This window comes from Monodelphis domestica, chromosome 3 (genome assembly GCF_027887165.1).
Source record: "Monodelphis domestica isolate mMonDom1 chromosome 3, mMonDom1.pri, whole genome shotgun sequence".
NCBI classification, from domain to species: Eukaryota; Metazoa; Chordata; class Mammalia; order Didelphimorphia; family Didelphidae; genus Monodelphis; species Monodelphis domestica.
Window position 1 is genome coordinate 87378092 of NC_077229.1, and position 144179 is coordinate 87522270.

Here is a 144179-nt window from a genome sequence, read left to right on the forward strand (position 1 = left end):
TATCGCCACACACAGAGATACATATATGCCTATTTAATTAATTACCACCTCTGAATAGGAGTAGGCAAGGGAAAGAAGGAGACAATTTGTATCTTTTAATTTCAGAAAACATATGTGGGAAATTGTTATTGTGTGTAATTGGGAAAATAAAATATCTTAAAGCCCTCTATTCCACTATTTCACATTAGTCCTCTGCTCACATTCTCTATTTCATGCAAACTGGATTACAAATTGTTCCTTGTGTTTAATAAATTAATAAACATTTATTAAGTGTCAACTATGTGGCAGGCACCATACTTAACACTGGAGAAACAAAAAGGGGCAAAAGACAGTCTCTACCTTCAAGGAGCTCATAATCTAATGGGGAAAACAATATACAAACAAACTTTATACAAAACAGAAAGGAAGAAATTACACCATAACTTCTTCAGACATTCCCCAAATTATAAGTACCCTTTCAGGTTCCCATTTTTTGCAGTCTCAAAAAAGATGTATAAATATTTTTGGACATCATTAGAATTTATTTTTTTTAGGAATAATCCTTCATTTAATCCACTCCCCAATGTCCTTTGCTATCTGCTATCTCTCTTCTCGCTCTCCTTTCTTTTCTCTTTCTCTGTGAAATGAAATGTATTTCTGTTCTTAAGAAATGTATTTATCCCTTCTTTGACCAGTAAAAATGAGAGTGAAATTTACATATCAGTTGTTTGTTCTTGTGATATGGAAATCACATTAAAAGACTGATATATATTAATTTAAGGTCGCCAAGGAATTCAGATATGTAATTCCTAAATGAAAACTCAAGTCAGCAGTCAATCTTTTATGGAGTTTTTAATTACTAACAGTAGGAAGAAAGGTATTAGAGAGAGAGAGAAAGAGAGAGAGAGAGAGAGAAAGAGAGAGAGAGAGAGAGAAAGAGAGAGAGAGAGAGAGAGATAGATAGAGAGAGAGAGAGAGAGAGAGAGAGAAAGGGGAGAGAAGGGAATATGGCTTAAATACCCCCTCTGCTTAGGCTGGACCAAAGGCCCAAGGCCTTTGATAGCCGAGGCAAAGAAAAGAGATCAGTCCCTATCACTCATGTGACCAAAATGGAGAAACAGTCTCAGGGCCTCCACTCCAAAACACCAGGCTCCAACCACCACACTCTCTCTCCACACAGGAAGTCCCCAGACTCCTCAGCTGTCCTCTACCTCACTTCCTGTGTCTCACCTGTGCCAATGGTGGCTCCAGCTTCACCCAGGACCGCCCAGAGGTCTGTCCCCTTTGCACATGTCTGTTGAAGGCCACATTCTCAAATAATTAAATCTTGAGCTTTGCTGCAGCCCTTCCTAAATCCTGTTTCCTTGAGTAGGGTGGAGATTGTAGTTTCCAAGACCTGATTCTGTCATTCCAAGTATCTCTATTGTTATTGATCAGGAAATAGCCAAATCCCATCCTCTAAAGAATGGTTTGAACAGGGTTGAGTAGTTTTGAAATTCACAATCCCCCCGAGGCCCAAGGAAGGCTAACCTCTCCGATGGGTCTTGTAAACATACTACCTATGAAATTACAATAGTTAGAGATAAGGGGAAAATAGGAGAGATAGAGAGAGATAGTAAAACCAATGTTTTGCTGGGCACATTGACAAAAGCCAATTAAGGGGCAGTCCCCTTTGTCAGAAGAGTGTAGATTCAAAATAAATTCAATCAATCTTCAGTTCAAGCAACCACACCCCAAGGTTCATTCTTGATCTTGATGTAATGTAGGTTTTCTGGCATCTTTCTGCAACAGTTCATTCTCTGGATTTAGGAGTTAGCAAGCTTATTCCTTGAAGATGTTTCTCAAACAAAAAAACCTTTTCAAAATCTTGGAATTTTATTAAAATACAATCCCCCCTGAAGTGGGTGTTAAAAATATCCAGTTCAGCTCAGGATGCATTGTTGAGTTATGGGGGTATATGAGTCAGTTATTAAAAGAATTAAAAAAAAACAAAACAAACAAAAAATAAAAATCTATAAAGGGAAAAAATATGGAAGAAAGTTAAAATTTGGGGAGAAAGGGAAAAAAAATTCAAAATCAGAATCAAAATACCAAAATCTATGTATAAAATTCAAAATCAGAATCAAAATACCAAAATCTATGTATAAAATGTTGGGCCCTTGTAAAGGTCCAATTTACAGTAATTTCTATCCCACAAGTCTGTAGGACAGAATGCAGTAATATTTCACTTACTCATTTGCAGCCAAGACTACAGGAAGTTCTCATATTATAAGAAGGAAAGGAACTAGAATTTTATTTTGATAGGGAAGAGTCATTCCCTGGTCTGACTTTTTTCATTCTCAAGGATATGGGGAGCCAGCATGATAGTCAAATTTTTGTACTTGTATGAGTACTTTATAAAGAGTGTAGATACAAGGAAGTCCTATGATTTAATGTATGTCAAGCGTCGCAACATCGAGTCCACATTAGTATTTCCTGTGTGCTCTTTTGGCACTATTCAGGTAAAGTCTGTGCTCCTTTTTTTTATCCCATTTCCTGGAATCAGACACAAACATTAATCATAGTCCCATAACATTTTATCAATAAATGGCAGGTTCCCACAGTCTAAAGCTGTTTGGGTATGTATTTTAAACTTATATTACTGCAGAGAGAGAAAAAAAAAATTAATTGTATGTACCTTTTTTACAAGAAATGAGGAAAGGGGAAAAAATCAAATATTCAAAAGAAAAGCAATAATAAAAAATAAGGGAAAGAGAAGAAAAAATCAGGAATTCAATGTGTTTTTGAAAAAACAGCATCCACTTGTCAATGGATTATTATCTTCAATGCTTATGATAGGATACAGTCAATCAGTCTCAGCAGAAAATGCTCTCTTTACATGTGAGCAATGAATCCAAGAGTCCTTTTCTCCAACCTTTATAGATGTTGGAGTAGTTAACAATATTTGGAATGGTCCATCCCACGAAGGCTGAGTTGTGCAGTATGCTGAAAATTTTTAATATACACCTTGTCTCTTAGGTTCAGGTCGTGAAGTGAAAAGTCTAGTGGTCCGGCTTGTACTGCAGCTCCATATTCATGAAGTTCACGTAGTTTATGCTGTAATTCCTGTATATAGGAAGCAATAGTAGTATCTCCCCCTAATAGTGAGGTATATGCCGGGGAGAAAGGCTTAGCCTGTATAGGCAGAAGTCCAAAAAGCATCTCAAATGGTGAAATATGTAAGTCTCCTCTAGGCCTGCTTCTAAGATAAAATAGGGCCAGAGGGAGATTTTCAGGCCATTTTAAATGGGTCTCAGTGCATAATTTGCCAGTCATAGTTATAAGTTCTTTATTCATCCTTTCAACTTGGCCTGAGCTCTGGGGATGATATGGAACATGAAATTTGAGAGTTATCCCCAAGCAAGAATATATTTGGTTTAAGACAGAATCAGTAAAATGACTTCCTCTATTGGAATCAATACATGCTGGCAGGCCAAAATGAGGAATAATTTCTTTTAAAAGAACGTTAGCAACAAAAGCCACCGTGGCTCGGGTCGCAGGAAATGCTTCTGGCCATCTGGTCAGTTGATCTACTATGACTAGACAAAATTTATAATGTCCGGTCTTTGGCATTTTTATGAAATCTTTCTGTAGGTGCTCAAAAGGTGTGTAAGCCAGAGGACGCCCACTGAAAGCTTTGCCACAAAAGGCATGTTGGTTATATGCCTGGCAGTAGAGCAGACTGAACACACTTTAGAGGCTATGGTAGTTATACTGGGGGCTATCCATACTCTCTTAACAGAGTCTATGATGCCCTGGGTACCAAAGTGATCATTTTTATGAACAGATTGGCAAATTTGGTGATAGAAACTTCTAGGGAGCAGGGGTTTCCCTTCAGACGATACCCACACTCCATTAATCTGTTTTGCTTTAAATTTTTGTATCCATTTTTCCACTTCCTTTTCATTATAGGCAAGTGATAAATTTAAATCATCAGTGGTTATTAATGTTAAAATTAATCTAGGTCCTTCTATGGCTGCTAGCTTTGCAGCGGCATCTGCTCAGTCATTTCCTCTAGAGACAGGGTCAGAGCCACCTGTATGGGCAGAGCAATGAACTACAGCTATGGGTTCAGGCACTTTGAGAGCAGAAAGAACTTCATTAATAATTTCTGCATTAGCTATGGATTTCCCAACTGAGGTTAAAAATCCTTTCTGGAGCCATAGCATCCTGACTGAGTGACAAATGCCAAAAGCATATCTAGAATCCATATAAATTGTTGCCTTTTTATCCTTGGCAATTATATAGGCATGTTTCAAAGCTATGAGTTCTGCCCCTTGAGAGCTAATATTAGAGGGCAGAGAAGCTGACCACTCAGTGGCAAATTCTGTGACTACAGCAGCTCCAGTGTAGCATATGCCATCTCTCATAAAAGAAGAACCATCAGTAAATAAGTCCAGATCTGAGTTGTTTAAGGGAGTGTCCAAGAGATCATCTCAAGGCTTTTCTGCCATGGACACTAGTGTTTCACAACTATGTAATGGTTCTCCTGAAATTGGTAAATCTGGAAGCCAGGTGGCAGGGTTAAGAGTTGAACAGTGCTTCAAGGTAATGTTTGCATTGTTTAACAAGGTTATTTCATACCTTGTAATTCGCTGATCAGAAAATGCCTGTGTTCTATGTCTTAACAACAATGCTTCTACCTCATGTGGGCACATAATTGTCAATGGGCATCCCAATACTAGATCAACAGTTTTTGTCACTAGTAAGGCTGTAGCAGCTACTCCTCTAAGACATGGTGGTGCTCCTGATGCTACTGGGTCCAGTTGGGCAGAATAATAGGCAATTGGGTGCTGAGAAAGTCCCAAAGTCTGAGTTAAAACACCTGAAGCTACCCCTCTTTGCTCATGTACATACAAAGTAAATGGCTTGTTGTAATCTGGGATGCCTAGAGCAGGGGCAGACAGGATAGTCTTTTTTGGATCTGATAGAGCTGACAGATGTTCTGGTTCTAATTTGAGGGGTTCAGGGACCGAATCCCTTGTTAGTGCTATAAGGGGTTTAGTAATTTCCCCATAGCAAGGAATCCACTGTCTACAAAACCCTGTTGCTCCCAAAATTGCTCATAACTGTTTCTTAGTGGTAGGAGCACTTAAATTTTGAATATTCTCAATTCATTTTGGAGAAATCAAGCGGGCACCTGCAGATAGGATGAACCCCAAATATTCTACTTTAGGGAGGCACCACTGAACCTTATCCTTTGAGATCTTATGACCTCTTTTGTGCAATTCCAAAAGAAGGTGCTTGCTATCTTCCTGACATGTTTCCATATCTATTGAGGCCAAGAGTAGGTCATCTACATACTTGATTTACTTTCTTTTTATTTTATATTATCTGTATCTTGGCTCAAAATTTGCTCAAATAAGCTCGGGCTATCTTCAAAACCTTGTGGCAGATGACTCCAGTAGTATTGACGGCTCTGCCAGGTGAAAGCAAAGATGTCTCGAGTTCTCATGTATGGGTATGGAAAAGAAGGCTGAGCACAAGTCTACTACTGTAAAGTATGTAGCTGTGCTAAGAATAGAAGAAATAATAGTATTGATATTGGAAACTATGGAGTGTCTTTTTATAATGTGATTGTTCACAGCCCTCAAATCCTGCAGGAATCTATAGAGGTGTTTGCCATTGGGCCCTCTTTTTGGTTTTTTAACAGGCAGGATGGGTGTGTTGTATTCAGATTTACAAGGGATTATTATTCCCTGTGCAATTAATGAGTTAATTACTGGGGTAATTCCCTCAATTGCCTCTTTTGAGAGGGGATACTGAGGAATGGAAGGAGGTGGGCTAGATTTAGTTTTTATCTGCACAGGAACAGCCGACTTAAGTAAGCCTACATCGGAAGAAGATGTGGCCCAAAGAGACTCCGGTATATCTTCAGGTATTGCAAAGGTGGGGTGCTCTTTTTTCTCCTGACTCTCTGAGAGAATTACAGGGAGTAAATTTAAAGATTCCTCTGGTACTTCCAATGATAAAGAACCATCTGGGGAGCAGGTTATTGTGGCTCTGAGTTTGCATAGAAGGTCCCTCCCCAGCAAATTTAAAGGGGAGTCAGGCATCAAAAGGAAGGAATGTTGTACCTCTAGGGGTCCTACAGACACCATTCTAGGAGGAAGTCTTTTAACGCTTTGGGTTATTCCTGATACTCCCATTACATTCTCTGAGCCAACAGAATAACATTGTAAATCAGATGTTCTCTTTAATACAGACCAGGAAGCTCCAGTGTCTAATAGACAATCATAATAGGTGTTACCCACCTTTAAGGTAACATGGGGTTCATTAGTATTGGGGGGTAATGGATAGGGACAATGGGTAGTAGAACATCAGTGTCCAGAAAATCAAAGGTTGTATCCTCTGATTCCTGTGCCCTAGCCCCCCCCCGGACACCATCATTGTGTTTGGGATATTCCTTGGGCACCCCCCTGAAGGGCACCTCTCTGAGGGTCATTAGTACCTCGAGTGTTTTTTGGACGAGCGCCATTTCTCATATATTGTTGTTGTTCATTATCATTATAATTTTCTTCAATTTGAGCATTGTCATTAATTTCCCAATTCCTATTTCTATAATTCTGGTTTCTAAAGTTCTTATTTCTATATTCATTATAGTTATTTCCATAGTCATTATTATAATTTCTAGAATTATGGTTTCTATAACCATTATCATAATTTCTATAGTTATTATTTCTAAAACTATTATTAAACTGTGTATTCCTTCCAAACATCTTAAGAAAGGTTCTACATTCCATCATATTGTGGCCCTTCTTCTCACAGAAGTGGCAAGTAATGGATTGATAATTGGATTTCTGGAGAGGGGCAATTGTCGTTGGTTCATTATCATGCCTACTTTCTAATTTAGTCATCCTATCTATTAAATATCTCATTTTTTTCTTCATTTCCTCTATGTCATCATTATTTTCTTCCTCCTTTTCCTTGTTTCCCTTTAAAACATATATAGCTGTTTTTCGCAATTCTTCAAGGTCCATATCTGACCATCTTGGGCATTGTGTTCTAAAATAATTCTTAATTGCTTTGCAAGAGTTATTTACAAAGATTCTTCTAACTTGTCTTAAACTACTCTCTTTATTTAAGTCCCAATCTAAGTATCTGTCCCCAAACTCGATAATTCTATCCATAAATCTGGACGGTGATTCTTCTTCCTTTTGCTTAATTTTTTCCAGTTCCATCCACTTATCTGTACTGTCTGCACATTCCTTCATGGCCGCGAGGATGGCCTCTCTACAACGGTATAGTTGTAGATAATCCTCAGGATTGTTATAGTCCCATTCGGGATCCTTAGATGGCCAATGTGCTGCATTATGCCCCTGGGTTTTGTTGACATGAGCAATTATTTTATTTTTTTCACATTCAGTTAAAAAAGCCTGTAGCAAGTTCTCAACGTCCTTGTAAGATGGATTATACTGAAAAAATATGTCTCCCATCTTTTTTGTTACTAGAAAGGGATCTTGTTCATATCTGGGGATATTTTGTGTAATTCATTATCCTATGACTTAAAGTCACCACATACCCATTCCTTCCTATTTCAGGTACTTCTCTTAGAGGAAACAGGCCTCTAGTTGAATTTTGTACCTGTGGGTCAGTTTGACAAGGACAGGTTTCTCTAGGAGGATGAGATCTCCTTTGTGTTGGAATTTGGTTTTCTGTAGGAGAGGGAACATGAGAAACTGGGATTGCAGGGGAAGGGTTTTGGGGATTAAATTCAGTAAAAATTTGCACTATACGAGAGAAGCAGTCTGTTAACTGAGCGATAGGGAAGATTTTTTCCATCTCTATTTCAGGGAAGGAAATTTCCTCATTCAAAGATTCAGAAACAGGTCTGTTTCTGGTAGAGTGGGTGTTTGCCAATTGATCCTGTAAGAAACATTTTAGATCTTCTCATTGGGCTTGCATTTTATCCTCAATTTTTTTCATTTTAGCATCTCTAAATACAGTATTGAAGAGTACAAAAATGACATTACATATTAATATAAAAAATTGGAGGTATCCTGCATTCCTCAATGCCCCTAATTGTTCAGCTGCCATATAAATGTCAAAGAATGTAGTACTGTTAGTAGTTAGCTGTTTAAAGGGACTAAATGGTGAGAAGGTAGAGTAAAAAGACAAGAAAATTCAGAAGTTTATTGAGAGAATTCTTTAGATTCCTGTGTGGTCAGCCACAATGTGATATGGAAATCACATTAAAAGACTGATATATATTAATTTAAGGTCGCCAAGGAATTCAGCTATGTAATTCCTAAATGAAAACTCAAGTCAGCAGTCAATCTTTTATGGAGTTTTTAATTACTAACAGGAGGAAGAAAGGTATGAGAGAGAGAGAGAGAGAGAGAGAGAGAGAGAGAGAGAGAGAGAGAGAGAGAGAGAGAGAGAAGGGGAGAGAAGGGAATATGGCTTAAATACCCCCTCTGCTTAGGCTGGACCAAAGGCCCAAGGCCTTTGATAGCCGAGGCAAAGAAAAGAGATCAGTCCCTATCACTCATGTGACCAAAATGGAGAAACAGTCTCAGGGCCTCCACTCCAAAACACCAGGCTCCAACCACCACACTCTCTCTCCACACAGGAAGTCCCCAGACTCCTCAGCTGTCCTCTACCTCACTTCCTGTGTCTCACCTGTGCCAATGGTGGCTCCAGCTTCACCCAGGACCGCCCAGAGGTCTGTCCCCTTTGCACATGTCTGTTGAAGGCCACATTCTCAAATAATTAAATCTTGAGCTTTGCTGCAGCCCTTCCTAAATCCTGTTTCCTTGAGTAGGGTGGAGATTGTAGTTTCCAAGACCTGATTCTGTCATTCCAAGTATCTCTATTGTTATTGATCAGGAAATAGCCAAATCCCATCCTCTAAAGAATGGTTTGAACAGGGTTGAGTAGTTTTGAAATTCACATTCTCAAACCCTTCTTTTTTGTGTAGATGTTCATCTGCACTATAAGTATCTGTTTTTGTAGGATCATTTCCCCTAACTTTCCTTTCCTTTCACTACTTAATGTATTCCTCTTTCTTTTCCTTCCTATTATTCTCTTAAGATCATCAAGACATAACAGAACTACTCCCAGACTTTATCTAATTAGTCTTATTCTATGCTCCCTGATGATAAAGCTTTGGACGGGACATATGTATCATCTGTCCACATTTGAATATGAGCAGTTTATCCTTGCTTAAGCCCTTATAATTATTAAGTTCATTTATTTTTCATGTTTTCTAACTCCTGTGTTTGAACTCAAAGTTTCTATACAACTCCAGTCTTTTCAACAGGAATGTATGGAAGTCCTTTATTTCATTAAATAACCACCATCCTGCCCCTCACCAATAGCATCATACTTAATTTTGTTGGATAAGCTATTCTTAATTTTATTCAATTTTCCTCTAATTATATGGAAAAACAATTTTAACTTAAAAAAATTTGAGCCCCCTATTCTCTCCTTTCTTCCCGCCTGTCCCCACTTGCCGAGATAGTAATTACTCTGATATAGATTTTACATATGCAATAATGTAAAACATTTTTCCGTAGTAGTCATTTTGTGGAAGCCAACCTGAACATAAAAAATTTAAGAAAGAAAGTGAAATATGTAGTATGCTTTGGTCTAGATATAGACTATTAGTTCTTTCTGTAGATGCAGATGGTATTTTTCATCACAAGGGGATTGGTTTGGATTATTGTGTTGCTGAGAAAAGCTAAATCATTCACAGATGTTACTATGTTCCATGTTCTCCTGTTTCTACTCACTTTACTATGTATCAGTTAGAATAAGTCCAGGTTTTTCTGAAATCATCCTTCTCATCATTTCTTTTTTTTTTAATTTTTTCTCATCATTTCTTATAACTAAATAATTTAACATAAAAACCATAAACCTCAGCCATTTTCCAATTGATGAGTATCCCCTCACTTTCCAATTCATTACCTCCACAAAAAGAGCTGTTATAAATATTTTTATACATTTAGATCTTTTTTCTTTTTGTTTTTTCTCTCTTTGGGACACAGACCTAGTAATGGCATTGTAAGGTCGAAGGGTATATATGGTTTATAGCCCTTCTGACATCGTTCCAAATTGTTCTTCATTGTGAATTGATCCAACCATTCTGGAAGGCAATTTAGAATTGTACCCAAAAGGTTTTAAAAGACTGCATGCCCTTTGATCCAGTGATACCACTGTATGGGTTTGTACCCCAAAGAGAGGGAAAAAAGTTTGTTAAAAATATGTATACCTGTACTTTTTGTGGTGGCAAAAAAATTGGAAAATGATGGTGTGTCTCTCAGTTGGGGAAATGGCTGAACAAATTGTGGTGTATGATGATGTTGGAATACTATTATGCTATAAGGAGTGATGAACTGCTTGATTTCTATAGGAATTGGAAAGACCTCCAGGAACTGAAATGGAGTGAAATGAGCAGAACCAGGAGAACATTGTGCACAGAAAATGAAACTTTGTGGAGTTACCAAATGTGATAGACTTTGCTACTAATTGCAATGCAGTGATCAAGAACAATCCCATGGAACTTATGAGAAAGAATGCTATCCACATCTAGAGAAAGAACTATGGGAGTAGAAACACAGAAGAAAAACATATGATTCATCACTTGATTATATGGGTAAATGATTTGGGGATGTGGTTTTTATTTTTATTTTTTTAATATTAATAAATTAAGAAAATTTTTCGATAGTTGTAAGATTCATGCTCTTTCCCTCCCTCCCACCCCCTTCCCATAGCTAACATGCAATTCCCCTGGGTTTTACATGTGTCATTGAACAAGACCCATTTCCATATTATAGATAATAATTGCACTAGGGTGATTGTTTAGAGTATACGTCACCAATCATATCCCCATCAACCCATGTGATCAAGCAGTTGTTTTTCTTATGTGTTTCTACTCCCACAGTTCTTTCTCTTGTGATTGAGAGAAATGGGCAAAGACAGAAGAAATGAAATGCAAAGAAGAAAAACTCAAGAGAGCACATAGAATCCAGACCCAGACCGATTGGGAGAAGGGAGAGGGTTTTATGGAAGGTTGAGAAGGAGGAGCAGTTGGGCAAAGCTGATCTTCTGTACACATTTCTGCTTAGAGTGGACTGATCTCCACATCACTTCACTTCTCTCTGGCTAACCTCTCTGAAGGGGAAAGCTGAAGAAAGTTCTTGGTTGTTACCTTTCTCTCCCTAGTTTGAGCTGAAGAAAAGAGAGTCTTGCCCAGTAAAGACCCCAACTGGACTATTACTGTTTCCCTCAGGGGGAGTTAATTTTATTCCTTTTTGAAGAAACTTAAACCAAAGTCTTCAATAAGTGATAGAAATTAGAATTAGGTAAATCCTATCTCCCTCTCTCCCATTTCCCTCTTATTTCCTTCCCCCCAAGAAAATAAATAGGTCCTTTTAACTACAGAAACTGTTCTCAAGATTTTGTAATTAGAGGGAGGAACTGACTCACCATCTGTTAGGCAAACTCCATTAGACTGCTTAGCAGGGAGAACAGAAAGGAAAGGTGTGTCCTTCTGAATTCAACCCCCTTCCTTCAAAACTAAAAAAAAATAGTGTCTGAATCCTAAAATTTACCCTAACACTTATTCATCTCTCTTCCTGCTTTCCTGAATGGAAAAATAATTCTCTATACTCAACTGAGTTTGTATGTTCTTCCTTCTTTCAGTCAATTCTGATGAAAGTAAAGTTCAAGCACTCTGTTCCCTGCTTCTCTTATGTTCCCCTTCACTATAAAAGTTCTTTCATGCCTCTGATATGTGAGATAATTTGCCCAATTCTACCTCTCCCTTAACCCTTTTCCTAGTTTCTCTTTCTCATTCCTTAATTTTATTTTTTTAGATATGATCTCATCATTTCAACTCACAACTTTGCCATTTGTCTATGTATACATCCTAATAATGATAAAGTTCTTAGAAGTAACAGCTATCATTTTCCCATGCAGGGATGTAAAAAATTTAATCTTATTGTATCCCTTATGATTTTTCTTTCCTGTTGGTCTTTTCATGCTTCTGCTGCATCTTGTATTTGAAAGGCAAAATTTCTATTCAGCACTAGGTTTTTCATCAGGAATGTTTCAAAATCCTCTATTTCATTGAATTCCCATTTCCTCTTAAAGGATTATACTCAATTTTTCTGGAAAGGCCATACTCAGTTGTACTCCTACCTCTTTTACTTTCCAGAATATCATATATAGGTTCCTTGATCATTTAATGTAAAACCTGCTGAATCTTGTGATATAGTAATAGAAGCTCCATGATATCTTAATTGTTTGGTTTTGGATGCTTTCAATAGTTTCTCCTTGACAAAAAGTTCTGGAATTTGGCCATAATGTTCCTGGGAGGTATTCTTTTGGGATCTTATTGAGGAGGGGATTGGTGGATTAAAAATATTTTTTTACCTTCTTGTTCTAGAATATTAGGATAGTTTTCCTTGAAATTTTCTTGAAATATGATGTTTAGACTTCTTTTTTTAAAAAAAATCATAGCTTTGAAGTAGTCTAATAATTCTAAATTTATCCCTCCTGGACCTATTTTCTATTTCTGTTGTTTTTCCAAAGAGATATTTTATATTTTTCTTTTACTTTTTCATTCTTTTGACTTTGTTTTATTGTTTCTTGATGTCTCATGAAGTCATCAGCTTCCACTTGCCAAGTTCTAATTCATAAGAAATTATTTTCTTCATTGAGTTTTTCTACTTCCTTTTCCATTTGTTCAATTCTACTTTTTAAAATATTCTTTTCTTTGGTAAATTTTTGTACATATTTTTCTATTTGGCCAATTTTGCTTTTTAAAGTTCTTTTCTTAAGTAAATTTTTGTGCCTGTTTTACCAATTAGCTTATTTTGTTTCCTAAGGTATTATTTACTTCAATTTTTTTCTGCCTTCTTTACCAAACTGTCTCCTCTTTGTTTTGTGATGTTCCTACATTACTCTCAAATCCTTTCACAATTTTCTTCTACTTCTCTTATTTGACTTTTTTAATCCCCTTTGATTTCTTTCAGGAATTCTTTTTGACCGCAAAAACAATATACATCCTTCTTTGAGGCATTGGATTGTAAGATTGAAATTAATTTCCAACACTCTGAGTATTAATTTTATAAAGTTTATTAATAATCACTTGAAGTAGAAGGAATAAAAAGGAAATAGAAGTATAAAAACCTAATTATCTAACAAAAGCAAAACCACATGAGTATGTACTCCTGGCTCTGAAAAAGCCTGCTGTGGATGAGGGAGAGGTGGGATTACACAAAATTTATATACTCCCTATGACAGCATGTAACATGAGAAGGAAGGTGGGGTGCTGGGAATTGTAATTCTAGAGTTCAATTTGTAATGACACAATCCCCCCTGTAATTCCCATGGAAAACAAGAAATCTCCAATATTTACATGCCTAGATCCCCCATGGAATCAGTACACATAACCAACTAATATCTCTAAAGATCTTCAACTAGAGGTACATATAATATTGCACTTTCTAGGGGGAAATTGAAATAATTTGGGGATAAGAGGGAAATAAAAGAGAAAGAGAACAAAAACCAATGATTGCTAGGCACATCGAAAAAAAGCCAATAAGGGGGAAGTCCCCTTTGGCATAAGAGTTTACATTCAAAATAAATGCTCTCAACACCCTCCCCCAGTTCAATTTCATTACATCCCAAAGTTTATTATGGATCCTTTCAGGCAGTGTGTGGTTTCTGCATGTATCTCCATGTCACCTTCTTCAAATGGTTCACTTTCTGGATTAGGGGAGGTAGCAATATTCTTATCCTAAAATTACTCTCACATAATAAAAAATTTATAAATCTAGAATTTTATGACAATTATACAATCCCCCCTGAGGAGGGTGTTGACAAACACATTGATCACCTTGGGATACTTAGCTGAGTTATTAGGTATGTGAATCAATTGTTGAAAGAAATTTAAAAACATTAAAAAAACAAATAGAAGAAAAGAAAACAAAAAATTCAAAATTAAATAGTATATAAAATTTTGTAGTAAGCAAGAATAAGCCTACAAGAGGTCCAAGAATCAGGGCCTAACGAAGTTCTTTATGTCCCTCAAGCCTGTAGGACCATTGCAACAATATGCACTTACCCACTCAGCAGCCAGGACTACAAAAAATTGCCACACTATGAAGGAGAGAAAAGGGATTAGATTTTTGCAGCAAATGGGAAATATCATTCCCTGGTCTGATTTTACCTTCACTCCCAGGATAGGGGAATCAGAAATTATGGCCAAACTGAGATACTTTGTCTGAACCTGACATGGGGAAATCCTGCATTTGACATTGTCCTTACATCCACTTCCTTGAACCCCAAAACAAATCTTCTGTCTTGGTGTAGATTCTCATCAATCACTTTGGGATTGGTTGGCCTCCTTGACCATGTGCTTCTTGGCATTGTATAATGGCTCTTTTGTGATCCCTTCTCCTGGAATCAGACACAATCATTAATCGAAGTCCCATAATATTTAACAATCAATGGTAGGTTTCCATAGTCTAAAGCTTTTGGATATGCATTAATATTGGGGCTAATGGGTATTGTAAACTTATTGCAAAAATTTAAAAAATTTATATTGGTAACATGTGCTTCAAGTACAAAAATAAGAGAGAGAAAAGGAAATTTAAATACTCTACTGCACATCCAATGAAAAACAATGAAAAAAATTTTAAATAAAAAATATATAGTTCACAATCAGTGACAGACTTTGTTTGCCAAGTAGAAGTGCAATATAAAGGTTTCTCACCCCAAAATGAGATCCATTTCCTTTTTAACTTGGCTGTGATCTACAGTGTGAGTACAAATGATTTTCACTAAGAAACAGCTTATCTCCAGTCCAGCTATAGTACAGTACAAATAAAGATGTTAGGATTGTGTAAACAAAAACAGTGACAAAACATATGCCTAATAGTCAAAATACAGTCACTTAAAGTGACTTAGTGTAACAGAATATATTCAATTAGATAAATATGTGAACTTAACAAACAAAATTAAATCTTAAAACAATAAGCAAATATAATATATGTGATAGGATACAGTCATTCAGTATCAGTAGGAGGTACTCTCTTTACATGAGAACAATAAATCCAAGAATCCTTTACTCCAATTTCGATAGCTATTGGAGTGGTAAATAGGACTTGAACTGGACCTTCCCAGGAAGGCTAAATGGCCCTAGTACACTGAAAATTCTTTATATATACCTTATCTCTTGGATGTAGGTCATAGAACAAGAAGTCTATAGGATCTGTTTGTACAACAGCTCCAGATTCATGTAGTTCTCACAATTTGATTTGTAAAGCCTTTATGTAAGTCAATAGAAGTGTCACCCCCTAGCAATGATGTATATGCAGGAGATAAAGGCTTAGTCTTTATAGGGGGATGTCCAAAAAGAATCTCATTTGGTGAGATGGGTATATCTCCCCTGGATCTTTTTCTAAAATAAAATAGGGCCAGGGGGAGAATTACAGGTTATTTTAAGTAAGTTTCCATGCACAATTTGCTAATCATAGTTTTGAAATATTTGTTTATTCACTCAACTTGGCCTGACCTCTGGGGATGATATGGTACATGAAATTTGGGAGTTATCCCCAAACAAGAATATACCTGAGATAAAACTGAATTAGTGAAATCAATATCAATATGTGCAGGCAGGCCAAATGGAGGAATGATCTCTTTTAAGAGCACCCTGGCAACAAAAGCCAGCGTGGCCCAGATGGTAGAAAATGTTTCTGGCCATCTGGTCAGTTGATTCACTATGACTAAACAAAATTTATACTGTCCAGCATTTGGTCCAATGATAAAATCAATTTACAGGTGCTCAAATGGTGTGTAAGCCAGAGGATTTCCACTAAAAGCTTTGCCACAAAAGGAGTGCTGATTGAATGCTTGGCAGGTAGGGCAGGCTGTACACACTTTAGAGGCTATGGTAGTTATGTCAGGGGTGATTGATACTCTTTTAACAGAGTCCACAATGCCCTGGGTATCAAAGTGACCATTTTTGTGTATGGATTGGCAAATTTAGTGATAAAATTTCTAGGGAGCAGGGGTTTTCCTTCAGATGACACAAATACTCCATTTATTTGTTTAGCCTTAAATTTTTGCTTCCATTTTTCTAATTCCTTTTCATTATAAGAAAGGGATGAATTTAATTCATTGACAATTGCCAATGTTAAAATTAACTCAGGCCCTTCAAAGACTGCTAGTTTTGCAGTGTTTTCTGCCTGGTCATTTCCCCTAGAGACAAAGCCAGTGACACCTGTATGGGAAGGGCAATGAAATGCTACTAGGGCTTCAGGGAGCTGAAAGGCAGAAAGACCTTCATTAATAATTTCTGTATTTGATATATATTTTCCAGCTGATGTTAAAAATCCCCATTGAACTTCCGGTCAAGATGGCGGTGTAGAAGCAGTGAAAGTTCAGACCTCGGAAACCCTTCCTTACCGATCGCAAACAGAGTGCTCCTAGGACACCGAAATTCAAGCTGAACAACAGGATAGACCTGGGGAACCCTCCTCCTGGACCTGGATCAAAAGGTACCGCACCCCAAAAGCCAGAACCCTAGATCACTCGGATCTAAGTGGTAGGCAGAAGAAAGGTCCCAGGACCCTCCCCCCCAACCCAGAGTGCTGAGCCCATGGCAGCAGCAGGAACCTCAGGGCTCTGAGGACTCACCTTGAAAGCAACCTGAGCCAGTCTCCGGGGCACCCAACACAGATGGCAGGGAAACATAGAGAGAAGGGGGAAGCCTGTAGCCCCCTGGCTGGGTCCTTCCATCTGAGTCTCAAGGGAGGTCCCAGCTTCAGGGCACCAGCTGAACCCAATCCCATCAGGAGCCCTCAGAGCTACTGAAAGGACAGAAAACTCAGGGCTGGCAAAGGGGTTGCTCCAAAGAGCTTACCTTGAAAGTAACCCGGGTCAGTCTCTGAGCATTCAACACAGACTGTGGAGGAGGAGGTTGTGTTTTTTCTTCTTCCTTTTTTTGGCTCCGGGATCATTTGGCCCACACCACCTGAACCTAATCCCATCAGGAGCCCTCAGAGCTTCTGAAAGAACAAAAACCTCAGTGCTGGTAAAGGGCTTACCTTGAAAACAACCCGGGCCAATCTCCAGGCATTCAACACAGATTGTGGAGGAGGAGGTTTTTTGCTTCAGGGCTCATTTGGCCCAAACCAGGTGAACCTAATCCCATCAGGAGCCCTCAGAGCCCAGGCAAGCCACAACCCCTACCCCCTTAGAGAGCAGGGTCTTCTGAAAGAGGCAGCTAAACCTAATCCAATCAGGAGTCCTCAGAGCCCAGGGAGGCCACACACCTTCCCCCTTAGAGAGCAGGGTCTTCTGAAAAAAACAGAAACCTAGAGGCGAAGTCAAGATGGCAGCCTAGAAGGAGCATAGACCTGGCAGTATGGCCAGAGCTTTGGAGATCCTCCATAAACTAGATAAACTAGATGCATTCCCAATAAGATCAGGAGTGAAACAAGGATGCCCATTATCACCTCTACTATTTGACATTGTACTAGAAACACTAGTAGTAGCAATTAGAGAAGAAAAAGAAATTGAAGGCATCAAAATAGGCAAGGAGGAAACCAAGTTATCACTCTTTACAGATGACATGATGGTCTACTTAAAGAATCCTAGAGATTCAACCAAAAAGCGAATTGAAATTATCAACAACTTTATCAAAGTTGCAGGATACAAAATAAACCCACATAAGTCATCAGCATTTCTATATATCTCCAACACAGCTCAGCAGCAAAAACTAGAAAGAGAAATCCCATTCAAAATCACCTTAGACAAAATAAAATACCTAGGAATCTACCTCCCAAGACAAACACAGGAACTATATGAACACAACTACAAAACACTCTCCACACAACTAAAACTAGACTTGAGCAATTGGAAAAACATTAACTTCTCATGGCTAGGACGTGCCAATATAATAAAAATGACCATCCTACCCAAACTTATTTATTTATTTAGTGCCATACCCATGGAACTCCCAAAAAATTTCTTTACTGATTTAGAAAAAACCATAACAAAGTTCATTTGGAATAACAAAAGATCAAGGATATCCAGGGAAATAATGAAAAAAAAACACAAATGAGGGGCACCTTGCAGTCCCAGACCTCAAACTATATTACAAAGCAGCAGTCATCAAAACAATTTGGTACTGGCTAAGAGACATAAAGGAGGATCAGTGGAATAGACTGGGGGCAAGCAACCTCAGCAAGACAGTATACAATAAACCCAAAGATCCGAGCTTTTGGGACAAAAATCCACTATTTGATAAAAACTGCTGGGAAAATTGGAAGACAGTGTGGGAGAGATTAGGAATTGATCAACACCTGACACCCTACACCAAGATAAATTCAAAATGGGTGAATGACATGAACATAAAGAAGGAAATAAGTAAATTGGGTAAACACAGAATAGTATACATGTCAGACCTTTGGGAGGGGAAAGACTTTAAAACCAAGCAAGACATAGAAAGAATCACAAAAAGTAAAATAAATAATTTTGACTACATCAAATTAAAAAGCTTTTGTACAAACAAAACCAATGTAACCAAAATCATTAGGAAAACAACAAATTGGGGGAAAATCTTCATAAAAACTTCTGACAAAGGTTTAATTACTCAAATTTATAAAGAGCTAAATCAATTGTACTAAAAACCAAGCCATTCTCCAATTGATAAATGGGCAAGGGACATGGATAGGCAGTTTTCAGATAAAGAAATCAAAACTATTAATAAGTACATGAAGAAGTGTTCTAAATCTCTTATAATCAGAGAGATGCAAATCAAAACAACTCTGAGGTATTACCTCACACCTAGCAGATTGGCTAACATGATAGCAAAGGAAAGTAATGAATGCTGGAGGGGACGTGGCAAAGTAGGGACATTAATTCATTGCTGGTGGAGTTGTGAACTGATCCAACCATTCTGGAGGGCAATTTGGAACTATGCCCAAAGGGCGATAAAAGAATGTCTACCCTTTGATCAGGCCATAGCACTGCTGGGTCTATACCCCAAAGAGATAATGAACAAAAAGACTTGTACAAGAATATTCATAGCTGTGCTCTTTGTGGTGGCCAAAAATTGGAAAACGAGGGGATGCCCATCAATTGGGGAATGGCTGAACAAATTGTGGTATATGTTGGTGATGGAATACTATTGTGCAAAAAGGAATAATAAAGTGGAGGAATTCCATGGAGACTGGAACAACCTCCAGGAAGTGATGCAGAGTGAGAGGAGCAGAATCAGGAGAACATTGTACACAGAGACTAATACACTGTGGTATAATCGAAGGTAATGGACTTCTCCATTAGTGGCGGTGTAATGTCTGTGAACAATCTGCAGGGATCTAGGAGAAAAAACACTATTCATAAGCAGAGGACAAACTGTGGGAGTAGAAACACCGAGGAAAAGCAACTGCCTGACCACAGCGGTTGAGGGGACAGGTCAGAGGAGAGACTCTAAACGAACACTCTAATGCAAATATTAACAACATGGCAATGGTTTCGAATCAAAAACACATGTGATACCCAGTGGAATCACGCGTCAGCTACGGGGGTTGGGGGGAGGAAAAGAAAATGATCTTTGTCTTTAATGAATAATGCATGGAAATGATCAAATAAAATACTATAAAATTTTAAAAAATCCCCATTGAAGTCATAGTATATCCACTGCATGACATATTCCAAAGGCATATCTATAGTCTGTATAAATTGTTGCCTTCTTACCCTGGCAATTATACAGAAATGCTTGAGAGCTCAGTTCTGGACCTTGAGCATTATATTGGAGGGCAGTGAAGCTGACCACAGAGTGACAAATTCTGTGACTACAGCAGTTCCAATATTAAGTATACCATCCCTCATGAAAGAAGAGCCATCAGTGAATAAGACTAAGTCTGTATTATTTAAAGGAGTATCCAGGATATTGCCTTGAGGCTTTTCAGCCATGGACCCCAAAGAGTCACAATTGTGCAATGGTTCTCCTGAGACTGGTAAACCAGGAGGCAAGGTTGCAGGATTTAGACCTATACAGTGTTTTAAGGTAATATTCACATTACCTAACAAAGTTACCTCATACCTAACAAGTGTCTGATCAGAAAATGCCTGTGTTCTATGTTTTAGCAACACTAAATCAGCAGATTTAGTTATCAATAAAGCTGTGGCAGCTATGCCTCTAAGACATGGTGGTACTCCTGAAGCTACTGGGCCAAATAATAAGCAACTAGATGCTGAATAGGTCCCAAAGGTTGAGTTAAAACACCTGAAGCTACCTTTGTTCATGTACATGCAAAGTAAATGTCTTCTTATAATCTGGGATGCCTAGAGCAGGCACAGACAGGATAGCCTGTTTGAATTTTGAAAGAGCTGACAGGTGTTCTGCCTCTTATTTAAGCAGTTAAGGGACTGAATTTTTAAGAGAGCTATAAGGGGCCTGCGGATTTCTCCATAGCAAGGGATCTAATGTTTACAAAACTCTATTGCTCCAAGAATTGCCCTCAACTGTTTCTTAGTGGAGGGTGGGCTGTGAGATTTAAAATGGTTGAGGTCTTAAACTGTAGTAATTAAAATAGTGGAAGATATAAACCGTGATAGATATAAGAGAGGGTGAGTAAATTTGACCACAGAAATATGTTTCACTACAGTGTCTTGGGTTTTAAAATCAAATATAAGGTGGTCGCCAGGGAAATATTCCCAATTATTCAAATACGCAAGTCAATTGGGTTTTATAGAGATTTTAATTAACAATACAAAGAGTAATCAAAGAAAGACAGAGAGAGAGTAAGAAAGGAATAAGTATGAAGGGCCTCAAGCCAATATGGCCTAGACCCGAGTCTTAAAAGAGAAATCAGTTGGTTTTTTTAACACTCACCACAAGGTCTGACTAAACAAGGATTCTAGTAACACCAGGTCAGCATCATTCCTCAAAGAGTCTTCCAGCCAGAGATGGGTTCAAAGGGCCTCTCTCAAGAGCCTCCAGAGCTCCTACCCCAGAGGGACAGAGCCCCTTAGAGGAGCTCCTCAAGGAGCTCTCCTTCAGAATGAGAGTCAGAAATCGAGATCTCTTGCTCTTCTCTGAGCTCTTATTTTTAAGGGCAAAATCTCCTCTGTCACCTCCCCTAAATCCTTACATCTACCAATCACTGTAGATGTTTCTAAAGGACCACCCATTTTGAATTCACAGCTGAGTAGTTTTAATCTCTTTAGTAAGTCAGGAAAAAATGCTGCTGTGTCAACAAATTTCATTAAGAAAAAACCTCTGAATAAGTTATCACCCTTTTAGGTTTAAGTAGTTTACAAGTTGCCCCACCTTTATAGGTACTTAGTATCCCATTGTATCAATTCTAAGACAGTCATGACTCAAAGAACTTCCTGTCCCTCCCATAAGCATGGATCAAAGTACTTTCATTGTTTAGCATACAATTTTCTGTCCTAAAGCAGTCTTAAGTAGGGTGGAGCAGGGACACTCCCATAGCTAGGAACCCCCACCCTCAAGTAGAGTTCTCACCATCTGCTAGGGAATTTTTTTAAGTAGAAGATTCCCCAATGGGGGAAACCCCTAACACTCATGAGTCTGAGAAATTTTGAGGTTTACAATCCCCCCTGATGATCATGGGAGACTAGTCTCCCCATTGATCAATTAACATAATCAATTTTGTAATTCAAAATGCACTTCTAACTATAGATATACACGATATTAAATTTTCTAAGAGAAATTAGAATAGTGAGAGAGGAAATAGAAAAGAAAAGAAAAGAAAGCAAAACCAATGTTTTGCTAGGCGCATTGACAGAAAGCCAAATTAGGGGCAGTCCCTTTTGTCATGAATGTGTACATTTACAATAAATGTTCAATCAAAGTTCAGTTCAATTAATCATATACAAAGTTCATTCTTGATCTTCTTGATGAAGTGTAGGTTTTCCAGCATCTTTCTGCAACAGTTCATTCTCTGGATATAAAAGTTTCAAGCTTCTTTCTTGAAGATCTTTTCTCGAACAAAATCAAAATCTTGAATGTTTATAAAAATACAATCTCAAACAAAAAATTCAAAATTCAAAAATTCTTAGATTTTAAATTAAGATACAATACCCTCTGAAGTAAGTATAAAAAAATTCAGTTCAACTCAGAATGCAATGTTGAGTTATGGGGGTGTATGAGTCAATTATCAAAAGAAGAGAAAAATAATCAAAAACATAAGGAAAAATTCAAAATAGACCTTGTATAGGTCCAATATAAAGTAATTTCTATCCCATAAGTCTGTAGGACTGAATGCAATAATATGTCATTTAGCCATTTGCAGCCAAGACTACAGGAAGTTGCCATAATATAAGAAGAAAAGAATTAGAATTCTATTTTGATAGGGAAGCGTCATTTCCTCTTCTGATTTTTTTTTGTCATTCTCAGGGATATAGGGAGCCAGCATGATAGTCAAACTTTGTACTTGTATGAGTACTTCGTAAAGAGTGTAGATACAAGGAAGTCCTATGACTTAACATATGTCAAGCATCGCAACCTTGAGTCTCACATTAGTATTTCATGTGTGCTCTTTTTGGCACTATTCAGGTTAAGTCTGTACTCCTTATTTTCATCCCAATTTCTGGAATCAGATTCCAACATTAATCACAGTCCTATAATATTTTATCAATAAATGGCAGGTTCCCATAGTTTAAAGCTCTTAGGTGTATATTGATATTATAGCAAGAATATATATTAACTTCTATTACTGCAGGAAAAATATTAATATTAATTATGTGTACCTTCAGTACAAAAATGAGAAAAAATAAAATATTCTAATTAAAATAAAGAAAAGAAATAATAAAAATAAGGAAAAAATCAGTAATTCAATGTGTTCTTGAAAAACAGCATCCATTTGTGTATGGATTATTATCTCCAATTCATATGATAGGTTTTAGTCAATCAGTCTCAGCAGAAGATGCTTTCTTCACATGTGAGCAATGAATCCAAGAGTCCTTTTCTCCAATCTTTATGGATGTTGGAGTAGTTAACAATGTTTGGAATGGTCCCTCCCACGAAGGCTGAGTTGCTCCAGTACACTTGAAATTCTTAATATAAACTTTATCTCCTGGATTCAGGTCATGCAGAGAAAAGTCTAGTGGTCCAGCTTGTACTGCAGCTCAAGATTCATGAAGTTAACGTAGTTTGTGCTCTAACTCCTGTATATAGGAAGCAATAGTAATATCTCCCCCCTAATAGTGAGGTATATGCCGGGGAGAAAGGCTTAGCCTGTATCAGCGGATGTCCAAAAAGCATCTCAAATGGTGAAATATGTAAGTCTCCTCTAGGCCTGCTTCTAAGATAAAATAGGGCCAGAGGGAGAATTTCAGGCCATTTTAAATGTGTCTCAGTGCATAATTTTCCAATCATAGTTTTAAGTTCTTGTTCATTCTTTCCTAATATTTGGAGAGGAGAAAAAAAACTGAAAAATGTTAATTAATATCAACAAAATCAATACAATCTAAGAAGAATCATCTTCATTATATTGGGAAGTTCCTTGGGCACCCTCCTGAAGGGCACCTCTCTGAGGTTCATTAGCACCTCGAGCATGTTTTGGACGAGCGCCATTTCTCATATATTGTTGTTGAGTATTATCATTTTCTTCATTTGGAGAATTGTCATTATTTTCCCAATTCCTATTTCTATAATTCTGGTTTCTAAAGTTCTTATTTCTACGTTCATTATAGTTATTTCCATAATCATCATTATAATTTCTAGAATTTCTAAAATTCTGGTTTCTATGACCATTATCATCATTATAGTTGTTCTGGTTTCTATCATCATTTCTATAGTTATTTCTAAAGCTATTATTAAACTGAGTATTCCTTCCAATCATCTTAAGAAAGGTTCTACATTCCATCATTTTGTGGCCCTTCTTCTCACAGAAGTGGCAAGTTATTGATTTATTTGTGAATTCCCGCAAAGGGGCTATAGTCTCTCCCTTATTTTTCAATTGTCTCCTTAACATTTCAATTTCTTTCTTTAAATCTTCCACTGATTTATTGTCTTCCTCAGGTCTTTTTCATGACCTTTATAAACATAGGTTGCTACTCTCCTTAGTTCATCGAGGTCCATAGAGTCCCAATTAGGACAGCTAGTTCTAAAGTAGTCTTTTACCACTGAACAACAATTCTTAACAAATTGCCTACATATTTGTCTAATGTCTCTTTCTCTGGATAAATCAAGGTCCATATATGTATTCCCTACGTCAATATGTCTGTCCATAAACTGGGAGGGTGTTTCATCAATATCTTGTCAGGTTCTTTCAAATTTTGAGCATTTTTCAGGTCTATCAGAGCAAGCTCTCATGGCTGTCAATAATGCTTCTCTGGCCTGGTTTAGTTTTGTGTAATCTAGTTCAACATTGGGGTTCCAATGTGGATCTTCAGTTGGCCAATAATGTCCTCTTCTACCTCGCTTTTCATTAGCCAGAGAGACGATATTATTTTTCTCTCTCTTTGTTAATAATTCTTCTAATATATTCTCAACATCCAATCAAGTGGGGTCAAAAGTTCTGAATATGTTCTCTAATTTTTTAATAATTAATATTGGTTCGTCCTCAAATGATGGCATATCTTCCTTCAATTTGTAAATTTTTTTTAAATCCTCAGGGGTAAAAGGTGTATGATGTCTTACAGATATTAAGTTTCCATTTTTATTAAAAGTGGGTACTTCCCTTAAAGGAAATAAACTTTCTAAATTATTTGGAACTCCCGTTTCTAGGCATCTTGCTCCATTTTCAATTGGGTAAGTCTGAGACATAGAAAAGTTGGGCACATTAAAAGGAAGGGTTCGTTGTTGTCCCATTGTGGCAGAAAATTCAGAGGTAGGATGTGAATTTAGGTTGGAATGTGAACTTAAAGTAGATTGTGTAGGATGAGAAGGAGGAGCCAAGGAAGAAGTATGAAAGGATACAGAGGTGTTTGGATTGGAGGAATCAGTAAGGTGTGAAGTAGAGGGATTAAGATCAGAAGTACTGGTACAGTGTGAATTTAGAGTTGATTGTGTTGGGTCGGAAGCATGGGTGGGGTGTGAATTCAGAGTTGATTGATTAGAGTTAGAGTTTTCTGAGGCCAAGGGGGCAGGGGGAGGGGTGGGTTCATTAAGAGGGTTATTGTCCATAGCAGGGTGGGACAGAGATTCTAATATTGTTCTTAACTCTCTGTTAATGCTTCTTATAAAAGTTACAATCTCTCCCTGACCTTCCTCTATAAGGTCCTGTCTAGTATTTAGTTTTTCCATTTGTTGAATATGAGAGGGAGCAATTGGTTGGTTTGACTGAGAATTGAGTTCTTCAAGGAAATACAATATTAAAAAATTATAACAATCAAAAGCTCAAGGGAAAGTAGTATGTTGATTAGATTTTGCCATAAGTTCCATGTGATGAGCCCTTTCAGAGAGATAAGGAATTCTGTATTTATAAGATTGGTCATGGGGCTGATGAGCCAGCTGCTAAGTAATCTGCAGACCAATGCTTGTACTAAGAAAAGAACAAAGTATTTACTGAAACTCCAGTTGTTAACTAAGTTCTGTGTCTGTGTCTGAACTGTCTGTGACTCCATATTTCTAAAGTAAAAACGTGGGAAGCAGGGCAAGGCCAAAAAGTTTTCCCAGGTTTTTCTAATCCTAATTTAGGCAATTGCTAGCCAGGACCTTAGGGCCCTATTGCTAAGATCTAAAACAACTTAATTTAAGGAGAATCAAAGAAGATTTTTACTCACCCGTTCTTGGAGCTGTAAATTGAAGTCAAGTTAAAACAGAAAACAAAACTGACTGATAGACAAGTAATAAGGCAAAGAGATAAAGGAAAGAGATTTCACAGAAGTCTTTTGAGGGTTTCTCACCAACTTCGTAAGGTCGCCATAAACTGTGAGATTTAAAATGGTTGAGGTCTTAAACTGTAGTGATTAAAATAGTGGAAGATATAAACCGTGATAGATATAAGAGAGGGTGAGTAAATTTGACCACAGAAATATGTTTCACTACAGTGTCTTGGGTTTTAAAATCAAATACAAGGTGGTCGCCAGGGAAATATTCCCAATTATTCAAATACGCAAGTCAATTGGGTTTTATAGAGATTTTAATTAACAATACAAAGAGTAATCAAAGAAAGACAGAGAGAGAGTAAGAAAGGAATAAGTATGAAGGGCCTCAAGCCAATATGGCCTAGACCCGAGTCTTAAAAGAGAAATCAGTTGGTTTTTTTAACACTCACCACAAGGTCTGACTAAACAAGGATTCTAGTAACACCAGGTCAGCATCATTCCTCAAAGAGTCTTCCAGCCAGAGATGGGTTCAAAGGGCCTCTCTCAAGAGCCTCCAGAGCTCCTTCCCCAGAGGGACAGAGCCCCTTAGAGGAGCTCCTCAAGGAGCTCTCCTTCAGAATGAGAGTCAGAAATCGAGATCTCTTGCTCTTCTCTGAGCTCTTATTTTTAAGGGCAAAATCTCCTCTGTCACCTCCCCTAAATCCTTACATCTACCAATCACTGTAGATGTTTCTAAAGGACCACCCATTTTGAATTCACAGCTGAGTAGTTTTAATCTCTTTAGTAAGTCAGGAAAAAATGCTGCTGTGTCAACAAATTTCATTAAGAAAAAACCTCTGAATAAGTTATCACCCTTTTAGGTTTAAGTAGTTTACAAGTTGCCCCACCTTTATAGGTACTTAGTATCCCATTGTATCAATTCTAAGACAGTCATGACTCAAAGAACTTCCTGTCCCTCCCATAAGCATGGATCAAAGTACTTTCATTGTTTAGCATACAGTTTTCTGTCCTAAAGGAGTCTTAAGTAGGGTGGAGCAGGGACACTCCCATAGCTAGGAGCCCCCACCCTCAAGTAGAGTTCTCACCATCTGCTAGGGAATTTTTTTAAGTAGAAGATTCCCCAATGGGGGAAACCCCTAACATTCATAAGTCTGAGAAATTTTGAGGTTTACAGTGCTCAATTTTTGAATACCTTCAATGCACTTAGGGGAAATGTAGTGTGCACCAGCACTTAAAATGACCCCTAAATATTCCACTTTGGGGAGACATCACTGAACCTTTGCCTTAGAGATCTTGTATAGAGCTCTCCTTTATATAGCTCTAAAAGGAGAAATTTGCTATATTCTTGGCACACTATGGCATTTGGTGAGGCCAAGAACAAATCATCCATAAACTTTATCAAACAGTGGTACTTAAACTTAACACTTTTTGAATCCTGGCTTAAAATCTGTGAAGAAAGGTAGAACTGTCCACAAACTCTTCTCGTAATCAGGACCATGTCCTCTGGGAATCTTTCCAGGTGGTGGCAAATCTATGCCTGGACTTCTCATGAATAGGGATTGAAAAGAAAGTTGAGCAAAGATCTACCACAGTAAAATATTTTGCTGTGCTTAGAATAGAGGACATAATTGTGGCTGGGTTTCTTATATCTCTTAATGTCATGACTATTTACAGCCCTTAAATCCTGGACAAATCAATAGACAGTTTTCCCATTGGGGCCTAATTTTGGCTTTTTTTACAGGTAGGATGGGTGTATTATATTCAGATTTGCATGGGATTATTATTCCTTGCTCAATTAACAAATATATCAATGGGGTAATTCCCTCAATTGCCTCTTTTGATAGAGGATACTCAGAAATGAAAGGCGATGCACCAGGTTTTGTCCTAATTTGAATAGGAACAACTGATTTAAGTAGGCCAACATCAGAAGATGATTTGGCCGAGAGAGACTCAGGTATATATCATCTGGGATTTCAAAGGTGGGAGGCTCCTTTATCTCCTGGTTGTCTGAAAGAAGTACAGGGAATAAAGTTAAGGATTCCTCAGGCAATTCTAGTGACATAGAGCCATCTGGAGAGCAAGGTATTGTGACTCTTAAGATTGCATAAAAGATCTCTCCCTAGAAAATTTATAGGGCAGTTAGGCATTAGGAGGAAAGAATAGTCTACTGATAGTGGTCCCACAGACACCATTTGAGGGGAAAACTTTGGGAACTTTAATGGTGTCCCTGATACCCCTGCTACATTTAGTGACCCAACAGAATCACATTCAGAATGAAGTTTACTCATTAATATTGGTTTGGATGCTTCAGTGTCTAAGAGGCAATCATAATACATGTCTTCAACTTTCAGGGTTACATGGGGTTCATAACTATGGGGGATGTGCATAGGGATAATTGGCATGAAAACATCAGGGTCTGGAAAATCAAAAGTTTCACTCTTTGATTCTAGGGCCCTTATGCCCCCTCTCCCCATACACTTTCATAAAGATCCTCAGGTATTCCTCTGGACCACTCTGAGGGGCATTTTCACCCTGAGTATAGTGTGGATGAGCTCCACTTTGGATATATTGTTGTTGGGTATTTTGTTGGGTATTATCATTTGCCTCATTTGGAGTATTATGTCTATAATTGTTATTTCTAAACTTGTTATTATTTCTATTTGCCTGATTCCACTTCTTATATATCATCATTACATGACCCCATTTTCCACAAAAGTAACACATTAATGACTGATTTGTGGATTCCTGCAAAGGGACTATGACCTCTCCATGATTTTCTTTTCTTTTTTTTATTTTCCCTTTAAAATTTTTCTTTCTTTTCTTTTCTTTTTTTAAACATTATTTTATTTGGTCATCTCCAAACATGATTCATTGGAAACAAAGATAATTTTCTTTCCCCCCCACCCCCACTCTCCCATAGCTGACGTGCGATTCCACTGGGTATCACATGTGTCCTTGATTCAAACCCATTTCCATGTTGTTGGTATTTGCATTCGAGTGTTCATTTAGAGTCTCTCCTCAGACATGTCCCCTCAACCCCTGTAGTCAAGTATTTCTTTTCTTAAGTCCTCCACTAAGTCATTGTTCTCCTCTTTCTGTTCATGGCCCTTAAAAACATAAACTGCTAACCCTCTCAATTCCTCAAAATCCATAGAGTCCCAATTCAGGCAGCTAGTCTTTTAAAAAGTCTCTAACCACTTTACAACAGTTTTTAATGAATTGCCTATGTATTCATCTAACATCCCTCTCTCAGGACCAATCCAAGTCTATGTATCTACCTCCAAACTCAATAAGTCTATCTATAAACTGGGAGGGATTTTTCTCTTGTTTTTGCCTAATATTATCAAATTTAGCCCATATGCCAAGCTGATCAGATCAAGTTCTCATTGTTGTAAGTAATGCCTCTCTAGCCTGACATAACTTTAAATAACCTTTATCTGTATTGATATTCCATTTAGGATTTTCACAGGGCCAATGAGCTACTCTCCTTTGTTGGGCCTCATTAACAAGAGAGATGATTTATTTTTTCTCTCTTTTTGTCAAGAAATCTTGGAGTAGGGGGAAATTGGGTGGCTCAATGGATTGAGATCCAGGACCATAGACAAGAGTTCCTGGGTTCAAATATTACCTCAGATACTTCCTAGCTTTGTGACCCTGGGCAAGTCACTTAACCCCTAGCTGTTACCACTCTTATGCCTTGGAACCAATACCCAGTATTCATTCCAAGATGGAAGGTAAGGGTTTTAAAACAATAGACAGCTTGGAATAAATTTTCCATGTTCTGCCATGCAGGATCATATATCTGACAAACATTTTCCAGCTTTTGGATGATTACAACAGGCTTATCATCAAAGGAAGGGGTGTTTTTCTTGATTCTTTCAATATCTAGGGAGGGTAAAGGGTTATAGTGTCTTAAGGGCACTGCCTCTCCATTTTATTGAACGTGGGTACTTCTTTTAATGGGAATAGGAATTTAACTGAATGGTTTGTAATTTCTGCCTCTTGGCTGGATGTTTGGGTTGCTATGGAGCAGGTGAGGGAAGGGGGAGAAATAGGTGAGCTAAGAGGGAGGGGTTGGTCTGGGGATACGGAGGCATCAGGGTGTGGGATCGCAGGGAAGGGGCAGGGGAGAAAGGTGTGTTGGGTAGAGGAGTAAGGGGCTGGAACAGGGGAAGAAGAGGAAGAGGCAGGGTGAAGGGAGATCTGGCAGAGGCAGCAGGGGTGAAAGAAAAGGGTGGGGGCTGGGTGGGATGGAGAAGTCCAGCAAGGGAGGGAGAAACAAGTGGGGAGGAGGTAAGGTCATGGGCTTCCAAAAGCTGAAAAAGATGAGATAGGAGGAAATCAGCTTAAGGCATGGGCTGGGCAGGTTTGAATGGAGGGGAATCTTCCTTATGAATTTTAAAACTATTTAAGCATTTCTTAACACTATCTATTTGAGTCTGTAGTTTAATCAAAGTAATCTTGTGTTGATTTTTCTTGAGGAGGAAATACACTATAAATAAGAGCCTTCTCAGGAACAGTGCTAAATAAAACCATTCTAAAGGGTCGAACAGTTAGAATTCAGTAAAATTTCTGGGTGCCCAGACTTTTTCAAAGTTAGGGAAAGCCATTCCCTCATTGTAAGAATGATTTTAAATTCCATTCTTAGACATGCCCCTAATTAGCTAGTTTTAAAAATGGAGGGTAACTGAAAGGCATCAGCTAAAAGAAAAAGCAAAAGCCTTCTCCCCACCCTCACAGCCAGGATCTAGAAACCTCCCTTGGTTAGTTTAAATCAAACTGGAAGGTTAATGAGGTGAGAGTAAGTGGGGGTAGGCAGTGTGGAAGGATCCCAGGAATTCCTCCTTGATCAGTGTCCACGCTGAATTGTTAGGCTGTTAGTAGGCTAAAAAGCCATTTTAGCCCTAAGCTACCACATGCTTGAGACTTGGGTAGGCATGGGAGTTAAGAGGGTGGAAGTGTCTCCTCAGGTAAAAACCTTTAGTAGGCTGATTGTTGCCTAGAAGAAACTGAAATTCTAAGGCTGCAGCAAGCATTCAGGTATTAGAAATGCAAGGGAAAGAGGGGATAATACTTAATAGCCACAGAAATAGCAACAGCAGTAGGAGGAGTGGAGGCAGCAGGCTGGGCAAGGACCCCACCCCACCCCAGGCAGTTAGTGAGGGAGGCAGGAGCAGCAGCAGAAAGCAGAAGCAAAAGCAATGGGGAGTGAGATAGATAGGCAGAGATGCCAGTACTCCCTGGAGAGGAAAGTTGAAAAAAGCTATGGCAGGAGAAACGTGATATTTTAAAAAATCTATTCACTTAGAGAGAATTACGGGTTCTAAAACCCACCTCTGGTCACCAAAAATTTAAGATTTAAACTAATATCCAACACTCCAAATATTAATTTTATAAAATTTATTAAGAATCACTTGAAATAGAAGGAATAAAAATGAAATAGAAGTATAAATACCTATCTAACTATCTAACAAAAGTAAACACATATGAATAAGTTCTCCTGGTTCTCAAAAAGCCCATGTCCACAGCTGCCACAATCACAAGAAGAGAGTAAGAGGCGGGGTTACACAAAATTTATATCCTCATTACGTATGTAACATGAGAAGGAAATAGGGGTTCTGAGAATTATAGTTCTAGGGTTCAAATTGTAATTATAAAGGATGCAGCAACATTGACTTTGTTGTCTCCTTCTGAGTTTGTGTTTTGATCTTTGTCACCAGTATAACTTTATGTTGAGTTTCAGACTCCCTTTGAACACTCTCCATTTTGTCAATGGCTTTCATAAAATGTGATCCCATAAATGGAAATAATCTTCCACTTCACAAAGTCAGAAAAGATTGAAAACATTTGTTTTCATCTTTATACATTTGGTTTGAGATCTCCTAACCTTTTTTGAGTGCTATAGATGGGGGAGAGGGTTTCTAAATAATTTTGGCTTTACTGTTTGTCCCACTCCCTAAGGAAACAAAAGACTCTTACAGTTAAGTGTAGACCGCAGTAGTGAGAGTAGGCCCCAGTAAAATCCCAGCCATAAGTTAGATACAGTCAAACATGTAGCCTAAGTATCACATGAGGCCCCCCAGTCCCTCCTTTCCACCCCTCCCCACAGAAACTGAATGTTCTTCCAAAAAACCTCTGATGTATGCATTCTCTGAGAAGTTGGATTAGATGGTTACATATCAAATTATCAACCTATAGAAAACTCTGTCTTCGCTTCGGTGAGGTAAATTAAGTCATTGTACTAAGACTACAAATCATTACTGACCATTGTTCAGGTAAACCTAATCCTTTAGCTTACATCACTTTCTATATAAAATAATTGCTGTGATCAATAAATTTCACCTCTGATTGCTACTACCTTCAGTGACCCATCTGACATGTGTCATCCTTCTGACCACTTCTCATTCTCCTCAACCCTTCAGGACCTCCAAATGTTAGTATCACCTGACAGGTAAGTGAAGCCCACTCATTCTTACTTCCCTCTAACCCAAACTAAACCCAAATCCATCGGTAGGGAGTCCTCTCTTGAAGAAATGTCGAGCATTAGCTAGCTTTGGGCTTAGAGAATTCTGTCTTTCAAAAACCTTGAGGTTGGTCACAATGTCCCTGATTCATCCCCTAAACACCAGAGGATTTCATTAACAGCATTTCTTAAAACATCCAAAGACACATTGAACCAGGTCAACTTCAGCCCTTTCACAATAGCCGCAATCCACCTAGGATCTAAATTTATATATCCCACTAATGTATATCAACCCCTAGTGGGGTTTAAAGACATATTAGTTTAGAATAATCACCTAGCCCACCCTAAATAATCCCAAAGACTTCTTCCAGAACTGCCACGGTATGATTCTATATAACCAAGTGCATTGTGTGAATCCACTTCTTAACTTTGTATGGAGGGTGGGATAAGGTTGCCCATTAAATTGAGGCTTCTCTCCTATGATATGATTAGATAGCCAGGAGAGAAGAGATATTCCCTGCTTTTTCCCAAGACCCACCTTTATAGTATACTAATTTGGACCATAGTCTGAATTTGGCATTAGAGCCTGAAAAAAGCGGGATTCAGTGCTTCAGCAGGGGTGACAGATCAGCTGGGAATCCTACCCATTCATGAAGGAAGGTAGCCTCAGGTTTGAAATCTCCGAGGTAGGGTGAGTCTGGAAGAGTGTAGTTGGCCAAATAGACTGTCATACCACCTGTGAGGTAGGCAGCCCAGAGGCCAAAGGTGCCAATGGTCATGATGGTGTGGTTGCACTGGATCAACAGAGCAAAATCCTTCCCTGGAGAGCTCTCCACTCCATCCCCTGCAAATATCACATCTCCCTTGGTGTTGTCAATGTTCTCCCGGCACCATGACATCCCATTGCTGGTGACCACAAAGATGGTATTATTGTAATGGGCTCTGAACCAATTCATTGCTTGATCCAAGTAGCCTTTGTGTGCTAGGACACCCTTCCACTGGGGCATGATATGGACATAGTCACCTCGGCGGACATGAACTCCCACAAAGGTGGCTGAGCTTTTCTGTATACTGTGGAGGTAGGCCTGAGCTTCCTTTCGGACATGGTCATGCAAGGTGAATTCACGGCGGATCTCATTTATGATATGGCGGTGGAAAGTCCAGGAATTGGGGTAACCCATAAGACGGACATAGGCACCATGAATATGACGATATTCTTCTGACATCCAGTCATGTACGTGGTAGTTTTGCCAAGGTATGTTCTTAGCCACACTGTCTGGGAGAACAGGAAGGGTGATGCGGAACAAGGGAGCGAGGAAATTATGCATCTGAGGTGAGATATAGGCCTGATACCTATTGAGTTTTGCTAGTGCATAGAGGCCAGCATACTGACCTATCTGGTTTCCTAGGCGGCCTTGAGAAAGCACTGTCCAGAAGCCATCATGGTGGAAGTTTGTAGGGGCTGGAGTCTCAAGGAGTGGTGGCTCTTCACATACTATGGACAACTTCGAGAGTCGAAGTTCAAAGTGGAAGACTGTTGAGATCACAAAAATGAGGAGGAGAAAGCAGTAGACTGAGGCAGGGAAGGATGTCAGAGGGCCTGACATGTCTGAAGGGAGGAAGAAAAAAGTAAAAAAGTTAGTACAGTCATTTTGGAGTTGGAAGGATCTCACTTTGAGTGATAAAGATAGGTTTTTGGGTCACCTCAGGCTGTCATGAAATTATATTTCTTGGATAAAGCACCAGGCCTAGAGTAAGGAAGATCTGATTCAAGAACAGCCTGGAATATCGACTAGCTGTGTGACACTTGGTAAATGGCTTACTCTCTGTTTGCATCAGATTCTTCATTAAAAAAATGGGAATCATAATAGGACAAACATTCCCTAGGTATTTGGAGGATAAAATGAGATAATAATGGTAAAGCATATATCAGAGTGCCTGGCACATTGTAAGTTAGCTTTTGTTATTGCTATTATTATTATTATTATTGTTATCCTTGAGGGTGTAAATGTGAAAATTAATGATTGGACAATAATTTTATGAAGATATGTGGTGGCCAGTATTTATTATATCTCAAGTCAGAAATTTTTATTTACAAATATTTACAAAATGGAGTGGAAACAATAAAGTAGAGAATTGTGAAGAGGTTAGAAAGGTTATCTATCCTATCAACCTACTCCAGGCCTGCTTAATCCAGACAGAGATTAATTAGCTCTCAACCAGAAAGGCTGGTGGTGAGTAACCAGAGGGCCTCCTCCAAGATGGAAGCTAGGCTCTTAGGAAACTAGGAAAGGAGTCAGCCTTTCACTTACCCAAGGAAGTAGTCTAGGAGTCAGAGTCTAAGTTGAAGTCAAGCTCCAAGCCCCATGATCCAAGCCACAGTCTCCAGCAAAGCTCCTTTGAAGACTCTCCCCAGGCAGAAGACTATTTCCAGAAGACAATCTCTTCAGACTATCTTCTCAAAGACAATCTGCTCTGAGGGAGTTTGGGGCTTGCTTTTAGGGTCACTTCTTGTCCCTGCCCCTCTTCACAGGGGCCAATCACAGTCTCCAAATTGTCTAGCACTGCCCAGGGGGCAGTGTCTGTGGGACTCACAACTCTCATCCTTTGAAGGTGTGAACTCTTATCAAAGACCTCTGAAGGTGTCAACTCTAATTATAGGATTCACAAGTTTGGGATCATCTCATCTCTGAAGGTGTAAACTCTTATCAGAGGATTCACAAGTTTCTGAGTGAGTTTAAAAAAAAGGGTAGAACTCTCCAAGTAAGTGACTGTGAACTCCCTTACTTAGTGTTAAGAAGGGGTGTTTTTAAGTTTCTTGGTTGATTAACTCAGCATAGACACAGAGAATAAAGAATTCCTTTTCACCAGGGGGTAGGATGGGAGTGAACTCTAGTGTGCCCAGGGGGCTAGATACATAAAGTCTGAGAGTTGAGACTAGATACCTTAGGTCTCCAAAGGAAAATATACCTGGGTTCCTGAGGACTAAATAGTAATAACTGTTACTGACATTTACATGACATTTTAAGGGTTTCTAAATAGTAGTAGTCTCTCGGTAACCAAGGATGACGATTGTCTTTGTGTGTTTTCATCTATGATAGATGAGTGTGCACAAAAACACTTGTGCATGAAGGAGATTTAAGTGGAAAAGTCGATGCACAGAGACAGTCCCACTCTCTTGGCATTGGAAGCCTGGGTCCAGTGGCATGAAAAGTCGTTACACCTGGAGACTTCCTCAGCTGCATTGGATGGCTGTGTTGTCTTTTGTGCTCCAACACTCCCTAAGAACTCCACAGTGCTTTGCTGCATCACCATCTCAGCCGTTGAACCTTCTTATGGCAGAGTAGAGACCTAATATTCAGGTCAGGAAGACCCTAGTTCAAGTTCTGCCCCAGGCAAAATCTTAGCTGTATGATCTAGGCATGCCACTTATATTCTCAGTGCTGTGAGATCAGAGGTATTGAAACCCAGAGGGTCAGTAACCAGATTAAAATGTTATTGGGAAATGTTTAACAAAATAAATAAAAATACCAACTAATAGTATAATGTGTAATAGTATCTCTCTATTACAAATGTTAAATTATGTTTTTCTAAATTTCTTTTTGCCTTTGGCATGACTGCTTGAAGGCAACTCTCAAAAAAAGTTAAATTACAAGCAAAGATCTAAATCTGAATTAGCAGGAATGTCCTCAACCAGGAGTTCCCTATACCAATAAAATAGTGACACAAACCCTAACCCATTCACTTCACATTCCCATCCCCAATAACTGTTCCAAACATGTCTTCACATCTCCCAATTCTAATTTCCTCTTTTCTCTAAAATGACCTTTAGAGATTAACTCCCTCACTTCCTTCTTTTTCATATCTGTTATTTTTCAACCATGCTCTTTTCTTAGGCTCCAAGAGAATAAGTTTTCTCCTTACTTAAAGCCAATCTCCCCATTCATATATTAGAACCCATCTCCTCCTGTTTCTTTGCTTGCCTATTGAACCACTGGTCTCAGACACTTCCTAGCTGTGTGACCCTGGGAAAATCACTTGACCCCATTGCTTGGCCCCTACTACTTTTCTGCCTTGGAACCAATATATACTATTGATTCTAAGATTGAAGGTACGGGTTTAAAAAAACAACAACCCCAAAACTATGTACAAACAAGTTGTACATTGGGGGATCTTAGAGGGAAAGCTCCAAGAATAAGGAGGACTGGGAAAGATATTGCAGAAGTTGGTATTTTAACTGCAGCTTAAAGGAAGTAGAAATGAGGAGTGAGAGGATTCCTGGTATTAGGGGATAGTGTAAATCTTGAAATTTCTCAGACTTGTGAATGTTAAAAATTTCCACATTGAGGAATCCTCCATTGGAACAAATTCCCTACTGGAAACATTCCCCATTTTGATGTGAGAACTCGCCAGGATCAGAAATGGGAGGACCTCTACTCCACCTGTACTTAAGACTGCTTTAAGGGAGAAAACTCCTTGCTATGGGAGGACCTCTACTCCACCCGTACATAAGACTGCTTTAGGGGAGAAAACTCCTTGCTAAACAATGAAAGTACTTGGATCCATGCTAATGATGAGTCAGGGAGTTCTTTGAGCCATGCCTGTTTTTTAGAATTGATACAATGGAATGCTAGGTACCTAAAAGGGTCGGGCAAGTTTTCTCTTAATGAGATTAGTTGACTCAGCCGTGTTTTCTCTGGTTCAGACTTACTGAGGGGATTAGTCCACATAGCAGCATTTTCTCTGGTTCAAACTTACTGAAGAGATTAGTTGACTTAGCAGGAATTCAGATGGGCTGTCCTTTAGGAAATATCTATGGTGATTGGTAGATGGAAGAACTTAGGGGAAATGACATAGGAAAAAAACCTCTATATAAGAAAAGGTATCTCTTGAGCAAGGGAGGCTTGGAGATAGGATCCTTGGAGATAGATCCTTTTGGAGGAGGCCCTTTGAAGATCTCTTGAGAAAAAGTCCCTTGGGAGGCTGACTCTGGCTGGAATTCCCTCTAGGGAGACTCTGTTCCCCAGACATCCTTGCTTAAGACAAACCTTGTGGTGAGTGATAAAAGACTGACTGAATGATCTTTCTCTCTCTCTCTCTTAAGACTCAGGTCTAGGCCATGTTGGCTTAAGGCCCTTCATACGTATTCCTTTCTTACTCTTTCTCTCTTTCTTTGATTACTCATTGTATTATTAATTAAATTCTCTATAAAACCCAGTTGACTTGGGCATATTCATAATTGGGAATATATTCCCTGGTGACCGCCTTATATTTGATTTAAAAACCAAGACACTGTAGTGAAACATATTTTCAGCGGTCAAATTTACTCACCCTGTCTTATATCTATCACAATTTATAACTCAACCATTTTAAATCTTACAATAGCCAGTGAAATTGCCCAGAGTTGGGAGATGGAGTATTTTGTTCAAGGAACAACAAGGAGGCCAGTGTCACTGAAAGAGTAATTTGAGGTGAGGAGGAGCAGGAAGAATAGTTGTAAGGTTTATAAGAAGACTGGAAAGGTGAGGGTGGGTAGACCATATTTCAAAAAATAGTTTGAAAGGAGTATAGAAGTCAAGCCAATATTTTTTTAAGGATTGATAGAACCTGAGCCTGTTTGTTGACAGTAGGAAAGGAAAGTGGGAAAACTAAAGAAAGGGGTGTGGATGACTGAAGGAACAAGTTCTCTGAGGAAATGCCAGGAGAAGGGATCAAGCAGAAGAGTTAGCTTTGCTTCGGAGAACAGCGGATTCATTTGAGATGGAACTGAGGAAGTGAGATCATGTAGAGTAGTTTTGTGGTATCAGTAAGGGGAGAAGAGGAAATTAATTGTGTATGGCCTTTGTTTTCTTGTTTAGTAGGAAATGAGCTTCTTCATTAACCAGGATGGGCAAGCTATATGTGGATTGAGAATATAGAATGTTGGCAGAGTGAAGACAGGGTTGGATTTTTTTTCTTAATACCCCTAGGGCTCAGCATTTAATAGGTGCCTGGCCTATATTATGGCCGTAATAAATGGAGATTGGATTGAATTAAGGAAAAGTGACTGTATTTGGAATAGTATCTCTTGTGAATATCATAGAAAGTCAATCAGAGAAGAATAAAAGGATTTCTGTGGAGCTCTCAGGAACTAGCTGAGATTAGTTAGCAAATGCTTGAATTGGAAACATGTCCACAGGTGCTTGACTTCTGGCAGTAGGAGAGTAGGAGCCGGGTTGGGTTTTGGAAATATCTAAACAGCAGTAGGAAAAGGGAGCAAGGGGATCAAGAATGGAGGATAGCTTAGAGCAGAAATGATTATAATCGTAGGAGCAGGAGTGCAGAAGGAACGAAAGGAAAGCCTTTCTTGTAGGAGAGCAGAGATGAGCTAGGTGGGGGATTTGGGTGGGGAAAGAGGATTCACAAGCAGGATGGAGAATAGATTTGAGAAGAATGAGATTCAGCAAGCAAAGGAAGGATTGGAGGTAACAATCTCCAGTCTTTCAAGAGAAGAATTTCTGAGTTCTAGATCATAGAGGGATAAGTACTGTGGGTAATAGCAAGTTCAAAGAAAGGTATAACTGTCCTTATGTGGAACTGAAATGAAATGAAGGCCCAGGTCAAGAGAGTTGCAATTGATGATATGGGGGACCAAGGTATTTGAGGAACATTGGTTGGTACACTGAAGCCTAAGTGTGAGACAGGGATTGAAGTGGAGAAGCAGAGTGAGAGTAGGTACTGTGCTCCTTTAGAAAGGTGGTAGAGTGACTCAAGGGTTGGTAAATAACTGCCTCTAAGATCTGTATGGCATGAAGTGGACTTTTAGAGTAAACCTCAAAGGAGAGTTTGCTAAATGATGTTAGTATAAGGAGAATCTGAATGGGACAATGGAGAGTCAAAGAGACTGCTAGACAAGTCTGGTGGACAGCTGGAAGTCTTTAGGATTATAGATTTTGAGTTGAGAGGTCTTTTTGGGAGGAACTAGCTGTCAGTGAGTGGGTAAGATGAGAGGCCTATGAGGGGCAGAGATCAATTCATTAGCAGTTAAGGACTGACTACACATCAGGTACATGGTTGGTGGGTATAAGACAAAAGGAAGTTTATTATAGAATGTGGTTCCAGAGGGCACAGTTCAAAGTGGGTTAGAGTAAGAATAGGATTGGAGAAGATGGGGAGGAGAGAAAGCAATGGGAATGAGAGAACGAATTTTTCTCCTAATTTACACTGTTTACAAAAGGAGGTAGTGGAAATTTACTGGACATAGCATGGAGACATTAAGCTATTCAAATCAATAAACATTTATTGAGTGCCTACTAAATACAATGAGAATATTCTCATAGTCAAAAATGAAACTGCTCCTGTCCTTTAGAGCTACATTCTTTTGAGGGGATGCAACATAGATGTAGGTAAGTGAATGCATCCAAAGTAAATAGAAAGAAGCTTGGGTGTGTGGGGATGGGGAACACAACTGGAAAAATCAGGAAAGACTTCAGTGTCAGTTCTACTGAATCTTAGAATGTGCTGGCATCCTAAATGGTGGAGGTGAAATGCAATACTGAATGGCATTTGAGAGAGAGGTGAGGGCTGGAAAAGTAGATTTGAGATTCAAACTTGCAAAGTGAAAGAAAAGAATGCCTAAAATATACCTGAGAGAAGCCCACATATAGGGGCTGAGACATTGAGAAATAACAGTTGAAAATGATTTCCACCCTTATGGGTCTTGTGTAGATGGAACATGGTATTAGAATCAAGACTTTTATTAGTTTTATCTCAAACATCTAGAGGAAGAAGGGAATAGATGGAGTGAGTAAATATCTATCTGGTGATCAGTTCTCCAGGGGTCTCTCTGAGTCCTTGTATGCAGAACATGAACTTGGCTCTGTCCGGGAAAAGCTCAAAACCTTTGGTTGGTGATTCTGAAGTGCATGCCTTTGTGTGCCTCAGGCTCCAGGAAGCTATTTCATCTTTCCTTGAGAACTTAGTTTTACTTGCTATTTCCCACCATTAGTGTGCCTCCAGAAAGTAATATGTAGGGTATTTATATGTGATAATATTTATGAGCATGGCTGCTTCCAAATTTCTCTGGTATCTTAGAGATCAGTTGGTTTAAGTTTGATAGGAAAAAACGCCATTATCTTAGTATATCGGTATAGTGACCCAGCTTGGTTATGTGGGTAATGAGGGCTTGAACTAGGGTAGGGCTTTGTTAGTGGAGAAAAAAGGATGAACAGATGATGCCTAGGACACGGAAGCCAGGATCATTTCTCATTCGTCCATCTCCCTCATTGCTGTAATATGGCAAGTTTTCAGACTTGGGTGCAATAAAAAAAATGTGGAAGTTTAGAGGGAGGTAAGGTTTAGTTAAAAGATGATGAGCTTGGTTTTGGATGTGTTGAATTTGTGGTGATGGTGATAAATGTCCAGTATGTAGTTTGAAATGCAGAACTGAAATTTAGGAGAAAAATTAGGGCTGTGTGTGAGTGAGAGGGGGAGAAGGTAAGGGAGTGAGTCATTTGCAGAGGTGTGATAATTGAACTGATGAGAATGGATGAAATCACCAAGGGAGAGAGTGAAGAAAGAGAAGACAGCTTAGAACAGAGTCTGTGGAGGTGGGGTGGGGTAACACCCACACTCAAGGTGGGAAGGTGATAATTAATCAGTCAGTCAATAAGCATTTATTAACAGTTGGCGACCTAATGGAAAAAAGAACTTTCAGTCTTCTGAATTCTTTTCTGATCTTTAATTCAACTTTTAATAGCTAGTGCCTAGAAAATTTTTTTTTGAGCCATATCTCTCTGGCCAAGGTTTTCTACCCTCGCAAAGCTGCTACAGGCTCCGGACCTGCTGCCCACCCCACCTGGCTCGGCCCCGCCGCTTCCTGCCTCAGCCTGCAGCCCTGATTGTCCTCACCTGGTACCTGGTCCCGGCCTTGCCCACCCCCGCAGCCGCTCCAGCTCCTGGCCTCTCACCGGCCCGCTGCCTGCCTATTTCTGCGCCCCAGACCCAAGAGCGTGACCCCAGCCGGCTCATCACCCAGATCCTTGGAGCAGATCGCTCAGGACTCATTGCGACCAGCTGGTAACAGTATTGGCCACGTGGGCGGAGGGGAGAGACGAGAGGGAAAGGAGAATGGGCAATTTTCCCTTAGGCTAAGCCTCCACGTGGCTGGGGGTATTGGCCGCAGGGGTATCAGAGAGGGGAAAGAGAGAAAAGACTAGAGATCAGAAACAGACTTTTCAAACAGAACCTAAAAAGCAATGGGCTGTTTAAAAGGATTTTTGACTCTTCTGGCAATTTCATTGATTTTACCTGCCTGTCTGGGAGCAGACTCAGCCCAAGGATTCAACTTTGAATTTGAAAATGGGTGGCCCAGCGAACTGGAAGCCAGGCCCAGAGACGGGAGGTCTCTAGTTAAAATCTGGCCTCCGATGCTTCCCAGCTATGGGGCCCTAGACGGATCCCTTGAACCCCATGGCCTAGCCTTTACTACTCTACCTTTGGACAATAGACATTTAAATGGATAATTACAAACAAACAAACAAAAAAAAAACCCAAGGAACTTTGAAGAGACTAAAGGCTATATTCTAAGGCATTTCAGACTCTAATGGTTTATAAAAAAATCTCTGTATTCTATTGCATTGTTTTGTTTAAGGTTTAACTTTGTGATTTTAAGTTCATATATTACTGGATTCAATATTATTCTGCTTGAACTGAAGGTTGATTGAATTTATTTTGAATGTACTGAGTTTTGAAATTCTGTTGTTTTCCCCCTATAACTGTTGAACAAATATTGTTGTGAATAAGCCCATATATGAAAAAACAGCTTTTTTCTACTTTGCTGAGGATAGATGGACTTCAGAACTGGTTATAATTGTATTAACAACCTTTGGAATTTTAATGTGCTAAATACCTCAAATGATTTGATTTTAAGGGTTTTTTAAATATGATTTTTGGAATTTTTTTTAACAATCTGGTTATTTTTGCCTGCCCCTACCACGAGGTAAGGCCCATTAGCTGAAGTGAAATACATTTTATAAACCCCAACCTTCCCACATGTGAATGGAAGTTGGGCAGTTAATTTCAGGGCATTTGTACCCTTAAAAAGCCTCCAAAAGGAGCACCCCTTTATTTATACTCTTCAGCTCACTACTTTACTTGCACCAGAATGATATATAGATTTCTTGATTATGTTCTAAACCCTAGATGAGTTTTTACTTTGTTTTAAAAAATATGTTTAAATACCAAAGTTGAAGGATTGCTATGTTTGTAAAGATTGTGACAAATGTCCATCAATTCATAGGTTTTAAATGTCATACAGCAACTTATGTGAAATATGAAAGTGTATTTGTTTGCTATTGTAATTAATTGGGCTATTGAGAATTTTGGGGATTTTGATATCTACATATTTGTACTACTGTATTTTTTAAAATGAAAAATTGTTAACCTTGTTCAATTCATTTGCCTTCTACTCACAGTGATCATGGCCAGATACAAAGAGGAAATGGATCTCATTTTTTTTTGAGAAAGCCTTGTATTTTCTGATGTCTTTTTAATATCTCTTGCCAATTGATTCATATACCTCATACCTCAGCCATGCATCCCTAACTGATTCTGAATCTTTCAATCACCCTCTTAACGGGGGGAATGTAAAAAAAAAAATCATTATTTAAATTGCAAAGTTTAAATTCCTTTTGAGAAGAATTTTAGGTAAAGAAGATGCTACCTCTCTGAATCCAGAACTGAACTGTTGGAGAAGCCACCATGAAGAAGCCTCCAGACCACAAGTTGCAAAAAATTGAACTTTGGGTGTGGTTGATTGAACATTTATTTGTATGTATACTTTTATGCCAAAGGGGACTGCCCCCTAATGGCTTTTTGTCAATGTGTTCAGCAATTATTGGTTTTATTCTTTTTTCTCTTATCCTCACACTATTGCAATCTTTTAAGTTTATTATGTTTTTATGATCCTTTTGGGGAAAAATTAATTTTTCCAAAATGATCATACGGGGGAATGTAAAAAAATAGACTCGAATACAGGACTACAATCCCCATGAGCCTTTGCTCCACTTCCCCAGAATGCCTTGTAATCTCACCTGGGCCGAGATCGAGAAGGGATTTAAACGGATGAAAAGGCTTTTGAGGGTCTTTTGGACTGCCGTTTTGCAGCAGGAGCGTCTCTTCCATGATGTGAGGTTATTTTGTCTAGGCCTCTGGCCTAGGCACATGTTTCTTACTTGTATATTCTTAATCTTTAACCTTTAATAAACCTCTAAAAAATATAATACTCCTTGCAGAGAGAAACTAATTTCTACCTGCCTCAGTCTCCCCTCTCCCCTAAATTTTAATCTTTACATTAACCAGCAAAGGCTTGGAAAGAGTGGGTTTCTAAGTATTTTACTTTTATTATCTCTTTTGATCCTCCAACTAGCCTTGTGAAGTAAGCACTATTGCTAATTAGCAAAGAGTGAGAGGAGATGTCTGGTCCATGAGTGTCTACTGCATTTTTAGTCTGCAAATGAGAAAATAATAGCAACAACAAAGTAGGTCTCATTCTCTCTTCTTATTCTCATTCTTATTTTTATTGTTCTTCTTGTCCTTAATCTCCTCCTTCTCCTCCTCCTTCTCCTTCTTCTCCTCATTCTCTCAAACACTTCCTAGCTATGTGACCCAAGGAAAGTCACTTAACTCCAATTACCTAACATTTGCTGCTCTTCTGCATTAGCATTATTACTTGTATGTATTCTAAGACAGAAAATACCTAAATATTCATTTCCTGCCAACTCTAAATGACTATGCTAACTTCTCCCACTTTTTCTTCCTCTACTCAGTCATGTCAGGTCTCCTGATAATCCTTCTCCATCCCAGTGCTATAATTCCTCTTCATCATTTTTGTGACCTCAACAATTAGAGATGTCTTGGGATGCTCAAGGGAGGAGCTAAATAATGAGATACTGAAAAATGATTTATTAAACTGCCTTACCAGGATTGGGGTCTGTTGACATTTGAGAGGACCATAGACATATCACTTTATCAGTTATGATTCTGGCGTAACCAAAAAATGAATATAATCAATAAACTGTTATTCTTACTAAAAATGAGTCTCTTGAAATAATTTAAATCACAACAACCCTATGTCCTAGTTATTGGAGAAGTAATTTTAAGAGGTTGTATTAAATTGTACTGAGATCTGTAGTAAGGAAAGGAAGATTGCAAAATGATTCTGCAAAATTAACTGCATTTGATTGACAGGGACATGTGACAGAGAATCACATGGGAGCCTGTGTCAAGATTCTAAGGTCCCAACTGAAAAAACAGACTTTTGGGGGAAGTGTGGAGGTAACTGAGTTTTCCATCTTTCTACAAGATTTCAGCAATTCCCCAAGTCAATTCCCACAGATTTTGAACAAAGACCTTAAAACAAGAACATTCAAGGAGAGTAAAAGAACACATTTTGTTCATGATATCCTCCTAGCTTCACCATCTGCTAAAGTGTGTTTAAGGAATAGCAAGATTCTTTAGATTGAATTATATAAACCTAGACATAAAATTTCTAGAGCAAAACTTCTGTAAGTTTTGCCTCACATTGAATATCTTGGTTTTGTGTTGTCAGAGGGCCCCAGAAATATCACTCAGAAAAGAATAGCTGATATACAGAAACTGAATGCACCTAAGACCAAGAAGCAACTCAGAGCTGTTATTGGGACAACTAGTTTTTGTAGACAATGGATACCTGCGTATAGTGAAATTACTAAATGTTTAACAGATCTAACCAGGAATACAGAACCAGAACCTCTGAAACTCAAACCTGAACATCTTCAAGCCTTAAGTAAGCTTAAGGAAGCAAGTTTATCTGTACCAGCCCTTGGAATCCCAGACTATACCAAATCTTTTCAATTATTTGTGAATGAGACCAAAGGAATCACTTCTGGTGTACTGACACAGACTTTAGGACAAAGTTATTGTCCATTTGGATACTATAGTTGTCAGCTGGATCCAATTGCTGAAGGTACAGTTCCTTGTCTAAGGGGTGTAGCAGCTACATCTGTGTTAGTCCAGAAGTCATCAGATTTAGTTTTGGGATGTCTATTGACTGTGTATTGTTCATATCAAATAGAAGTACTGATGAGGAAATTTCATAATCAATCATATTCAGACCAATGAATATCTAAGTATGAAATTATACTTCTACGTAGTAAAAACATCGAGTTGAGGAGGTGTAGTGTATTAAATCCAGCTACACTTCCTCCTGATTTGCCAAAGAATGGTGAACCGTTGCATGAATGTGTAGAAGTAGTAGATCTAGTGGATACGCCTAGGATGGATTTAAAAGACACTCCAATTGAAAATCCAGACTTGGTTTTATTCACAGATGCTTCTTCATATTTGTGTAATGAAATTTGATGTACAGGTGCTGCAGTTGTCACAATTTGAGACACTGTGGTATGGATCATTACCTAGTAACCTAAGTGCTCAAGGTACAGAGTTGGTTGCTTTAAAACAAGCATGTCTTCTGACTGATGGTAAAAGTGCAAATGTTTATACTGATTCTCATTATGCTTTTTCAGTTATTCATGCTACAGGAAAGATCTGGAAACAACGAGGTTTTATTACTGCATCAGGAAAACCAATTGCTCATGCAGAAATAATACCTGAGTTGTTGGATGCTATCCAGAAGCCTAAACAGCTAGCAGTAATCCATTGTAGAAGTCATACTTATGGTAAGGATTGAGTCTCTAAAGGAAATCATAGGGCTAATGTAACTGTGAGATTTGCTGCTAAAAATGCTCCAGTGTATGTCATGAACTTATCAGTTATAGAATCTGATAACCTAGAAAAAGTTTATGTAGACTCAGAAATACAAAAACGGAAGGAGAGGTTTGGAGCAAGAAAAGAAAATGGTATATGGGTAGCAGATACTGGAAAACCACTATTACCAAAAAACCTGTATACCTATTTGTGTCAAGTCATCCACACAAAAGTTTATTTTGGTACTCAAGCTGTAACTGACACCATAAAGAGACAATGGGTACCTCCTGGAATAAGTACTACAGCAAATAAGATCTGCTCAAGCTGTTCTGTTTGCCAAAAATTCAATCAAGGGGCATTCAGACAGAAATGTTTAGGTGGTAGACCTTTAGCATATTGTCCACTTGAGAGTCTGCAAATTGATTACATCAGCATGCCAAAAGCTGGAAGATGCAAGTTTTGCTTGGTAATTGTTGATAGATTAACCAAATGGCCTGAAGTTTTTCCATCAAATACAAATCCAGCTAACTTTGTGGTGAAAGTGTTGATTAAGGAAATTATACCTAGATTTGGAGTACCATAGACTCTGATAAGGGATCGCATTTCACTCAAGACATCCTGAAATGAGTATATGAGAATCTAGGAATAACACCAAAATAGCATGTTCCTTATCACCCACAAAGTTTAAGTCAGGTGGAGCATGTAAATAGGGAACTAAAGACTATGGGGAGGAAGATCTGTGCTGAAACTCATCTCAAATGGCCAGAGGTTCTTCCCATAGCTTTGTTTTACCTATGTATGAGACCAAGAGCAGATTTACATATATCATCCTATGAAATGCTCTTTGGACATGCTCCACTATAGGCAAAAACTTGTAGGACAGTTTACATATCTCTCTTAGGAGGAGATTGTCAACTTGCTTCTTACTTAAGTGCTTTACAACAAAGACTAAAAGAATTATAGGATATGGGGTTATTAATTCAAATTGGTCTTTTGGATTATTCTCTTAATAATTGCAAACCAGGAGATATGGCATATGTAAAAAAAATTTGCTAAAACATCAGCAACACAAGAAAGTTGGTTAGGTCCTTACACTGTTGTTTTAGTTTCTCCATCTTCAATGAAAGTTTTGGGTGGAGATTCATGGTATCATTGTTCACATATAAAATTAGCACATGGTATTAATAACGAAAATGTACAAATTATTAAAGAAGAAGAAAATGAAGAAGAAATTGTTAAAGTTAGAATCATCAGACAAATTGGGTCTGTAGTAAAAAAGATCAGTAAGGAGAGGACCATTGGAAGAGGATAGAAGAGGACAATGCAGATGAAGAGGAGAATTCAGGAATTAATGGACATTGTTAAAAGACTGAAAAACTTATAAATTTAAAAACTTTGGGAAATTTGCAATGAAGAGAATTACAGGATAAATGGACTAATGAATTAATACCTTGGGGGTAATGTATTATAGCACAAAATAACATAGCACTTATTCACACACAAACACAAATATATTTACTACTATGGAATTGCAGAAGAAGAATTCTTCAAGAAAGAGAAGATGAGAAGGAAAGATCCAAAGTAGTACTAAGTATATATTGCATACAACAGTAACATAACACTAACATAACAGTAACACTGACATTACACTAGCAAAACAACATAATATAACAAAAGTAACATCACAAAACATAAACATGGTTAGGTTACATTGAATCACTACTTAAATGAGTGAAACAATGTATAGTTAGGGTACTAACATTGTTATAATTAGGTATAGATAAGTTAGTTACTAACAAAATGTAGTTAGATACTTAGATTTAGTTTAAGTATAGAAATATAGTTAGAAGAATTTTGAAGATAGGGATTAGTTAGGTAGGACTAAGTAGATAAGAAAATTAGATACTGACTTGCACTACATCATATATTATACAACACAAATAATATAAGACATCACATATCAAACAAAATGGTAAAGAAATATGTAAATATATATAAATAGTGGGTATGATGGGATTGTAAAGTAATTGTATTATAGTGTATGCATATGCATATATGTAACACATGTAACATTTGTATAATATGAAGTGTATATGTGCATATGTATAGCATACACGTATATATTGTATGTATGTGCTATATGTGAATATATGTGTAAATTATGTATATAGTTCACTTATATCTATTGTTACATGTATTTGCATAAGTGAGTTTAATATTTGGTTTGATTTTTAGTGTAAAACTTATGCAATGCTGTGTTTATTATAATTAAAAAAATTTTTCTCTTAAGTTTGATGTTAATGTACTGCAATAGTAATACAATGTTCTGTACTAGCTGATGAGAGTATTTTGAGTTTGATGTTTGCATGGAAGTTATGTTCATCTTTTGTTTTGATGTTATTTGCTTGTTTTGCTTTTGCTTCTGTTTGACATTTGTATTTGTTCATTATTTAATTCCTTTTCCTTTTTCCTTGTTAAATTCCCTAGACTAGGTTAGTATTAGTTAGATTAAGATAGTTGAGTGTAGGTTGTTTGTTATTTTCGGTAGATATCTTAGTTTAAGTAATTGGTATTTTAGATTGTGCACAAATGCCAAAATAGTGTTTTTAACATGATTTGTGTTGAAGTGTGGAGGTAACTGAAATTTCTATCTTTCCACAAAGTTTCTGGCCCTTTTTGTGAGATACCAGCTTGAGAGGAGAAAATCTGTTTGAACTGGCTGCTGACAGCTAGAAGGAAGAATAAAGAAGAACTTCTCTGCTGGACCTACTTTGGACATTTCCTCTGGGATCTTGGTTCATTTACTGGATTCTATTTTGTGAGGTTCTGTTTGGAGGGACTTAATTTATTTAGCCTAGATAAGTTAGCCATTAGGATATTATTAAGGGAATTTAGGTTTGGGGATAAGATTAACTGCTTATCCTTCTCTCTTGTTAACCTATTTCCTCTCACCTTTCCCATCAATAAACTTAAAATATTTAGATGTTTTCCCTCTTGTCTTTCCCCTTAAACAATCCCACCACAGTAAGAGATTTTATCAAGAACATCTAAGGTTCTACAAGTAATGGAGAACCAGAGAGGCAAATCTATTGAAGAGGAGTCTACTTAAGAGCTTCTCCAAGAGATGTTTACAGGGACCACATAGCTAAAGGATATCAGATATAAGGGGAAATGTGTTGATGAAATAGAAATTGGGGATATGTAATTTGCAATCAATGATCCATTGATGGAGAGATACAATTTATGGCATTCTTGACTCAGAGGTTTCTTTCTGTGCCAAGGTTGAGTTTATTCCTTGGTGATTATCCATTCCTTCTTTTTCATTGACTCCTCATTCTCTTGTATGTACCTTGCTGCATTTTAAGTAATGTGACATATTCCTTCTTGTGTGAGATCAATGTTACTGATACTATCATGGTTCATCAGTGCCTAGAATTGACCTAAAGCCCAATGTTCATATTGGGTGAACTCTGGGTCCACTCTGACCAATAAAGGAGAATGTCATGTCAATCTCTGGAAAACTCTGGACCTGTACTCTGTTCTGACTAGCAGTTTCTAATAACTTCCATATCCCCAAGGAAAACTCCTAGGAATATATGAAGACACCAGCAATTTCCAATTGCACCTGTTCCAGAACAGAGATAACTTCAAAGCACTTATTTTAATTGCCCTACAGGTGACCTTAACTTTGGGAACATCAGTAGCCTGCCTCTGTTGGCTAGAGGTAACAAACTGAATCCTGTAATTTTTCTAAGAAACTGTTATTGCCCTGTGTCCAATAACTTGTAATTCTTGAACTCTCCTTCCTCCCCTCTAAGTGTCTAAACCTTCTATAAGTTTTCTCTTTAGATACCCTTCAGTACCCTTGTTTAGTATCCTGGCTAAAGACCCTCTTGACTTCACCTTATTCTCTATCAGTTTGACTTATTTTAGAACTTGAGAGATACTTTCTACCTTTGTGACACTACCTTTGTGAAACCATAACCTCTGTATGCCTCAGTTTCCTTAACTATATGGCATTCGATGTCCCTGCCTTCTGGGATCTCCCTCCTTCTTTGTATCTTTCCTTCTCTCTACCTTATTCCCTCCCTCCCTCCTCTCTGCCGCTCTCCCTTCTCTGTGTCTGTCTCTCTCCTTTCTCTTTCTCTGCCACTCTGTCTCTTTTTCTCTTCTCTCTCTCTTATATATTCATGATATCCTGAAGGTATTAGTGAAATTTAAAGCTTTAAATAGTTTCTTTTTTTTTTCTTCCCCATTTAAAATTTAGAATATTTTCCCATGGTTACATGGTTCATGATCCCCTCCCCCCTGCTCTTTCCGCCCCGCCCTGCAGAGTTGACAAGCAGTTCCACTGGTTTATACATGTATCATTGTTTAAAACATATTTCCATATTATTAATATTTGCAGTAAAGTGATCTTTTAACATTAAAATTTCAATTGTATCCCCAATGAACTACATGATCAATCATATATTTTTTCTTCTACATTTCTGTTCCCACATTTCTTTCTCTGGATGTGGACAGTGTTCTTTCTCATACGTTCCTCTGGATTGTCCTGGATCATTGCATTGCTGCTAGTAGAAAAGTCTATTCCATTAGATTGTGCCACAATGTATCAGTACAATGTTCTCCTGGCTCTGCTCCTTTTGTTCTGCATCAATTCTTGGAGGTCTTTCCAGTTCACATGGATTCCTGCAGTTCATTATTCCTTTCAGCACAATAATATTCCGTCTCCATCATATACCACAATTTATTCAGCCATTCCCCAATCAATGGACACATTTTGTAATTTTTTGCTACCAAAAGAGCATGGCTATCAATATTTTTGTACAAGTCTCTTTCCTTATTATCTCTTTAGGATACAAACCCAGCAGTGGTATGGCTGGGTCAAATGGTACACAGTCTTTTAAAGCCCTTTGAACATAGTTCCAAATTGCGCTCCGAATTATTGGACCAATTCACAACTCCACCAGCAGTGTATTAGTGCCCCAATTTTGTCACACTCCCTCCAACATTTATCACTTTCCTTTGCTGCCATATTGGCTAGTCTAATACTTGTAACATGGTACCTCAGAGCTGTTTTAATTTGTATTTCTCTAATTAGGAGGGATTTAAAACATTTTTCCATGTGCTTATTGATAGTTTTGATTTAATCTTGTGAAAGCAGCCTATTCATGAGTCTAGACCATTTGTCAATTGGGAAATATCTTGATTTTTTTGTAAATTTGACTTAGTTCCTTATATATTTGGGAAACTAATCCCTTCTCTGAGTTTTTTAAAATGAAAATGCTCTCCCACTTTGTTGCTTTCCTTCTAATTTTGATTGCATTGGTTTTGTTTATACAAAACCTTTTTAATTTAATGTAATCAAAGTCATTCATTTTACATTTTTTAATGTTCTCTATCTCTTGCTTAATAGATAGATATACTATTCTATGTTCACCTAATTTATTTATGATTTCCCTTTATAAATTTAAGTAATTTTCCCAATTTGAATTCATCTTGGAATAGGGTGTGAGATGTTGGTCTAAATTTAATTTTCCCCATACTCTTTTCCAATTTTCCCAGTAGTTTTTGTCAATATTGGATTTTTTGTCCCAAAATCTGAGCTTTTTGTGTTTATCATACACTGTCTTGCTCAGGTTATTTACCCCTACTCTATTCCATTGATCCACCCTTCTGTCTCTTAGCCAGTACCATATTGTTTCGATGACCACTGCTTTAGAGTACAGTTTAAGATGTGGTACTGCTAGGACCCCATCCTTCACATTTTTTTCATTATTTCCCTTTATATTCTCTTTTGTTCTTCCAGATGAACTTTGTTATAATTCTTTCAAATTCTATTAAAAAAAGTTTTTTTGGTAATTTGATAGATATGGCTTTGAAAAGGTTGATTAATTGGTGTAGGATTGTGATTTTTATTATATTAGCTTGTCCTATCCAGGAGCCATTAATGTTTTTCCAATTGTTTAGATCTAGTTTTAGTTATGTGTTAATATAATTCTTGTGTTTGCTTGGCAGATAGATTCCTAAATACCTTATATTTTCAAGAGTGATTTCAAATGGGGTTTCTCTTTCTAACTAGTTTTTTTTTAATATATAGAAATGCTGATGGTTTATGTGGGTTTATCTTGTACACCATAACTTTGCTAAAGTTGTTAATTATTTACACTAGTCTTTTAGTTCATTTTCTGGGGTTCTTTAAGTGTACCATCATATTGTCTGCAAAGAGTAACAGTTTAGTTTCCTTCTTGCCTACTTTAAATCCCTATAATTTCTTTTTTCTCTAATTGCTATTACTAGAGTTTCCAGTAACTCTAAAATTTTTTATGGAGTCAAAGAGCAAGGTGCAGACATAGGAGGAGACAGAGGAAGCAAAGGAAACATGTAAAATCCAAAAGAAAAATATGAATTGGACATAGAGTCTGGAAGAGATCAAAAAAGAATTCAAAAACCAATTAAGAGATGTAGAGTAAAAGTGGAGAAGAGAAATGAAAATTATGCAAAAAGGAAAATAATGCAAGAAGAAATGGGCCAATTGACATTCTTCTTAATTATTGTAATTAGCTTAAAAATTTAAGTCATTGTCATCGTTATTATAATTAATGATATTATTTTTGTGTTGTGTCAGATAATTTTTGGGTTGTGACTTTAAATCTAGATTTAAATGGTCACCAAATAACATTCCCAAGTCTGTCTAGAAATTTATGGTAATTTAATTAATATAGAGGGAAGGAATTTAAGGAGAAGGAGGAAAGAGGATATAGGATTTCTCCTACCTGGCCTATGCCAGGGGGAGTTTTAAACTCACCACCTCTAGGTCTTTGAAGAAGATTAGAGACTTCTGAGAGGAAAAAAGTTGGAAACTAAAGGAGGAAAATTCAGCTAGAAACTCACCACAGAACTGGACAATAGCTTGTAGCCACGCTAAGATGCCGAAAAGCTCAGCACGCAGCTCTCAGCTAACTCTCCACTGCCAATCAGGGAAAGAGAGAGAGAGAGTGTGTGTGTCCTTGAGGGACAAAAATTCTCAAATATATAGACCTTTCATCTTTGTGCCTCCTCCTCTAAAATTTCACATCTACCAATCACATTAAAGGCTTTTTCTCCAGGGCTGCCCATACTTTAGTTCTCACCTTCTTTGATTTGATTATATCTTTATAGCTATTTAACACTTCTTTGTTAAGTTCACCTTTTGTGAGTTACTTGACCTTTTTGTGATTAATTTAACCTTTATAGTTACTTAACAGCTTTTTGTATTACATCTAAAAATAGACTTAGCTTAAAGTTCTAGCTTCAGGCGGAGTCAAGATGGTGGCCTAGAAGCAGCAATAGTTCAGACCTTTGAAAACCCTTCCTTACCAAACACAAACTAAATGCTCCTAGGGGAATGAAAATCAAACCTAACAAGACAGAGCCAAGAAACCCTACTGCTGGACTCAATTCAAAAGGTACACCCCCCAAAAGCCCGAATAGAAGAACACTTGGGCTTAAGGGGAAGGAAGAAAGAAGGTTGCAGGACCCCCAATCTAGAATGCTAAGCCTCCAGTGGCAGCGGGAACCACTGGGCAGGCAAAGGCACTGGTCTGGAAGGTGTACCTTGCGGGCAGGGCTGTGCCAGGCTCAGAGCGTAGAACACAGGTGGTGGGGAAGGAACTGGAGAGGGAGCACAGAGCTGGCAGCCTGGCCAGAGTGGACATGGAGATGCTCCATATTGCTCCAGCCTTCCAGGAGGTTTTAGCCTCAGAGCACATCCAGCCCAACGCAGCTGAACTTAATCCTATCAAAAGTCTTCAGAGCTCAGGGAAGCCTAAACTCCAACATCCCTCCCTCCCTGACTGCTGGACTTTAATTCAATCAAAAGCCTCCAGAGGACAGGGAAGCTCAAACTCCAACAGTCCTCCCCCACAGACTGCACTGAGAGATCTGACAAAGCTCCAAGATGGGAGACTGACAGAAAGCCTCAAAACCAAAAGAATGAGAGGAGCAAGAGCACAGACAAATACGGGGAGCAAAGAAGGGGTAAATATGAGCAAACAACAGAAAAAGAAGAAAGAAATTACAATCAACAGGTGCTGTACAGGCAATGAACCAAGAACAAACGGAACAGAGAAGGAGGCAAGCAATAAAACAGAAATCCCAGCAAATTGGATACAGGCTTTGGAAGAACTAAAAATGCAATTCAAAACACAACTAAGAGAGGCTGAAGACAACTGGGAAGTGAATTTAAAAACTAAGATAAGTCACCTGGAAACAGAAAATAGTGTCTTGAAAACCAAAATTAACCAGCTTGAAAATGAGACAAAGGAGATGAAAGATGAGGCAAAGGAGATGAGAAATGAAGTAAAGATAATGAAAGATGACCTCCAAAGGAAATCAGACCAGAAGGAGAAGGATGACCAAAAAGCCAGGGATGAAATCCAGTCTTTAAGAACCAGAATGCAACAACTAGAATTAAGTGACCTCACAAGGCAGCAGGACACTATAAAACAAAACCAAAAGAATGAAAAAATTGAGGAAAATATGAAGCATCTCATTCACAAAACAGAGGATTTAGAAAATCATTCAAAGAAAGACAACTTAAGAATCATTGGTCTACCAGAAGACCATGACAAAAGAAAAATCCTGGACATAATACTACAGGAAATTATTCAAGAAAACTGTCCCAATATTCTAGAACAAGAGGGAAAAGTGGAGATTGAAAGAATCCACAGATCACTTCCTGTACTTAATCCCAAACTGACAACACCCAGGAATGTTATAGCCAAATTCAAGAACTATCAGACCAAAGAAAAGATATTACACATTGCCAAGAAGAAGTCATTCAGATACCACAGAACCACAGTGAGGATAACGCAGGATCTGGCTGCATCCACATTGAAGGACCAAAAGGCATAGAATATGATATTCTGGAAAGCAAGGGAACTAGGTCTACAACAAAGAATCAACTACCCAGCAAAACTGACTATATTCTTACAGGAGAAAGTATGGTCATTCAACACAATAGAAGAATTCCAAGAATTTGTAAAGAAAAGACCAGACCCGAACAGAAAATTTGATGCCCAAGCACAGAACTCAAGAGAATCATCAAATGGAATAATGAAGTGAAGGAATTCCATGGGGACTGGAACAACTTCCAGGAATTGATGCAGAGTGAGAGGAGCAGAACCAAGAAAACATTGTACACAGAGACTGATACACTGTGGTATAATCAAATGTAATGGACTTCTCCATTAGTGGCAATGAAGTGACCCTGAAGAACTTGGAGGAATCTATGAGAAAAACCACTATCCACATTCAGAGGAAACACTGTGGGAGTAAAAACACCGAAGAAAAACAACTGCTTGAATACATGGGTTTAAGGGATACGGTTGGGGATGTAGACTCTAAATGAACATCCTAGTACAAACAACAACATGGAAATAGGTTCTGATCAAAGACACAAGTAATACCCAATGAAGTTGCACATCAGCTGCAGGAAGGGTGGGTAGAGGGAAGGGAGGGAAATAAAGTGAGTATTGTGACCAAAAAAATAAAATTAAATAACATAAAAAAAAGAAAAAGTGGTTCTAGCTTCACTATACAGTGAGAACTAAGTACCTTTATTGTTCAATCAGGAGATTACAACTTTATCTTCCCCTAAAGTATGGTCTGAGTAGGGTGGAGTAGTTTTTAAAGTTCACAGCTGGAGTAACAAAATTTAGCAAAATTCAAACATTTAAGGTTTAAGAGTTTAAAGCTGCATTTAGAGTTTTGGGATGCCCTGGATATGCATATCTGTCCTTATCTACATATATAGAGATACATATATCTACATATATAGAGAGAGATATAGACAAACACTTAGATGTATATGAAATTATTTAAATCCCTCTAGGCAATAGGGAGATATGGAAAGTCTTTGAGTATAGGAGCTAACATGACTGTAAGGAAGATGAAGTAGGATTTTTGCATGCAGAAAAGATTGAAGAAAGGATAGACTTAATGCAAGGAAACCGGGTAAGGGATTTATTTATAATAACCCCAGTGACAATGACTACATTAATTTAAAATTTTTTGCACAAACAAAACCAATGCAACCAGGATTAGAAGGGAAACAACAAATGGGGGGGCGGTTGTATCAAATGTTTTTGACAAAGGCTCCTTTCTACAAATATATAGAGAACTGAGTCAAATTTATGAGAATTAAAGGTATTTCCCAATTGACAAATCAAAGGATATGAACAAATATGTCTCATATGAATAAATTAAAAGTATTTTTAATCATATGAAAATATGCCCCAAATAACTATTAATTAGAAAAACACAAATTAAAACAGCTCTAAGTTACCACCTCACAGCTATCAGACTGGCTGATATGACAAAAGAGAAAAGTGATAAATGTTGGAGGGATATGGGAAAATTGGGACACCAATACTGTTGGTGGAACTGTGATCTAATGAAACCATTCTGGAGAACAATTTAGAACCAAGCCCAAAGGATCATAAAACTCTGCTTACCTTTTGACCCAGAAATAGCAGCACTAGGTCTGCATCTCAAAGAGATCTAAGATAGCAGAAAAGTACCTAGATGTATATAAATATTTATAAGAGCTATTTTTGTGATAGCAAAGATTGGAAATCAAACATCAATTGGGGAAGGTCTAAAGAAGTTGTGGTATAGAATTATAATAGAATACTGTTTTGCCATAAAGAATGATGAACAGGACAATTGCAAAACAACCTGGAAAGACTTATATAAAGTGACACAAAGTGAAGTGAATAGAACCAAGAGAACATTACACATGGTAATAGTAATAAGGGGTGATGGTCTGTAAAAATGAATTTTTTGTTCTCTTTGAGTTTACACTTGTGAAAGGGAATCCTTTTTTCCTTCTATTTTGCATTAACACTTTCATTAACAATAACTTAAGTACCCCTACTTAGTACTTCACTAGACTTAAGACAAGATTAACTCTCCTTTGTATACTTTTAAATTGAATCAACAAAAGATTGAACACCCTACTTAGCACTAGGTGAGAAGCTAACAAGGTACTTAGAAAATTCACACCCATAAGGGTGAATCTTTTTTGATGAGAATTTAACCTTCAGAAGAATTGGATCCCACAGACACTGCCCCCTGGGCTAGACAATTTAGAAACTGTGATTGGCTCCTGTGAAGAGGAGCAAGGACAAGAAGTGACCCTAAAAGCAAGCCCCAAACTTCCTCAGAGCAGATTGTCTTTGAGAAGATAGTTTGAAGAGATTGTCTTCTAGAGATAGTCTTCTGACTGGGGAGAGTCTTCAAGGGAGTTTTGCTGGAGACTGTGGCTTGGATCATGGACTTGGAACTTGGCTTCAACTTAGACTCTGACTCCTGGACTACTTCCTTGGGTGAGTGAAAGGCTGACTCCTTTCCTGGTTTCCCAAGAGCCTAGCTTCCATCTTGGAGGAGGCCCTCTGGTTACTCACCACCAGCCTTTCTGGTTGAGAGCTCATTAATCTCTGCCTGGATCCAAGCAGACTTGGAATAAACATTTAGGTTGATAGAATAGATAACCTTTCTAACCTCTTCACAATTCTCTATTGTTACCTCTCCATTTTGTAAATATTTGTAAATAAATTTCTGACTTGAGATATAATAAATATTGGCAACTGCATAATTTCATAAAATTATTGTCCAACCATTAAATTTAATCCTTACATTTCAACTGTGAATGATAACTATTATCATCAATACAATGATCCAAGGCAACTTCAAGGATCTCAAGGATCTCAAAAAAGGCTATTTACTCCCATATAAGAAATTGATGGAGTCCAAATGCAGATTGAAGCATACCATTTTTCACTTTATTTCCGTCATGAACTTTTCTCTAGTATAAGAAATATGTTTCTATTTTTACAAAATGACAAATATGGAATTATGTATTGCATAATAACACATGTTAAATCTATATGAACCTGCTGTCTTAAAGAAGAAGAAGAGGTGGAAAGGAGGGAGAAAACATGGATCACAAAATGTAAGAAAGTGATTATTAAATTTTTCTTGACATGTAACATGGTAAAACATAAAAAAAATCATCCAAATGAGAAAACATGAAGTCTAATTTGGATGTTATGGTAAAAGTAGTATGGGGATAAGATATTTCAGGAGTGGCAAATGGACTTGGCAACTGTTTTGATGTGTGTGTGAGTGTGTGTGTGTGTGTGTATCAGGTGGAGTGGAAAGGGGAAGGTGAACAAGGAATCAAAGATCACTCAATAGATTTCTGAATTGGGGACACAGATGATAAACCATTTACTGATATAATAATAGGCAGGCATGGGGATATGGTGGAGTGGAAGAAAGAATAGGAGGTAGTTTTGTTAATGTTCATTTGAAAGTCTGGGAAACATTTGGAAATGTACAACAATCAATTTTATTCATCTCAAATATGGGACTAATGTTCCAGATTGTGAATTGAGGTGAGGAACTTCTGAATAGGATTTCAGAATCAGAAGAGACTTTATGGACTTTCTAATATGAGGGTTCTTAAACTTTGTTGTTTTTTTTTTGTCATTGAGCCTCTTTACAAACTGTCCCTTAGAATAAGAATTTTCAATGTATATAACAAAATATATGTAACTATTATAGAGTTGTCAGAATATTAACAATTTTTAAAATCACAGACCTCAGATATGATTTAACTCCCTTATTTTACAGAAGAAGAAATTCAATCTATGAGGGTTCTTGGCTTACCTAGATTCACACAAGTATGAGTAGCAGATTGGGAACTCAAGCCAATTCCAGCTCCAGCGATTTGTTCTTTCTAAGCTGGACCCAGAGCAGGGGCACAATAAATATTTGTTGAATTAAATTGAATGTGAAAATTGACATGGTCTCTTGGAGTCATCTCATCTGGGCTCCTCCCAGATCCTGCTAAAGGATGGGGTGAGAGGGTTGGGAGTTCCAGAACAGGAAATACCCACTCATAATATTGGCACCAGGTTGTTGGAGGAGCTCGGGGATGCAAAGCAGTCCGGTGGCTGTAATGATTAAGCTGCCTTCCGTTTGTTATTTATTTTATTCAATTTATTTTGACTGATCGTTCCCCACCAGTCAGGAACTCTGGAGTCGCGACTGGGGCTGGACCCATGGCATTACACCAATGTATACCTTCTTGAAGTAGATATCAGAGCTTTGAGGAAACCCAAGGCTTACCTGGCTGTTTGCTGTCAGAGTAGTAGAATCCGGAGAGAGAAGAGTAGTCTAGCCTCTAGGTTCCTGATCCGGTACACAAATCCCGGATGCCTTACCCAGGCTGCTCAGAGTCTCCACCCCTGCATCTGCCCAAACCCTCCCTGCCACTGGCAAGGTCCAGCCTTACTCATGACTCCAGGGGTTCCCGACAGGTGGTGAAAGATCAGTCAAGAAAATAACAAAAGGAAGATAGCTGTGTCTTTACAGCCATGGGAATGCTTTGCTCTGCCATCCCCAGGCTTGGTTTTTATTTTTATACCCATTTTCTTGACACAAAGATACATTATGTAACACACATGTCTAAATGTAGATAATTGGAAAAGTGATGCATTAACTTTTAACAAATCACTTGATTAACATTCTCTATTCTTGTATTGTGATTACAGATTCTTGACAGCATAAAGATTCCACACAAGATAAATTATTTTGTCACAGGTGGTTTAATTTTCTCACTACCTGTGAGGAGTTTTGAGATTACAAACAATCGAGGAAATGTACTTATTACTTTTAATAAAATGGAATAATTAATCAGCAGTTCTTAAAAGACTATTCAACAATCATATCATTGAGGTTGAGGGGTACTGGGAACACAATTCAAATTTAGACTAATCATTTTTCAGGGTTTTACTAGGGAGTTTCTGAGTTACTGATTTGTGTAATTGAGTCACTGAGGCATATTGAAGCTTGATGTACTTGTATGTTTTGTATGGGCCTTTATGATTGATTTGTGTGTTGGCTCCATGAGAATAGGTTTCTGTAAGTGGGAAAGTTTTGGGCTTGACCTGTAGCTGTGGTCTTGCTGAGGATTATGTACCTAAGTAAAAGTTAACCCATGATAGTTTGGGGGGGGTTGGGTTTGAGGGTCTGATCTTTTTGGTGATATTTTAGAGAATTAGGGTACAGGTATTTTGCTCTTGCATTATTCCTTTTGAGACTAGGGTGAATAGTAATCATGTCAATTTCATAGATAAGGAATATTGATGGAAGATATCATGCAAGGGGTACTGAATGGGTAATCACATCTTGCCAAGGGCCACTCTGTGACCTCCTTAGCTACTACTTGTGACTCTGTCAAGGTGTCATGGCCTGATGGCTCCCAGCAAGTGGGCAATCACATCTTCCCAAGGGCCACTCTGTGGCCTCTGTCAAGATGTCATGGTCTGATGGCTCCCAGAACCTCCCCTCCACATACACATCCATTCATCCTGGAAAAAGTTGGCTTGATGCCTGTCTTGAACAGGAAATAAGAGAACCCATTCTTTATTTAACCCTTTGATCTCATACCCCACTTTCAGGAATTCCCACCTCTCTACTACCTGAGACCATAGTCCCAGGGTATCTTTAGAATCCCATCTTTTAGTATTTTAGGGCCACAGACATGGGCTCAAGCCCACATTTCCTCAGAGAAGAAAGGTATAAGGTTCCTGAGGGAACATAGGGATTATTGTCAAAGGGGGTGGAGGGATTATAGTGGATTAGACATTTTGGTACTACTGAGTCAAGCCTACAAGGATAGGGAGGATAGAATGTGTTAGAGAATCTGTTAGAGAAGACAGGATGTAATAGGATTGTAAGAAATAAAAGACTGTCTATAGTTTAGCACCAGATTTATAAGCATTTATTAATAAGAAAGAGAGAAAGTGATAGAAGAGATATTTCAGCCTAACTCCATTTTGTTGTCTGCATTTTTGTTGTCTGCAATTGAATGTGAAAATTGACATGGTCTCTTGGAGTCATCTCATCTGGGCTCCTCCCAGATCCTGCTAAAGGATGGGGTGAGAGGGTTGGGAGTTCCAGAACAGAAAATACTATTCTTAATATTGGCACAAGATGGTCCTGTTTCTCAAACCTATCTTAATTCACTTGGTCCTAGAAACTTCAGACTAGGAATGGTCATGGGGGTTGGCCAAGGAAACCTAGACCTCTATTTTCCTAGAGAAGAAGTAGACTAGTACCTAGACTTCTAGAAGCCTCAAAGTATGAGCAAGCCTGGATATTGCTATCTGGGGATCTTGATGCTAGGGGATTTCTAAAGGGATAAGAAACCTGGGTCCCTAAGGGAGTGAGGTCTATGAAAGTGGATGCATGAGTTCCTGAGAGGGTGGCAGTTGAGAGATCTAAAGCCCAGGTCCCCAGAATGGGGTACAAGCCCTGAGTCTCTACTGGAACCAAGGTACACCTTCTTGGAGTAGAGGATATAAGAGCTGTGAGGAAACCCAAGGCTTACCTGGCTGATTGCTGTCAGAGTAGCAGAATCCCAAGAGAGAAGAGTAGTCTAGCCTCTAGGTTCCAGATCTGATACATAAATCCCAGATGCCTTACCCAGTCTGCTCAGAGTCTCCACCCCTGCATCTGCCCAACCCCTCCCTTCCACATACACACCCATTCATCCTGGGAAAAGTTGGCCTATGCCTGTGTCTTGAGGAGGGAATAAGAGAACCCACCATTTATCCCTTTGACTTCCTATCTCTCTTTCAGGAATTCCCAACTCTACAGTACCTGAGACCATAATTCCAGGGGATCTTTAGAATCCCAGTCTCTAGTGTATTAGGTTCATAGATATGGGCTCCAAGCCCCACTCCCTCAGAGAAGAATGCTACAGGTTTCTGAGGGGACTTAGGGATGATTTTGTGTGTGTGTGTGTGTGTGTGTGTGTGTGTGTGTGTGTGTGTGTGTAATTCCAGTGCACTAGACATCTTGTCCCCACTGAGTCAAGCCTAAGAGGATAGAGAGGTTAGAATATGGATGAGGGGGCAATCTGTTAGAGAAGATAGGTTGCAATGGGATAGTAAGAAATAAAAGGTGGTCTTGAGACTCAGTATCAGATTTATAAACATTTATTAATAAGAAGAGAGGAAAAGTAATAGAGAGAAGAAATAATTCAGCCCAAGTTTGCTGGCTGCAACTTGTCAAAGATCCCTCACCAGAAAAGAAACAGCACAGAGAGGAAAACCTCTAGCCCTGTGGCAGTGGCAGGTATGGAAGCTAAGCAAATGACCCAATGAAAAGGTTTAAAAGGGCTATTATGAAAGCTGGGATGGTAAATTGATATAAGAAGTGTAAAGGATTACTTAGCAGCATTTAGGGCCCAGTTGACGTTGTGTAACATAAATTTATAGTCGACTCAGGATAGGAGAAACCTAAGAAGTAATGAAATTGGAGGTGTGAGTATGAAATCCCCTACCCCCTATTAATCTATAATAATTTTTGAAATATTTATATCTAGTATATCTATTTTTTTCTGGTATTGGCCACTCTGTGATATGAACATTTGATTTCATTTACTTCTGGCTGACTAAGCTGTACATCCATCTTTGTAAATGGGTGTTTGCTTTTCTTATATACTGAGTTAAAATACACACCCTGTATTTGCAGGACTAAGGCTGTAGAAAATAAATTTTAATGGTTTGACTAAAATATGTGAAGATTATAAATAATAATGATGGTTGGCAATTCAAAGTATTATTGCTCAATGTTGAAATGACTTTAATAGCTTTTATTTATAAAAGAGGTGTGAAAAGGGTAAAAATGGAAAAATACAAAAGGGTAGAGAAGAAATTAGCCTATCTAACTAAATATTGCTCCACAGATTCTGCTATAAAGATAGCAATTTAGAAATGTGTGTGGTGAGTTTGGACATTCAGGTCCCTGAAAGGTACATTCAGTGCAAAGGTATATGGGGTGAGGGGAGGGAAATTAAGTGGAGACGGGAGGGAGAGGGAAAATGTGTTGTGTGAAGCTAATAATGCACACAACTCCTATAATTTTCTTATTGTCATTATTTGTATGGAGAAAGAATGACTTTTGCTTTTCAAAATATTTTATAGTTATTATAAAAAGATAGGCATGCAAATACTGAACACTGGTGACTTTATTTGCTGTTGCTGAAGAGATTCTGAAGAAATGTCTAAAGAATTGCTGGGGGCCATCAGTTCACGATGCCTTGACAGAGTCACGTGTGGTAGCTGGGGAGACCACAGAGTGGTCCTTGGAGAGATGTGACTGCCCACTCTATCCCCCTTGCATGACCTCTTTCATCAATGTCCCTTACCTATGAATTGACATGATCATTATTCCCCCTAGTCTCAAAAGAAATAATGCAAGAGCAAAACACATGTATCCTAATTCCCTAAAACATCACCAAAAGACCAGACCCTTAAACCCAATCCCAAAAAGACTATCATGGGTTAACTTTTACTTAGGTACTTAATTCCTAGCAAAACCGCAGCTACAGGCCAAGCCCAAAACTTTCTCATGAAGCCAGCATACAAATCAATCATAGAGGCCCAAGCAATAGGTACAAGTACATCAAGCTTCAGTATGTCTCAGTGAATCAGTAACTCCCTAGAAGCCACCAATCTAAATTTGAATTGTGTTCCTAGACTGCTCAGTCCCTATGGTATGATTGTTGAATTGTCTTCTAAAAACTGCTGGTTAATTATTCCATTTTATTAAAAGCAATACATAATTTTCCTTAATTGTTTGTAAGCTCAAAATTTCTCACAGGGTAATGAGAAAATTAAGCCACCTGTGATGAAATCATTTATCTTGTGTGCAACCTTTATTCTGTCTGTAATCACAATACAAAAATATAGAATCTTAATCAAGTGATTTGTTAAAAGTTAAAGCATCACTTTTCCAATTATCTCTCTTTGATTTTGTATACCTGCATGCCAAGAATATGGATATAAAAATAAATCCCAAGCCTGGGAATGTCAGAGCAGCTGAGATGCAAAGGAATCCCATGGCCATTATGATTAAGCTGTCTTCGGTTTGTTATTTTATTTTATTTATTTTGATTGATCATTCTCCACCTGTCGGGAACCCTGGAGTTGTGAGTGGGGCTGGATCCTGACTGCAGCAAAGAATGAAGCACTGTCATTTTAAGATTTATTTTTAATGCTGTAGTGTTTAAAATTCAATTCCTTCTTTTAAAGTGAGCTTTTTGATTGAACATATTATATAGAATGTAATATATGGACTTTTTACAATGAAAGGAAAATGTCAACATAGTTTTGAGCTCAACTCCACACCTTTGATCAACAAGTACCAAAGAATTTGTCCATGTTTATTTGTATTCTTTGCACCAAATACTACATCCACCTAGAAATGTGATTAAGTAATAAAAAACAACAACTTGATTGATACTGATTTGACTGTGCTTGACAAAAAATATTGCTGGTAATGTATCTGTTGCCTTAGTGCAGTGCATATATTAAATAAAGGTATGTTATGACCAATAAATAAATAAATGTTGCTCCAGTGCTTGACTCAGCCAGGACTTGTTGACCTTAAACAAGAATTAAACTCTCCAGAAGACAGGAAGGGAAAGCCAGCTATCCACTCACCCAAGTTCCCTCCAAGAGGCAGGTCAAGACGATGATTCCATCTGAAGGTGACTCCTGAGGCCAACTTTCTTCCTTGAGCTGACCTTCTTCCTGAATCTGACTTCCTTCTTGAAGTTGCTCTCCTTAGTGGACTCAACTTCCACTTGCCCCAGAAATTCAGGGCCTTTTATATTGGCTTCTTGTCCCTTCCCCTTTTCACAAGGGCCACTCACAGCTTCCAAATTTCCCAGCACTGCTCAGGGGTAGTGTAGTAGTGTAAAAATTAAATTAGTATCTAGTAATAAAAATATTATATTTTTTAGGTTTATTAAGGATTATTAGAAATCAAGGAATAAAGAAGATACAAAATAATAACCACATGCCCATGGCTGATTAGCCCATTCAAACCCCCATGCTTAGCTTACTTATTACATCATTGCAATGGCAGAGAAGCATGAGTGGGAGGTGTTACTGCCAGTTAAATACCAATTATGATCTCACCAACCTGGGGACTCAGGTGAGATTATAGGGAATTCTGGGAAATACCAAGGACTTCTGGGGATTGAAGTCTGGGGTTCAAAATCTACATTTTTTACATTACTCCCCTGAAGCCCAAGGAAGACTAGTCTCTCTTGACGGGTCTTGTAAACATACCAACTTTGAAATTACAATAATTTGAGGATAAGGGGAAACGAGAACAAAACCAATAATTGTTAGTTGCATTGAGAAAAAGTCAATTAGGGGGCAGTCCATTTCGGCATAAGAGTATACATACAAAACAAATGCATTTAAACCCACACAGTTCAAATCACCACATCCCAAAGTTCACTCTGAATCTTCTGGTGCAGCTTGGGGTCTGTGGAGGCATCTTTATGGTGTCTTCTCCAAACAATTCACTTTCTGTATTCAGAGAGGTATCATGTTTCTTAACTTAAAATTCTTCTCAAAAGGAATTTAAGCTTTTCAATGTAAAATAATACTATTTATACATCCCCCCTCCCCAAGAGAGTGATTGAAAAACACAGGGATCATTTAGGGATGCATGGCTGAGTTATGAGGCATATGAATCAATTGGAAGAGAAATCAAAAACATAAAAAATCCAAATAAAAAAGATAATTTCTTATGTGTAAAAATTCTAAGTATAGGTAAAATAAATCTATAACAGGTCCTTGAATCATGGACCAATTAAAATGAATTTAGCAATGATGCCTTTACCCAATCAGTATCCAGGACTACAGAAAGTTTGCCACACTATGAAAGACAGAAAAGGGACTAGATTATAGGAGACAGGTAGGAGCCAAATTTGAGATACTTGGTAGAATGTGGGACAAGGAAGACCTGCCTTTAACACATGTTAAACAGCTATTCAAGTCTTCTTGTCATGGCTCAAAATTACATCAATCCCACCAGGACTGGTTGGTCTCTTTGAGCTTGTGCTCGATTGGCACTATGCAGTTTAGCTTTGTGCTTCTTTGGCATTGTGCAATAGCTCTTTTTGTATTCTCTTGTCCTGGAATCAAACAGAATCATTAAGCAAAGTCCCATAATTCTTTTTTTTTAACCCTTACCTTCCATCTTGGAGTCAATACTGTGTATTGGCTCCAAGGCAGAAGAGTGGTAAGGGCTAGGCAATGGGGGTCAAGTGACTTGCCCAGGGTCACACAGCTAGGAAGTGGCTGAGGCCAGATTTGAACCTAGGACCTCCCGTCTCTAGGACTGGCTCTTAATCCACTGAGCTACCCAGGTGCCCCCCCATAATTCTTTTTTAAACAATCAGTGGCACCATTTTTATAGTCTCAAGCTTTTGGGGCTTACACTAACATTATAGCAAATATATTTTAAACTTATATTAGTGCAAAATAAAAAAAATTAAAGAAAATCTTCTAAATGCTGGTGACATGTGCTTCAAATATAAAAAGGAGAGAAAAAATAAAAACTGAAATAGTATATTGCACATGCAAGAAGAATATAATAAAAGAGTTTTAAAATTCAAAAATGTAGCTTGTAATCATTGACACTTTGTGTCAGCTAAGGAAATGTAGAATACAAGGTTTCTCATCAAAAATGAGATCCATTTCCTCTTCATACCTGACCATGATCCACTGTGAGTACAAGCAAATGAATTTCTCAAAGTAACAGTTTTTTTTAAAGAACAGTAGTACAACAGGTAATGCAAAAAGTACCAAAGTCCCCAAAATTCACAATAGCCCAGTTAATTACAATAGCAAACAAACCCACTGTCATATTTCACATAAGTTGTTGAATGACATAAAAAAAACCTATGAACTGATGGATATTTGTTACAATTTTTGCAGATGTAGCAATTCTTTCAGCCGTGGTAAACCTAATTTTAAACAGAATAAAACTTATTTGGGTCTAGAGCATCATCAAGAAATCTAGATTGTTCAAGTGAACTGAAGAGTTATAAATGAGAGATGCTCCCTTTTGGGAGCCATCCAGGGTTACCATGCCCTTGGATTAACTTCCCAGCTCCTTTGGTATGAGACTGTGATGTCCCATCCATTCACATTGTTATAAATGTGGGTGGTGAGGATTATAATTGTAATTCACTTCAGCTACTAAAATGGACCTTACCTCCTGTTAGAGGCAGGCAAAATGATCAGAATTGTTGAAAAAAATCTAAAAAGCATGTCTAAAAGACCCCTTAAAATCAATTTGAGACATTTAGCTCATTAAATTTTCCAAAGGTAGCCAGTTTTGTTGAAGTCTATCCATCCTTTATGTGACAATTCACAAAGTCAAAATAGAAAAAAGATTGTTTTACATATGGGCTTATTTAATAATATTTGTTCAGTATAGTTATAGGGGAAAAGCAACAGAATATAACAGTAGTTAAAACCCAGCACATTAAAATGATTCAGTGTAACAGAATAGTATTGAATACATTAATATATGAACTCAAAACCAACAAAAATAATTTTAAACAAAACAATCAGCAAAATGCAACAAAATACAGATTTTTATGAAATATTGGAGTCTGAAAAGCCTTAAAAATATAACCTCCAGGCTCTTTAAAGTTCATTGGTTTTTTTAAATCCATTTAGATTCCTTTTGTCAGTACTCTTGGATCTCCTATAGTAGAGAACATGGGTTTTAGGAATCTCAAATTGGGCAGGTCCAAATGTCAAAGAGTTGCAGGGAGATGAATTTCTCTCCTGAATCTCAGGTAAGGTAAATAAAAGGATCAGCACTCAAAAAATATCCTTTGAAATAGGCAATGCACTGCTCTTTCATAGAATACGCCATACTTGTAATCAATTTTCTGTTTGGAAAAGTCTCTTCCTTCTCCTCATCCCCTCCCCACCCCAAGGTCCCCTGCCACGTGGAGGCTATTTGTTGCCTAAGGAAAGAACACCCCAGTTTTTACCAGTTGGTTTGTGATTCCGAAGACACAGGGGCAGCTACCAGCAGCCTGAGTCCTGGGCTGGGCCTGGGGTGATCTGGCTAGGAAACTGGAGATCAGTTGGGGCTGGGCCGGGGCAGGGTGGGTTGGGACTGGAAGAGTTATCAGGGTCAAGCAGGTCCCAAGTGGATGGCTGGAGGTGGGAGCAGGCAGCAGGAGTGAGCTGAATCAAGAGAGCCTTGGCAGGAGAAACACGGCTTAAAAACAAATTATCTAGGCTATCTTTAAAAAAAATTGAGAATTTCTCGTCCAATCTTGTGGTTGCCAAAAACTGTAAAAATTAATTTCATCTTGTAATAAAAATATTGTATTTTTGAGGTTTATTAAGGATTATTAGAAATCAAAGAATAAAGAAACAAAATAACAACCATGTGTCCATGGTTGATTAGCCCATTCAAATCCCCACCGCTTAGCTTACTTACTATATCATTGCAATGGCAGAGAAGTGTGAATTTACTGCCAGTTAAATACCAATTGTGATATCACCAACCTAGGGACTCAGGTGAGATTATAGGAAATTCTAGGAAATACCAAAGACTTCTGGGGATTGAAGTCTGGGGTTCAAAATCTCCATTTTTACAGTGGGAACCACTTCTCACCTTCTGGTGTGAATTCTAATTTCCTGACTGATTGAGTTGAAAGGGTGGAGAGATCCTCCACCTAGTGCTAAGTAGGGTGTTCAAACTTTTGTTGATTCAATTCAAAAGGAGATAAAGGAGAGTTAATCCTGTCTTCATAATCTGGTGAGGCACTAAGTAGAAGTACTTAAGTTATTGCTTTTTGTTTTGTTCTTTGAAAAAATTATATTTAATTAATTAATTTAGAAATTTTTCCCATGGTGACATGATTCATGTTCTTTCCCTCCCCTCCTCTCACTCCCCCCTGTAACCAATGTGCAATTCCACTGGGTTTTACATGTGCCATTGATGAAGATCTATTTCCATATTATTGATATTTGCACCAGGGTGATCGTTTATAGAGTCTACATCCCCAATAATATCCACATCAAACCATGTGATCAAGCAGTTGTTTTTCTTCTGTGTTTCTACTCCCACAGTTCTTTCTCTGGATGTGGATAGTGTTATTTCTCATAAATCCCTCAAAATTGTCCTGGATCATTGCATTGCTGCTAGTAGAGAAGTCCATTACATTCTATTGCACCACAGTGTATCAGTCTCTGTGTACAATGTTCTCCTGATTTTGTTCCTTTCACTTTGTATCAATTCCTGGAGGTTGTTCCAGTTCACATGAAATTCCTCCAGTTTATTATTCCTTTCAGCACCAACATCACAAACATATACCACAATTTGTTCAGCCATTCGCCAATCAAAGGGCATCCCCTCATTTTCCAATTTTTTGCCACCACACAGAGTATTGCTATAAATATTATTGTACAGGTCTCTTTCCTTATTATCTTTTTGGGATACAAACCCAGCAGTGGTATGACTGGATCAAAGGTCAAGCAGTCTTTTAAAGCCCTTGGTGCATAGTTCCAAATTGTCATCCACAATGGTTGGATCAATTCACAACTCCACCAGCAATGCATTAATGTTCCTATTTTGCTACAACCCCTCCAACATTTATTACGTTCCTTTGCTGTCATGTTAGCGAATTGGCTAGGTGTGAGGTAATACCTCAGAGTTGTTTTGATTTGCATTTATCTGATTATAAGAGATTTAGAACACTTTTTTATGTGCTTATTAATAGTTTTTATTTCTTTATCTGAAAATTGCTGATTCATATCCCCTGTCCACTTATCAATTGGGAAATGGCTTGATTTTTTGTACAATTGATTTAGCTCCTTATAAATTTGAGTAATTAGACCTTTGTTAGAGGTTTTTGCAATGATTTTCTCTCAATTTGTTGCTTCCCTTCTAATTTTGATTGCATTGCTTTTGTTTGTACAAAACCGTTTCAATTTAATGTAATAAAATTATTTATTTTACAGTTTGTAATATTTTCTAACTCTTGCTTGTCTTAAAATCTTTCCTTTCCTATAGATCTGACAGGTAAACTATTCTATGTTCACCTGGTTTACTTATAATTTCCTCCTTTATATTCAAGTTATTCACCCATTCTGAATTTATATTGGTATAGGGTGTGAGTTGTTGGTCTCAACCTAATATCCCCCATACTGTTTTCTAATTTTCCCAGTAGTTTTTGTCAAATAGTGGATTTTTGTCCCAAAATCTGGGCTCTTTGGGTTTATCATACATTGTCTTGCTCAGGTTATTTACCCCTAGTCTATTCCATTGATCCACACTTCTGTCTCTTAGCCAGTACCATATTGTTTTGATGACCACTGCTTTAGAGTACAGTTTAAGATCTGGTACTGCTGGACCTCCCTCATTTACATTTTTTTTCATTAGTTCCCTTGATATTCTTGATCTTTTGTTATTCCAAATGGACTTTGTTATAGTTTTTTCTAATTCAGTAAAAAAGTTTCTTGGTAGTTTGTTAGTTATGTCACTAAATAAGTAAATTAATTTGGGTAGGATTGTCATTTTTATTATGTGAGCTTATCCTACTCATGAGCAATTAATGTTTTCCAACTCTTTAGATCTAGTTTTAATTGTGGGGAAAGTGTTTTGTAGTTGTGTTCATATAATTCCACTGTTTGTCTTAAGCAGATAGGTTCCTAAGTATTTTATATTGTGTTAGATTTATATGGTTGGAATGAATATTAAATTGGTGGTTGCCAGAGATTAAATCCCAAAATGAATTATTGAAGTAAATGGAATTTATGGTACTTTATTTTTACAATAGAGGGATGATATCAAGGAAGGGAGAAAAGGAGAGAGAGAGAGAGAGAGAGAGAGAGAGAGAGAGAGAGAGAGAGAGAGAGAGAGAGAGAGAGAGAGAGCGCTCCCGCTTCCTCTGAACCAGTTAGAAAATTCTAAGGCACCAGTCAGAGGAAAGGAGTCTCAAGATGATGGGCCTTTCTTGGAGGTTCACACCTCCAGAAAGGGCAAGGAACTAAGTGAGCCTTTATACTCACCACAGTGACCTAAAAGGAAAGTAGTCTGAGGCCTCCTGCACAAGCTCCTCCAGGGGTCCAGGTCCACAGCCTGGACAGTCTTCACTCCAAGTTTGAGTGTCTGTCTTCCAGTCTCTCCTCAAGTGTGTGTCTTCCCTCCAACTCTGAGTGACTGATCTTCACTACAAGCCCCAGTGAATCTTACAGTCTAACTCTGAGTGACTCATCTCTATGTGTCTGTTTCTACTATTTAAAGACCTTTTACTCTTGTGTCACCTCCCTTAAATTTTATGTCTACCAATCACAGCAGAGGGTTTTCTCCAGGACTGCCCTTGCTTTCACACCTGGGTCACAGATCTCCCACTCAATGTATGAAATGGGTGTTCACACCATTTTGTGGTTGGTTCATACCTTTCACAGTTGTCTAGGGTGATTTTAAATGGAATTTCCCTTTCTAACACTTGCTGCTGAGGTGTTTTGGAAATATATAGAAATGCTGAGTTATGTGGGTTTTATTTTGTATCCTGCAGATTTGATAAAGTTGTTGATTATTTCCATTTGCTTTTTAGTTGATTTTTATAGAAATTTTAAAAGTAGACCATCATATCATATCTACATTTTTTTTCTTCTCTAATTGCCACTGTTAGTGTTTCTAGTGCAATGTTAAATAATAGAGATCACTCCTGATCTTATTGGGAAGGCTTCTAATCTATCCCCATTGCAGATGATGCTTGCTGATGTCTTTAAATACATATTATTTTTAGGAAAAGCCCATATATTCCTATACTTTCTAGCGTTTTCAATAGGAATGAGTATTGTATTTTGTCAAAGGCTCTTTCTGCATCTGTTGAGATAATCATGTGATTTCTATTGGTTTGTTTATTGATATAGTCAATTATATGGATGGTTTTCCTAATATTAAACCATCCTTGTATTCCTGGGATAAATCCCACCTAATCATAGTGAATAACCCTCATGATGACTTGCTGGAGTGTTTTTGCTAGTATCCTATTTAAGATTTTTGAATCTATGTTCATTAAGGAGATTGGCCTATAGTTTTCTTTCTCCATTTTTTACCTGCCTGGCTTTGGAATCACTACCATATTTGTGTCATAAAAGGAATTTGGTAGAACTCCCTCTTTGTTTAGTATGTCAAATAGTTTGTATAGTATTAGAATTAGATTGATAATAGTAGGTGACAGAATACTGTAGTAGATAATGAAACTTGGTGAATTATAGTGGTGGGGAATTTTAGAGAACTGGCACCAGGAAGTAAGCCAAGGAAGAGACTGAATCTTGAACCCCTCCCCTATACTACTTCCTGTTTCTTTCCCTGTCTGGGTGAAGAATTTTCTCATAGATGGTAAATTGAAGATTTTCCCACTAACAACCAAATCCCACAACTAGTCCTTTACCTAAGAGATCTTTTATTCTTTGGGGAGAGGGGATAAGAAGAGGTTGGGGGGAAAGAGGGAAATTAAGGGTCTCCCTAATATCTAAGTTATCTTGTTGATTGAAGATTTTGAAATATAGTCAATTCAGAGAACAAAATGATCTTCCCCTAAGGGTAGATATTAACAGCACTGGTGACAAGTCTCTTCTGGGCAAAACCCAAATTTCTCTTCATCTCACAGTAGAGGAAGAAAGCAATGACTAGGGAGGAAACGAAGGAGTCTGTCTTCCACCTTCAGGTAGAAACAGCCAAGCAGGAATCAAGTCTCAGTCAGCTGGAGCTTCCTAACTGCTTCCTCCAAGGCTCCATTGGAACAGTCTCCTCTGCCCCGCTGATTTGTGTTCCAAAAGTCCTTAAACTTTTTTTGCTTTGCAGATCCATTTTTCTTTGCCCAAATAATTTTCATTCACAAACATCCCCATTTCTGTCTTTGCCAGAATTTACAACCAGTAATTCTGCCTTCCTCTTTTCATACTTACCTCTCATTTTCTAATGTCTTCTAACTGCCTAAGCTATGATACTATACTATTTTAAAGTATTCCACAACCCTCCAAAACAAAAAATCTTAGTCTGTCTTTACTATTCTAATCTATCTAACCCTATTCTAAGATTTGACATTAAGGAGAGTGGTGTAGGTCATAATATACAAGTACAATACAGAAATATGGTTTTGAAAACAATAATAACCAATGCAAAAATTTAAACAGCTTTCTTAAACAATATAACTTCTGTATTTCCTAATGAACTATAGCCTGTTCTAAGTAAAAGTTTTATAAACAATATCCATTCTGAACATAACTATGTAACTTAACTTATGTTAATTAAACTATCCAGCTGTCCATAATCTATTTAGAATTAAAAATGACTTACCTAATCTTGCCCTGTGTGTTAGTTGTTAAAAATGTCAGTAACTTACTATTATAATGTTAGAATGTTAGTTCCATTAGTATTTTACAAATGTACATGGTTTTGTCTGTACAAATTTTACACATGTACAATTATGATACATTTTGTATGTGAGTTCTATTCAAAGTCATGTAGATAAGAAAATTTCTTTTGTCTGAATTTTTCACAGAATCTCACAAGTGTATCAGTGTGAATTTTGTGTGTGTTCTAATTATGAGATGTTATATACTTAACCCAATCCATGAGATTTCTTTCCACATTGTGTTTATGTGTGATTGTATATATGCATGTACCTATGTGTGAAGTTAACATGTATGATGAATTCTTAAGTGGCCTCATCACCATCAGTTCTAGATTTCAGAGTATTTCCATGTCTTTGGTGTTGATTGTAGAAAACATACATTTCTTAGTTTTTTCATCTGTTCAGGTTACACGTTTTCTGTTGTCTCCCCTTGATTGAAGTCCCATGTTCTTTAACATACAGGAACATGCATGTATGTAAGCTCTTTGTATGCCTGTGTGTAAGATTGATTTTTTTCCTTGTTTGCATGTGCATGGAAGTAACATTGAATTCTTCATGTGTGCCTGTCAGTCTTTAATAGTTTGATTCTTCATGAGGGGATGTATGCTTTCTGTGTGATAATCTTCATGTGTGGGTGTATGTAATATGTTGTACTAAGTAGATTTTTAAGATATATCTTATGATTTTGAAATGTGATATTATCTTATATCATTTGATGTTTAATTTTTCAAGGGGTTTTATTCCTTTGAGATTTGGCTTCTTTGAGATGTTTATCTTAGGAGATTATCTTGACTTTTGAATTTTTCTTGGAGATAGAATTTTCCTTTACTCTAAGGTTCTTATTTTCTTGTTGGTATAGATAGAGTTATCCATGATGTAATGTGTTTTGCAGAGATGTATCTTCTTTGTTAAGTAACCTTGTCTCATTTTTAATGTTGTTGTTATGAGTGGACATCTTTTCTTACTGGAACTATAATCTTCATATTTGGGGCTATTTCATCATTGCTTTTCCAGTGTTTATATTCTGTTTTAACTTGTACTCTCATGTCTCTCATTTGTGTTGTTGTTGTGTGTAGTGCTTTCATTTCATTATTCTTCTTTTACTCTCATGTATTGATTTCCATTTATAGGGACAATTGTTAAGATATTGTTAAAGCTATTGTCAATACTTCAGATTTTTCTTATGAATTTTCTTTAGGATGTTACTTCTTGTTCTTCTATATCGCTGGTAATATTATGGGAATAATGTTTTACATCATTGTGGCCATACTGTTGTTTCTTGTGAGATGTCTGAAACTATGAGGTAAGGTCTTCATGGTTTACCCTCACTCTCTTCCTCCCCCCAGTAGAGATTTGTTTTTAGGTGGAGGTTGAGAGATATGGGTAACCTGTTTCAGTTCTCATCTATAAGTTGGCATTAAAAGTCTTTGATAACAGATTCATCCAATGTGGATAAGTGCTTCAATAGCATCCTAGATGTTTCCCATCTTCCATTACTGGAGTATCTGTACTTGTCATAGTTATGAAGTTAGAGTTTGTCAATCAGAGCTTAGAAGTTTTCCTGGTGTAATTAAATTCCTTAATTGTTCTTCTGTCAGATAATATACCCATGACCAGTCTTTGTTCTCACAAGGTTTTGTGTTATATGTTACCCTATATAACTCAGACTAATCCTGGTTTCAACCATTCTCAACAGATGATATTTGTCATGTTATGATGTTGAAGTTAGAGAATAGATGTGAAATTGTTTATCTATCTCTCCTCCAGTTTGTTCTTTAATATGATTCTTCCCATTCATAATCACTGTCTTTGTAGGTAAGGTAATTAAAAAACATGCTAGATACTTCCTCGTCCTCATTGTTTCTCTCAAGGTCTAATTTCTGTACAAATTCTTCATAACTATCAACTCCAGCCATAGCAAATATTTCCTCCATTGATAAAGAATCTCCTCTGTACCACATGATATCATCATCATAATTATATTTGTAAGATTTTGTTTGTTGTGAATCTAGGTATTCACTTTGCACATTTGAGTCCCACACATCCCAATCTTTGCAAACCTTCTCATAGAGCTTGATAAATTCATAGGGTTCTTGTTATTCATCACTGTTTTGGTCCATTATTATTACACCATTTGGTATTGAATCATCTTGGTCTGAGTCTGACTCTTGGTCACTGAATTCTGTAATCTTTATGTCTTTCATTGGATTTTGTTCAGTGCCATGTAAACTTATGTCAGATGTTGTTAACTCAGATTTTATGTCTTGATCTGACCCTATATCACCGGCTTTAATCTTTCCCAATTCTGTTTCTAGTTGTTTCTCATTAACAAGCTCTAGATTTGTGTTCTGTGGTGATAAACTTGATAGTATGGGGTTCACTGCTTCTTGCAAATATGCAATGCTGTTACAAAAGTTCACAGATGCTACACTGTCTTTTATCTCAAGGTTTTGTTCATATGCCTCCTCTATTGAATTTTTTGAAGTAGAAACCTCTCCCTCTGTGATGTTATCTTCTGGGAATGATTTTAGTACAGCTGCACTTTTCCCTGTATCACTGGGATATGGGTATTCATTCTTGCCCACTGTACTCCATACATGGTTTTTGTGTTGCTAAAGAATCAACCATCATGCTGTCACTTTGATTGCACTTTCATCTTCTGCTATTTGTATGGTTGGATCAATTAAATTTTCTTGGTTTAATCTATTTCCTGACTGATCTTTATTTATATTTGAGTCTATATTGTCTTCTCCTTCTTTGGAATATGAATTCAAATCATAGCTATTTGTTAGTTCACATACTTTGACTTGGTCAGACCTCCCCCCTCCATTCGGAATGTTGGCTTCATGGAAGTTGCTTGAACCCTTGGCCATCACAGCAGTTGTTGTGCCCTGCATTCTATTTGTGTTTTCAAATCTAACTGATGTTACACTTCCAATACTTTGAATATGGTTATCAATATTAACTGTATTTTCAGTTCCATTTCTCTTTAGATTTGAATTTTCTAAGTTGTTTTGTATAGGGTGAAAAATTTTAGCTTCTGGATTTGTTAGATATTTTCTCTAAGGAAATCTGTACCAAATAGCTTTTTGAATTTCTAATTGGTCCAAGTGGGGTTTTATCATTGCCTGGGAGATTATTTACATTATTTCTAGCTCCTATAGATACATCTGCCATAGTGACCTTAGTCTGTGCATTTATATAGTTTTTTGTTGCAGGAAATTGTTGTTTTGTTTTTCTGTTACTTCCAACAACTTATGATTTTGTTTATGTAAGTTTTCATGAATTCTCTTTCTCTTTTTTTCAATCCCTGAACCCAATCTGCATGCAAAGAAGTTTTCTAAATATGTTTTGATCTTCTCTTTGTTTTTCTCATGACTGGTTACTATGCATCTTCTGTATGAATCTCCAATATCAGCTTGCATCTGTAATCTCTTGATCTATCTCCTTTGCTTGTCTCTGCTTTTCACTTAAGTTTTGAATTGATTCTTCCTCATAAATCCTCACAGACCCAATAAATTCATTTTTAGGTACCACCCATGTAATTTCTTCTCCCTTTTTATTTTTATGTTTCACTCCTGCAAGTCCCTTATTAATTGCCACACTCTGACATTCCTTTCTTCCATGCCCTTGCTTATTTTCAAATATTTTAAAATCCTGCCTTCATAACGGATGTCTCCTCTTGGTCAAAACCTCTACTTAGGTTTTTCCCCTGTTTTATAGCCAGTTTCATACTGTCAAGGTCTGGGTTTTACGATTCTCCCAAATTGCAGTGCTCTGTGCAATGGCTTGATTTTGATCCATAATATGTTCTTCCCTGTATTTTGTTGCTTTTATTATTTTGCTTATATTTCCTTTTTAGATAACAATCTTTCACCAAGTGACCCACTCTGTGGCATAAAAAAACATTTCTTGGTCTCTTTTTGACCTCTCTGTTACTGGTATGAGGGTCTAGAATATGTTTTAATAGTTTGTAAGTTTTTTATTTGTTCAATTTCTTTTGGTTTAAGAGATTGCTCTAAATGTTGTAGTCTTTGTTTCAATCCTCTTTTTCCTGTTCTTGTTCCTTATTGCTATCAAACAAATAAGTGGCTGTATCTCTCAGTTCATTAATTGTAATGTTATCATATTTTGGGAAATAATTCCTGAAGAAGTTCTTTAGATGAGAGTTACAACCTCTCAGGAATTGTCTCCTAACATGAACCACTGATTCTAACAAGTCTTGATTTAGACCCATGATAGATTCAACCATCTCAGCCAATCTATTGATAAATGCATCAGGATGCTTCTCTTTTTCCTGACTCAACTTGTCAAATCAATGTGTCAAATTTGCTCCAAGCCTTGGGTTTGGAACAAAAAGACTTGATTGCTTGCAGGAGGTCTTCTCTGCATTTTCTCAGGTATGCCAAACTGGTATGGTTTGCAAAATCAAAGTCTTCCCTTTCCTCCTCTGTGGGCTAACTTGTCAGGGAATTTTCTTTTCTGGTCTTTTCAATGAACTGTCTATGCTCATGAGGGCTGAATAATTCAGATAAAAGAAAATCCAAATCTTCAAAATCTGTTTAAAATTTTTTGAAAGCCCTTTTTAGTTCTTTGAACTTTCTGTAAGGCTCGATTAAGAACTTTGGAAATCTGCATTTTATTGAATCCAATTCCTGGGTGGAGCATGATCTGTGAACTTTTGAATGAATAATGTCAGCTGAATCAGAAATTTTTGCAATATCTCTCAAAGGTAGAATCTTTTTGGTTTCCGTATTATCCTTATCTTTTCCCTCTGTCCCTTTCTTATTTTGGTCTTTTGATTTCTTGTCTTTGTCCTTGTTCTCTGTATCTGCCAGCACCTTTGTCTTTTTCTCATTCCCATCTGGAGCCTGTCCTTTTCCTTGCTTATTTAAATATTCATCACGCCTCTTCCTGACCAGTTGTTTCAAGTTGTTATCTAGTACAAATATCTGAGCTGCCTTTTTGGGTGTCAAGATTTTGAGGATGTTCCCAATGTATGTAACCATCTGAATTGCTGCCATGGCAAATATGTAAACTTGTATAATTATTTGCCATACTACTTTATTATATGTAAATGGCATTGTTGTTATAAATACTGTGGAGTTGGCTATCAATCCTATGGTTTCCATCATCACTCCAGTAAAGGCACTATATAAGATGTTATAAATCCAGGAGCAAGCAATGATGACTAATACAGTAACTCCAAACAATATTTGTAGCATCATTTTTCCTATTGGTCTATATCCTGTAGCCTGGGGTTGTTCAGACTTTTGGGGTGCCAAATTGTAGTAGATAATGAAACTTGGTGAATTATAGTGGTGGGGAATTTTAGAGAACTTGCACCAGAAAGTAAGCCAAGGAAGAGACTCAATCTTGAGCCCCTTCCCTACACAACTTCCTATTTCTTTCCCTGTCTGGGTGAGGAATCTTCACACAGATGGTAAATTGAAGATTTTCCCACTAACAACCAAATCCCACAACTAGTCCTTTACCTAAGAGATCTTTTATTCTTTGAGGAGAGGGGATAAGAAGAGGTTGGGGGGAAAGAGGGAAATTAAGGGTCTCCCTAATATCTAAGTTATCTTGTTGATTGAAGATTTTGAAATATAGTCAATTCAGAGAACAAAATGATCTTCCCCTAAGGGTAGATATTAACAGCACTGGTGACAAGTCTCTTCTGGGCAAAACCCAACTTTCTCTTCATCTCACAGTAGAGGAAGAAAGCAATGACTAGGGAGGAAACGAAGGGGTCTGTCTTCCACCTTCAGGTAGAAACAGCCAAGCAGGAATCAAATTTCAGTCAGCTGGAGCTTCCTAACTGCTTCCTCCAAGGCTCCATTGGAACAGTCTCCTCTGCCCCGCTGATTTGTGTTCCAAAAGTCCCGAACTTTTTTGCTTTGCAGATCCATTTTTCTTTGCCCAAATAATTTTCATCCACAATATCTTATGGAAGTTGAGTTGAGTGATGACAAAAACAAGTCATAGAATGTGAAAGAGGTGTAGGATACACATATGAAAGAAATAAGTTATGAGACTTTTAATAAAATAAAGGGCCTCCTTATGAGAGACAGGACAGACATGTTATATGAAAAATGTATGTAGCTATGTAAAGGCATTATAAGGAAAAAATAGACAATAAGGATTCTGCTTGAAGTAAAGGTTTGAAGGGAAAAAGAGTAAATGTTTTGAGATTAAATTTACAAGCAAATACAAGTCAGTGAGAATATTACATTGAAAAATCAAGGAAACAGATTGTTTATAGAATTTTAAATTAAAATTCATTGGGAGAAATGCAATATGAAAGTTTTAAAACGTAAGTTCAGTGAGTAAAGAAAGAGTGAAAAAGAGAAGGTTGTTAGTAAAGCATTTTTTTCTCATTCCTTAGTAATATAAACAAACTGGGAGATAAAAACATAAAAGCAGCACATCTTTGAGATACTACTAAAGTTAAATTTTTTTCCCTCCAAACTTATTAACTCTTTCTTGACATACAAGAAGAAAGTGTCTAAAATTATTTTTATTGGATTTCAAGAACTAAAAAAGCAAAAGAATAAAGGAAAACCTTTTGAAATATTTTTAAAAGAATTAGCTAAAATTACAAGTAATTTGAGGTTTTTTATGGCATAATTTACAGAGTGAAATGAAAGATATGGCAGAGTTTGACAAAAAATGAAAGTAATGGACTACCTACTAGTGAATTATTTAAATGTGTAAAGAAAAAGAACTTGACAAAGAGCCCCAAACTGGAAATCAGAGTCTCCCATCTATTGCTATCCCCCCATCCTGCCCTCTCTGCCCCCACTCTATCAATTTAGCCCCTCCATTTCACAATCACTTTTGCAAAGTCTATAAGAGGAAGGTCAAGCTCTGGAAGCAGTTTGTGTTGTAATAAAGAAAAGGATTTACTGTGACCACAAATCAATCTAATTATTTATTGGGAAAGGATTCCATTATTGACAGAAGCCTTTTTTTAGGGATAAGCTAATTTTAATAAGAATTTAAGACAAAAAGACAAAGTTTTTTAATAATCATGGTAAGGCAAATATAAATAAGATATAGAATTAAAAGAATACAGAATTGACATTTACTATATAAAGAAGCCAAAGGAAAATACAGTTACTTGAAGCAGATCAGAATAAGTTAGCAAAAAACAGGAAAGTTGTTTGAGATTATGGATTTTTTTTATGAATGAAATCAGAACATTAAGAGAACAGGTTTTTCTCTCAACTGTAATGTGTAAGATTTCTTTGCCATTTAAGAAAAAGATATAAGGGAATCACTTAATTTTTTAAATATTTGATGAGAACAATTTAAATGTTCCTATGACTCATTTTCATGACCCAAAAAGGAGTCAGGATTATGTTATATGAAAGGACTTCTTAACTAATTAATGACAACACCCTGATTCACTATTAACCTGGAACAGAGGAGTTGATTATATATTTCCAGAATCAGCTAAGAAGCCAGTGTGAGAGTCTCAGAGGATTGTCCAAGCCTGTTCCTCATGTTAGAGAAATACTGAGGAGACTCTAAGAGATCAACAAGCAAGAGGATGAGAGAAGCAGAGATGCCCCTGGGACCAAGTCAAAGGTCTAGCACACAAAGCTGTATATATAGTACAAACTCAAGGATATAACATAATACTTATAATGGTGTTTTTGACAATGGTTGTGCTGTTAAGTGTACCAAGGACACAAGCAACTATACATTGGGATTACCTACCTTTTCCACCTTGGGTGAGACCCATGACATATTTTTACAATATTGGAGAAATTAAGATAGATAATTCTTTAATACTATGAGAAGTACAATTTAACACACTGCATAATAACTCGATTACTAGGACATGTAATCTATCAGCTTTAGCCACCAGGACCCCTACTTACTTAGCTGCATAAAAATATGTGCCAAAACCTTGTTTAAAACTGCAGTCTAAGGCAAAATGGGTCAGTGATAGAAGAACTGGAGATGGGAAATAGTGAATCATTTCTAAATTTTCTGTTAGAGAGTATGGTTAGCTTTTGCTGCTGACCTCTATACTATAATTATTGAAAAGATATTAAAGGATTCTTGGAGTAACATTTTAATGGACATGCAAGATTTATTTAGAGTAACACATTTTATGGAAGATAATAAGGTTCTTAATGCAAACACAAAAGCAACAGCAGATTCTATACTCAGTACTTTTAAGCCTTTTAATCCTTTTGGAAATCTGTCTCAGATTTTAGTATAAATCATTTCTATATTTGTTATACTCATCATACTCAGTGTGTGCAATGGCAATAATGTTAAGAAATTATCTAATTTAGTGAATAAAAAAAGCTTTTTAATTTGAAAAAAAGGGGGGATATGTGAGGACATATGAAGGAACATAAAATCAAAATAGATCCACTGAGGAAAAGCAGCCATAAAAGACATACTTGTGAGTTTGCCTGGGACTTCATGGCAGGGCTGGATTTCAAAATAGCAGCTCAAAAACACTGTCTAGCTAAAGACATCTCCTAAAAGCTTCCTTCATAATAATCCTTGAGTTGTTCATTATTTTGATAACCAAAGGAGCTTTTGCAATGTCATGACCAAATGACCCAGATTCTCTTTCCTCCAGTTCCTGTAAACCCCCAAGTTATTGTCAATATTCTTCAATTGCTTGGGTTTGTAGAATAGCCTTAGAAATGTTTTGAGTTAAGTCTTTTTATATACAATATTCTATGAGAAAGTCACACCTCTTAAATGATGTAATGCTTATACTCTATTTTCTACAAAAACCTTTCTCTGTCATAATAAAGGGAGATTTTGCATCCCCTATCTGGCCTTTCTCTCTCTCTCTCTCTCTCTCTCTCTCTCTCTCTCTCTCTCTCTCTCTCTCTGTCCTTCCTTTCCTTCCATTTTCCCTCCCTGAGGCAGCAGATAATATGACATGGGTTATCTATGTTCTATTTTATACTATATATTTCCACGTTTGCCAGTGATCTGCTTTTAGACCTGATCTCTGATGTATCCTGGGCAAGCCGCCTCTCAGAGCTCTCAGGCAGTTCCCTAAGGCTATACATTACAGAGAAGGTTTCAAACTGGATTGGTCAAAGGCATTCCTTATCTGAGAGTTTCCTGAATCAGTGAAATCACACTCCTACCCATAATATACATGTGCAGGACATCCAAAGATATTAGTATAGTTTTAAGCTTTAGTAGCTTGATTCCAAGTTATTAGCTTAAATAGACTTAAATAGGTCATGGTCACTGCTATTGTTGTAGTTACTGGTATTCTGTTCATGTTGGAGTAACAAGATGTTTCAAACATTTAAGTTTTAATAGCTTAAAAATGAAGTAAGACTTTTGGGACACTTTGCATGTGTTTGTCTATATCTATATCTTGATATCGGCACACCCACAGATACATATGTGCCTATTTAAAGCCCTCTATTGCACTGCTTCATTTTAGTCTTCTGCTCATATTCTCTGTTTCATGCAAACTGGCTTGCAAACTGTTCCTTGTATTTAATCAATTAATCAACATTTAAGAAGTGTCAACTATGTGCCAGGCACTGTGCTAAACAGTGGAGATACAAAAAGAGGCAAAAGACATTTTCTGCCTTCAAGGAGCTCATAATCTAATGGGGCAAACAACATACAAAAAAAATTTATACAAACAAGATAGGAAGAAATTATCAGAGTAAAGAAACTAGAATTCAAAGAGGTTAGAAAAAGCTCCCTATAGAAGATGAGATTTTAGTTGGAACTTAATGATAGCTGGGGAAGGCGATAAGTGGACAGTAACATTCCTCCTCCTACTTCCATGAAATGATGGTCCCATTTTTGCCTAGAATTCCCCATGAAGGAGTTCCTAACTTCCTTCTGGAGACCTTTCCTGACTCCCTCTCTCTGCCCTAAACCCCATCCTCCCAACAGGACACTTTCCCTCTTAAAATTACTTTGAATATATTCTGAATGTACTTTGTTGTGTATAACCTAACCTAAGCTCACAAAAGCAAGGACTATTTTGATTTTTTTGCCATTGTTTCTCCAATGCTTATCCTGATGCCTGGAGCATAATAAATGTTTACTAAGTTGAAATTAATTTAAAAAACAAAAGGGATATTCCAAAAGTGATCTGAGAACCTTGAGGAGGGGAAAAGGTTTCACAGTGGAATATGTGACTCAAGTTGGAACCTAGCATAAAGAGACTCCCAACTGGTGGAAAATAGGGATGTTGGTTGGAAGAGAATGGATAAGTAAATTGGAGGCAGATTATGAATGAGCCTAGATGGCATAGTCAAAGTTTTAGATGCTTTTCAATAGGGAATAGGGAGCCATAGAAAGTCTTTGAGTGTAGGAGTTGATATTACTGTTAGGAAAATGAATTAGATTTTTTGCATGAAAGTCAAATTGAAGAGGAGCTAGGCTTTAGGCAGAGAAGTCAGGTAAGATGTATTTATAATAATCCAGACAAGACCGGAAGCCTAATTTGGGTGTTATAGAGAAAGTTGCAGGGGACATAAGATTTTGGGAGAAACAAATGGACTTGGCAACTGTTTGTGTGTGTGTGAGTTGGAATGGGGAGAAAAGGGTGAACAAGGAGTCAATGATGACTGATTAAATTTCTGAACTAGGGACCTATATGGTGTCCCACATATGGTATGCCATCTTCAGATATAATAAAAGACTGGCATGGATGTGGGTGGGATGAAGTAGAGGAAAGAATAGGAATCAGTTTTGGAAATATCCATCTGATGGGTTGGAAGACATTTGGAAATGTAAAGCAGTCAATTTTATCCATTTTAATTAAGCAATAGGGGACTAAAGCTCTAGATTATGGGTTCAATTGAATGAGTCTCCTGAAAAATATTTCAGAATCAGAAGGGACTTTATGGATTTTCTAGACTGACCATTCTTAAATTTTTTTTATGCCATAGACCCCATTGGCAGACTAGTGAAGTCTATACATTCCTTCCAAGAATAATGATTTTCAATGCCTTAAATAACATACCTGATAACTTTTATACAGTTGTCAATATATTGACAAATATTTTAAAAATCAGAGACCCTAGGTTAAGAACCTCAGATCTGATTCAACTCCTTTATTTTACATTACTTAGATTTATACTGTTCATAAGTAGTAGACTAGGAATTCAAGTGAACAGTAGATCTGGTGATCATTCTTCTTTAAGATGCTGGACACAGGGGGCAGCTGGGTAGCTCAGTGGATTGAGAGCCATACCTAGAGATGGGAGGTCCTGGGTTCAAATCTGGCCTCAGACACTTCCCAGTTGTGTGACCCTGGGCAAGTCACTTGACCTCCATTGCCTTGAAAAAAAAAAAGATGCTGGACACAGAGTAAGGGCATAAAAAATATTTGTTGAATTTAACTGACCATGAAAATTGGGAGAGTCCCTTCAAATAATTTCATCTGGGTTCCTCCAAGGTCCTTTGCTGAGGGGTGGGATAAAGAGGGGTAGAAGTCCCTGAACAGGAAATATCAGTTCAATATTGGTACAACTTGATCCTATCTCTTGGATCCACTTCAATTCACATGATTCCAGAAACCTCAGTCTAGGATTGGTCTTGGGGTTAGCCAAGGAAGTCCAAATACCTGTGTTTCTGGAAGAGGTATGGACTGGTACCTAAACTTGTGGGTCCCTGAAAGTACTAGCAGACTTAGATATTGGGCCCTGGAGACCATGTTTCTGAGGGATCTCTGACAGGATAAGATACTTGGCTCCCCAAGAGGATGGGGATTATGGACCTGGATGCTTGAGTCCCTGAAGGGGCAGTGTTTAGGAGATCAAAACCCAGTGTCCTCAGAATGGAGTACCACCCCTGAGTCTCTATGGCGACTTATAGCAAGATACATCTCCTTGAAGAGGAGGATGCAGGATCTCTGAGGAAATCCAAGTCTTTTCTGGCTGGTTGTTGTCAAAGCTGTAGGGTCTTGAGAGAGAGATAGAGGTTAGCATTTTAGCTTCCTGATCTAGTATACAATGCCTTAAACAGGCTACCACACCTGTGTTTGCCCAACCCCTGCCCTCCACATACACACACATATATCCTGGCAAAGGTTGACTAGATGCTTGTGTCTTGGGGAGAGATCAAGGGAAACCATCCTTTATTTAACCTCTGATCTCTTATTCCTCCAAGCTCTTTCAGAAAATCCCACCTCTGTACTCTACCTGAGACCCTAGTTCTCAATGATATGAGATAAGGAAGAGGGGAGAAGAGAGAGCTCAAGGCCAATATCCTCAATTTTTTCTTTATTTCTCAGCTGAGGTGAAAGTGGGAAAAGGAGCCATGCAATGATCAAGAAAGAATAAAATGGTTTGGAAAAGCCACTATGAAAATTAAAATAGTGAAATGATAAGGGAAGTGTACAAAAACTGCCTCACAGCATTGAGAATCCAGGTAATATTGTATAATATAAATTTATAGTGGACCAAGTCAGGAGAGTTGCATGACTTTATCCAACTTCATTCATCAGCCTGTATATGAGTGAAGGCAACAGATGACAAGAGTATTCTAAGATCAAGGCTTGTCAGGGTATGATTCAAAAAATGATAAGAAAGTCAAGAACTCAAGAGAAGTAGACAGTGTAGAGTTGAATTTAATGGTAAATGAGAAGAGAAGGGCTATTGCAGGGGCAATAGCCTAGGAGAAAACTGAGGGGTGAAGGAATTAGAGGTCATGGTGTGGATGAAGAGTAGGATTTGGTATAACAAATGAAATTCTCTGGACACTGCATATATTACAATTTAAAATTAGTTATTAAAAGATGACTCAAGGAAATCTAACTAGCCAGTGGACTCCTTCAATAGCATGAGTAGGGCAAAAAGCAAGGCCTGAGAAAGGTACAAGTGAGAGTCTCTAGGCTGAATCGTCCAAGAGAGCTGGGTCAGAATGCAGCCAGAAGAGAAGGGCAAAAACAGATTGTGAATTTTCCTGGTACATATCCTCATCATCTAGGCCAGTGGTTCTCAACCTTTCTAATGCCGTGACCCCACAATACAGTTCCTCATATTGCAGTGACCCCAAACCAAAAAAATTATTTTGGTGGCTACTTCAAAACTGTAATTTTGCCACAGTTATGATTCGGAATGTAACTGCCTGATATATGCATTATGTTTTCTCATTGCTACAAACTGAGAGGTTGAGAACCGCTGATCTAGGCTATCCTCAGGACAACTCTGATTGGAACAGTCACATAGGAAGTAGACTCAGAGATCCCAATTCCTCCCTTACCACTTTCTGCCTTACCTTTACCAGATAAGAAGGGGAATGTCCTAAGATGCCAAGAGACCTGCCAAGTAGCTGGGTCATTGTAGTCCAAAAATGGCAGTTCCCTACTGCATTGATTTCATTATATTAGGTAATCAAATGGCTGCCTACCCCTGCCCCTAAATTATATTTTCTTTACAAAGGTCTTAATAAAAACTTTCATAGCTTGGGGAGAGAAACTGTTTGAGCTTGAAAATCAAGCGCTTTTTCAGGGGAGCTAAAAAGGAAATTTCACAGAAACTATCCCAATTCAATATTAATTTTCCACATTGGTATGGGAAGGCAGAAGGACAGGTAGAAAGCTAATAACTTATAGTCAGACAAGAAGATTTCAGAGTTCATGGGCATGGAGGTGGTGAATTTGTTGATGATGGTAGGATCAAGAGTTTGACTATCTGTGTGTGTCTGAGGTAGGAGAAAGATGTTATGGGAAGTGAGTAGATTGAGAAACTGAAAAATTAGGGGTTTTGAGGGAGCACCAATATGTATATCAAAGTCCCTTTGTATGAGGACAAGAGTTGGAGAGAAGAGAAAGATTATGAGCCAGTTACTGAATTCATGAAGAAAGGCAGGACAGTGTCTTAAGGATCTATAAACAATTACTAGGATTTTGATTAGGTGGAAGATGTAGACTGTATAGATCTCAAAGGGGGAGGAGAGTGACAGAGATAAAGGGAGAACCTGAAAGTGGCAATGGGGAACAAGAAGTATTCTAATTGTGCCAAGATGGTGTATTAGGGATAGTCATACAGCTGAACTCTCCCAATATTCCACCCCCCCCAAAAAAATAACTCCTCAAACCACATTTTGGAGTGGCAGAATTATGCCCTCCCAGTGTTTTTCTTTTTCTTTTTCCTTCTTTTTTTTTAAACCCTTATCTTCTGTCTTAGAATCAATACTGTGTATTGGTTCTAAGGCAGAAGAGTGATAAGGGCTGGGCAATGGGGGTTAAGTGACTTACCCAGGGACACACAGCTAGGAAGTGTCTGAGGTGGGATTTGAGCCTAGGACCTCCTGTCTCTAGGTCTGGCTCTTGATCCACTGAGCCACCCAGCTTTCTCTCCCCTCCCAGTCTTTATATTGACAGTAGCACCAATCCATTTGTCTGTAATCTCACCTAGACAACAAGTGTGCTGTGAGGAGAGTAGGAATATGACCACAAGACGGTATGTTATTTCCTCTAGAATTTGAAAGGTACACTAGGAACTAGAATTTATCTCCCCCTTCCCCTTTCACCTCCCATTATTTCTGGTCTGGAAGATTGTTGCTCTAAGTTTCAAACAGAAAGTTGCTTCTCTAGTCACTAGCCCTTAGTTTACACTTGGCAGATTGACTCCTTACTAGTTACAAAGTGACCACATGTAGTGAATGACAGATTTTGTTTCAGTAAGTAGCAAACTTAAGAGAAATTGGAAAGATTATGCTGATTAGATGACCAGAAAACACAAAATGAATTAGTTTTTCCTCTGCAAATGAGATATCTCAGCTCAAACCAAGAGAAAAGTCCCAATTCCGATCTTACTCAAGGAGAAATTCTCCAAAGTTTCTAGGGGAATAAATAGGAAATCAGGAAAATGTTGGGGTTAGTTGAGGTAGTATTCCCTACATTTTTCAGTTCTTTTTCTTTTTCCACCATACTGTGGATCCCCCAAAATGTCTTGAACCATGTGTGACTCTTAAAGAAAGAAAAGTTTTGGTGTTTGAAGCCTTTGAACCAATTCTCCTTAAAGAGGTTCAAAGCTTTAAATCACCATTCTCCTCATTAATCTAGAGTCATGCATGAACATCAGCATGCAAAATGTCCCACAGTCTTGGCTGTTAGCCTAGAGTCATTTGCAGCAACATGTCTCTCTTTGAAACAATCCCCTTTCTACTGGTACACTTTTTTGGAATCTTTCAGGAACAGTCCATGCTAGAAAATTCAATCTTTCATCTTTCAATTGACTGATAACTTCAGTGCCTGAGAAATCAGAGGTGGAAAAGCAAACAAAAATACCTGAATAAGCCTCTAATCCTCCTTATAATAAGCCTACACCTCTTCAGCATCCCTGAGCCTCACTGCTCCATGGAGTGATAATGGGAATGACAACCTTTTAACATATTATTCAATTCAACAAACATTTGTTAAACTCACATTATGGGGAAAGCACTACACTAGTTGTTTGGAATCCAACCCATTTCTCTCCCAAAGCAAATCTAAGCATTTCTGCTCTTAAAGAATTTACAGTCAAAAATTGGGAAAAAATCTTCATTAAAAACCTCTGACAAAGGTTTAATTACTCAAATTTACAAAGAGCTAAATCAATTGTACAAAAAACCAAGCCATTCTCCAATTGATAAATGGGCAAGGGACATGAACAGGCAGTTCTCAGCCAAAGAAATCAAAACTATTAATAAGCACATAAAAAAGTGTTCTAAATCTCTTATAATCAGAGAGATGCAAATCAAAACAACTCTGAGGTATCACCTCACACCTAACAGATTAGCTAACATAACAGCTATGGAAAGTAGTGAATGCTGGAGGGGATGTGGCAAAGTAGGGACACTAATTCATTGCTGGTGGAGTTGTGAATTAATCCAACCATTCTGGAGGGCAATTTGGAACTATGCCCAAAGGGCAATAAAAGACTGTCTGCCCTTTGATCCAGCCATAGCACTACTGGGCTTGTACCCCAAAGAGATAAGGAAAAAGACTTGTACAAGAATATTCATAGCTGCACTCTTTGTGGTGGCCAAAAACTGGAAAATGAGGGGATGCCCTTCTAATTGTTGAATGGCTGAACAAATTGTGGTATATGTTGGTGATGGAATACTATTGTGCTAAAAGGAATAATAAAGTGGAGGAATTCCATGGAGACTGGAACAACCTTGTAAACCTTGAAATTTCCAACATATGTGAATGTTGGAAATTTCAAGGTTTACAACCTCCAGGAAGTGATGCAGAGCAAAAGGAGCAGAACCAGGAAAACATTGTACACAGAGACTGATACATTGTGGTACAATCAAAGGTAATGGACTTCTCCATTAGTGGCAATGCAGTGTTCCTGAACAATCTGCAGGGATCTAAAAAACACTATCCACAAGCAGAAGATAAACTGTGGGAGTAAAAATACCGATGAAAAGCAACTGTTTGACTACAGGGGTGGGGGGGATATGACTGAGGAGAGACTCTAAATGAACACTCTAATGTAAATATCAACAACATGGAAATGGGTTTGAATCAAGAACACATGTGATACCCAGTGGAATTGTGCATTGGCTGTGGGAGAGGTGGTGGGAGGGGGGAGGGAAGAAAAGAAAATGATCTTTGTTTCCAATGAATAATGTTTGGAAATGATCAAATAAAAATAAAAAAAAAGAATTTACAGTCTATATCATTACAAAAAATAAAAATGAATGTAATGAGCATATGCAGATAGAAGTTTAGGTAACAACTTTCCCTCCTACCCAAGAAGGATGGGGAAATGGAGAGTTCATGAAGAGGAAACATGAAACAACGATGTCTGGGTGGACAGCAGTGCAGAGAGAAGATCAGAAATAGAGTGACACAACCTAGGATGTGATAAGATAGAGAGGAGCTGAATTAGTCCATACCCTGCTAATTTGTTCAGTGCTCCCTCCCTTCCATCGCCCTTCCTAAATTCTCTTCTTCCCTTAGAATTACAAGTTCCTTGTGAGGGCAAGGACTATCCTGCTGGTATTTATATATATCTGTCTGTTCTGTAAGGGTCAATAGGAATGAATGAGGCTGGTCTAGGTTTAAAGTAACCAGTACAGACCACTATTCCTCTGTGGGGACACTATATTCTAAGGAATGGAATTGAACTTACACTTTTGAAGAGGATGGGCTTCACTAAATAAAGTGACTTCACGAAATAAAATGCTTTGAGTTTGTGGGCCTTGTATTCAAGAAGTTGTAGGGACAGAAACATCTTTTGGATGTTTAGAAACTCTCTTTTGGAAAGATGGTTTCCCAATTGTTTTGCTAAGCTCTTGGAAACATTTTTTCTGTGTCCCTTATAATTTAAATTGTCTGTTCTTTGATAATACTTCAATCAGCCTTTTGGTTTTTGGTTGTGTCTGACTCTTCTAGGAAAAAATACTGGAGTGGTTTATCATTTCCTTCTTTGGATCATTTTAAAGATGAAGAAACTGAGGCAAATGGGGTTACAAAGGTAGTAAGTGTCTAAGGTAAGATTTGAACTCATGAAGATGTCTTTCTGACTCCAGACCTAGCACTCTACTTCACCACTTGGCTGCTGTAAATACTTTGTTAGTCTAAGTGCTTGCAAAGGTGCTAAGGACAATTTCAGACACATCTGATTCTGCTCCTAGCTGGAAATAATGTCTCCTTTGGAGAAAGGTAGGGAAAGAAGAGATTAGAAATGTCTTTTCTGCCTCCCTTTGAGTCACACAGACACTTCCATGCTACACTTGAGTCTCAATACACTTTGTTTACCAAGTTATTGGATGGGTGGTACACAGAGATAAATGTGGATAGACTTTTGTTTTGGGAGTATCTGCCTGTGAACTGGGGGCAGGTAGGTGATCAGGTGGATAGAGCCCTAGGCCTAGACTCAGGAGGATTTGAATTAAAATCTAGCCTCAGACAGTTTTTTTTAAACCTTTACTTTCTGTCAGTATTAATTCTAAGACAGAAGAGTGGCAAGGGCTAGGCAATCTGGGTTAAGTGATTTGCTCAGGGTCACATGATGAGAAAGTATTTGAGTTCCTTCCTATGAGAAAATCGCTAAGCCCCTGTATCACTCACAAAACAATTTGGTCCCTGAGCCACTTGGAAAAAGAACATCTGACAGCTCTTTCAAATCTAAAACAGGCTATCCTGTCTGCCCCAGCTCTAGGAATCCCAAATTACAACAAGCCATTCACCTTGTATGCCCATGAAACAATAATCAATGGAATAATAGGTATAGAAATTATCATTACAATAATGAATTTAGAAATTATAATTTTAGAACTGATAGCTTTTCTAGAAATTTAAATCAAATAACTGATAACTCAAACTAAATGACACCACAATAATATCTCTTAAGTGAAGCTTGTCCACCAACTGCTTGGGGTGCTAATGCCCCTCTATGTGGGGCAGAAGGTGGTGCCCCTTAAACTCTATTGCTTTTGTTGTTTTGTTGCTATTTGCCCTTTTTAGTTCTGTCTCCCCTTAAACATAGCAAAGAAGAAGAATCTGTCTACATCCTTACTTTATTTGTGCCATCCTGTATTTGACCCCCTTATCTTTATTTGTGCCTTTATGGAAGTCTATAACAACTTGAATTTGGAAAACTTGTGAATTTTGAATATTTGCTATTTTCTTTGTACCTATATTACCTTGCAGAAAAAACTGTATTGGTGACTTGTATTAGTGACCTGTACTGACCTGATTTGCATTTTGTACTTTTTTTGGTGAAAGTTTTGTATCTTCTTCAATGTATTATTGGTTTTATACCTCATTTGCACTCACACTATGGACCATGGCTAGGGTAAGAGAAAATGCATCTAAATTCTTGAGTAAGAACCTATATATTCTACCCCTCCTTAAGTGACACTGATTGTAAGATAGATAGATAGATATTTGATTGCCACTGATTATAGGAGATATATATTTTTGAATTTTTAGCACATTTTTCATAATTGCATTGCAATTTAGTTTTCCTAAGCACATGTCATCTCCCTAAATTGAAAGACTTTAGATTATTAAATTAGTGTCAATTTTCTGTCCATTAGTTCTAACTGTAACTGTCTGCCCCCAAAGCCCTAGACTACTGAAACTACCATTAGAATTTAAATATTATGGGACTTTGTACATATGTCTGATTTGAAGAAATGGGAACAAAAAGGAGCACAGACCTGATCTACACAGTGCCAAAAAAGCACAGATATCTACACAGTGCCACAGAAGCATGTATTTAACCTGAATGATGCCAAAAAAGCACACAGTTCAAAAAAAGAGAAATCAATCCTGCTAGGATTGCTGAGATTTATTGAGACTTCTATGCCAATAAAAAAAGGACTTGAACCTAGTGTGAGACTCGAGATTGCAGTGTTTAACATATGGTAAGATGCAGGACTCTTTGTACTACTCTCCTTGTGAAATTTATATCACATACCTAACAATTGGCTATTCTGGCTCCATATTTGACTGCTGAGAAGAAACAATGAAAGAAGAAATATATCAGACCAAAAAAAAAATATCTAGTCTCTTTTCCTAACTTTCTTGATGTGGTGGTTGACTATGGTCCTGGCTGCTGAGTGGGTAAGTGCATGCTGTTAGACATGGGTTACTTTAATTGGGCATTTTTCAAAGTCCTGTTGTAATTTTTCATATAAAATTTAGGATTAGATGTTCAGAATTTTCATCCAAAAGTTATTTAGCTTTTCTTTTTGCTATTTTTTCTAATGATTTTAATTGGCAGTGATTCATATGCTTCATGCCTCAGACATGATTCCCCGTGTGATTTCCTTGTTTTCTTGATATCCTCCTGGGGTGGGGGTGGGGGAGGATGTGCTTTTATTTTGTATTGAAAAGTTTTAAGTTCCTTTTGAGAAAAAAATTTTTTTAAGGATAAGAAATTTTCTACCTTTTGGAATTCAGAGATTGATTTCCTTGTGGAAGATGCCCACAGAGACTGCATGCTGGTACATGAGTTCCTGAACAAAACTGTATGTGCAGAACTGAACTTTGGATGGTTTAATACATTTATTTATATGTACTTTGTTATACCAAAGGGGACTTCCCCCTAATTGGTTTTGTTCTTGATTCCCTTTTGTTTCCTTATCCCCAAGTTGTTGTATTTTCCCTGTGTAAAATTTTATATACCTTAGTTAAGTATGTTTAAAATGATCCACTGGGGAGATTGGTCTCCCAAAGGATCATAGGGGTAATGTGTAAATGGAAAATTTGCAACACCTGAGCTACTTTCCCAATATCCTTTTAAGTTATATCCTCATTTTACATAAGGATGCTTAGGAGATCAATTTTGCTGAGACCCATGCTACAGGGCTATTTTTTTGGAGCTTGTGCTTTTGGTAAAGTGCTGCAGGTATGAGTCTCTGTCTCTCTTTGCTCTGCTCACTTGACTGAAAGAACCTTTTTTTTCTTTTCTCTTTCTTTTAGATTATTATTAAAATTCTTATATATTTTTCAATACTAGGAGTAATTATTTATTTTTACTCCTACAAAATTTTTGGCCTCCTGATTCTGGACCTGGTTTTCTATTCATTGTCTTACGAGTTGCCTCAGGCTCAGACATTTTCTAGCTATATGACCCGAGGCAAGTCACTTACCCTGATTTACCTCACTTTCTCTATGTGCAAAATGCCCTGAAAAAAGAAATGACACACCACTAGAGTATCTTTGCCAAGAACATCCCAAATAGGATCATGAGGAATCTGACATAACTAATGTACTAAACAATAACTCATCTATGGATTGTGACAAGTATGTAATTAAACAAATTTTTCACAGTGCTCTAAGCCCTTCTAGAGTTATAAAGTTATAAAGATATGTGTAAATAATTATATAAAGTCTTGGGAAAGTTATTCAGGGAAAAAAGAGAAGAATGAAATGGCCATGAGTGAGCTGCCTTTATAGTGGAGACTTTCCTTTTCTTTCCCGCATAGATTCTACATTTTAGTTACCCTAATTTTAAAAGGAACACAAGAGTATTCCATGTATTGTCTAGAAAAAGGAATGAGGAAAGAGGCTTGAAAAAATATCAATCCCCAATTAGGAATAAAATTATAAAGAGCATTATTTAGAAATAAAAATGATGCAGCATTAGAAATAAATCTTCTCAGGTGTAAGGAGTATGGTTAATGTGACTTTACCCAAGCTGAACTGCGCATGGCTCCTAACCTACAGAAAACATCACTTGCTTTGTGAATTGGTTATATTTCACTGCACTCTCCTAGCCTTTTGATCTTGGCACAATGGAGTGAGTCTGCTCCCTTCCCCCAGGAGACTATTAGGTATAGATAGAATCAATCAAAGGAATAAAAACTTAAATACATTCAAGTGACTACATCAGACTATGTCCTCCATTCCCCACCTCCAACTTCTTATAGGTAATTTTTTACCAGTCCATTAGCGTGCCTTAAACCCAGCTGGATGCAGTGCAAGGAATCTAGGCTCCACTAACTGCTGCCAACAATCTGAAAGTAAGTTACAGGAAAGTGGGGTCAGTGGAGGGAGTGGAAGGGGATATTCCATTCAATAAAATGCAAGAATCCCTTCTAAATCATGGAGTTAAAGATGCGGTGCCCCAACCATCTGGAACATCTGGGTAAAGATTTTTGGTCCTACCAGAGAAGTCTGAAAATTTTTCTTTTCTGTTTATGAGGTGTTTACAGTACCTTACTGTAAAGTTTGGGTTAAGTATTTGGTCATGGGATATATGTAGGTCAATGTTAAGATATCTCTCTATTTCTAGCCTTTGTGTGTTATCTACTGGCTTTCATGTTCTTTTTACAAAGTTTAATTTTTTATTTAACTCTAAAAAAGAAATTGTATATACTTGATATTAAAAGATAAAATATGCTGATGTCATACAATACTATACGATACAATACAATTATATATTTTTTGCTTTTCTGAGTTTCTAAACTTTTTCCATGTCATCTACTGGCATCACATGTCATCTGTGGCTTCAAGAATCTTGATGGGGAAACCTGTACAGTTTTCTGCCCTAGGCTTTAGCATTCTGCTTCTAGTAGAGTTTTGTTTGTTCAATTTAATTATGATTTCTTCCTTTTTGACTTTACCCAGTGCTGCATGTGGTAAGAGAAGAGGTAGGGACTTTTTCCAGATCTTTTCCTTCTGCCAGATTTAATTGATGGACTTGGTTTGGGTAATGTATCACCTTATAGCTTTCCCAGGCTCAGGGCCAGTTTCCAGGGAATAAATGCATAGTCCCTATGCAGCTTCAATGCAGAAATGCAGCTTCAAGTCTTAGTAGACTGATCTGGCAGAGTGACCAAGATGGACAGAGGGTGGATATAAGCAAGAAATGGAAGAGACCTTGGACACAGGCCTAGACACTTGGTTGGGGGTGGAGTTGTCCTGACCTGGAGGCAGGTCAGGACTAGCTTTAGCAGTAGCAGAGAGTATGGAGGACTACTAAGAGGCAGTGTCCTTTTCCAGGCTATTGGAAAACTGTGGGAATCCAGTATCTCTTCTACATCTGGTGGCAGCTCATCCTTGAGATTATAGCTCTGGGAGGTGCAGGTGCATTGCAGGAATTGTGAAGGAATACTGAGCACTCTTTATCCAAATCTCCTCCCCATTCCATTTACTTGTTCTGTAACAAGTGTTGGGTCACTATCCCTTTTTTATGTTGTGAGCTTGGCTATTTCTTTTGCATTAAGTTTTACTCTTTCTCCTCTATCAAATTGTGATCAACCCAGACATGTGTTATTGCTCTGTGGTAAGAGTGTGCTGAGTAGGGGGCAGCTGGGTAGCTCAGTGGATTGAGAGCCAGGCCTAGAGATGGGAGGTTCTAGGTTCAAATCTGGCCTCAGACACTTCCCAGCTGTGTGACCCTGGGCAAGTCACTTAACCCCCATTGCCTAGCCCTTACCACTCTTCTGCCTTGGAGCCAATACACAGTATTGGCTCCAAGACAGAAGGTAAGGGTTTAAAAAAAAAAGAGTGTGCTGAGTAATAGTTCTAATATGTGACAAGGAAATCACTTTAAAAGACTGATATATATTAATTTAAGGTCTCCAAGGAATTCAGCTATGTAATTCCTAAATGAAAACTCAAGTCAGCAGTCAACCTTTTTATGGAGTTTAATTACAAACAGGAGGAAGAAAGGAATTAGAGATAGAGAGAGAGAGGGAGAGAGAAAGGGGAGAGAAGGGAATAGGGCTTAAATGCCCCTTCTGTTTAGGCTGGGCCAAAAGGCCCAAGCCCTTAGATAGCTGGGGCAAAGAAAAGAGATCAGTCCCTATTACTCACGTGACCAAAATGGAGAAACAGTCTCAGAGGCCCCCACCTTCAGCTTCCTTCAGAGCAAGCTTCTCAGAGCACACTCCAACCACTCAGACAAACTCCTCAACCACCACCCTGAGTCTTAAGACCCCTCTCTCTTTAAGGAAACCATCCAAGTTCCCTCCCCTCAGTTCTCACATCTACCAATCACTGTCCATCAATTTCCCTGTGCCAATGGAGGCTCTAGCTTAACCCAGGACCACCCAGAGGTCTCTGGCTTTGCACATGTCTGTTGAAGGTCATATTTTCAAATAATTAAATCTTTGATCCTTTGCTACAGCCCTTCCTAAATCCTGTTAACCTGAGTAGAGTAGAGATTGGAATAATTAAATTTTGATCTATGCTGCAGCCCTTCCTCAATCCTGTTAGGACTGAGTAGGGTGGAGATTGATTCCAAGTATCTCCATTGTATCAATTCTAAAATCAATCATGACTCAAAGAAATTCCTGTTCTATGCTTAAGCATAGGTCAAAGTCCTTTCCATTGTTCAGCAAAAGGTTTCTGTCCTAAAGTAATCTTAAGAAGGGAGGAGGAGGAACCTCCCATGCCAATGGGGTTCACATTCCAATAGACTATCAGTAAGAAATTTTCCAAGTATGAAATTTCCCAAAGGTGAAATTTCCAACATTTATAAGTCTAAGGAATTTTAAGGTTTACAATCCCCCCTGATGATCATTGGGAGACTAGTCTCCCCATTGATCATTTAACATAATAATTTTGTAGTTCTAAATTCACTTCTAACTAAAGATATACACAATATTCAATTTTCTAAGAGAAATTAGAATAGTGAGAGAGGAAATAGAAAAGAAAAGAAAGCAAAACCAATGTTTTGCTAGGTGCATTGACAGAAAGGCAAATTAGGGGCAGTCCCTTTTGGCATAAATGTGTAGTTACAATAAATGTTCAATCAAAAGTTCAGTCCAATCAATCACATCCAAAGTTCATTCTTGATCTTCTTGATGAAGTGTAGGTTTTCGGCATCTTTCTGCAACAGTTCATTCTCTGGATATAAAAATTTCAAGCTTCTTTCTTGAAGATCTTTTCTCAAACAGAATCAAAATCTTTGAATTTTTTTTTATAAAAGTAAAATTTTAAACAAAATTCTTGGATTTTTATAAAAATACAATCTCAAACAAAAAAATTCAAAAATTCTTAGATTTTAAATTAAAATACAATCCCCCCTGAAGTAAGTATTTAAAAAAAAAATCAAGTTTAGCTCAGAATGCAATGTTCAGTTATGGGGGTGTATGTGTCAATTATCAAAAGAATAGAAAAATAATCAAAAACATAAGAAAAATTCAAAATAGACCTTGTATAGGTCCAGTTTAAAGTAATTTCTATCCCACAAGTATGTAGGACAGAATGCAGTAATATTTCACTTAGCCATTTGTAGCCAAGACTACAGGAAGTTGCCATAATATAAGAAAAGAATTAGAATTCTATTTTGATGGGGAAATGCCATTCCCTTGTCTGATTTTTCCTCAGGGATATAGGGAGCCAGCATGATAGTCAAGCTTTGTACTTGTTTGAGTACTTCGAAAAGAGTGTAGATACAAGGAAGTCCTACGACTTAAACATAAGTTAAGCGTCGCAACCTCGAGTCTCACTTTAATATTTCTTGTGTGCTCTATTGGCACTATTCAGGTTTAGTCTGTGCTCCTTGTTTTTATCCCTTTTCCTGGAATCAGACACAAACATTAATCACATTCCTATAATATTTTATCAATAAATGGCAGGTTCCCATAGTTTAAAGCTTTTAGGCATATATTGATATTATAGCAAGAGTATATATATTAACTTGTATTACTGCAGGGAAAAATAATATTAATATTAATTATGTGTACCTTCAGTACAAAAAATGAGAAAAAAATCAAATATTCTGATCAAAAAATAAAAGAAAAGAAATAAGAAAAAATAAGAAAAAAATCAGTAATTCAATATATTCTTGAAAAAAAAACCAGCATCTATTTGTCTATGGATTATTATCTCCAATTCATATGATAAGATAGAGTCACAATTCATAGGATAGGATAGAGTCAATCAGTCTCAGCAGAAGATGCTTTCTTCACATGAGAGCAGTGAATCCAAGAGTCTCTTTCTCCAATCTTTATAGATGTTGGAGTAGTTAATAATATTTGGAATGGTCCTTCCCATGAAGGTTGAGTTGCTCCAGTTCGCTTGAAATTCTTGATATAAACTTTATCTCCTGGGTTCAGGTCATGCAGAGAAAAGTCTAATGGTCCAGCTTGTACTGCAGCTCCGGATTCATGAAGTTCACGTAGTTTGTGCTGTAACTCCTGTATATAGGAAGCAATAGTAATATCTCCCCCTAACAGCGATGTATAAGCCGGGGAGAAAGGCTTAGCCTGTATAGGCGGATGTCCAAAAAGCATCTCAAATGGCGAAATATATAAGTCTCCTCTAGGCCTGCTTCTAAGATAAAATAGGGCCAGAGGGAGAATTTCAGGCCATTTTAAATGGGTCTCAGTGCATAATTTGCCAATCATAGTCTTAAGTTCTTTATTCATCCTCTCCACTTGGCCTGAGCTCTGGGGGTGATATGGAACATGGAATTTTGGAGTTATCCCCAAGCAAGAATATATTTGATTTAAGACAGAATCGGTAAAATGACTCCCTCTATCGGAGTCAATACGTGCTGGTAGGCCAAAACGAGGAATAATTTCTTTTAAAAGTATCTTTGCAACAAAATCTGCTGTGGCTCGGGTCGTAGGAAATGCTTCCGGCCATCTGGTTAGTTGATCTACAATTACTAGACAAAATTTATAACGTCCAGCCTTTGGCATTGTTATGAAATCTATCTGTAGATGTTCAAAAGGTGTGTAAGCCAAAGGACGTCCCCCAAAGGCTTTTCCACCATATGCATGTTGGTTATATGCCTGGCAGATAGGGCAGGCCAAACATACTTTAGAGGCTGTAGTAGTTATAGCAGGGGCTATCCATACTCTCTTGACAGAGTCCATGATGCCCTGGGTGCCAAAATGACCATTTTAATGAATAGATTGACAAATTTGGTTATAGAAACTTCTAGGGAGCAGGGGTTTTCCTTCAGATGACACCCATACTCCATTAATTTGTTTTGCTTTAAATTTTTGTTTCCATTTTTCCACTTCCTTTTCATTATAGGAGAGTGATAAATTTAAATTATCAGTGGTTGTTAATGTTAAAATTAATCCAGGTCCTTCTATGGCTGCTAGTTTTGCAGCGGCATCTGCTCAGTCATTTCCTCTAGAGACAGGGTCAGAGCCACCTATATGGGCAGAGCAATGAACTACAGCTAGGGCTTCAGGCACTTTGAGAGCAGAAAGGACTTCATTAATAATTTCAGCATTAGCTATGGATTTTCCAGCTGAGGTTAAAAATCCTCTTTGGAGCCATAACATCCCGACTGAGTGACAAATGCCGAAAGCATATCTAGAATCCGTATAAATTGTTGCCTTTTTATCCTTGGCAATTATACAAGCTTGTTTTAGAGCTTCTGCTCCTTGAGCGCTAATTTTAGAAGGTAGTGAAGCTGACCATTCAGTGGCAAATTCTGAGACTACGGCAGCTCCAGTGTAACATATGCCATCCCTCATAAAAGAGGAACCATCGGTAAATAAAATCAGATCTGCATTGTCTAAGGGAGTGTCCAAGAGATTATCTTGAGGCTTTTCTGCCATGGACACTAATGTTTCACAGTTATGTAATGGTTCTCCTGAAGTAGGTAAATCTGGAAGCAAGGTGGCAGGGTTAAGAGTTGAACAGCGTTTCAAGGTAATATTTTCACTATTTAATAAGGTTATTTCATACCTTGTAATTCTCTGATCTGAGAATGCCTGTGTTCTATGTTTTATCAACAATGCTTCAATCTCATGTGGGCACATTATTGTTAATGGACATCCCAATACTAAATCAATGGTTTTTGTTACTAGTAAGGCTGTAGCAGCTACTCCTCTAAGGCATGGTGGTGCTCCTGCTGCTACTGGGTCTAGTTGGGCAGAATAATAAGCAATTGGGCGCTGAGAACGTCCCAAAGTCTGAGTTAACACACCAGAGGCTACTCCTCTTCGCTCATGCACATATAAAGTAAATGGCTTGTTGTAATCTGGGATGCCTAGAGCAGGGGCAGACATGATACCCTTTTTTAGATCTGATAGAGCTTACAAGTGTTCAGGCTCTAATTTGAGGGGTTCAGGAACCGAATCCTTTGTTAATGCTATAAGGGGTTTAGTGATTTCCCCATAGCAAGGAATCCATTGTCTACAAAACCCTGTTGCTCCTAAAATTGCTCTCAGCTGTTTCTTAGTGGTAGGAGCACTCAATTTTTGAATGTTCTCAATTCGTTTTGGAGAAATATAACGAGCACCCGCAGTCAAGATGAATCCCAAATATTCTACTTTTTGGAGACACCATTGAACTTTATCCTTAGAGATTTTATGTCCTCTTTTGTGCAATTCCAAAAGAAGGTGTTTGCTATCTTTTTGACATGTTTTTGCATCTGTTGAAGCCAAGAGTAGGTCATCTACATATTTGATTAATTTGCTATTTTTAAATGTTATATTGTCTGTGTCTTGGCTCAAAATTTGCTCAAATAAGCTCAGACTTTCCACATAACCCTGTGGCAGCTGACACCAGGTATATTGTGAGCCCTTCCAGGTGAAAGCAAAAATATGCCTGGAGTTCTCATGTATTGGTATGGAAAAGAAAGCTGAACACAAGTCTACTACTGTAAAGTATGTAGCTGTGCTAGGAATAGATGAAATAATAGTATGTATGTTAGAAACTACGGAGTGTCTCTTTATAACGTGATTATTCACTGCCCTTAGATCCTGTACAAATCTATAGATGTGCTTGCCATCGGGCCCTTTTTTTTGGTTTTTTAATTGGCAGGATGGGCGTGTTGTATTCAGATTTGCAAGGGATTATTATTCCCTGTTCTATTAATGAGTTAATAACTGGTGTAATACCCTCAATTGCCTCCTTTGAGAGGGGATACTGAGGGATAGAAGGAGGTGGGCTAGATTTAGTTTTTATCTGCACAGGAACAGCAGATTTAAGTAAGCCTACATCAGAAGAAGATGTGGCCCAAAGAGACTCCAGTATATCTTTAGGTATTTCAAAAATGGAAGGCTCTTTTGCCTCCTGGTTTTCCGAGAGAAGTACAGGGAGTAAATTTAAAGATTCCTCTGGTACTTCTAATGATAATGAGCCATCTGGGGAGCAGGTTATTGTGGCTCTGAGTTTGCATAGAAGGTCCCTCCCCAGTAAATTTAAAGGGGAGTCAGGCATCAAAAGGAAGGAGTGTTGTACCTCTAGGGGTCCTACAGACACCATTCTAGGAGGAAGTCTTTTAACTCTTTGGGTTATTCCTGATACTCCCATTACATTCTCTGAGCCAATAGAATAACATTGTAAATCAGGTGTTCTCTTTAATACAGACCAGGAAGCTCCGGTGTCTAATAGACAATCATAATAGGTGTTACCCACCTTTAAGGTAACATGGGGTTCATTAGTATGGGGAGGGCAGTGGATAGGGACAACGGGTAGTAGGACATCAGGGTCTGGGAAATCAAAGGTTGTATCCTCTGATTCCTGTGCCCCAGCCCCCCCCGGACACCATCATTGTGTTTGGGATATTCCTTGGGCACCCCCCTGAAGGGCACCTCTCTGAGGGTCATTAGTACCTCGAGTGTTTTTTGGACGAGCGCCATTTCTCATATATTGTTGTTGTTCATTATCATTATAATTTTCTTCAATTTGAGCATTGTCATTAATTTCCCAATTCCTATTTCTATAATTCTGGTTTCTAAAGTTCTTATTTCTATATTCATTATAGTTATTTCCATAGTCATTATTATAATTTCTAGAATTATGGTTTCTATAACCATTATCATAATTTCTATAGTTATTATTTCTAAAACTATTATTAAACTGTGTATTCCTTCCAAACATCTTAAGAAAGGTTCTACATTCCATCATATTGTGGCCCTTCTTCTCACAGAAGTGGCAAGTAATGGATTGATAATTGGATTTCTGGAGAGGGGCAATTGTCGTTGGTTCATTATCATGCCTACTTTCTAATTTAGTCATCCTATCTATTAAATATCTCATTTTTTTCTTCATTTCCTCTATGTCATCATTATTTTCTTCCTCCTTTTCCTTGTTTCCCTTTAAAACATATATAGCTGTTTTTCGCAATTCTTCAAGGTCCATATCTGACCATCTTGGGCATTGTGTTCTAAAATAATTCTTAATTGCTTTGCAAGAGTTATTTACAAAGATTCTTCTAACTTGTCTTAAACTACTCTCTTTATTTAAGTCCCAATCTAAGTATCTGTCCCCAAACTCGATAATTCTATCCATAAATCTGGACGGTGATTCTTCTTCCTTTTGCTTAATTTTTTCCAGTTCCATCCACTTATCTGTACTGTCTGCACATTCCTTCATGGCCGCGAGGATGGCCTCTCTACAACGGTATAGTTGTAGATAATCCTCAGGATTGTTATAGTCCCATTCGGGATCCTGAGATGGCCAATGTGCTGCATTACGCCCCCGGGTTTTGTTGACATGAGCAATTATTTTATTTTTTTCACGTTCACTTAAAAAAGCCTGTAGTAAGTTCTCAACGTCCTTGTAAGATGGATTATACTGAAAAAAATATGTCTCCCATCTTTTTTGTTACTAGAAAAGGATCTTGTTCATATGTGGGGATATTTCGTGTAAATTCATTTATTTCTTGGGGAGTAAACGGTATCCTATGTCTTAAAGTCACCACATCCCCATTCCGTCCTATTTCAGGTACTTCTCTTAGAGGAAACAGGCCTCTAGTTGAATTTTGTACCTGTGGGTCAGTTTGACAAGGACAGGTTTCTCTAGGAGGACAAGATCTCCCTTGCATTGGAATTTGGTTTTCTGTAGGAGAAGGAACATGAGAAACTGGGATTGCAGGGGAAGGGTTTTGGGGATTAAATTCAGACAAGATTTGCACTACACGAGAGAAGCAGTCTGTTAACTGGGCTATAGGGAAGGTGTTTTCCGTCTCTATTTCAGGGAAAGAAATTTCCTCATTCAAAGGTTCAGAAACAGGTCTGTTTCTGGTAGAGTGGTTGTTTGCCAATTGATCCTGTAAGAAACTTTTTAGATCTTCTAATTGGGCTTGCATTTTATCCTCAATTTTTCCTATTTTATCCTCCATATTTCCCCTTTTATCCTCAATATTCCCTATTTTATCCTCAATATTTCCTATTTTATCCTCAATTTTTTCTATTTTATCCTCAATATTTTCTATTTTATCCTCATTTTTTTTAATTTTAGCATCTCTAAATATAGTATTGAGGAGTACAAAAATGACAGTACCTATTAATATAAAAATTTGGAGGTATCCTGCATTCCTCAATGCCCCTAATTCTTCAGCTGCCATATAATTGTCAAAGAATGTAGTACTCATTTTTATATATATATTTTGTAATTTCACAAAACACGTGGGGAGCAGGGCAAAGCAACAAACTTTCCACAGGGTTTTTTTTTTACCTTTTCAACAAATAGTTGAACAAACTAACTAGGAAATTTTCTAGCTCAGGGTTGAGGTTCCAATTTCTAGACCATAATCTTTTCTTGTTCCTTTCCTCCCCGACTCCTTCCTGGCAAGGGGTAAGTAGATGGGTGCAGTGAGGTTGAGTTGGGTAGAGGGGTGGGAAGGAAACTAGAATAATAGGTAGCAAGGCTTTAAGGTTTGCAAAAGAACTTCATAATTATTCTCTTATTTTATCCTCACAATACTTCTAGGAGGTAGGTACTATTATTATTCTCCTTTTATTGCTTAGTTGTATTGGACTTTTGTGACCACATTTGGGGTTTTCTTGGTGAAGATACTGCAGTGGTTTGCCATTTCCTTCTTCATCTCATTTTACAAATGAGAAAACTGGAGTAAAAGGGTTATATCTCCCTTAATCTCAGAAGATCTGAATCTGACCCAGGTCTAGTAAATTTTTACAACATGACTTAGCTGCCTGGAAGAAAGTTATGTCTCTGAATAGACCCCAAGATATGGAATCACAGCTTTCTCAGCCCCTTCTCTTTCTTGAGAGCTGGAAGTGAGGAGAACACAGACTTCTATCTGCTTTACCCCATCAATAATTGTTCATTACTAATTCTCAACCGACATTTAACTCTTTACAATCAGATTCCAACCTACCTTTACTAGACTGTCTCATTCGGGTCAGAAAGGATCTTAGAGGACATTTAGTCCACCCTCCCCTGCTGGGAGCCATCAGGCCACGATGTCTTGACAAAGTCACTTGTGGTAGCTTGACAAGATGTGATTGCCCACTCAATCCCCTTTCCATAACCTCTCTCATTAATATCCCTTGGAACTGACATGATTGCTATTCCCTTTACTTTATTCCCTTCCACTTTACTGCTTTAGGATGCTTTAGAGAGGGTGGTTTGTTTGTTTGTTTTTTTAAGATAAGGGCTTTGAACAAAAGACAAAAGGTCCCAGCCCAATTTATATACCTTGGGCTGGAATAATTTCAGCCTGACCTCAGAAGTCCATGGTGCTTGGGGAAAATGATTACTTGTAGAAATAGTACTAATAAATAATACAATTCAACATTAATTTTCTTCAATGTATATGGAAGTGTTATATGCTGGTATCAAAAGGGGCAATTAAGGCTTAGGGATATGAACTAATAAGTACTCTTTTTTGGTAAATTTTAATTCTTGACTAAAATAGAATCATCGTACTTAAATTGTTAGTAGGTAGGGCTGGTCAACTTTTAGGAATCTAAAGAAATTACTTCTTTATTCCATCAAAATCAGAGCAAAAATGTTATTATCTATTGCTTTTCCAAATGGACAGTTTCAAACAATTTTCTTCATTCTTTTACTCTATAATCTAAAAGAATCCAGACTTAGGACACTACCACTTCAACAGTAGGTCAAACACAGTGATTCATCAAATTTAGACAACATTTTTATCCACAGTGCAAATTATAAATATGAAAGAAATATAGTTTTATGAACATTTTGAAGTACCTCAAAAAGCAATGTATATTAGAGGCCATGGAATAATTCAACTCCATTATTCAGAAACTACATATTGTTTTTAGACCACAAAAATGTCAGTGTACCAACATTAGATTATAACATTTGGGGCTAGGTAGGTGGCCCAGTGAATACAGAGTCAGGCCTGAGATAGAAGGTCCTGGATTCAAATCTGGACTCAGATACTTTCAACCTATGTGATCCTGGGCAAGTCACTTGATTCACACTGCCTCACCTTTACTGTTACTCTGTCTTAGAGTTAATACACAGTACTAATTCTAAGGCAAAGGTAAGGTTTTAAAAATAACTCCTTTGGTAGGTTTTTTTAAATTTTAAAATTGACAGTAGTAATAATAAAATATCTCTAGTTGGGCAAGAAGATTACAATCTGGGATTCCACAGAGCATTGGAGTGTTGAATTATCCAATAAAACACAGAGAAAGAAGGAAAAAAGACGTCTTGTGAAAATGACAAGAACATTCTGGTCCCGTTGGGGCAAAAGCAGTCAGAAAAGACACATTTGCAGATCTGCCTCAATACTTTGGCAAGGACCAGTCTGTCCTTGTATGTCTACAAAGCACTGTCTAAAAAACACCTGGCTTTCTTAATTGGCTTAGGACCAGCTAACTGACTATCACAAACCTTGAGCTCTGGGACAAGTGGCCTTTATACATATCAGCTATACCTTAGTGCTTTTGTACTTCTAAAGAAATCCTTATGTCAGCAATGACAGACCAAAAGAAGCTTTGAAGATTACCATTGGGTGACGAGTTCTCCTAATTGCAGCTGGACACTCTAAATTGGCACCAAGGATATATGCTCTTGATATATTATTTTCCTTTGATCATAGTGTAGAAACTCTATAAATATTGGACCTATATGCTCAATACAATGGTCTGTGATCCCATTCACCACTCCCTAAACACTGTCAACTTCTCTCAACACAGGATTTCTCTCTTTTCTCCCTTCTCCCCTGAGCTGGTCTTAGGAAAGAACCAGCTCTTATCAACCTAAGTCCACAGAAATTTGGGAAAAGGTGGCAATAGCAAGAGGCTGGAGTGGCTGGGAAGTGGGTTTTTTGTTCTTTTGATTTGATTGTCCTCTTTTAAAATGTTTCAATAGTCATGATAAATAATGAAAAAAAAATACAAAGGAAGGTGGCCTTGCAGTTCCAGATGTCAAACTATATTACAAAGTAGTGGTCATCAAAATAATTTGGTACTGGCTAAGAGACAGAAAGGAGGATCAGTGGAATAGACTTGGGGTAAATGACCTCAGCAAGACAGTCTATGACAAACCCAAAGACCCCAGCTTTTGCGACAAAAATCCACTATTTGATAAAAACTGCTGGGAAAATTGGAAGACAGTGTGGGAGAGATTAGGTTTGGGTCAACACCTCACACCCTGCACCAAGATAAATTCAGAATGGGTGAATGACTTGAACATAAAGAAGGAAACTATAAGTAAATTAGGTGAATACAGAATAGTATACATGTCAGACCTTTAGGAAGGAAAAGATTTTATAACCAAGCAAGACTTAGAAAGAGTCACAAAATGTAAAATAAATAATTTTGACTACATCAAATTAAAAAGTGTTTTGTACAAACAAAACCAATGTAACTAAAATCAGAAGGGAAGCAACAAATTGGGAAACAATCTTCATAAAACCCTCTGACAAAGGTTTAATTACTCAAATTTATAAAGAGTTAAACAGCTGTACAAAAAAATCAAGCCATTCTCCAATTGAAAAATGGGCAAGGGACATAAATAGGCAGTTTTCAGTTAAAGATATCAAAACTATTAATAAGCACATGAAAAATGTTCTAAATCTCTTATAATCAGAGAGATGCAAATCAAAACAACTCTGAGGTATCACCTCACACCTAGCAGATTGACCAACATGACAGCAAAGGAAAATAATGAATGCTGGAGGGGATGTGGCAAAGTGGGAACACTAATTCATTGCTGGTGGAGTTGTGAATTGATCCAACCATTCTGGAGGGCAATCTGGAACTATGCCCAAAGGGCAATAAAAGACTGTCTGCCCTTTGATTCAGCCATAGCACTGCTGGGTTTGTACCCCAAAGAGATAATAAGGAAAAAGACTTGTACAAGAATATTCATAGCTGTACTCTTTGTGGTGGCCAAAAATTGGAAAATGAGGGGATGTCCTTCAATTGGGGAATGGCTGAACAAATTGTGATATATGTTGGTACTGGAATACTATTGTGCTAAAAGGAATTATAAAGTAGAGGAATTCCATGGAGACTGGAACAACCTCCAGGAAGTGATGCAGAGTGAAAGGAGCAGAACCAGGAAAACATTGTACACAGACTGATACACTGTGGTTCAATTAAATGTGATGGACTTCTCCATCAGTGCCAGTGCAGTGATCCTGAACAGCCAGGAGGGATCTATGAGAAAGAACAATATCCACATTCAGAGGAAAACCTGTGGGAGTAGAAACACTGAAGAAAAACAACTGCTTGATTACATGGGTCGAAGGGGAAATGAACACCCTAACACAAACACCAATAACATGGAAATAGGTTTTGATCAAGGACATTTGTAATAACCAGTGGAATTGTGCGTGTGCTATGGGAAGGCTGGGGCTAGGGGAGGGAGGGAAAAAATATGATTCTTGTAATCAAGGAATAATGTTCTAAATTGACTAAATAAATAACTTACAATGAAAAGAAGAGAGAGAGAGAGAGAGAGAGAGAGAGAGAGAGAGAGAGAGAGAGAGAGAGAAAGAAAGAAAGAAAGAAAGAAAGAAAGAAAGAAAGAAAGAAAGAAAGAAAGAAAGAAAGAGAGAGAGAGAAAGAAAGAAACAAAGAAAGAGAGAAAGAAAGAAAGAGAGAAAGAAAGAAAGAGAGAAAGAAAGAAAGAGAGAAAGAAAGAGAGAAAGAGAGAAAGAAAGAGAGAAAGAAAGAGAGAAAGAGAGAAAGAGAGAAAGAGAGAAAGAGAGAAAGAAAGAAAGAAAGAAAGAAAGAAAGAAAGAAAGAAAGAAAGAAAGAAAGAAAGAAAGAAAGAAAGAAAGAAAGAAAGAAAGAAAGAAAGAAAGAAAGAAAGAAAGAAAGAAAGAAAGAAAGAAAGAAAGAAAGAAAGGTAAGGGCTAGGCAATAGGGGTTAAGTGGTTTGCCCAGTGTCACACAGATAGGAAATGTCTGGTGTCAATTCTGAACTCAGAACATCCCATCTCTAGACCTTGCTCTTAATCCACTGAGCCATCTAACTTCTCCTAAAGGTTTACCTTTTTTTAATAGCTCCGGTATGAGGGGAACTACTTGGCTGGGAAAACTTCATTTTTGCTGTTAATTCCTTGCCTTTTATTTGATAATTTTAAAAGTCTTGGTCTAAGAAAGACTAAGCTGAATTCTAGGTACAATCAAAACCTGGAAATCTTAGACACTTCCTACCTGTGTGACCCTGAGCAAGTCATTCGACCTCCATTGCCTGAAGGTTACCACTGTTTTGCCTTGGAACCAAAACAGCATTGATTCTAAGATGGAAGGCAAGGGTTTAAAAAAAAGAAACTGCTTAACAGATACTGAGGAAAAAAACAGCCACTAATCATAGCACCAAGACTCAGCAGAACAAAAGTTTCCCCAGTCTTATTGAGGAAACCTCTCGTTTTCAGATTTTTTTTCTTCTACTATTTACCTGAGGTCAAGTGATTTGTCCAGAGTCACATGGTCACTATGCCAAGGGGACCATCTCGGAGGAAAGATCTAAATCCAGGTATTCCCTATGCTACCTCTCCAATATACCTGATTACCTTGGTAAAGTCAGTTTAGATTTCCAGGTTTAATTGTACCTAGAAGTCAGTTTAGTCTTTCTTAGACCAAGACTTTATGCTTATATACATTTAATTTACTAACTGGGACTAACTTTTCTAAAATCATAGTTACATTTACTCCCTAAAGGATTATATGTGATCATACTGGCTTATGATTGATGATATAAAAGCAAAAAATGCAATTTCATTTTTTCAAGATGGAGTCTATAGAAGATACCTGTGCAAAGACACCTTTATATCTGTTAATTTGGAAATTTACAACAAAATTTGTCCAGAGTGCTTTTCTAAGTTTGTGTAAATTCTCATATATTCTGTATCTATATTAGAACTGTAGAATATAATTACTTTCTTAATCTGATGTCAGAAGATTTGGGAAAGGAATAGTGGAGCCTGGTAATTTTAAAAATTGGCATAGTTGTAACAGCTTGAGGTAGTTATATTTAACCCTAAACATGATTGGAGAGATTTGCAGCTGAGGTTAAATCTTGTGGAAAGGTAATTGGAAGAAATGCTATGGAACCAATTAGTCTATGATGCCTGCAGCCCTGTGGGGTGCCTTCTGGGTGACACAGGTGGAGTTCTTGTGACTAGAGCTGATTTAAGACTCTCCTGGATGGTTTCCCTAGAATGAAACTTCAGCTTTACACTTGGCATGGTTTTACATCATTGCCAACATCTACCTACTTCTCTCTTATTTTAATTAATGTCCTTCTTTTCTCCTTTTATGACAGTTTTTCTATAGTCATAAAAAGTGATATAGTTGTTAGACAGGCTAATTAATGCTGAAACATATAGAAATTAAAGGTTCAGGTATGTAGGATTTTAGTTATTCAAACAATTAGGCTTTTCACTTTTTGTGGATCAGTGGCAATCCCCAGTACTACATTGCTATGTGTCTTTCCTGAGAATATAGTCCTCCTAGGGTGGTAGTTCTGTGAGATGTTTTTGATTGTAGTCTCCTCTACTATTCTAACAATTCTGATTGTTCTTTGATGATTTTCCAGGTAGACACAAATGTGACCTATGTTCACTCCAACCTGAATGAGCACCTTCTATCTCTATTTTTCTCTCCTTTTCTCTCTAAAAGATAATTAAGAGACTCTAAGTCTATCCTCAAATACTGAAGTACTTATTAGCAGCCCTAGTAGTATTTAGAATTGCTCAAGAAATTTCTGATGATTATTGTTATAATTAACTTCTGTTAAAATCTGCTAAAAGTTTATTGGGCATTCAATTAAATCCGGATAGCTAATGAGATTAATTTTCACTACTGCTTTATTCAACAATGTCAAATGATTTAGAGGCCATCCCTTTGTTCTAAGTAAATTACCAAAGGGATTAAGATGGAGATGGCACATGTTCAAATAATTTTATATTTAGCAAATGCACATTAAGCCACATTTAGAATCTTTCTGCATTGAACCCAGAAGGATATTAATTTTTATTAAAACATTTAAATCAGTACTTGATAGTGGCTTATCTATTAAATTGTACGTGAAAAGCTCCTAAATAATTTCTTTCTTGTACTCTTTAAAAAGGTTGTAGTCTACTGTAACCTAATATATTGTAAGAATAAAACATTCTAATCAGTTTCAAAACTTAGATTATGCCAGTGATGATGGCTGCTTGTTGTAACTGAGCTACGACAGTAAGTTCTTCACTGAGTGCTTTGCAATAATTGAAAATCAAGAGCATGTACCTTTTGACCCAGCAATACCACTAGTAGGTTTGTTTCCTAAAGTGATCAAGAAAAGAGGAAAAGAACTCACATGTTTTAAAATATTTATAGCAGCTCTCTGTGGTAGCAAAGAACTAGAAATTGAGGAAATGCCCTTCAATTGGGGAATGGCTAAACAAATTATGGCATGTGATTGTGATGGAATATTACTGTGCCTTAAGAAATGATGAGCAGGTTAATTTTATTTAAATTCATTTATTTAAAAAAAAAACCTTTACCTTCTGCCTTAGAATAGATACAAGTATAAGTCCAAGGCAGATGAGCAGTAAGAGCTAGGCAATTGGAGCTGTAATTTGCCAGGGTCACACCGATAGGAAATGTGTGAGGTCACATTTGAACCCATATCTACTGACTCCAGTCCTGTCTCTCCCTCCATTGAGTTGCCTAGCAGGTTCATTAAAAAAAAAAGCACAACATGGAAGGAGCTATATGAAATTGTGTAGAGTGAAATAAGAATCAAAAGAACATTATATATGGCATCAGAAATATTATTTGAAGAATGACTTGTGTATGTCCACCTCCAGAGAAAGAACTGATAAATAGAAACAATATGTAAATGTATATCTATATCTATATCTTTTTGTCAACTGATGCCTTCTCTACTGTGAGGAATGGAGAGAGAGAAAGATCTTGGAATTTTAATCTAACAAACTAATTAATTTTAAAATGAAAAAAGAAAATCAAGCATATGTAAGGTACTATGTAGACTATGCAGTTCAAATTTTAAAACCTAAAGAATGCTGCCAGTATTTTGTCATTATTTTTTTGAGAATTTGGTTATAGATTTTACAGCCTGCTGCTTTCCATTGTCACAGATATCCCATGATGCTTTTTACTGAGCTTATTAACAATAACAGCAATGCAAAGTCATTCCATGTTGATGACATACTTTCATGGAAAATGTAAAGTTCCAGAGACAAAAAGAGTATGTCAGACAGCGTCCATTCATTCTTCTTTCCAAAGCATTGTGAGTGTCAAGATTAAAAATTTCTAAAGTCTGTATCTTAATATGTAATTATATATTAAATAATGAAAAGTAAGTCAGAGAAAGAAAAGGCACCAGCCATATGTGGCCCATTGTTTGCTTCCCAAGCTTCCTACCTTCCACTGTCGGTATGTAATGATCAGTGCAAGAGAAGAAGTTGGAACTTTGCTTTAGGGGCTTGAGTGGCAAGACATAGGTTGGAGAGCAAAGCATTGTGGGAAAGGAGAACAGACCTGGGAAAAATCCATATGGAATTCTTGGCTTTTGGAGCTGAGACCTTGACCAAGCAGGACGTGTTTTCCTAGCTGAAGATCTCATCAAGAGCCAGAAGGAAATTTATTTTGTTTCTTCATTCAAGGTTCTTCTGTAGAGTTATGATCTATCTGACATCTCTAACAACATCTCTGCTGAGGAGCAGATCCCTCAAATCCCCAAGGAGGGGCTGTGGATTCACTGAAGGAGAAGCCTGGCTCTCTTTCCCTCCAGCCCTCTTGCACCTGCTTTATAGTTTCCTTAGGCTATATATTACTTATGTATATGTATACATATATATTAGTACCTTCTCTACAAAGTATATATTCAACTATATATGTATATAAAGTATATATTTAGCTATAAAATATGTATTTAACATATATTAAATAGTTTGGATAATTTAGTTGGGGATCAGGTCAGAGAAACCCAGGTAAGCTATAAAAAGCTACCTGGGCCAAGGACCATGTTAGGAAATAATTAGGGTTACTGAGTCCCACTTTCCATCTCTCAACCTGCTTTTGGTTTCATCAATAAACATCTAAACCACAGTCAGATTTGGTCAAGCACCTTGTTTTAACTTGAGGAGGTATCTAAATCAAGATTCTACAGAGAACCATCAAGACCCTCCCCCTCTGAGGCCAAACCCCTGCGTTTATTTTATAGGGGAGACCTTTTTTCAACTCTCCATCACCCTTTCTTATCAGAGAACCCCAAATTACCTGTGCAGCAGTCATCATTAGCCTCATTCAAGGGAGGTGAAAGGAGAGTAGGAGCCAACCATCTTACTCTTCTCCACACTTAGTACCTTCTCTACAAAGTCCTAAAAATCACCTTTATTACACATGCCAACTTCTCAACCAGACCTCAGGTACTTCTGGACTCCCCAATCCAGCTCTCACCTGCTAGAGTTCATCCTACTGTGATTCAAGCTCAAAAAGAGACCCTTCCTTACCCAACCTGAAACTATTTTCTGTAATTTCACCTTTCTGAATCTCTCTGATTTGCCAGACTTGACTTCAGTCTGGGTCAGAGATTGCCCTTCCAGAAGCCAGGGAATCACAAAGTTGCTGGCATTCTCTCAGAGAACCACCACTCAGGATTAAGGCATGGTGTCCTCCATAATCTTCTTACTTTTAATTCATTGTTGATTGGGTTTGACCAAGAATTTAGAATTCTTACCTTGTTGCTTTGCTACCCTAGAGTTTTCCAGGTCATCCACCCTCCTACAGTACATTAATGATCTCCTCCTTTGTTCTCCTTCCCTGGAAGTATGCTCCACTGACTGTTTATTGCCTCACACAGTCAGCCTTAAAGGGTCATAAGGCATCCAAAAAAAGTTACAATTTGGTGTTACTTCCACTTCATTTTTTGGCCATTTAGTCACTCCTAATAGAGGATTGCTTGATTCATCCCATGTGATTGCTGTACAACTTAAATAAAATGTCAATTTCACGGATTCCTGAGATTTGCTGAGTACAGCAGATTATGGATGTCTGCATTTTCTTGAATCGCTCATCCACTGTATGATTTACTTAAAGCCTCTGTGAGAGTTCAATAAGATGGTGGACTCCTCTCAATGAATCACTAAGATGGAGTCAGAGCCCATCAATCGAAACAAGTTAAATTTCCCGTTCCCTAAGTCCCATTTCAGATAAGAGTGGAACAGTCCTTGTTCTGATTGGTTAAAAGACTACAGGATATGCAGAAAGATAGGACTGAAAGAGTCCTTGTGCATCATTGGGATAATTGGTTTTTTAAATTGTGCATTCTGGATCAATGTAAGATTATAACTCTCAAGTAACCGGTCAGTTATTAACAAGGAGAGGGACCATCTTTGCATCAGGGACCAGGCTAAAAGGAGGCAGCCTGCTCCCATACTTTGTACTCGTTTGCTGGCTGTACCACTTCATGAATATCCATTCTCTCAAGGATGAAATAAAAGAGCTTTTGACACACTGACACTGAGTTTAAGATTCTTTTGAGTAGGTGGTTGTTCCACTCAGACTCAGTGCCTGACTCCATGCATCTGCCACTCTCCATGAATTGAAATCTGCTTTGCTGTTTTCCCCTGCTCTGGGGCACCTGAATTAAATCCTCCCTTTTCATTTTTCTTTTTTGGCTGAAAGAAAGGAAATACTATGGGAATGTTGGAGCAAAAACATGGGAGATAATTTTCAACCATTGGAATATTATAGTCATTCTCTGGATTCCTTAATGTCTCATTGGTGAAGCCGTGGCACGGGTACACAACAGGGACTTGGGGAGCTGCTCTGTTTCTCCTCTTCCCAGCGCCCAAGGACATTTTATGCATGCCCCATCCCTCTGTCTAGCCACCCAAAGCAAGTACTTTCTCCCTCTACTCTCGGTGGTAATGGGGGTTCACAGACAGTTTGAATTCGCCCTCTGGGCACTTGAACTGTGAAAAGGTTCGCCAACCCTGCCTTAGTATATGGTACAGCAAGGTTTGAAGACAACTAGAGACTGCTGAGGTGAACAAAGGCAAGTTTATTTCTTTGTCATGAGAAAGAGCACATGTCCAAGTATGGCAGGTGCATCTGGGCAGCAGATACACTATCTAATCAGCAAACTCAGGCTAGCTATGGGGATCCAGGTATGAACTAATCTTTTTTTTTTTAAACCTCACCTTTAGTCTTGGAAATCAATATTGTGTATTGGCTCCAAGAGTGGTAAGGCAGTCCTGACCATACACATACATTTTATTCCTTATAGGACAAGCAGGTTGTCTAATTAGCAAACTCAGGCTAGCTTAGGGTGACATGGCATTGGGAAATTATATACTTCTTGGGAAAATAGAAACTTATGTGCTTAGTTCTGTATTTTGAGAGAAGTTCATCATTCTGTATATTAGTTCTCTCACAAAAGGCATCTATAATCCTATAAAATCTAATAGAAAAACATTTTTCAAATACTGAATTGTGATTTCAATATTCAGAACCTGAAAGCTTTCTAATTTTAGCACAATTCAGAATTAAGATTTGTTACTTTTGAAAACAACATATATACTCATTTTGCTTTAGAAACAAACAATTTAGAAAATTTAAATGAAAAATTAAGTATTCCTCTTTGTCATATGATTAATTTCTCATTACTTTTTTGTCTGTTCTTTATTTTTGGTCATTTTCAACACAGCCACAGTGTTTAAAAAGTGGAAAGAAGACAAACAGGTATTATTATGATTGCAATTTTTAAAGTTTTACTTTTTTCAATGTTTTTTTCTTCCTGATTAATCAAAGCAAAAGGGAGAAAAGTATAAACAATCAATGAAATAGGTTCAAAACGTAAAGAGCACAAATACTAATAATATAAGCAGCAGTGGCTTGGATACAGGTCAGCACTTTTTGGATGGCACTGGTGTTGTAAGTATTAGCTTTTAGCAAAAGCAAGAAGCAAGAGATCCTGCAAACCAACATTCCACACAGAACACTCAGAAAGCTGGGGAACTGAAACTCAGAGGCAGTTGCTGGATAGGGTGGATGGACTCCTCTGGAAGAGGGAGAGGCTGCTTTTCTCTAGCAGTCAGGAAAGCCCAGAGGGTTACTGTCTGGTATCTGGGGGATTGGGGGGGAGACAACCCAGAGAGCTAGTGGTTGCCTCTTCTTTGGCTTTCTTGATATTCCCGCCTGTCCTTGTTGCTGCTGCTACAGAGAAGTGGATTTCAACAATGCTGGTGACTTACTACTGGGATTACTGCTTGAATCAAAGAGGACTCCTGTATTGTGAGATTCTTTGGCCCTTTGTTCCTGTTCCTACCAAAACCTCCTAACCTTAATTGCTAATTTAAGAATTTAGTTTAGAATAATTATAGAAGGCATAGAGGTTTTAATCTGTTTGGATTAAGAGTCAATTCTCTAATTCCCTTTTTCCCTTTACCCTTTAGCTAAATAAACCTGTAACAGGTTTATTTAGCTAAAGGGTAAAGGGTATATGTATATATAGTCAGTTTTGAACCCTTCTTTTAACCCACCTATTATACTGGTTAGTGTCCTCTTCATTTTCCTCAATCCTGAAGTCTTTTTCCATAGATCTATTTACAACAGCTTAAATCAGAACTGGTAAGCCTATTAATGGCTATTTTTTCTTTGCCTAATGTAGTCTTTGTTACCAATTGTAAATGCCAAATTCTGTAGAAAAAAAATATTACCAGTACTGGTGCAAAATTCTTAAATGTTACAAATTCTGATGTTTGGCTACATCCAATTCTCTTGACTAAATTATTAGGTTATTTTAAAATATTGTTTCTCTTAGTATTAAATTTTACAGACACAAAGAGACAATATTGACAAAAATAAGCACTCCCTAAATCAAGTTATTCATCCCTGTTATAGGCAACAGATCTCTGCCAGAGCAGTTTGCCTGGGTCCACTATTTGTGAACAAAAACAACAAAGCAAAGCAAAAACAAGCAAAAGACAACAAAAAGTAGAGTCAAAGAGTCCTGAGAGAAAAGAAATCTAAAATCATAACTCTAAAACCTTATCTGTTTAAAAATCAATTCTGCAGAGCTGGCCTGGAGTTCATGTTAACTAATGGAACTAATGGCCCTATCTGCCTAAATGCCTACCTTTGACTGTCTTTGTGTCCAGCACTTGATAAATTTTGGTGTATGGTGTGAGATATTGGTCTATGCTTAGTTTCTACCAAATTTCTACCAATTTTTTTTTGGCTTGATAAAAAGTAGTGCCGCCTTAACCACAGAACTGGTATCCTGATATCTAGGCATCCACTAGCTACTTACCCAAACCACAGAAGTTTGGGGCTACTTAACTTTCTAGCAATCTTGTCCAATTCAAGTCTATCTAAGGTTCCTAACCTAACTGAGACCTTCTGATCTCTCAGCTCCCTTGCATGAATCAATTGATATAAAGAATAGCATAATGTATAATCATACATAGAATTAATATAGTAACACACTTATGATTAATATAGTTCCACACACTCTAAGATTATTACTCAGGCACTATTTTGAGACTACATTCTCAATCTGGTTATGTATACACATTTTTGGCCAGGATTATATTCTTACTACAAAGCACACAGTTGCAAGGTATCAAACTAAAGGGATTCTTAAGCTGATACAAATGAAAAGTTGCTTGATTAAATTTTCTTCTTATAGTATTCAAGTCCACTCCAAGAAAACTACACAAATATTATTTCCTAGAACCAGAAAAAATAATAACCAAATTCATTTGGGAAGGACAAAAGGTCAAGAATATCAAGGGAATTAATGGGGGAGGAGGAAGGAAATGAAGGAGCCCTAGCTATACTAAATCGCAAACTCTATTTAAAGTAGAAATCACCAAAACAATCTGGTACTAAGAATTAGAATAGTGGTATGATGGAATACGAATTAGAATGGTGGAATAATGAAAAAATGGAATTAGGAAATTGACACATAGTAGTTAATTTCTAAAGTAACTCTAGTGTTCAAAAAACCCAGAGATACAAGCTATTAAAGGATGACAAAAACTACTGAGGAAACCGAAAAAAAAAAATTGGTAGAAATTTGGTAGAAACTAAGCATAGACCAATATCTCACACCATATACCAAGATTTAGTCTCCATGGATATTTGAACTAGAAATAAAGAGGGATACCAAAAACAAATTAGAAGAAAATGGAAAAGTTTACTTGACAGATGTATGGACAAGGGAACAATTTATGACAAAATAAAATGTGGACAACATTATAAAAATGAAATGGATAATTTTGATTTCATTAAATTTTAAAGTTTCAATATAAACAAAATCAATTCAACCAAGCTTAGAAAGGGAGCAACAAATCAGTAAAATATGCTTTAGCAAGTGTCTGACAATGGTCTCATTTCTTAAATATGTAGAGAACTGAGCCAAATTTATGAGAATAAAAAGCAATCCTCAGTTGAGAAATGGTCAAAGGATATGAATAAGCAGTTGTTAGATAAAGAAACTAAAACTATCTATAGTCATATGAAAAATGCTTTGAATCTTTATTGATTAGAGAAATGTGAATTAAAACAGCACTGAGATCCTATCTTATACTTATCAGAGTAGCTAATATGACCAAAAAGGAAAACGATAAAAGTTGGAGCAAAGGTGGGAAAATTGGAACACTAATGCACTGTTGGTGGTGCTATGAAGGGATGCAATCATTCTGGAGAGCAATCTGAAACCAAATCCAAAGTGCCATAAAACTATGCATACCCTTTGACTAGCAATACCACTATTGGGTCTGTATCTCAAAGAGATCAGAGATAAAGGAAAAGGACCTACTTGTACAGAAATATTATTAGCAACTCTTTTTATAGTGGCAAAGAATTAGAAATTGAATGGGTATCTATCACTTGGGGAATTACTGGTATATGGTTGTAATGGAAAGCTATTGCATCCTAAGAAATAATAAACATGAGTTCAGAAAAATATGGACAGAACTAATCTCTCCAGAAGCCAGGAAAGGAAGGCCAACTACTCACTCACCCAAGGCATACTCCAAAGGAGAAGATCCAGGAGCAGTCCTCCCAGAAGCAGTTCAAGAGCCCAAGTCTTAGTCCAAGCCTACTCCCAAGAAAAGGTCCAAGAGGAAGATCAAAGGAGTAGTCCCAAAACCCATGGTCACCTGAAGCTCCAAGTTGAAGATTCAAGCCAAAGACCCCTTGTTCAGGAAGTTCAGGACTTTTTATAGTCCTTTTCCCACATCCCTTCCTGTTCCTTCCTCTACTTTATGGGACTTAATTGCAGTCTAAATTTGCTTAGCACTTTAGGGGGTGGGGGTGGGGGTAGGGGTGGGAAGTGTCTGTGGGATCCACCTCTTGTCTTCTGGGGATGTAAACTCTTATGAAAGGATTCATAAGTTTCTGACTGAGTTAAAAGGGTGAAGATCTCCAAGTAAGTGATTTTTGAATTCTCTTACTTAGTTTAAAGGAGGGGTATTTAAGTTTTTGGTAGATTAATTCAAAATAGACAAAGAGAATACAGAATTCCCTTTCACAGATATAAAGTACAATATATGACAAATCTAATTGGATGAGCTACTAGATTTCTTCTTTACTTTCTATCCTGAATGCCTGTGTGGTCCTAGGCAAGTCACTTACCCTCTCCAGGCTTTAGACAATTATGTAAGACAATCTACATTGAAAGTGCTGACTTCTATTGGGAGGAGATCCTCATCCAGGAGTTCTCTATAACAATGTTATAGGTCCAGTCCCTATCCCTATCTTTATTTACTCTCTATTCATCTATTTATCCATCTGTCTTTATCTCTGCATCTCTCTATAACATCTATCCTATCTCTGTCTAACCTTCTCTACTTAACTATTCATCTCTTTATCTACGTATTTGTCTCTATCATCTCTCTCTCTATTTTATATCTATCTATCTATCTATCTATCTATCTATCTATCTATCTATCTATCTATCTATCTATCTATCTACCTTTCTATCTGTCAAGAGGGTTTGGCACTGCCTAGATCACCAGAGATGGAGTGATACATATGGGAAGTTCTAGGGACCTAGCAGTCAGCATGCAAGAACCTTCTGCATTGGTCTACTATAACTTTGGAAACAGTCTCTTTTCATTGAATGATTAGCTAGAGCTTTCATCTTTTAAACCACACAACTAAAACTCAGTCCCTTTTTTCTTGCATTTTCTTCTATGGGTAAAGCCATTTATTCACAACAGGTAAAATCATATAATAGGGACTAGACAGGTAGTGATAATCCTAAGCACACCTTCCCTTTTCCTTAGACTGAGAAATGGCATTTTGGTATCTTTAGTTCATTCTTTTCCATCCTGGGTTCAATGAGGGTAGTCCCAAACCTTGGGGTCCAGACCATGGGGATCACCAACCTAAAAGAAAAGGCCTGTGAAACCAGAGTCTTTAATGTTAGCCCAGTGAGAATTTGAACTTGAACTTGTTGGGATCAATGTTATGTAAGAATTAAGTTAAACTGTTAACTGAATCCCTCTCTGGTCCCCAAAGACCTGGGTGATGAAAGAATGTTTTATGAAACTGTACATTTATTTTTGTAATAACACTGAGGGAAATGTTCCTTTTTTAAAATTGATTTCATGTAAATGGTTAAATAGAACTGGGATGTTAGACACACTGGTGTGAGAATTTAACAAATTGGTACCTTTCTTTCCTTTTTAAAAGGAAAGTTTCATTCTGAATTTGAAAATCCACTTCAGTCTCATCCCTACCCTTAGATTGGATTAAAAACAAGACTCGAGGTTTATCTGGATAAGAGGGGGACATACATACTCTGGAAGGATGCCAGGAGTCTACTAGGCTTCCTGGAAGATACTTGCCTCTTTTTGCATGTGATTTCTGGCTTCTAGAAGACTAGCCTCTAACCTGGACGGAGGTCAACTCTGTCCAATTAGGGAGACCCAGAAAAAGTGATATCATGGGTGAGGAGGCATATAAGTTATGGATCAAGGAAGTTCCTGGGTCTTTTACTTCTGGCCAAACAACAGAAGGGAACAGAGACAGCAGGGGAACTGAAAACTCTGGTAGCTAAGTGACTGTCCATGTCACTATGTGACTTTTCTTTCTCTGACCTACTTTGCACTATTTAATAAATAATTATGAATTAATATAAAGTCTCCAGAGAATTTTCATGGTAATACTGGCTTCTCAAAAAAGGGGGAGAATCACAAATGGTAGAAGGTAGACCCAACACTGCAGAACAGTGACTTTTATCACTCCCTCAGTGTACCAAAGGAGGAGGTGGAGGATATAATAGACATGACCTTACAGTGGGGCCAGAGAATGCTCATGTTTCACATCTGGCAGTTAGTCAGCCATCTTTCTATCATTCAAAGAGAAGTAGCCTCATAAGTGGATAGTGCTGGGGCTTGGAACCAAGAAGACATCAGTTCACATCCCAGCTGAGAAACTTTCTATTAGCATGACTATGGGCAAGTAGGATGACAGTGACATGGCACAATCCAGTCATAGCTGGTCTTGCTCTCTTTCAGAAGGAGTTCCCAAATGTCAAAGAGAATAGATCCTTTGTATTCATCCTTTGTTTCAGCCTCCCACCAGACAGTTTAAGCACTCAAATGATAAATCAATGAAGAACCAAATCAATGAAGTATAAATCAAAACAATAGCCACAAAGGACCAAATAAAATAACAGAAAGGGAAGGTAAGTGATTATGCCCTTTGGAACAGCACCTTCCTGTTATTACTTATTAAAATAATGCATATTAAATAAAAAATATGTATTAAATTTTAAAATAAAATAAAATGTGTATTAAAATAACAAAGGAAAACTGGGTACTTTAACTTTTACATAGTCATCACAAAATGATTTCTTCCTGGTCCTCTTGCTTACCTAGTTTTAGTCATTGTGTACATCTTTCTGGGTAGCTGATTTCTAAACTTCCTGCCCTCCAATGGAGCTCTGCCTGCTCAGGCTACCTAGCAGGTGTGTGTCAAAGTTAAAAAAAAAAAAGAAATGTCTGTTCTAAAAGCACCTAATTTCTCGAGTTGGACTTTATGGCTTCATGGCTAAGAAATCATACCTATAGTAGCCATAACTCAGAAAACCTTTGATTGATTTGATGTGTCCTCTCCCTTTCAGCACCTCCCTCCCACCTCCATTAGATGAGGTTACAGAAATGAATCTTCCTTACATGGAAATGCCACCTTTGTAGGAAATCAGCATGTCAGTCTATTACTTCCCTAATGGACTGAACTCAGACTGAGAGATGGAAAGATAGAGAAGCAAAGGATATTTTAACATTTTCTTCTCAGCAGAATGAGCATGCCTGCAGCACTCCTCTCCTAGAAAAAAGGGAGTTCATTAGATACAGAAATCAGCCAATTTTTATTGTAGCAAAGAAGAGTAAGACAAAAAGAAAAAACCTACTATAGCTTTAGGGTGAGAGTTGTGAAGATTAATTAACTCTCCCCATACCTATTTTTAAATTAGTCAACAAAACTCAAAACACCTCTACTTAACACTAAGCAGAAGAGGTTTCTAAAGTCACTTACTAAAAGTGGGTGAACACCCAGAACACCCCTGGGCAGTGCTAAGCAAATTTAAAGGCTGCAATTGACTCTGGTAAAGTGGAGGAAGGAACAGGAAGGGATGTGGAAAAAGGACTATAAAATGTCTTGAAAACTGGGATTGTGGCTTGGAGCTATGAATTGGGGCTCCAACCTGGGACTCTGGCTCTTGGGCTTCTGGTAAGACTGCTCCTGGATCTTCTTCTTTGGAGTTTCAACTTGCATGAGTGAAAAGATGACCCTCCTTTCCTGGCTTCTGGAGAGATTAGTTTCCGGAGAGGCCTCCCCTTCTTGGAAGAGACTGAGTGGGTTGAACCCTTGTTTAATTTACCTTGTTTAATTCTTCCAGCTCATGGGTTAATGAGCCCTGCTGTGTGGGTTGAGTTGGGGGACCAGAGCAACATTTAGGGTGATAAGCTAAACTTCTTACTCTACACCCTCTACATTTTTACATTACATTTCTCTACTTTCACTCTTTCCACCTCTTTGTAAATAAAGCTTCTGAAAGTCAATTTGACTTCAGCTATAATTTTAAATTTGATTACCTGGCGGTGAATTAAACAGAGGTTCCACCCACTTGTTCTCCTCCACGAGAAGAAGGGAGTCTTCTCCACAACCAATCTCTCCAGAACCAAGGAAGGGAAGGCTAGCTGCTCACTCACCAGGAGAAGATCCAAGAGCAGTCCTTCCAGAAGCAGTCCAAGAGTCAAATCCAGTCCAAGCCGACTCAAAGGAGAAGTATCAAGCCACCTCCAAGCAGCAAGTCACCAGCTAAAGATTCTTTGGACAGGAAGTTCAGGACTTTTATAGTCCTTTTCCCACATCCCTTCCTGTCCCTTCCTCTCTTCACAGGGGCCAACCACAGCTTCCAAATTGCCTAGCACTGCCCAGGGGGTCAGTGTCTGTGGGATCTACCTCTCCTTCTCTGAAGGTATAAACCAGGGGTCCCCAAACTTTTTACACTTTGGGCCAGTTCACTTTCCCTCAGACCATTGGAGGGCCAGACTATTAAAAAACTAACAAATCTGTATACCACTGTCTGGGATAGTGGAGGCTGCAACGCTGGCTGTGATAGGCCTGTCACACCTTGCACAGGCCCATCACCACCACCACTATACCAGGCAACAGTGTACACAGTGAGGTACCACATACAATACCAGGACTCTCATTGACCACCAATGAAAGAAGTGTCCCTTCCAGAAGTGCAATGGGAGCCAGATAAATGGCTTCAGGGGGCCTCACGTGGCCCACGGGCTATAGTTTGGGGATCCCTGGTATAAACTCTTATCAAAGGATTCACAAGTTTCTGACTGATTGAGTTAAAAGGGTGGAGCTTTCCAAGTAGCTGCAAACTCTTTTACTTAGTATTAAGTAGTGATATTTCTACATTTTTGGTTAATTTCATAGACAAAGTGAATAAAGGAAATTCCCTTTCACACTGACTAGGAAAGGGAAGGGCCTGTGAGCACAATTGTGGGAGAGCTTGATAATATCTGGCTGGGGGATGGGGGCATCCACTTAAAGAATTTCCAGGCTCCCAAATATTTAAAAATAGAGGAATTTTACTTAATGGATAGCTAGGAGGCAGGTGCAAGTGTAGTCTGCCTCCCTTGAGAAAAGGGGTTCAGGATTTTTATACCTTAAAGAAATAGTAACTATGTGACTCAGGAAGTAAAGTGGGAAGGAGGATTAGGTGACATTCATTCCCATGTGAAGTGCCTTCCTGTCTGGGGTAGAAGCCCAGGCATGCTTAGCTTATGACATATTAAGCCCTGATCATAAAGGTGGATCATAAATATGTCTCAGAGAATCTAGTAGTATTTGAGGTACAAACAGAAGGTATACATTCATACTAAAACCATCATCATAAAACTAGGGGAAATGTATCTAAAACAGAAGGAAATGTATCTCTTAGAGAACCCTTTGTTTATTGTATATTTGTATAGTTGTCTCTTTATTGTGTACTGTATAGTTGTCTCTTTTGCACCAGGGGCAGCTTTCTTCCATCACCACCAGAGTTTGGTTGCAGTTCCAGGACTCGAGGTGTCCAGGGGACTCTGTACCTCCATTCCACATTCTAAGAGGGATTTTTGTCTGAGGCTTCATCTTATAGGGACTGCCTTTGTAAATTCCTTGCCTATGTGTACTGCCCATTTTCTCATAGTCAGCAAAAGTCAAGGTGTTGATTTTATGAAAGCTATCTTTGCAATCACTCTAGGGTGGACCCTGACAAAACCTCCTGCTCTCTTCAATAAGGGTCCCATTATAGCCAAGGAGGGTAGCATGGCCTAGGGAAATCTTTTAATCATTACTGTTCTTTCCATCAATGGGGATGAGTGATTGGATATATATCCAAAAGGTATGATTATACTTGGTACCTATAAGTTCCCCTACCAGTATACACATGATCCCAAGGCACTGATTCATTTGCAGAGGCAAAAAAAAGTGGGGGAGGGGAGGCAATAATGATGATTTTGGCAAATTGAACATTAGCAAGTACTGGGCTATGAGTCTGGATGGCAGAGAGAGTGACCTTGATATTGCAGAGGGAGGAGGAAAAGGCAGAATTATAAGTAAATTCCCACTCTAGTCTTAAAGAGTACAACAGAGATCAGAGATCAATAAAGGTCCCACTAGTCATTACTGGTAATGATCTTCAATCTCTGGGTTCCTATGTCTCCCTTAAGTTATAGAGTATCTCATATATTGCAGAGGCAAGATAAGAAAAGACAGCCTCCTTATGGTTTACACATAGCCAGTTGTCAGTTAAATTGAGATGGCTAGTGACTTTCAGTCACTCTCCATATGGAATCCAAGGTGAAGGGAGAGCAAAGATTGACCACCATCAAGGAAGTTGACCTTGAGCCACTAGCCTGAAGGGTGGAAGGAGCTAATAGGATAAAAACTGAAGTGACCGGGATCCAGAAGTAGGGTTCAGAGCCATACTGAATAGCAGGGATGCAAGAGCCAATACAAAAGCTAAGGCTAAGGGAATAAAGGCAATAGGGATAAGAAAAGAGAGGCAGAAGGGGAGTATACTCAGTCATCATCCAGAATCTTGGGGAAGTGGTCTATGTGGGTTTTTAAATTAATAATAACCAAATATTATATTTTATAAAGTTTTATTAATAATAACTAATACAAAAGAACTGCCTGACTTCAGCACAGTTGCAGGTCCAAGAGAGAGCAAGAGGGAGGAATTGCAGTCACTTAAATACAATCACGCAAAACATGGGGACACAGGAAAATGGAATTTTGGGAAATACTAAGGGACTTCTGGGGGCTGAAGTCCAAAGGCTCAAAATTTCCATTTATACATATCCCCCTATGATCCTATTGGGAAATCAGTTTCCCCAAAAGGATCATGGAAACATAATCAACTTAAAAAATGCAATAATTTGTGGATAAAAGGAAAAGAGAGAAAAACCAATGATTACTAGGTTGACAAAAAGTCAATTTGGGGGCAGTCCCCTTTGGCATAAGAGTATACATTCAAAACAAAGGCATTTCAACCCCCCATAGTTCAATTCACATACCAAAGTTCAATCTGGATCTTCTGGTACAGCATGTGGTCTCTGCAGACATCTATCTTCATGGCACATTCTGGATTCTGGGAGGTAACAAGTTTCTTATCCTAAAATTGCTCAAAGTTAAATCAAACTTCACAACAATAATTTGCCCCCCCCCCAGGTGAATAATAAAAAACGCAGGGATCACTCAGGGATGCATGGCTGAGTTATGAAGTATATGAATCAGTTTACAAAAGAAAATAAAAAAAACATGAAAAATGCAAATAAAAGAGAAAAATAACTTGTGGATATAATACAAAATGTAAAAGTCTTATGTATAAAAGAAATCTAAGTAAAGGAAAAACAAATCTATAACAGGTCCTTAAATCAGGGCCCAATTAAAATGATTTAAGAAATTATGCACTACCCAATTAGTAGTCAGGTCTATAGAAAGTTTGCCACACTATGAAAGACAGAAAAGGGACTAGGAGCCAGGTAGGAGCCAAATTTGAGATACTTGGTAGAATGTGGGACAAGGAAGACCTGCCTTTAACAGATGTTAAACAGCCGCAACCTCGAACCCTAAAGTTCAAATCTTCTTATTTTAGCTCAAAATTACATCAATCCCACTGGGATCTGGTCTCTTTGACCTTATGCTTCATAGGCACTATGCAGGTAGCTTTGTGCTTCTTTAGCACTGTGCAATGGCTCTTTTTGTATTCTCTTCCTGGAATCAGACAAAATCATTAAGCAAAGTCCCATATATCTTTTAAACAATCAATGGCATCATTTTTATAGTCTAAAGCTTTTTGGGCATGCATTAATATTAGAACAAATGTATTTAAAACTTATATTACTGCAAAATAAAAAAATAAAGAAAAATCTTCTCAATACTGTTAGTGTGCTTCAAATAAAAATACAAAAAGGAGAGAAAAAATAAAACTCAGATGCAATATTGCACATGCAAGGAAAAAATCTAAGTTTTTAAACAAAGTTTTAAAAATCAAAAATACATAGCATAAAATCAGTGAGACACTGTAAATATATGTAAAATATCATTCATTCAGAAACCACTAGTTATGTAAAATTATTTCTGAAGACCCCTTAAAATTACAATTAAATTCTTAGCTTATTAAATTCTCTAAAGATTATATATAATTTAACCAGTTTTGTTGAAATCCATCCATCATCATCTATGTGAAAATTAACAAAGGTAACATGTTATCTTCAATGGATCCTAGTGACAAGGGTTTGGGCAAGATGTTCATGGGCTTATACAGTGATATTTTGTTCTTCAGCAGAGGTTAAAGGTACAAATTAAAGATCAATATAGGCAAAACATAGTTTTAAATGATTCAGTATAACAGAAAGATATTGATTAAATTAAAACAGATAGACTTAAAAAAATTTAAACCTTAAAGCAATCAGTAAATGCAATAATATAAACCATTGAGAAGGTGCAGACAGGCAGTGCAGTCAAAATCCTTTTCACCAATCCCAATAGACTTGTTCACTATTATAGGAGGAGAATAAACTCAAAATAGTTAGCAAGAAACTTTCAGATCTCTTGTAAAGTTTCCTCCCCCTCCCCCAGTATTTATTATCCATTTTGATTTCCTTTGTCAGAGGTCTGAATTTCCTCATAGAAGCACAGGGCAGAATCTCCACTCTGCATGTTGAGAGCAGTTGGGACTTTTAGAACTTTGTCAGAATATTTCAGGTTGGTTTGTAGCATAAGCAGTCCAGCTTGTGGCATATTTTTGAGGAGAAGGAAATAAAGTGGGAAATCTCCAAAGAAAATGAAAACTCCCAGGATAAGAATTAAGCAGATCCAAACTACACTTTTTAGCTCTACCAACTCAAACTGTTATTTCAGAGTTTCAGGCATGCTTTGCAATAGCATTTTCCCAGAAAGAGACTGAATGGAATTTGTTTAAAGAGTAAACATAAAGAAGCAAAACTTCAGGGAAAACAATAGCATATTTGCATATGAGAGAAAAAATGCTTCTCCTTGGTGTTTTGGGTCTAGAGAAAGAAGGAAAAAAAGCAGGCTTATTCCCCCAAACTGACCTTAAATCTACTGATTTGGAATTAACTGCCCTCCCTGTGAAAAACCTTTAATAACAATCTTCTAAACTAGGAGTCCAGGATTAGTTTAAAAAAAATCTGCTTGAAAATTAGAAGGTGTCGGGTTCTTTTTAATGCTGAAAAATGGCTATGGCCGGCTAGAAATACACATGGAGTGTGGAAAGGGATTGGGGTGAAAAGATATGTCACCCTCTGTGGAAATAAAATGGCTGGGATTAGCAGGCTCTTGTGGCAGGTCTGGTCTTGGTAAGAGGAGGCTCCAAGCTGGGTGGAGAGTGGTGAGGAATGCTGGCCAAGCAGATGGACAGGAGAAACATCAGGCAGCAGCAAGTAGCAGAGCAGGGCAGGAGTGCAGGCACACTCCACCACTAGACCTTGTGGTGGGCAGTGACTGGGCAAACTTACTAGCTTTACTGTAAGGTTATCTGCTCAAAAATTTTTGAGAATTTGTAATCGCTTCATGGTAAGCCAAAATGTGGGTTTTGAAATTAATAATCAATAACTAAATATTATATTTTATAAAGCTTTATTAATAATAACTAAAACAAAAGAACTGCCTGACTTCAGCCCAGTCGCAGGTCCAAGAGAGAGGAAGAGGGAGGAGTTACAGTCACTTAAATACAATCATGCAAAACATGGGGACACAGGAAAATGGAATTTTGGGAAATACTAAGGGACTTCTGGGGGCTGAAGTCCAAAGGCTCAAAATCTCAATTTATACATCCACAACAGCTGTCATCTTATTATTCTTGAGAATCCTTGGAAATGCTCTTTCTCTTTGAAGCCACTTTCTTCTGGGCTCAGGGGAGCCATATCTCAAGGTCCCCTCTAGGATGTACTGTCCAAATGTAGTGGAAAATCCTCAGATCTCCCCCTTTAGGTCTCCCCTTATGCTCTAAGGACTGGCTTACACACTCGGAAGCTTGCTACCAATAACCCACCTCCCATTCCTTCCCTTGCACATGCTGGAACTCCAGAAAAAAACAAGTAGTTCCACTTCATAGGGCACTCTTACTTCCCATGCTGTGACCTGACAACTCCATGATGGACGTACGCTGTCTGTGCCATATTAAGGACTATACAAGCCTGGGAACTAAAAGCCACCTTCCTCCTTGCTTCTCCTTGAACAATGCCACAAAAGTATGCAGGGCCACTCCCCTTTTTCAGTCCATCATGTAACTCCCCATATCATGACTGCAGCACGGCCAGGCTCATTTATCTTCTTTAGGTTTGTCAGGTGGATCTAGGAGCCAATTCCAGAGTTTGGCTGCAGTCCCAGGACTTGTTATGGGCCCTTCCACCAAGGTTCAAGAAATCTGAGAAGATACTTCTTTCAAACAGACCTGATCTCAGGCTGACCAGGGTCAAATGGGTGGCTGGGTCTGGGGATAAAGACTGAGAGACTAGGTTATGCAATTTTTTGATTGCTTTACATAACTCTATTCTGTATTTCCAGGGATCTCCTTGTACTACTGAGAAGACTTCTCATGGAAGGATAGACATAGATTTCTTGGTGACAATTTCAAAAAGACTAAATACAAAAAGGGATGAAGAGAAGAGAGAAGAGTGTCAGCAGGACTATGGGGCTCACTTGAAGCTGAAGTTGGGCCAGGATGATAGCAGTGTTCCTTATCACTATTGTGTAATCAGAATCTGCTTCCCAGGACTCCAATTTCCAGCATCCCACTTTCATTCTCACATTCTGTGCTTATGTAGGGAGGATATAAGTTTTGTGTAGCCCTGTCTCTCTCTCTTTCCCTTGATTGCACCAGTAGAAGTGGGCTTTTTGGAGAGGCAGGAGAAGTTACATGTTTTTATTTTTGTTAGATAATTATGTTGGGACTTCTATTTCTTTTAGTGAAATAGTGAAGAATAGTGAAGAAGTCTCTGTAATGAAGCTATTGGAATTGGAGAAAAGGACTCTTGAATTCAGTACCTATATCCTGTCACATATATTGTATTTTCTGATTGTTTGTTTTAAGATTTAATTTTGCTTTTTAAGTTCATATATTGATCTAATCTATACTATTCTGTTACATTGTCATTTTAAATTACTGTGTTTTGTCCATTTAGCTATATATTATGTTACATTGTCTTTATTGTACCTCCCCTATGACTCGACTGGAGAAAATATCTCCAGTAAAAGCCCATAGTCAACTTGGACAAACCCTTTTCCATGACAAAACCATAGGACCTTATGGATGCTGAGTTTGTCACCAGATCCATCAAGGTCACATGTGGCCTAAATAGCCTTTTGTTCCCTTTGTCTTTGTTAAGTGTCGCATAAATGATGAATGTACTCCATCAAACTGGTTACAACCTGTATACAACCTTTGGAGTATTTAATGATCTAAAATTTTTAATTGATTTTAAGGGGTCTTCATAAGTGATTTTTCAGATCTCTAGTAACACCACTACCTCTAACTGATCATTTGCCTGCCTTTGAATTATTTGTAACAAGAGGTAAGGGTCCATTTAGTAGTTGAAGTGAAGGGCTATAGTACTATTGTATTCCCCAAGTATTCACATACTTCATAACTCAGCCATGTATCCAAGGGTGATGCATATGTTTGTCAACACCCTCTTCACGGGTGATTGTATATTGCCACAAAATTATAGATTTATAAAAATATTTCTTGTTTGAGAACAATTTTAGGATAAAAAACTTGCTACCTCTCCTAAACAAGAAAGTGAACTGTTTGGAGAAGGCACCATGAAGATGCCTGCAGAAACCTCACACTGCACCAAAAGATCCAGAATGAACTTTGGGATGTAGTGAAATTGAACCGGGGCGGGGGGGGGGGGGGGTTGAATGCATTTATTTTTGAATGTATACTCTTATGCCAAAGGGGATTGCCCACTAATTGGCTTTTTGTCAATGTGCCTAGCAATCATTAGTTTTGTTCTCTTTCTCTTTTATTTCCTTTTTATCCCCAAATTATTGTAATTTCCCTTTGGATAGTACAATATTGCATGTACCTCTAGTTGAAGATCTTTAGAGATATATGTTGGTTATGTGAACTGATTCCATGGGGAAACTAGGCATGTAAGTCTGGGAGATTTCTACATGCTTGTTTTCCATTGGAATCACAGGGCGGATTGTGTAATTAGAATCTGCTTCCCAGGACTCCATTTCCCAGCATTCCACTTTCCTTCTCATGTCATGTACTAACATATGGAGGATATAAGTTCTGTGTAGCCCTGCCTCTCTCTTTCTTCCTGTGATTGTATCTGTAGAGGCTGGTCTTGGCAGAAGCAGGAGGACTTACTTGTGTGGGTTTACTTTTTGTTAGATAATTAGGTTTGAACTATTTCTTTTAGTTTATTTTCTTTCTACTTGAAGTGATTATTAATAAGCTATAAATGTAATACTTGGGAGTTATTGCATATTAACTTAAATCTTACACTATGGATTTCCCTAGTGACCCCACCTGGGTTGGAGCCACTCTAGAGGGAAAGACCTCCACTTATCAGAAAATATATGGATCATAACTTGCTGTAGGCAAGGCCCACCCTCAATTGTGACTCCAGGGGTTCCCAACAGGTGGCGAATGATCAGTCAAAAAAATAACAAATGGAAGACAGCTGTATCTTTACGGCCATGGGAATGCTTTGCATCTGATAGCTACTCCACCATCCCCAGGCTTGATGTTTATTTTTATATCCATTTTCTTGGCACACAGATACGTTATCCAGCACACATGTCCAAAGGGAGATAATTGGAAAAGTGATACATTAACTTTTAACAAATCACTTGATTCACATTCTATATTCTTGTAAATAAGAGCACAGATTCTTAACAGCATAAAGGTTTCACACAAGATAAATGATTTTGGCACAGGTGACTTAATTTTCTCATTACCCTGTGAGGAGTTTTGAGCTTATAGACAATCAAGGAAAATTACTTATTGCTTTTAATAAAATGGAATAATTAATCAACAATTTTTAAAAGAGAATTCAACAATTGTATAATTGATGTTGAGAGGTAATGGGGGCAAAATTCAAATTTAATATTAGACTGATCACTTTCCAGGGTTTACTAGGGAGTTTCTGAGTTACTGGTTTGTGAAGGTGAGTCACAGTGGCATGTTGAAGCTTAGTGTACCTGTACATTTTGTATGGGCCTTTATGATTGATTTGTGTGCTGGCTGCATGAGAATAGGTTTCTGTGAGTGGGAAAGTTCTGGACTTGGCTTGTAGTTACAGTTTTACTGGGAATTATGTACCTAAGTAAAAGTTAACCCAATCTTTTAGTGATTTTTTTGGGAAATAGAGTACAGATATTTTGCTCTTGCATTATTCCTTCTGAAACTAGGGGGGAATAATAATCATGTCAATTCCATAGGTAAGGGACATTGATGAGAGAGGTCATGCAAGGGGGACTGAGTGGACAATCACATTTTGCCAAGGGCCACTCTGTGGCCTCCTTAGCTACCACAGGGAACTCTGTCAAGGCGTCATGGCCTGATGGCTCCCAGCAATAACTAATGCAAATTTCATTTCTCAACTAGGGTGTAACTTCTTGAAGTCCATCTATCAAATTACAAACAATGCCTGAGAAGGAGAATACCATCCTGGTGGTGGTCTGAGTGGGCAGATAGGCAGTAGAAGGAATAAGTTGAGTATTGGAAATACGTTTCAATAACTGGTCTTTGAAAACTGCCTCACCAGTTAGAGTTCCACCAATGTCAGAGGTGGCTAATTTTCCAGGAATCACCTCTAATCCTTCAGGCCTTTTCCATAGTCCTTAGCGTCTTGATAATATCCTTTCTTTTTAAGAATCTGATTGAGTCCAAGTTAAGTTTTAATCCTTGAAGCACTTGATCTGTCCTTTCAAGGTGTATGAGAATAAAAGAGCCTAACCTGTTGCTTTGGCAGCTTGTTCAGTCAAGTTGTTTCTTGCTTGTGGACTGTTTCTTTAGAGTGGCCTGGGATATTAATCACTCTGTCAGTTAAGAGGAAACAGTCAAGGAGGCAAGGTTCTTGCTGATGATTCTTAATGGGCTGCTCAGAGGAGCTTAGAAATCCTCTTCTACAACATCCCAAAGCCATGGGCCACCCCAAAAGTGTGCCTATTCTCTGTGTATATGTTGATCCTTAGAATTTTTCCTAACACAAGTCTTTCTAATTTTGCCTTTTAGGCTAAAGTTGTATCTGATAGGATAGTGACCTCTAAAATTTCACATTCGGTTGTAATCCCATAAACAGCTACCAGATACCTGTCTCTGAGACAAGATCCATTTATTCAAACTGACAGATTTGCCTGGGTCAAGGAGTCTCCTGTGTGGTGAGTCTGGGAGCCAGGATACAGTACAAGAAAGGGACATAATTGTGCTCTCCTCTTTCAAAACTGTTTTTTAATTTGTAATAATTAAAAGGTCACCAAATTGTAATAATTAAAATTAAATTATGAGGCAATTAGTAACTTAAGTAGCTTTATTACATCAAAGTAGTGATAGTAAAGAGAGGGAAATGTAAGAAGGAGGTAGAGAGTTGCCTAGCTTACCACCCTAAGTGCCTTTCTGATGAAATCCAGCTCACCATCAACAAAGGTCCAATGTCCAGCCAGAAGTCCACAAGAGTCTCTTCAGCAAGAGTCATCAGTGCTAGAGTATCCCTTCAGCCTGGGTCACCAATGCCAGAATATGTCTTCAGACCTCAGGTCTCACCTTTATAAGTCATTTTCTCCACCAACTAGCTCTTCCATGTCACATCTCAGGAACCAATCATAGTTCCTTAATTTGCCTGGAACTGCCCAGTAAGGTAGTGCTTGTAGGATCAATTTCCTGTCTCATTGGTTTCTACTTCCTTTCACTGTGGGCTGGTCTATCCCTGCACATCTCAATGGTAAAAGACCACCATGTCCCTGATTAATTAAATTAAAACAAAAGGAGGGGAAGTCCAAGTCCCTGATTGATTAAATAAATTTAAAAAAACAGGGAAGGTATTTCCCTTTTCACACCTTTGTGAGATCTCAGACAGAAAATCAGCAAGGTTCAGGGCACCTGTTCTCATCTATGGTCTAGCTAATAAGTTCACTTCAGTTTTTTTACCAGTCTGCTTGAAGAGAAATGCTGAATGTGATGGGAATTAAACAGAAAAGTCCAAAACAACCTTCAGAGGCATCTTTGAGACACAGGGAAAGCCCTTAGGCAACAGAGTTGCACCTATAGGTGAAATGGGAAGGGATTGTTCAGAAGACACAGAAATAGCTTCAGTACACATAGGAGTGTCAATAGAGGAAAAAGATATGGAGAAGAACTCTCTTATGAGAAAAGGAGATAAAGGCATCAAGATGGATCAGAAGGTTCCATCCAATAAGGTGGCAAGGGGTACTATCAACCAGAATAAAAGTATGCTAGAGGGTCTCACCCTCTATCTATATCTGTACTAGTGTGTACGATAAAAGCTCTAAGGGTCTCACAACTACAGTGACAAAGGAGATACTCCAAGGGAAAGGGACAGAGAAGTTGGAGTGATTCAGAACTAACAGGGTGGCCTAGGTATCTATCAGGGCTTCAGTCAGTTATCCACAAAAGAAAAAAAGCGCCCCCCCAGGTGAAAGAGGGAATGGCAGGACAGACAGTAATTGTTCCTTCTAAATCTTCCTCAGGGTAGCACTAGGTCCATGGTGGCAAACCTATGGCACCCATACTGGAGTGTGACCGAAGGGCTGCTCCCTTCCCCCTCTCTACAAAGGCCTGAGGACATTTCTCACATCACTCGCCCTTCTGCCCAGCTTCACAATGGGAGTGTTTCCTCCCTCCCCTGTCTAAGGTAAGGTGGGTTCACATGTGGCATGAGGGTTACAGTTTTGGCACTTGGACTCTAAAAGTTTCATCATCACTGCCCTATGTACTTGTTTGGGGCAGCTGAACACTTGACTGGCCCTTTAGCCCTTGTTTAACCTTAGCTAGGGTCTGGTATTCTGACTTCCAATGACCTGGCTTTTTATAGTAATGACAAATCTTGGGCTTTTGATTAGAGAAATGAGAATTGCTAGTGGCTTGAGGGGTTTGAGACTATTGCATTGTATAAACTTGATCTTTTTTAGCCCTAAGGTTTTTCTTAGCTTTTTCCTTCTGCTACTAGAATATTGTGGTGTTATTAAACTAAGAGGCTGTTTCTTCTATAGACTAGGGTTCGTTGTCTGCCACTCAGTCTGAGCAATTTTGAATGTTTGCTGAGATTAGAGCAGAGATTATTAATAAAATAGAAACTGTCCTTGACCCCTGCCCTCTATATTATGTTTGAGACCAGACTTTACATGAACAATTTCAACCAATCTGTTAGAGAACTGAAATACAGACTCATTGGGAAGCTGTACTGTGTCTTGAATTTGAAAGAAATTTACTGGTCTAGGAAAAACCCTAGGAATAGCTTTGACCAACATTTCACCAACTGATATGCCTTTTTTTTAAATCCCAGGCCACCAATTTTCATTCATGACTGTAACCATGAAAATGTGATTTTCTCCAAGACTATGAATTTGCCATAACTGTAAAGGTTTTGGCCAAACTGTAAGATAATTTTAGTGTCTTGATTTAAAATCTAAAATTAAGTGGCTGCCATGGGAAAATTCCCAAATACGAAAATACCCAAGTCAGCTGGGTTTCATGGAGATTTTAATTAATTCAAATGAAGGAATTAAGGGAAGGAGAGAGAGAGAAATAGTACAAAGGGCCTAGGCCAAATGGCCTAGGCCTGAGCCTTAAGGTAGAGAGAGTCAGTCTTTATCACTCACAGCAAGATTGTCCCAAGCAAGCTCTAGTCCTTTTCTGAAATCCTCAATTCCTGAACTGAGTTCAGAGACCCTCCTCTGAACTCCTGAACTCCTGAACTGAGTTCAAAGCTCCAATGCAGCTTCCAAACTGAACTAGCTCCAAACTGAACTGAATTCTCCTTTTAAAGAAAATTTCTCTTATGTCACCTCCCCTAAATTTTCATGTCTACCAATCACAGTAGATGTTTTCCCCAGGACTGCCCATTCTTAGTTCACATCTTCTTTTGTTCTCACCTTCTCTGGTTAGGCTAAAACTTCATACCTCTTTTGTTAAGCGTGCCTTTTGTAAGTTGCTTGACCTTTTAGTGATTAATTTAACCTTTATAGGTACTTAGCACCCTTTTGTATTAGATTTAAAATAGACCTAGCTTAGGGTTTTTGCTTCACTATAAGTATAAGTTAGGGACTTTTCATTGTTCAATCAGGAGTTTGCAACTTTATGTTCCCCTAAGGCACTGTCTGAGTAGGGTGGAGTAATTTTAAAGTTCCCAATACATTCCTGATCAAGTACCTCCATTGTTTAAAATGGGGAATAGCTTAACCAAATCTTCTAAGGTACAGTCTGAGCAGTTTTAAGATTCACATGACTTCCTCTACCCTTTTCCAGCCAGCTTTCTCACACCAATTCTTGGTTTCTCCTTTTCCTACTAGGATCACTATAAGTTGAGAGGTAACAGGAATCCCTGGCCAATAGAACCATAGGATTAGTCTAAACTGATCTGTGAAGCTTATTGGATCCTCTCTAGAGTTTGAGAAATCCTTTTTGATGGCTTGCAGTTCTCCCAGTTTCTATGGTTTAAAATTATACCAGAAATGGAAACAAATCTAATGGAAGAAATTACTTTTCTCTCATCTGAAGTTTCTTGTTTGAGTTTGGGGAATCTGAAAGGGAATGTTCCTACTATAGACTGATCTTGGGAGGGAAGAGGAAGAAGGGAGGTAATATGTGGGGTGGAAAGTATATAGAAGGTAGAAGGGTGAAGGAAGCAGTGGGTAGACAGGAGAGGTGTTTTTAGAGACCTTGGATGATGGGGTAAACCCTTCCATGGAAGCCTGACTCTGTAAACCTTTTACAAAAATAATCCTATTCATGACATATCATTTTCAATTTTCTTTTCACTTAATTTAGAACCAAGGAGCCTCAGCTGGACCATGCCAATTTATCATTACCTTTATTTAAATCTAGTAATTTACAACAACATGTATATCAGAACCATTTTTATCATTTGCAATTGTTATAAATAAAAATTAATCTTGGAGGCTTATTACTAGATTTATGAACATTTATTAGTACAGAGGAAGAAAGAGAGAAATAGGGTTTCCAGACTTTCTACCTTAAGGTAAAAATCCAGCCCCCAATTTCAGTAGGCTGGGGTTCCCTCTGAGTCACTACTTGCCAGAGATCAAGAGATCAAATAAGAGCTTAGAGAAAAGCACCAGTTCAGAAACAGGTATGGAAGCAAAGAGAGTGACCCAGCTCCTTACACTGGCTCTTCAAACCTAAGTTCTTCACCCTGATCCTTCTCTTGACCAATGGCTTTCAAATGTCAGGCTGTCACACACATGACTCTGACTCCTCTGTTGATCCTCTGGGATGAGTCTTACAGTATTAGACTGACTTAGAGATCCCTCAGATGTTCAATTCACACATGGCAGAACCAACGAGTCACGTGGTTTGGCAGCAGAAGGATTCTTAGAATCCAGTTGATCAATATTAAAGAATATCCTTACCTGAATCACTGAATGCTAACCTCCAAAGGGCCCAGTAAGTTCTGCATGGAAAAAATGAGCTTGACTGAGTAGGCAGTTCAGGATAGAAGCAGGGAATTGGAACTGAGACCAACTCATCAGTCCAGTGACCAAAGTTTCAGGAGAAAAAGTCCCATGGTGCCTAGCTGCAGCACTGGTCTAGCAAAGTCCAGTTCAGTTCTGCCAATCCTATCTAAGTCACAGCACCAAGAAATGTCAAAATGTCAACCTGCTACCTTTCTGAGTGTTTAAATGGACCAGAGCCAAACTGAGTGAGAGAAAGATATTAGAAACTGAGGAAGAAGCAAAGGGCATTTTAATGTATTCTTTTCAGCAGAATGAGCATTAATGAGGAACTCCTCTCTCAGAAAAAAATGGATTTCATGAGATACAGAAATTAACCAACTTTTGTTGCATGAAAGATGAGGAAGAGAAAAAATGTGGGTTGGGGAGTGGAGAAGTACATTGTAGCTTGAGGGAGAAGGTGTGATAGCAAATTCTTGATAGTAACTCCTTGGAGTGACTTTGGGGTCTCAAGGAGTTTTCTTATCTAGAACTCTCTGGGGCCCTCCCTGGTAAGATAATGATTGTCCAAAAGGAAATGTTTCTAGGAATGTTCTAGTCCAGTTTCAGTTGCACAGTCTGGGTTCAGTTGATGGTCCCCTGTCTCAAGCTTAGCTTTTGGTTGTATATGAGATAAAAAAGAGCAGGAGTGCCCCACTCACTTAAATTAAAACAACAACAACAAAAACCTGGAGTTAGAAAATGAGAGTAGAAGAGACAGTAGTTTATTCTTTTACTCATGAGGAAAGGAAAACGTCCTAGTGGCAAATGCCATGCCTGGGCACAAATACAAACATATAAGTTCCTGATGTGAGAACCCCTCTCCCCCCTTTGTCCATCCTCCCTTTATCTAGAGGCCAGGACTTACAATCTAGGCATGGAAGTATATCCCAATCAGAAAATAGCTAGATCCATGAACTCATCACTTGGGAGCAGGTAAGGGTAAGAGTATGACCCTAAATTTTCAAGGGTAAAGAGAGATAAGGAGCTAGTTGGAGCTTTGACTGAGTGGTCTTGTTCTTGTTTCTTTAACCCTGATGGTGAACTAGAAGTGATATAAAAAATCTGGTCTAAAAACAGACTTATTTACACATTTCATTTCTGGTGGGGGAGGGAGTGGTGTAAACTGGGTTCTTTACTTTGAGAATTACACACTTAATTCTAACCCATTTGGTTATCTCATTCAATTGCAAAGGATTATTGTTATTATATATCAGAAACCCCTGGGAAAATGAAGGCTTGAACAAATTCAACTAATTATTGTACTCAGTATTCCTTTCACTTTCTCAAGGGGAATATATGAACTTGGCTCCTTGTAGAGGGACATGCATCTAGCTGGGAAAAGGTGAGCTCCTCAAATTGTCCCCTCAGTACTGGAACAGTGTCCTGATCATTGGGGCCCTGGAGGATGGATTCTTGTCAAAGAACCTGCCCTCAATGGACAAGGTCTGTGGAAATGACTAATCTTGTCCCTTTGGATATCTCTCTCAACACTATTTGTCTCTCTCGAATTTCTGGTCATGGAAGGAAAATCCTTTTTCTACCCAGCAGCTATGACAACTTGCAGCACAAATATGAAAGACATTCCCTCTTCCAACTCTTTCTGAAGATATTTTATTAATGAGAAATTGACAGTACATCTAAGGTTTTCAAAGAATTGTGTTAGAGGTAGAAAATATTTTACAATAGGAAATGTTATTGAAAGGGACTTCTATGTAAGTCCTTATGGATACAGGGTTTGTCACCAGATCCATCGAAGTCTATTATTGCCTATACAGCCTTTTGTGCCTTTTTACCTTTGTTAATTGTCACATAGATGATGAATATACTCCATAAAACTGGTTACAATCTGTATCAGTAATCTTTGTAGAATTTATGAGCTCTTGTGATTTTAGGGATTTTGAAATAAGGAACAATCCTAGATGGATGTGAGATGATACAACCCACCTAGAAACCCCCCCAGGCCCAGTAAAGCACAAACCTTAAAAATAGTAAAACCAAGTTTATTAAGGGTAGTAAAATGATAAATACAACCATAAATCTATCCAGCTATATCTCCTCCCTCCAAACTATGCCTCATGTCATGGGGCTCACTCTTCTGGTCTTTTCAAACCCTTCTTATATCTTCTTCCTTCTCTTATCTAAAAAACCCCCAAACTCTCTGAGTCTAAACTAATCCCAGGTGACAATCTTTGGATTACATTGGCCAAGTGGATTTTTGGCAGATATGTCACTGGCAGATGGTCTCTGTACCTCAGGGAAACAGTTCACTCCAAAGCAGATTCTCAACCAAGGAGTCACTAATATCTCCATGAGATTTTGACTACCAAGGGAAAATCTGTCAGAACAAAGCCTCCTTCCAGGTCAGTGGAAACAGGACAAAGAGTGAATGACCATTAATGTCAGTAAAACTACCACAATCCTTATCTCCTCAGAATCCTCTTCCAGGGCTTCCTGGATTCCAAATTTTTCTCTTTTACTCTTAAAGCTAGTCCATGAAAGGTACTCTATTCCTTTCCTACATTCCTATGATTTTGGTACTTCTTTGAATGTGCATTCACTGCTATACTACTGTTTTGAAAAGCTGTTACTTGATAAAAATTATTTGCAATCACACTGTGGATCATGGCCAAGTTAAAAAGGCAATGGATCCCATTTTGGGGTGAGAAACCTTTGTATTCTGCCTCCCCTTGGCAAACGTATCGTGTCACTGACTGTGAACTATATATTTTTGATTTTTAAAGAAATTTATTCTTGTTTTTCCTTGTATGTGCAATAGGATACTTGAACTTTCTTTTTTCTCTCATTTTTGTACTCAAAGCACATTTCTAGTATTTAAGTTTTTTTATTTTGCACTAATATAAGTTCATAACATCCTTAGACCTAATATTACACATACCCAGAAGCTTCAGACTATGGAAACCTGTTATTGATTGTTAAATATTATGGGTATTTAATGATTGTGCCTGATTCCAGGAGAAGGGCTCACAAAAGAGTCATTATACAGTGCCAAGAAGCAGAAGGTCATGGAGACTAACCAATCCTGGAGGAATTGACAAGAATCTGCACCAAGACAGAGGACTTATTTTTGGAGTTTGAGGAAGCAGCTGTTTGATGTCAAACACAGGACTTTCCCATTGTCAGAACCAGACACAGCATCTCAGTTGTAGTAAGCAAAGAAAGACTGAATTTTGATTGATAGAGACTTGTGACACAGAATCACATGAGAGCTTGGGTCAACATTCCAAGGGGAGGTGTGGTCCCAACTAAAAACAGTCTTCTTGCTGATGATTTGGTGGTATCTGTAATGTTCACCTATCTACAAGATATCTGGCCCCTGTAGGATACCAGTTTGAGGAGAGAGATTGCTTGAACAGGCTGCTGGCAGCTAGAGTGAAGGTCAAGAAAAGGACCATCAATCTCTATTGGGAATGGATTTGCACTTTACCCCTGTGATCTTTGCCCATACCTGGACTCTGTGAGGTTCTGTTTAGGGAAACTTAACTTATTTAGCTTAGGAAGTTAACCAATAGGATAATTATTCATTTGGGGGATACAATTTAGAAATTTCCCTTCTTCTTGTTACCCTCATTCCTATCCCATTTCCCCATTAATAAACTCAAAATATTTAGATGTTTACCTCTTGTTTCTTCCCCTTAAACATCCCTTAATAACATAGTCTACGTACAATGTTGGTTCCCCTATCCCTGAGAGCAAAGGTAAAATCAGACCAGGGAATGAAATTTTCCATTTGCTGCTAAAATCTGGTCCTTTTTCTATCTTTCATAAGTGTGGCAATTTTCTGTAGTCCTGGCTGCTGCTGTGATGATCTGACAAGGTTGTGGGTCATAAGTCACCTGTTCTAGACTTATTCTTGCCTACTCAGAATTTTTATGTTCTATTTAATTTTGATTTTTTTCTTTTCTTCTATTTGTTTTTTATGTTTTTTTACTTCCTTTTAACAATTGATTCACATACCTAATAACTATATAGTTACTATATATATATATTATATATAATAACTAATGAGTCATGTATCTCAGGGTGATCCGTGTGTTTGTCAACACTCTACTCAGGGGGAATTGTATATATGTATATATAAATTCTAAATTTATAAAAATTGTTCTTATTTGAGAGTAATTTTAGGATAAGAAACTTTCTACCTCCCCTAATCCAGAAAATGAACTCTTTGGAGAAGGTGCCATGGCACCCTTTACCAGAATGAAAAACTCCATAACTTAGCTTAGGAATAAAAAGAGAAATTTATTAATTTTAAATTCATGTTGAAGTGACTGCTAGGACAGCATAGGTGAGATACTGCCTCCTCAAAGAGATGAGTCATGGGTCTTATATATCCTTTTTACAATAGGGGCTCAGTGACCAGGAATGAGGGAATGGAATGAGGTTAGTCAGGAGTGGGGGGATGCTTGTTATCTGACCAGGATTTATGTCCTAAAGACACAAGGGGTGACTGACATATTTTAGGAGGCAAGTAGATGTCTTAGATACAATTCAATGGTATCAAAGTATAGCCGGGAAGTGTATCTCTGTGTCCATCTCAAAATGTAGGGTACAATCCAAGGAGAACATTCCTTTCAGGGAGTCTTTCCTTATCATGAGTCTCTGATGTCCAGAGTTACCTTTTCCTGAGGATTACAGCAATGCAAGGAAGGAATTTTCCACTAGTAGAGTTTGGAGTGTACGAAGGTAAGCCAGTATCCTATGCCAATACCAAATAAGTCAGGATCTTCAAAGGAGGATGTTTAAAAAGGATTTGGAGTTCCTTCATTAAAATACCTTGTCAGAGTATTTTGGTTGAGCTTTGAAATCAGTTCAGCTGGTGTTATGAGGGCTACCAGCTTCTTACCAGAGACCATAGGCCTCTGACTCTTGAATTCGGCAAGAATTTGATACAGTCCTTGAGAATTGCACTCTATTTCATTACAATCAAGTCCAATAAGGGGTAATGAAGTGACTCAGCAGGTAGACAGCTAGGCTTAAAGACAGGAGGACCTGGGTTCAAGTCTAGTCTTAGATTCTTCCTAGCTGTGTATTGATTCTAAGACAGAGGGTAAGAGTTTTTATAAAAAACAATTAAATCTTATCCACTGTATACAGTGATATCTCTTTTATGTATCTTAATATCTGAAGAATAAATGGAGCAGAAACAGGAGAACATGGAACACCATAATAGCAATATTGTAAGATGGACAACTGTGAATGACTTAGCTGTTCCCAGCAATACAGTAATCCAACACAATCCCCAAGTATTAATTTTTTTTAATTTTTTTTTTTTTTGCTAAACCCTTACCTTCTGTCTTGGAGTCAATACTGTGTATTAGCTCCAAGGCAGAAGAGTGGTAAGGACTAGGCAATGGGGGTCAAGTGACTTGTCCAGGGTCACACAGATGGGAAGTGTCTGAGGCCAGATTTGAACCTAAGACCTCTCATCTCTAGGCCTGCCTCTCAATCCACTGAGCCACCCAGCTGCCCCCTCCAAAGTACTCATTATAAATAATTCCATCTGCCTCCACAGAAAAGAATTGATAGAGTCTAGAGTCTGTATCCAGACCAAAGCACACTATGTATTTCATTTTCTTTTTTAATTTTTTATGTTCAAGTTGGCTTCCACAAAGCCACTATGTGGCTACTATGGAACAATGTTTTACATGATTACATATGTAAAATCTATATCAGATTACTTGCTATCAGCAAGTGGGGACAGGAGAGAAGAAGGAAGGGAACTGAGAACTGAAGAAAAATTTTTTAGGTTTAAAATTGTTTTTAAATATAATTTGGAGGAAATTAAATAAAATTTAAAATAATTTATCCAACAAAATTAACTATAATCCTATGGGTAAGGGGTAGGGTGATGGATATTTAATGATATACAGGACTTTCATTCATTCCTGTTGAAAAGACTAGAGCTGTATAGAAACACTGAAGTTTATACACAGGAGTTAGAAAACATGAAAAGTAAAGAAACTTAATTATTAGTCATAAGGGTCTAAGCAAAGATAAACTGCTCATATTCAAATATGGATAGATGATACATATGTCCCCTCTGAAGTCTATCATCAGGGAGTGTAGAATGAGTCTAATTAGATAAAGTCTGGGATTTGTTCTATTATGTCTTGATGATATTAAGAGAAGAATGGAAAGGAAAGAAGAATACACTAAGAGTGAAAGGAAGAAAAGATAGGGGAAATGATCCTACATAAACAGACACCTATAGTGCAGAGCCACATCAATACAAATAAGAAGGGTTGAAAACAAACAGTTGACATGTAAAGCTCATTCTCATTTGTACCAGTCAAAGAAGGGATGAATACACAGAGTTAAGAACAGAAATATATTTTATTCCACAGAGAAAGACAAAAGAAAGGAGAGAGTGGAGAAGGGAGATAGCAAAGGGAATTGGAGAGTAGATTAAATGAAGGATTATTCCTAAGCAAAATAAATTCTAATGATGTACAAAAATATTTATACATCATTTTTAAGATTGCCCTGAAAAGGGTACCCATAATTTGGGGAATATCTCAATAAATTATGGTGTAAAAATTTTTAACTCATTGGGTTTTTTAT

General features: G+C 37.8%; 1 protein-coding gene and 1 long non-coding RNA gene across 3 annotated transcripts; one reads left to right on the top strand and one right to left on the bottom strand.

Annotated features, from left to right (window-relative positions):
* Positions 1-31285: 31285 nt before the first annotated feature.
* Positions 31286-113655, bottom strand: LOC100010378 (galactoside alpha-(1,2)-fucosyltransferase 2-like). 2 transcript variants are annotated; one of them, XM_056822411.1, is made up of 3 exons: positions 113572-113650; positions 94659-94733; positions 31286-33854 (listed from the first exon to the last, which is right to left on the bottom strand). In XM_056822411.1, exon 3 carries the CDS (start codon positions 33850-33852, stop codon positions 32848-32850), a length of 1005 nt encoding a protein of 334 aa, XP_056678389.1. In that variant the 5' UTR covers positions 33853-33854; positions 94659-94733; positions 113572-113650; the 3' UTR covers positions 31286-32847. The 2 variants fall into 2 exon arrangements, with proteins under 2 accessions (XP_056678389.1, XP_016288157.2); XM_016432671.2 differs by lacking the exon at positions 94659-94733 and having other exon boundaries at positions 113572-113655.
* On the top strand, positions 109126-112154 carry LOC103100356 (uncharacterized). The gene is made up of 2 exons (XR_465759.2): positions 109126-109356; positions 111968-112154. It is a non-coding gene; the product is annotated as an uncharacterized LOC103100356 (long non-coding RNA).
* Positions 113656-144179: the final 30524 nt, after the last annotated feature.

Coding starts and splice junctions, on each gene's coding strand:
- LOC100010378 (XM_016432671.2), bottom strand. CDS start 113,626: ATGTACTGTAGGAGGGTGGATGACCTGGAAAACTCTAGGGTAGCAAAG. Junction 33,855..113,571: donor TAGGGTAGCAAAGCAACAAG/GTAAGAATTCTA, acceptor TCCTCCCTTCAG/ACATGTCAGGCCCTCTGACA.